Source organism: Poecile atricapillus, chromosome 2 (assembly GCF_030490865.1).
Source record: "Poecile atricapillus isolate bPoeAtr1 chromosome 2, bPoeAtr1.hap1, whole genome shotgun sequence".
In the NCBI taxonomy this organism is placed as follows: Eukaryota; Metazoa; Chordata; class Aves; order Passeriformes; family Paridae; genus Poecile; species Poecile atricapillus.
Window position 1 is genome coordinate 18,519,404 of NC_081250.1, and position 121,896 is coordinate 18,641,299.

At 36.8% G+C, this 121,896-nt stretch overlaps 1 protein-coding gene across 1 annotated transcript; it reads left to right on the forward strand.

Annotated features, from left to right (window-relative positions):
* Window positions 1–9,669: 9,669 nt before the first annotated feature.
* On the forward strand, window positions 9,670–118,143 carry DNAJC1 (DnaJ heat shock protein family (Hsp40) member C1). Its single transcript, XM_058833092.1, has 12 exons — window positions 9,670–9,993; window positions 47,381–47,482; window positions 48,214–48,260; window positions 54,433–54,598; window positions 55,471–55,568; window positions 56,659–56,752; window positions 66,191–66,281; window positions 75,931–76,097; window positions 103,136–103,255; window positions 115,829–115,877; window positions 116,313–116,791; window positions 117,926–118,143. The coding sequence occupies exons 1-12, from the start codon at window positions 9,829–9,831 to the stop codon at window positions 117,992–117,994; spliced, it is 1,647 nt and encodes a 548-aa protein (XP_058689075.1). The 5' UTR covers window positions 9,670–9,828; the 3' UTR covers window positions 117,995–118,143.
* The last annotated feature ends 3,753 nt before the right edge of the window (window positions 118,144–121,896 follow it).

Here is a 121,896-nt window from a genome sequence, read left to right on the forward strand (position 1 = left end):
CTCTGGGTGTCGTTCTGCAGGTGAATGTGCCAACGGAGGACAGATATGCTCAGGTCCTTCCTCCACAGCCAAGGCTGAGGCTGGCGTGGATGCTGGAGCAGAGACTGGAGCAGCAGCAGGGGAGTGCAGAGAGGCTGGGGTGGATGGGAGTGGGAGAGAGAAGGCTGTACAAAGCAGGAGGAAGGGGCTGCATGGCTGCAGGGAGCTGCTGGTGATTCCTAAGGCTAAAGGACAGGCAGAATGGCAGTTCCTGTGCTCTCAGGAGCTCCCTGCAGACAAACCTCACACCACACAGCACAGGGAAGGGCAGGTGCCGTGTCTTTCCTTAGCCAGGACTGACAGACATCCCTTGGAACACAAGCATCCAGCATAAAAGCTCTGTATCTAGTGTGATGGTCGTGTGCAATCAGCTCCAGCACAGCAGCTCAGTTTATGGCTTCACCTGCCACGTGTTTGATTTGCTGTGCCTGCACAGAGTGTGCACATGCACTGCTGTCAGCTGGACCCTCCTGGCTTTACATTGACCATCTCCAGCCCTGGGCTCCGTAGGGCTGCAGTCACCGGTGCCTGGTGCCATAAGCGATCTGTCTCTGACATGAGATGCAAGCTCTAGGAGGGCAGCCTGTGATCAGCAGGAGGAACTGCGGGGAGAACTTCTGCTCTTTCCTCTAAGGTGCTGCAAGAATAAATCACCGACTCAGCTTAAATGGTGCTTAAGTGACATAATGGAGCCCTTGGCTGGCCTGTAGACAGAGGTAACAGCACTTGGGTCTAGCACTGATTAAAATTCTGCTAGGCTGGTGTTTGTTTATGGTTTAAAAAATATTTTGTAACAAAAGTAAAGATGAAAAATATAATTTGACTATAAAAGCAAATCAGGAACAAGTGGACTGTTCATTGACATTAATATTTATATTCAAGGATATCGTAAAGACATGCAAGGGACACCAAATTCCTTTTTATTTGCATGATAGAAGAGAGTTTTGAAGCTTGCTTTATGGGTCAAGAAAGGAGAGTATTTGTTTGGACTCTGCAACACAAAGAAAACAAATTAGTGGATCTGTAATTTAACTAACCACTTCCATTAGCACAGCTATTAAGGGTGGTTGCTTTTCCCAGTTTTCATAGATAGTTTTGATGGGAGGATTGCCATATGATTGACAAGCTGCTAAACAGGGGTTTTTTGTCTTGTAACTTTTTGGTATTTTGTGTTGAAGGTATGTCTCATAACTACTACTAACATAAAAGTGGATCCAGATAATATCATTGTGTACATTCCCACCCTGTGCTCTGCAAGCCACCTCAGCCTACCAGTGACCAAGAATATGTACCAAGAGCATCCACTAAGTGATTTCTCCCTGTACATGCCACGTGGAGAAGTCAATATTTATACCTCTCACTTGATAGAATTCATTAAATATATTTTGCTAAATAACACTCTATATTACATATTCCTTGTCTAATATTTGCCCACAGAAGAAGTATTTGTTATGTGAGTTGAATGCCTAGTTAAGACCTAAATCAGTACAACATATTTAATATTTATTTGCTATCACAATACAATAGATACAGGGGAGATGAGAGAGAATGCAAATAGAGGAGGAAGAAAAAGTGATTAAAAGGCACAGACAGAACATGAAATATTTCTACATGACTGCAGTGATTCTGAAAAAAAGTAAGCAGCAAGAGAAGTTAGGTTTTAGAATTTAAAAGTCAAAAATTTAAAGAAAAAAATGTTTAAGGAGATTGTAAATGACTATTAACAGTAGTCATGCTTTGCCTAAAAATGTGTTGCTTCAAGAGAACTCCAGAAATGAGCCATTTCTCATCAGATCTAGACAAATTGGGTTCTCCATATTTAGGACACCTTTTATCTTCAATGACAGGTTCTTATTACGAGAAATCTTTATTTTTACGTTTATATTGTTTTAGTCAGTGATGTAGTGAGTAAAATTCATACCACAATAAAATCTAGTCACAACAACAACAACAAAATCCCCATGTGGTTGAGAGCTGTTAAAGCTCTATTAAGAGCTAGTAAGACTACTTACTAGAGAGATTGTATTGGGTAATGGGATTTTGTGAGAAATTACATTGCAGAATTTTGGCAAAGAAAGTGCTTTGGACAGTAATTTGTTTTTCTGAAAATTATGTTTTGCAATAAGAGTAGCATGCCCTGCTCTATTTTCTGAAATATATTCCTTGAGAGCAAATGGAAATCACAACTGTGCAGGCAGAGGAAGGATTTTGGCCATTTATGTGATTTGAAGAAATCACGAATATAATCCACCACCGGCAAGATGCTATGACATGTTTAACACTGAGCTTTTAATTTCATAAAAGCAAGTGAATCATGAAGTAAATATATCTTTACTTGACATGATACAAATGTAAGAAAAGCTATATCAGACATTATAACACTTATTTTAGCAGATAAGTGTTTGCATTTTTAGCTGTGGGCAGGATTTCAAAGGTGCTCTTTGGTAAATATAACCATGGAATAATCAAACCTCATTTTTTTTATATTGGTTTCTACCAATGTAGATGTGTAGTTGTGATTATTCAATCCAGACTGGTCATCCTAGGAATTTCTTTTCTGTATCTGTATATACTGGAATTTTATGGATGAGAATTCAATGGATTTTTGTTTTTCCAGTCACAATCAAGTGCACTGTTAAATTTAAAGGGGAATTTGAAGAATTTTAATGAACTTTTTCTTAGAAAGACGCTTGTACACATGCATCATATTAATGGTCTTCCTATATTTAGTTAGTTCTGCTGGTTTTGCACTGTGTAATCAGAGTATGACTACTTTGTTAATGCAATCCTGAAGTGGAAAAACTATTTTAATTTGAAATTAAACTTTATTTTATGGAGAACATATTTTGAACATCCTGAGCAGATTTCAAAGTATTATGCTCAATTTTGAACAGGACAGCAATTTACCACCTCAAAATCCCCTATGATAGAGAAACAGCAGTTTTGAGTAAATAGTGTATTCTATGTTCATCCATCACAGCTTTCAGTTTCCTCTCCAAATGGACTCAATCATTTTATTGAAAAGATATCCCACAAACCAAATGCTGTCCATGAATAATCCCTACATGTGTTTGCTGTAACAGGCTCTTCTGTTACACTGTTGGCATGTTGTGCTGCTGGTTGCACAGTCTCTCTATGCATGGTCATACTAGTTTTTATGGTGATGTGCTTTTGGTTTTGGATTTACCTGATTCTTTTTCTTTTACCCACTATTTTATGGTGCTAGTTCCTTTCTTGGGAGGGTGCCTTAGCAAATGTCACTAACATACATACCTACCACATTAATAAATGGGAAATGAGTGTTATGTACTGACAAATGGAATTGCACGATCTTCGAAGAGAATTTCCAATTGATATTTGAAATGTTTTTTTCATTCGCAAAATCAACTTCTATTTTTAATTATTCCTAACATCATCTCATCTCTGGCAAAGCAACAGGAGGGACCAAGCAAAAACAAAACAGCACTGACAGCTTTGAGCAAGGAATTAAAATCAGCTGAAATAGAAGGATTCTGTGATTCTTTGATGTGTTATGATACTGTCTACAACACTGTCGTTACTTTGTTGCCTGGTTTAATGCCTAGATGTTTGTCATTTCTTTCTGCACAAGACACAGCACAGTGTGTTCCTGACAGAGGCACAGAGGACCAAAGCAGTGCTCATGTCACAGCCATCTTGTACCACCTCTTCTGGTCCTCCAGCTTGCTCTCTCTCCCAACAATTGTCTTAACCTTAGAGCAGTCTAAGTTGGCAAAAATGGTAAAGATGTGCCTCTGATGTATTTTTAGGTCTGCACACTTTCTGTTTTTAATCACATCTGCAATTATTGTGAAGTAAAAAAGGACCTTGGAAGGGTCACACATCTATGAAACCAATATAAAAATGTTCCCTCCGGAGAAATAGTTCTTTGCCCCCTGGTGGTGAATTAATTTTGAAAAATATTACAAAACACTTTTCAAGTAAATTACAAAAATTTACTTGAAATGAAAAATAAATGCTAATTGCTTCATTGAATACAAGTAATAATAAACTTCTAAGCAACACTTAATGTGTCAAACATAATTAGGAAAGACCCTATTATGAGCAAGCCACATCAATCTTTGATAGTCAATGCAGAATAGATTAAAAATAGTTTGAAAACTGCATGAAACATTCAATACTTCAAAATAATGTCTCTTACGTTTGCTTTTTTGGGAGGGTTAACACAAATGTCTTGAGAATGTAATGTAGTCTTGAGAATCCCTGATTTCCAGCATTCTTACTGGAAATGAACTATGGAAATTTTATTCATCTGAACAGCATCTTTACATCTGCCCCTCTCTGTGTGTTTTCCATACATTGACAGCTCCCATTCTGGGCCACTAGAATAACATTCCCTGGGTGAAACTTCTAAAATAGCTGTACATATTTCTAAAAGTTGTCCAGAGATTTTCAGATGGCATATGCTGAGCATCTTCATATGATGAAGGTTGTCATTCTTGGAATAGTAATAACAAAATTAACACTGGTAGTCACCCACTTGCAATTTTAGCCACAGATAATTTTGAAAGGTGGAAAGAATACATTGTTTAAAAATATGACATTAACCTTCTAATCACTGGTTTTGTTCTATCTTTTAATTATTGTGCCTCCAAAACTTCTGCCTGAGAGTGCTTCCGCATGTTGATATTCTTCTTCAGAAAAACATATATTAAAATTTAATGACAGACTATTGCCATGACATGCAGCAAAACATTCTACGTTTATGCTGGGAAAAGGCCATTTATAACAATCAGGGCTTTCATATGTTGGCTTTACACTGTTAGGATACAGCTGATATTCTGAAGATGATCTTGCTTTTCCTGTTGCACACTGAGTATATTATCTTGTATGATGGTAACGTGGCTTCAGGTAGTTTTTGAGTTTGGAAAACAGCATCAAAGGTACGGCATGTTCAGCAGGCACTACTGGGTTTTGGCACTAATGATGTAACATGAAGAAAAAAAAAAGAGTAATGTAGCTAAGAGAGACGACTGAGCAGCCCAGACCAGGCACAAATGAGCTATTTCCTAAATAATATTCTTTCATGTCTGATGGACTGCATTAGCTTTCTGTTTTTAGCTCTGTTGCTTTTGCTTCTCTTCGCATTCCCGCATTTCTTTCTCATTATTTTGACTTATATCTGGCCTAAGGTAACAGCTGCTGTACACAAGCGGCACATTCCTTACAAGTCTTCCAGTGGGCAGGGCTGCTATAAAGTGGTCCTGTCCCCACTGTCCTTTTCCCACTGCCACACTGGATGTCATCTTCTCTCGGTCTCCATTCCACTCGCCTGTTCGCGCGGCTAAACGCTAAACTGCATCTGCAAAACGATCTGACTTTAGAAAAAAAAAATCCCCTAAAAAGGCAACAAGCAGGCCAGTGGCCTGTCGGGATGGAGCACTGCGGCAGCGCTCAGAGCAGCGCTGCTGCTGCCTCGCCGCTCCGCCAGAGCCTTCTCTTCCGGGGCGAGTCCTGCGGCGTTCCTGCCGCTGCGGGCTGTCCGTGCCCCGCTCTGCCCGGCTCCCTGCGGCACCCCGCCTCGAGCTGGCCAGAGGGGATTTTCCCACTGGAAAAGCCACTTTAAGTCGAGCTGTTCCCTGCCTGCTCTGCCCTCTTGTTCTTGCTCCCTCATCGGGGCTCGCTGTCCCCGTGACTGTGCGAGTGCAGCTGTTCGTGGGTTGAGTCGTAAATTGGATCAGTGAAATATCTGAGTTTTTCTCAGTTGTTTTTTTTTGTTTTTTTTTTTTTTTTTTTTTTTTTCCTCAGCGCGTGTACGTATGTGTGCGCCAGTAGTTTTGTTGTGGGGTTTTTTGTTCTGTTTTGGTTTTTTTTGGTGGTGATGGGTTTTGTGTTTGTTTTGTTTTTTGTTTTTTCTTTTAAACCTGGATCATCTCAGTCATTTGATTTATATTGTGGCCCACAAAGATTCTTTGATGTGTTATGATACTGTCTACAACATATGTGTGTTGAGAGTTGAATGAGCACAGCTGAGGAGGCAGCGAACAGCGGCGCAGAGGTGGGAACAGCGCCTGGGCTGGGGGGAGGGCGCAGGAAACTCCTCAGCCAGCTTTGTCAGCAGAGAGAAGAACACCGTGACTCTACAAAACCAAACACCTACGCTAAGCAGCCAGAAGAGAACCGGAATAGACCGCAGAGCAGTCAGGCTCTTCAATTGCTGGAGATAAGGCTTTATCTTTGGGAAGAAAAGGGGTGGTGTCTTAATACGCTATTCATTTGAGACACCGAAATCTCAGGCTGTTTAGCTATTCAGAATATGATCGTGTGAACCCTGCTGGGCTTATGAAGCATGTTGGTCTTTCAGTGCTGTTAAAAACGCTAATAATAACTGGTTCATGCCTCGGGCCTTGGGTGCTACTGTCAATTAGTGTCAGAACAGAGATTTATTTTAACAAATTATTTCTGTATATGCTTCTTTCCCTTGCGCTTTGTAAAGCAGAGCTTCATGACCAAGTGGACCTGTTTCAGTGACACCTGTCTGCATGTGCGGGCAAACTTGGGGCACAGAAAGGAAATGCTATCCTTGCCTTCATAGCTCTCTACATTCTTAAGTTAGGGGAGCTGCCCAGCTGCAGAGATCACATACAGGATTAAAAACCATCCTCTGATCCTCTAGCAATTTAAATGTCATGTCTGAGTCACAGGAAAAAAACCCCAATACTTCCCAGTAGGAGTAATTTTAGAAAATTATGAAAAAGCCATGTGTAATCTTCTACCTTCCCCTCTACCTTTGTGTCAGAGTTTGCAACAAGTGAGATTTAAATCGTCATCACCAGCCTCCCAACTCACCAGCCTGTGACATCTCACATGTAGTTGCAGGCTCATACAGAGGCCAAGCATTGCTGAATGTGATTGTTTGTTTTATATTTTAAGTCTTTCTCTGAAGGCAAGAGACAGAATTGATTTGTAATTTAACTGGTTTTGGGTTGATTTTTTTTTTGTATTGGCGAGGCTAATGTGACTTGGATTAATTGAAGTGCTGGAGAAGGGGGAAGTACTCTTCCTGTCTCACTCTCATGACTTTAAAGAAAACTGAAGAATGAGGAGATGACATTATTGTGGAGGCACTTATAGCATTTTGATAGTATTTTCAGCATTTTCTTCTCAAAATTTCAGTATTTATGCTTGGAGTACAGAACAATTTTAATGTAAACATTTAAACTAATCTCACAGTGTAGAATTTTTTAAAATACCTTTTGGAAATGTTCCACACAGTATTAGGCCTTCTCTTCCAATGCTTTAAGGAGCAGAATTAAAATGAGTTTTAAATTTCTCACATTGTTAAAACCAATTGGGATAATTTAACTATGCTGACTTAATTTAAGAGAGCTCTTAAATATGTATTTTAGATTATCATAATCCCATTAATATTAGCACAATTTTTTCTCCTATTATTCTTTCTAAATTCACACTCCTCTTGACTAAAAGAAGGCAAAATTCATCTGAAGAATTCTGAGGTATTTTTTTCAAAATAGCTATTGTCTGCTGTGTTCTCAGAAGCATTGGTGCCACAAGCCACCTGCAATTTGTGATCAGTGTTAGGTCAGGTTTCCCTGGTCTCAGTAGAATGGAGTAAGTGATCTGGTTTTATCAGGTTTTTTGAAGGCTTTTTAAACAATTTCAGCAGGAGCAACCAGAGGTGGGTTTTGAAAGGAGTAATTTTTCATAACAAATTCCAAATGCCAAAAATTAAGATCAAAATACAAATGCTTCTCTTCAAGGTTGATCATCACACTAGATCAACTTAACTAAGGAGGCTTAGAAGCTAATGAGGCAAGAGGAAGTAGATATGAAAAATACAGAGCAAATCAGAAGGAAAGGAGAATCTGGAAGTATTTATTAAGGGGAATGAAACATCACTAATCTCACGTTTTAAAAAATGTCCCACTTGGCTTAAAAATAATGCTACCTTATTGAACTCTTTATTTACCCCTGATTTCTGAGGAGACTTCACATCTTTAAACTTTGTTTTACAACCTTATGAGTATGTAATTTTTTGAATCCAAAACTGGTATTTTTGTGCAGTAAAACTTGAGACTTGAAGGATAATGTAAATATACAGGGCAACAAATTCATACTGTTGGTACCGGCATGCAAAACAGAATAGATTAACAAAGTAAGGACATGGGAAGAAACTGATCTATACCAGGTTCAGTTGTTCCAGCCAAATAAAGCAGCTGATCATTAACTAGCTCATGACTTTCTCTTTACTTTGTCATTCTGTAGAAAAGGATTTTTTTTTTTTTTTGGCTCTGTGATCAAGTGGGAGGAACCCTTTTTGAGATGATAAGAATGAAGAGTTAAGTGTGCCTTTTTGTGAAGGGTAAGTTAAAAGGGTCCATAGAAGACGCTGTTGGCTAGATTATAATTTCCTGGCAAATGGGTTTAGGACTCTTTACAGAAAGCAGAGCCGGAGGCAGAATTGTGATCCTAAAAGCCCAGTGGGCATGCATATGGGATATGGAAACATGAGTTTAAATATCAATCTAATTAATATTTAAATAGTTTATACAAAAGGGAACAGTTTCAATAGTAGAGAATACCTAAGACTACTCTATACTTTATGAGTTGGAAAATTGATAATGGTTATGTTAGTTCAAGTCCCTACTCAGAACTGAGCAGAGTGTATTTTAAAGCCACATCTTGATATTCCCATGGAGTATGGAAGGAAGTGCTCTACTGTACAGTAATCTGTAAATGGTAGCTAGCTCTTATTAGGTGAATTCAGGTGCAGAGAAGATTGGCATTTGGGATTTTCTTTTTCTGAAATTGCAAACCCTATTTTTGAAAATTTAGTTAATGGATATTTTTCAGATGGGTGAATCTCTCTTTTCTTAAAAAGATTCCCATAGTGAGTTATTAACCAGGCCTAGTTTCAAGAGAGATGAAACAGATGGGGTGTGCCGAGGGGTCTGTCCGTGCCAGAGAAAAATGATTTAATGCTGATAATTTGTATTGCTCGGCTATTAAGTTTCCATCTAATTTCTCATCTAGCGTCCCAGGTGAAACATTTCACATTAATTTAAGCAAGGGAAGAACAAAAGGTCCGGGGACAACACCTTAAAAATCGGGCTGATACTAACAAGAAGGTGGAGCGATTTTAGGGTAAAATAGGTTACAGGAATCAAACGCGCCCTTAAGGAGTAAACGAAGACGGAAAATCGAAAGGCGATTTAGCGCGCGGGGGCCCCGCGGGCACCGCTGGTCCCGCAGACGCCGGGGCTGCACGGCAGCCGCGAGGGACCGGAGCCCTCCCCGCAGTTCCGTGTCCCCGCAGTCCCCGGAGCCCCGTGTCCCCGGAGCCCCGCAGTTCCGTGTCCCCGCAGTCCCCGGAGCCCCGTGTCCCCAGAGCCCCGCAGTTCCGTGTCCCCGCAGTCCCCGGAGCGCGGTGGCGGCGCTGCCGCTGCCGGGGCCGGACGGGGGAAGGGCGGGGTGGAGCTCCCTCGCGCACACAGCTCGCGCCAGCAGCCACTCGCGCCCTTCCCCCTCCGCCCTCTCCACTGCGCGAGCGCCTGCGGTTGCCGGGGCGCGTGACGTCACGAGCCGCGGAGGCGCGGATTGGCCGGACGGGGAGCGCTCCCCCCCCCCCCCCCTCCCCCGCCGTGGGACCGCCGCTGCCGGGGCCGGGCCGGGCCTCGCGCGTCCCCTCAGTGCGGAGCGGCCGCCGCGGTGAGCGCGGTCTCCGCGGAGCTTCCCGGGCACATCTCCGCTCCGCCGCCGCTCCGGTGCCGCCAGCGCAGACGGGGGGTCATGGCCCGCCTGCGGCGCGCGCCGCGCCCTCGGCTGCTGCCGCTCCTGGCACTGCTGGCGCTGCTTGCGCCCCGCGCCCGCGCCTGGGACAGCGGCGACCTGGAGCTCTTCGACCTGGTGGAGGAGGTGCCGCGGAACTTCTACGACTTCCTGGGGGTGCAGCAGGTGAGCGAGGGACCGAGCCCGCCCGCCGCCGTCCCCTGCCCTAGCCCGTTCCCGCGGGCCCCGCCGGTCACCGCCGCCCCTGACCCCCAGCACAGCTGCTCGGCTCCCCCCGCCGGCCCCTCGCCCGCTCGCCTGGCGCTGTCACCCTCCTTCTGACCTGGGCCCTCGGGCCCCGGCTCCTGCGGATCGGGGCAACGTGTCCGTCCCTTTCCAGCCTCTCCCCTCCCACCGCGGGGGCTCTGCTCTGCTTCAGGTACTGCTCTGTTGCTTCTCCTTCCTGCCCCACCGTAAATCAGCCCTCCCTCATCCACTGTACCTTTGTGTGTTCCTACTGCCTGTTGCTTTTCTGAACATATTTCATTTTTTCCAAATGCATCTGCGGACAGACAAAAGTAGCTTCTGGGGTTTTCACACTTGCCATTCATACCGTCGGTATGGCAGTTTCTCACCTTTCCTTCATTCTGCATTGCTGTTAGTTCCTTATCTTAAGATTGTGCATCACCATGTGTTGTGGCTCATATTTTCTCTCACTCGTGCCATGTGGTAGACTGTGACCCTTTGCTGTGTTAATGGCTTGTAGATTGTTATATTTGTTTACTTTCCATGTATCTTGGTTATTGTGTGTGGTTTGCATCTCTCTTTGATAAGTAACATGTAAGATTATCTTAAATAATTGATTGTACACCTTCAGTTAATTTTTCATGCCAGTGTGGTCAAGGCAGGAACTCCTATTAGGGAACACTTTTATCCCATGATTCTTGTGTACATCTTAGACGTGGCTGCTGGTTTCAGTGCCACTTGTCATCTTCAACTTGTATCACTTGTCTGGGCTCCCATGTGATGCCCTTTCTTATCTCAAATGCTCTGCTCTGTGTGTGACCTTACTCAGTGTCTCTACATGCATCGTAACTATTTTTTTTTACTTTCTTTCAGTCAGTGTTCTTCTCCTCAATAATGAAATACATAACTCTTTATATGCTTTTACTTCACCCAGAGTCCCCAAAAGACATTTTGCTATATCTCCTAGTACACTGTGTAGCCCTAGTACCTTCTCTCTCCAGTGCTGTATTTATGTGAGTGATCCTGTTTATCCTGTTTATGGCTTCCCTGCCAACCTTGAAGTTTATTCTGATGTAGTTCTTGTAGATTTTGAGAGTAATGAGTGTATTTTCAGGTGCATTCCATTAAGGCCATGAAAAAGAGAGGGAAGGTGTCTGAAATGTATAAGGGTCCACTTTTGGAAACTACTGGCTGTGATTGTTCTGACTCTGTTTCATCTCTTTCTTTCAGTCCTTCTTAAGCATCCAGTGTTAAATACTATGGAATACCATCATCTGTACAGAACAGCAAGCACTGCTATTCACGTTTCATTTTCAAGACCCTAAAAATCTAGGTGTTAATTCTCAAAGACAATTTTAGTGGTAGATAAAGAAGGAATGCAAAACTTTATTTCTGTTAGTGATGTTCAGGTCTGGTATGCAACTCTTTGTTAGCATTTTCCACAGTCCTTTTTTTCAGTGCCGAATCTGTACCTTGCCCTGTATGTTTAGAAAAACGTTAATTTTAACAAGCAAATATTCTTCTAGTTCATATTTCTACTCCTAGTCATAATGGGAAACTTGTATCACTTGCAGTGTGGGAGCAAGGAAAAAGTTGGTGGAAGTGCAACACAAATGAAACCAAGTTTTTTTTTTTGTGTGAAGTGTACTTTTGTTTAAAGTGGTCACTCATCGTGTCATATAGCCAAGACTGGAAGTGTATATAGTGCTGATGCTTTACACATGCAGCAGAATAGACCTGTGAGTGGAATAATGGAGTATGCAGTGTTGGAAGTTGAGCTTCAGTAGGTATTTGTAAGATTGGAAAATGCTATGTGGATTTACAAGTTCTTTCACATAGTATCCTTTGTTCCTGCTGCCTGCTTCTCTGGCTCCGACCCGTATCTGAAACTTCCAACAAGATCCTTGTGTCATCCTGAAGGGATATTGTCTTGCAGTGACTTGCTAGGCAGCTGCCACTGTTTCATTTGCCTTATGAGAAGGAGAATTGGTCTTGTGACAGGATCAAGGGACATGCACAAATCTCAGGTGTGCTGTTACCTACCTTGGATGTCTCAACTCAAAGCTGTCTTTTACCATAATGTCTCAATGTGATGTTTGCATGTTTCCTCAGGTCTTCTGCTATTTTTTAATACTATGGTTTAATGGACTGTATTTGTTTTGTATGTTATTGTTCTTCTAGTTGGGATGCTTTTTACTACAGTGCTGTAATTTCATTTTTTGTAGTTCTGATACTAGAGGTTTCCTTCCCTGAGTTCAGGTGATTTTCTTGTCAACAAGAGTTGACTGTGTGTGTGACAATAGCCTTTATAGCCATATCTTTGAACTGTTTAATTATTTGCCATTCATCAAAGCTTGCTTTTTCTCCCACCCATTCCTATGTCATTGCCTTGTATCATGTCCTGATAATCTCTTCTTCCTTCACGTCCTTCTGGGAGAGGGAGTACTTCTCCATTATGCATGATGTAACTTCTACATCTGAGATAGGGATGCTCAACTGTTTGTTAACTGTAGTGTATCAGGGCTACCAGATTTCTTCTAAACATGTCATCTCGTGTTTTGAAAACATACAGGGAATTACTCCAATGCTTCCTTAAGACATTAAAGCAGCTTAGGTTTTGATTGGGAGAATTGTGCCACTGATTGTTGAACTCGTGCACGGTGTCAGAAGCTGATGTTGACCTCCACTGACAAGATGCAGAAGGCATTGTGGGAAGTGCTGTAGCTCTCAAACATGCTTTGGTGAAGCCTCTGATGTGTGGATTTTTTCACTCAAATTGAAGAGAAATGATTGGGGTTTTGTTTTGTTGCTGCTCTGTGCTTGCAGGAGTATGGATTTTGTGTTTTCTCTTTTTGAGGGCCTGTGGAAGCCTCCTGGCATTGTCAGGTAACTCACCCATCTCTGGTAAGGTGTTAGGTTTGAGCTGCTGTAGTGTTTTCTGATATCAGTGGCGGAGATAGAGGATGATCTAAGTGAAGTGATTTTTGTTGTGGTTTTGAATGTGGAATGACAGAGGAAGAGTAAGATTGTGATTGTCTTGGCTGTTAAGTAACTGAACTTTGTTCCTGACTTCAAAGAGGGATTGGCTGAGCAATCTACAAATGCTCATGGAACGGCTGAGGTTGGAAGGTCTCTTCTTGTCCAACCCCCAAGGATTAGGATTGAGCACATAGATTAAGAAGTATCTGATTTTTAAACAAGGACACAATCTATCTATTTGGGTTTTTATCAGATCTAATAGTAACATTGCATGAGGAAATCTTGCATTGTTATGTTGTTACTATTGCTGTTCTGACCAGTGTGGGAATTGCTCTTCCTTCCTTTTCCTTGGCGGTTCTTAAATTGATGATGTGATTAATTTATGTGATTTATTTTAAACATTGCTGTTTTCAAGAAGTTTGACCTAGCAGAATGGGGATGTAACCTCTGGCTTGAGAAAAGGTTGCATTTCCCTGTCCCCTAAGTGGTTACTGAAGAAAATAGAATCCTAACCTCTTGACAGATCTGATGTAATAATAATTTCAGTACTCACTTCAATATAGCCAGTTTCAAACCAACAAAGGAATCAGGGCCAAATAGTATTCATGAAAAATTCAGATGAAGCAGCAGAATTAAACCAGAAGCTATGCAGACTCAGTAATACGATGATCTGTTATGAATGAGAACATAGAAATGCAATGTTAACTTTTTGGAAAAAAATCCAGGAATATCTGAGGAGCTACAAGCTTAAATAGTGGACAAATGAATGGGTCAAGTTAATATTATCATCTCTTGCAGCTTTTAATAGTTGATACCTTCATGAATATGATATGCTTTGGATATATCAATTTTGCATCAGTTGAACCTGTGCCTCTCCTACCCAAAATATGCTTTTGATTATAACTTGTTAATACAGCTTCAAGGGAAGTATTTGTTCCTCCACTTTTTTTGGCTTGCAGCCAGGAAGGCACCACAAGCCTATGAATGTCTTTTGAAACTTTGTGATACAGTTCTTGGATACAAAGGATCTGATGAAGAAATTTTTAGGTAAGATTGTAAAAATGTGCTAGAATGCATGAGCTGTATTGCTGGAATTGAGCTGTGTGTTGTTTGTCTGGACCAAGGAAGGTCTGCATAAGACTTTGGTTTCTACTGGTAATCACATAAGGGAAGGGGTTGGTGTTGAAAGCTCTGCTAGGCCTGTGTAGAGTAGGGAAATAAACACAGGAAGGTTCTCTGAGCACTTTTTGAGGTAGTGGAAGAAGCCCTGGGAGATCAGGTTCTTGAGGGAGAGTTAACAAGTAGGACTTGCTGGCCAGCATGGTGGTTAAATATATAACCTGAAAAATGTTGAGAGGGATATTTTCTTCAGTATTGCCTTATGCCTTTCTTATGGCATGTGAGCTTTATCTTGAACCAGGCTCTAATGTGTTTGTGTGGCTTTACTGTAGACAACTAAGAGCATTATATCCACTGCAAGATGATGGATTTGCTAGATGATGCTGCAGCACAAAGTCAGAACTGCACGTACAGAACCTGATTTTGGTGTGACAGCCTGTGAGACATTGGTACGTTAGCACCTCCAAGAAAGTGCATGACATGAAAACCGTGGAGTTGTATTTCTATGGCTGTGGGAAACCACAGCCTCTCCAGATGAGCTGGATGTGTTGGGCTAATAAGATTCTTTCAGGAACTCTGGAACAGATGAGCTGTTGTGTACTGTGTCAAGTGGCAGGATATGACAGGGTTATGTCTGTAGAATGGAATGTTTGGTGCTGTGGAATTGCTGTCCATACTGTTTGCATTTCAGGGATTTATTTTTTTTCTTGTTGTTGAACTAATTCCATGCCGTCTGCATGGACTCAATGCCTGTTTGTGTTGAAACATGCTGTTTGCACTCTTTGTTTCACATCTTATGGTTCACTTTTCTCCGAAAGGAATCCTGTTTATCCACTCCAGGACTATTTCATGATATGCAGTCAGTAGGAGCAATAAAGAGGTTTGCTTTACACATGCACTCCTGGGCTGCACTAAAAATATGAGGTAGCTGCACCTTTAAGACTATAGTTTCTAGTAAATGGCTGACACTGAATTTTACCTCTTGGCATTGCTCTGTAAGAAGAGGAATCCACCTCAACAAATTGTGTGGCTTTTATGGTATTATCAAATGTTACTGGAGGTGGAAGAAAATTTTTAGTAAGATATTTCTATGTGGTCTGTTTTATGCAAGTGCATTGACTGATGACATGCAGTGCTTATATCACCACAGTCCAAAAGTTGTGAATTTTTGTAAGTTCTTGTATGTAGATTTAGTAACCTATTTTTCAGAAACAATGGCAATCTCTAAAGTTGTCAGTGTTGTTTTGTCTGGCCTGCCATAGTCTGGCTTTGAATAGGTTATTGTCCAGAAAGAAATCTACATTAAACTATTTTTCCTATAGAATTTCTGGGGAACTTTGAATACATAGATTGGTCTCTTCAAGTGGGAAGAAACAGCTCTCCCTCTTGAGTATCTGTCCAAGGAATACTCTTAAGTCCTCATCAAGAACAGCCTACCTGTACCCATGCAGTTTATCTTTGCTGGCAGGCACGGTGCACATAACTAGAGCAAGGAAGGAGGGAAATAAGGAGGGGTAGCCCAGAAACTCAGCAGTTTTTTCTTCCAAATGACAAGCTGGATCACTTCTCCATAGACATATTTTGGTTGCTCTTCTAACACTTCAGACTGTTCTTCTCCCTGCTGCTTTTTAAGGTTCATGTATGTGGGTGAAGTATTGCTAAAATCCTGGAGTGTGCATTATCTGCAAACGTTTTAGCAAAAATCTAGGTTGGTGGTAGTGGTTCAGTCTTCCAAGCTTTGGAAGTATTTGATTAAATGAGACAAAACTTCACCTGCATGTGATTATAACATCACTTTTTCAAAAGATAGTGTGAAAACTATGAATTGTAAACTATTCTTGATTTGTTTTGGAAGATTCTTTTGTCTTGCATGACAAATAAGGTATTCACTATGACCTTCAAGTGTTGTGCTGTGAAATGGCACGAAGCCATGTAGCATCTTGCTGTCTCACTCATTTCTGACAACACAAAGTTGTTTTGCTAGTGATTAAACATCATGTCTAATGGTCACAGACTGTTTCAGGATTGCTTTCTACTTCTTGTTCAAAGTATATGTTAAGGAGATCTAAATTGGAAGGCATTAGATTTTAATGCACTGTCAATTACAACATCAGAGTTCTCAGTTAGAAAGATGGAATGTTTCCATTTTCTTGCTCCAAGCTTTCAAAAATAATTAACTTCCATAATACACAGCCAGGTGATAGTAGTAGCAGACCTTTATTTGGATTCTGGGGGATTTTAGTAATTCGTGAAACTTATTTCTTTTAAGCCCATGAATATGCTGTCAGCATTGAGATAGTAATAGTCCACTGCACCAGTTCAAACAAAAATAGTATCAGAAAATCCAGTTTTGTTTCTGGTGGCTTTTGCTGTAATGTCAGTTTATTCCATAAAAGTAACTTTGTGTTTTTTCTCAGTAGGTTACTGGGTCATAATCCTGCATCCCTTTATGATTTAAAACTTCCTTCCTTTCTGAATGTGTTACTTGTAAGTTGTGCGTGGAACTGAGATTTTCAGCAGTTCTGGAAACTCTGCTTGTCCCAAAAGATGTAAATTATTAAGGTTGTGTGAAGTCATTGAGATTATTCACTTGGATCCTATAGAACAAAGTTGTTTCAATTTTGAGTAGTTTAGTGGCTTGTAAATGTCACCATAGAGAAGTGCTAATAACTGCAGCATTTGTAACTGGGGATGGTGCAGGGTAGAGGCTTCTGTGGGACTTTTTGAACCTACAGGTAAACTGCTGATAGATAATGCATTCTGTTCTGTATGTGCCCTGCCTTACCCTTTTGTTCACTGTTGCATATAAAAATGACTGAGATATCTAGACATGTAAAGCTTGTATTTTCCATAAAAATGGGTTTTCTGCATTGGTGCCTATTACATTTCTGCTTAGATGTTGTACAAGAATTTTTTTTTCTTTCACTGTTGTCTCCTTTTTTTCAAGACACGAAGGTGCTTTGAAATGTACCAATTTAAGTCATTTTAAAGACACTCTTAACTTTCCATGACAATTAATTCATGTTGTACTTGATTTCTTTCAGGTTATCTTTTTCTTCTTTCTTGCTGTTTAGAAGGACATACAGCAATAGGAAATTACTATGTTTGGGAACCCAAGGGAACTGACAGTATCCAAAGTGCAGTAAAAAAAGATAAAACAAGCAGTTTTGAATTGGTTTGGTTTTGGGGTTTTTTTTCTGTCTGCAACAGCAATAATGTTTCATCTCTTTCTCTCTATTCTTTTTGCTTCACAAATACTTTAAGGATGTATCCATAATTCAAATTGCAGAAATAAAAACTGGGTTGGTTGGTTGTTTTTTTTTTCCCAAGTAATTCTGCATTTGATCTGTAATTAATTGAAAGGATTGACCAGTTTCTTAGTGTAGAAGGTAGGTAACCTGTACTGGTGGTCTTTGATGCTTACAAAAGTCTCTAGGTTTTATGCTTGTTTGGAATTCATCTCCTTTGCTGCAGTTCTAAGTATGTGCCCATGTTGGTATCTGAAGCAGCTACGTAATTGATCTTACATGGAATTTTGTAAACAGCTTCCCAGTGGGCCTTTTACTACTTGACTGCTGTGGATTGTAGTCATCATATTTGTCTGTAAAGCTGTGTAAAAAAATAAAAATCTTAGAGACAGCCTTAATTTCATTCTGTTGAATGATAAAGCTTTTATGTTCTGTCTAGAGTCATTTTACAATTAAGATTAACATGGTTTTCTAATCAGATCTAGAGAAAACTGTAGCTTTAAGGGAGATATTTGAGGTATCTATGGTGCTATTTTTACTTTAAGTATGTGGTAAAATATAAAAAATAAAATGAGAATTCAGCTTATAAGATGTTCTTTAATTGGTTTGGTGCTTCTTGTGCTCTCAGCAGAGCCGGTTACAAAGAGACTGTGTTGCTGTTGCACAGCTGAGCCAGTAAGAATGAGTGTGACAAAGGGTTGGTTTTTTTTGTCTCTAAGAACGGGTCTGATAAACATTAATTTCCTCCTTTTATTAATTTTAATATCTGAAATGTTTTGGTTTTCTACAGAATCCTAGTGGTCTACCAAAATTCATGCAGCATATGAAAATCTGCAGTTTTGCTTTTGATTTGCTTCTTAGTCTTTTTGCTTAGCTAGATGCTGTGCAGGTTAGAAGTTTGCTTCTCTTTTGTTTTTTTTTTTCCCTTGCAGTGTACAATTGTTTGGTTTCCCTAAATTCTGAGGAGATTTGGGATTTCTGGGTTTCTTTTGCTTATTGTTTGTATGTCAGTCTTGCCTGGATGTTACTAACTCCGTATAAAAGTGATTTGTAAACAATCTCACTTTTGTGGTAATGTGTTGTACACGTGGTGTATGTTACAGTTATGCAAACATTAGCAGTTTAAAGCAGGATTGTGTATTCCTGGGCTCTCATCTGAGGGTTTGCTTAAGTGTAGATCTCTTAAATGACCTGGTTACAGGCCTTGCAAATTGTTCTTACTGATGTCAAATGAGCAGTGGGATGAGAAGTGAAGAAAGTTCATTTGCAGTCTCTGATAGATCTGAAATTCATCCTTATCAGTGTTAATCTGGAAAATTTGTGAAGGAAACCAGATGATGCATAGGAACTGTTGAAATTAAGTCACTTGGCAGTCCCTTTAGGACTGAAGAGAGAAGGAAGAACTAGAGGGGTCTTGCCACATGGGCTGCAATTATGAAATGCTGCTATCTCAAATACTGTAAAGTACTTTCACATGTTGAAGGAAGCATTCAGTGCTGATGAGGACATGAGAAAGCTGTGAAATAGCCTTATTGCACTGATTTTAGTTGGATAGCTTCTCATTTAAGGGACAATGATTGCTTTTACCTACTCCTAAAACTATTGCAAATGATTTTTAGTGTGATTGAGCAATGCTTTATTGAAATTTATTTATTTATTTATTTAGCCTAAATTGGTTTTATCAAACTGATTAGGTTTAGTTCAGTTTTATCAAGCTGCTTTAGGCTGGCTTTTATATTAAATAATCACCATTTCAAACTCAGTGATTTCTCTAGTGTTTTTCCATGGGATATAAATTCTGTGATGGGAGAGTAAAAGAGTTTGTATGCCATTTAACTTTGTGACAGTCATATTATGAATTGCTTTACTGGATGTTGTATCTAACAGCAGCTGCTAAAATGTTACAGTACAAAAAAGTCTATAAAATTGAATCCTATATGGAAGCCTCTTCCCATTTCCTATTAAGATTTATTAAAAATCTTATTCAATTCATGCATTTCTTTTGATTGATTAAAAATTTGAAATAAATGTGTTTTTCAGTCTGAGTTTACCTATCTATTGAATAAAAAGTGTTTCTTCTGTCATATTGTAACTTGTGTGGCTTGTAATTTCTGTTCTATTCAGAATTTTCTATTTCTACTTTAGTAGCCTTTCCACACTCCAAGCCAAGCCAGCAACATTCAAAACAAAGCAATGAATTTGAATGTTGCCTTGTGTCTGTTGAGAACAGAGTTTCCTTAGTTGAAATACAGATTGAGGAGATCAGCCAATCAGTTGTTTTTTGCAGCTTATGATGGTGAAAGAACAAATATCTTCTGTAAATAAGTTCCATACTGTATTTGAAAATTACTTGTAGCTGACTTACATTTATTCTCACTTATATAGTACAGAGTTCCCATGCTGGAGTGCACCATTAGTCCATTTAGTAAATATCTTTGGTTTTTGTGTTTTCTGGTTGAGTAATACTAGGTGCTTAAATTAGAAAGCAGTTGTGTGAGTTTTTAGTTTTGTTTTAAAGGAAATAAAAAGGAAGCTAGTTGAATGCTGGAGAGATAGAGACTTAAGTCAATAACTCATTGATAGGTTAAGAATTTCATCAATCATGATGAGTTTGGCCTTACATATACTTTTCTTACCTACAAACAGATGATAATTTTCTGGAGGAGATGCATACCTCTGTTTAGTGAATTCAGGTTAAAGGATAATAGCTGTTGTATTGGTTACAAAATAATATGATTTTTAATGCACTTGCGAGTACTAAACACGCTTGCCCTGTCTGGGTTGCAGATGTGTAATAATAGGCTGGAATTGTCTTGAGCAACGCATCCTGATGTCTGTGAGGGCCTGTTTCCATTCCATAGTCTTCTTGGTCTCCAGTTAGGGCACCCCTCCATGTCATCCATAAGCTCTTTGGATACCTTCGAGGAATGCTGAATGCTGTCAATGTGCTGTCTGGTTTCTACTCTTGTTTCTTATTATTTATGCACTTCTGTATTGTCCTTGCACTTCTTTCTTTAATAAAAGCAATAAAGCCAGTGGCAATAGATGGTGTCACTGGGGAGCACATGTGAACCTGACCACATTTTGCAGCCCATTTGCCCCCTGTACCTTTCAGCTGCCACAGTTTTTGATTAACAATATTCAAAGGTGCATTCCTGATGGTACCTTTCAGTCTGCTGCTGTACATTGGATTTGTTGAACTGTCGGCAATGTGTCTTGGATCACTTAGTGATTTATAATTGCCAGCTGCAAGCTCTGCTCTGTGTAGGAAAGGTGTAGTTTAAGGCAACAGTCTTACTTACACTAAATCTTACCTCTCACTTTTTTGCTAGATCACTTGGTTTGGTATTCCCTTGCTTGTGTCTGGTACCTACCCAAAACATTTAGTGTCGCTGCATGCTTGGCTCTTCAGGTTGTCTTTGAAAATGCTGAATTAAGCCAGTCCTAGCACCAATCCCCCAGCAGGAGACCTTTCAGCTGCCTCTTCTCTGCCCTGAAGACTGGCCATTAGACCTTGTTTTTTGTATCCTGTTCATTAATTTTCTATTTGTAAGACTTTTTCGTCCCATCTTCTGTTAAGTTAGTCACTTTAATAGCCTTTGGTGTGAAACCTTGTCAAAAACTTCTCCAAAATTGTCAAAAAATCATTTTCTTTGCAGCACTGGCTTATCTTCCTCACCTGCAGGTGTGCAGTTTTTAATATAAATTTCTTTCAGCAGTCTCAGTCCTGACTTACTAGCATCTAGTTTGTCTGTTTGGGGTATTATGTCTAATATATATTTCAAGTGGAATTAGCTTCTCTTGACCTGCAATGAATGCATTGGCGTGGGAATCTCTTGAACATCTCCAACAGGGAAGATTCATTAAGTGAATTATTAAATTACTTGTCTGTAGCTTTGTTCCTGAATGAAGCTTTTCATAGTTTTGTCATCAAGCAGTCTCTAACATCCTGGTTTTGATTACATCTGAAGAAATAAAAGGGTTTTGAAAGTCAAACAAATTGCCACTCTAGTTTGCTTGGACAAATACAAAAGTCCTCAATAACATGCTGGAAAGAAGTAGGCAACACAGTTTTTTAGCTAAGCATTCCATACATTCTAACGGAACTGGCACAAAAATCCACCATGTTGCTGTTGTGGTTATTCATCATTAGAAGGAAGAAGAGCTGCTGTTACACTGTTTTTCCGTTTTGATTAACTGCTACACATGAATGATTGAACACATTTTCATAGGAACCCAGGCTTTTAACTGATCTATCCATAGGGAGTTCAGGAATGTATCATCTGCTTCTGGTCACTTTGGTTACTGGCCTCAACTCTGTAACATCTCCGTCATGGACAGCAGTTCTCTTTTCAGGCAGTAAGAGGGCTTAGGCTTGTATTACTACTCAAGTTAAGACTTAAGCAGAGTTGGTTTGTGTCCTGTCATCCCTCCCCTCCCCCCTTCTTTTTGACTTATGGTTCCTTTATACCACAGTAAATCTGTGGATTTATTAATTCTGCAGCAAAGTTCTTACTGTGATGTACTTAAGTATATTATTTGGGAAACAGTAAGATTATTTTAATCCAGTTATTGTAATTTTGATGGTACCACTTACTTTCTATGTCTTTGCTTATTCCTACTGGTTTAGGCAAGATTTTGGTATTGCATTGTTGTATAAATCACAGTGAAAACTTCAGTTTGTATTTTCTATCTCATGTTGGCATTGTGGGGATAAACATGAGAGGGTTTTATGAAATACTCTCACTTCTAGAAGTTTTTAAAAGGTAGAAACTTGCTGAAATAACTTTTGCAGCAAGGAACTTGTTTGAAATAGAGGAGCTTTAATTGGACGTAGTAAAGCTAAAAGTTGTATCAGATAAAAGGTATTGAATTTCAAGGTTTTAGTACAGTTCTTTATTGTATAATCAATTTTCTTTTTCCTCTAAATAGAGTTGATCTGTTTATTGTTCAGGGACATAATAAAGTTGTAGTTCTAGGTCCCATTTAAAGGAATTAAACCCTGTCTCTAATCCTATGCGTTGCTTCCATGCTGTGCATGCACCTTGACTATCATCAAGAGATGAGAATTAAAGGTGGACTGTGCTGTTTGCTAGCATCTGCATGTCTGATGTGGTACATTCAGAAGTCAAGTTTGAGAGCACAAAAAAACAGTATCTAGAAAAAAGTGTGGGGCAATGAAAGATGAAATCAGACTGTTTTCTGGGAACAGTAGTTTTGCAGGTACAATGTACTGGATGCAGAATTCAGATGGAGAGTTCTGTAGCAGAGGTGTTGATGGTACATACTTCCTGTTTTGAGTTCCATTTGGGATTGTCTCCTTAAAGCTGCAGTTCGACTTAGTATAACTGCAAATTGCAATATATAGTTAGCTTTGGCTTGATTTTTAGGTAAGACTGTAATATTTAGTTCTCTCAGTCTCTGAAAGTGTACTTGAGTGGGTTGTATTTACATCCAAAATGTTTAGGTTATACTACATTCTCCAGTAAAAAAGGGATAAAGTTGGAGAGAAATGCATTTGAATTAAAAATCATGCCCTAACAATAAAGATTTTTAATCTTGATATTATACTTCCTATTTTAGATTATGCTGTTTTAAAGTTTTCAGTACAAAACATTTGTTGGCATTTGTTTCATAAAACCTGAGGTCTAAAAAGTAAATTGGGACACCTTCTGTTTAAAAAGTGCTCTTGCATAGGTTGCCGTTTTGCATTGCAGAATGTTGACTTCTCTTGTAAATGTATTTGTAAAAATAAACACTGCTTAACATTGAAAATGATATCCACATTTTCTTTCTAAGAAACATTCTTTCATTTGTCTTCTGTGTGTGTGACTTCCTCAAAGTTCAGATTTTTAACAAAAAAATTTTTTTTTTGTAAAAGAAAATATGACTGGTATTTAGGCAACTGTTAACAGGGGCATATCTTTTTAAATTTCTGACCAAAAGGAAGAAGAAGGCTGTAATATGTGAGTGTCTTCACTTCTGGAATATGTAAGATGCATTCCTGCAGCTTCTGGGGTCTTTTCTAACAGATTAACTCGAAGACACTGTCACTGAATTAATGGTATCCCATTATTATCAGGGTATTGGTTATCCTGTCTGCTGTCATGAGATATGAGAGCCTTACATGACAGCTGGTTAGACGTGATTGGATTGATACTATGGCCAGGAAAGACAGTACTGGACTAGGTTGCTTTCTGAAATTGATTTCTCAGTCAAGATAGAATTGTATTTTGATCAAGTATTCAATATTTTGCAATTCAGCTAAGACAAATATACAAACTATTTCCCATTCCAGCTGCAAGTGTGGAACTTGCTGTTGTCATACAAGCAAACACCTGCTCCGCCTCCAGCTTACACCAGGGTTGCTTGCATGGTCAGAGTATTTGGCTGCACGCCTGAAAGGAGCACATATATTGTAGTCATTGCCATGCTTCACCTGAGTATGAGATTCACAGGATAATTTAGTAAAATTATTATTTTGAGTGTTCTTAAGGGGTAGCTTGCTCAGCTAGAGGTTTCTCTTGGACTCTCCACTTGCAAGGGGTGGATGGATAAAAAGATTCACACACAACTATCATTGCTCCCTCCACCCCCCCCTCCCAATCTGTTAAGGGATTTAAGCATGAAGGTAGAATGCCTTAAAAAGATGGAATTTTGTATGAGTTGGCAAAGCTGAAAAATGACAAACTGTCATGATAAAAATCTAGTGTTTGTCCAGTTATATAGTGAGACCAGTATTCTCAGTTAAAGATGAGATGGTGTGAATCCTGAAGTGGTGGTAAAAAGAAAAACTAAGACTCCATGAAGGACATTGATCTACTACTTTAAAAACAATGAAAAATCCAGTGAAATGTGGGAATTAACAGATCTTCTCCCTCCCTACTTAACTGTTTGGGTTTTTTTGGTGTGACTGAATTAATACAAAAGGTATTAACTTCTGTGCTAGCCTGTGGTAAGTGTATTTGAGAAAATGCTGTTCTGACTCTCAACCCAAGGCTTATGCTCTGGGATTTTGGTAGTAACAGATTCGTATACATGCAGTAGGCACCTTGAAAACAGGATTTGTTTTCACAAGGATTGCATCTTGCAGTGACTTGGTTAAGGAAAAACATCATTGCAAGAAGTGAAATAATACTCTAGATGAGCTATACTAGTATAAAATCTATCAGTTCAGCTGATGCACAGTGCAGGATAGCACTTCACTGAGGCCCAACACTGGCAGCAGGAAGGAGAGCAGAACAGAATGAGCCAGCATGTGCTTGGAATAGCAAGTTACTCTAGGGAAGGTTCTTATGGTCAGTCTTGCTGATTGCCTAACAGGCTTGAGGTCTTCTGTATTAAACTTTTATGACAAATATCTAATTGGTGATTTTAGAAAGAATTATTTCATGTGCTCTGGTATAACTGTTCTAAAACTGTGTTTCTTTTCAAGCATCAGGAAAAGTACTGCAGTTTCCAATATAGCCTAAGGAAAGGAGCTAATCTTCAAGAGATTCATTGCTGATCTTTTGATGACATTTTGAAGTTGCATCTTGCTTATTATGCTGTCCTTTGGCTTCTGTTTAAGTTGGACCTTGGTGGTTTTATTTGGATAAGTTATGAACGCCTACCTCATTTTCTGACAAAACTTGGTTCAGATGATACTTTGAATGAGTTGATCTTCAATTTCTAGGCTACAGCTTTTCTTCTAGAGTCCTAGAGATAGTCCTGTCTTGACAGAGAAAAGCAAAGGCAGATTTTCATCTGGTTACCACTAGGATAACACCTGCAGTCCCAAAAAGAGAGATGATTCTTCCTTGTAGACTTCCTGCATGTTTTGTTTCATTGGAGCTTTGTTATATTCTTTACCCAGATGCAAACAAAACCTCAAAATTACCTACACTGATAATTTTTCATTTCTTCAGTCTCTTCATTTCTGTCTAGACTTCATAATAGATCTGCCTACAAGGATTTCATTTTCTAGATTAATATTTGGGAACAGATTTACAGTTTTTGCTACCATTAGCTTGCTGGACTTCCTGGTGGTTTTGTTGATGTTGTTGTTGTTTTGGCTTTTTCCCTTTTTTTTTTTTTCATCTTTTTTCCCCCAAATGAAATCCCATTCTTCAAACTGCTAATCCTAGAATAATGATGAACTATGAGACACTTAAGCAAATGGTTCTTTGGTATGCCTAAAGCTCTGTTTTTCACCCAGCCAGAACTGTTTCTTTAATGAGGGTGGTGTCCGAGGTCCCTTGTGGCCACAGCTGAGAACTGCTGTGCTGGTTGTGATGCTCGAGTAGTGTTACAGTTGTACGTACATCCTAGGAACCTTCTGCAGTGCAGTTCTGGAGCTAATAATTATTCTCTATTCTTTGATGGCATTTTCCATGGCTTCTGTGCGAGTTGTATTTTGGTTTTCTTTCTGCTCTGATCTTTAGAGGCTGCAAGAATGAACAGTCTGACAGTCCTCTCTGTTCTGCTTGAGTTACACTGTACTTTGCCTTCTAAGTTCCGTTCCCTTTTAATTTGTCTTCTCATTAAAACATTATCTTTTTATCTCTATTATAGAGTTATCAATCGGGATACTTTACAAGGATAATCTGGAACTTTTAAAGCACCCTTTCTCTGATTACTTTTTCTCGTCAATGTATTTGATTCTTCTGAGATACCTGCAATCATTTCAAACTACATGTAATTATGTTTGGGAGGAAAAAGTAAGGGTTTTAAAATTTCTTTTTAATTTCCAATGTCTTCTGTTTGTCACTGCTAATCTTTGAGGTCATCTTTTCTCTTTATTGTGTGGTTGGTTGGTTTGTTTTTAAATGTATTCCTGCTGCCATCAGATTTTACTGTGGCTTTCACTGCTCATCATAAATTCAGTCTGCCCTTTCAGCTTGGGAGCTAAAGTGGTTGCATGCACCCTGGTTGACTTACATTTCAATTACTTCAGGAACACCCTTTTTGTCTAATCACTGTACTTTCTGTAACTGAAATGACTGTCTAAAATAGGTTTTGGCTTTTCAGTTGGATGTGGAGATGAATTGCCAAGCAACAGGCACTTAGGGTTGCCTTGATATTAAAGCTACATGTTTGGGCTTTAGGCTGCAGTTGCCTTGCATATTCCCATTTTTTTAATCCTGCCTTTATTTTAATTTTTTTTTTAAACCTCATATAATTTGACATTGTTGGTGGTGCTTTTTTATTTATTTGGTTTTTGTCTTTGCCAGTTCACTGATTTCTGTTCAGTTTTTAGTCTCTTCTTATTCCTGTAATCCCTGACGATCCCTTTTTCCTTCTGCCTGCCAGTATCAGTTCTATCCCTCCTTTCCCAACATGGTAGAAGAAAATACTGATTTACTAAAATAACTTTCCTAATATATACTTTTATTATTTGTGTCTTCTAAAAGTCATTCTCAAATAAATACTTGATGTGTTCTAAATTTCAGTAAGTAGGTGTTATATCAGTTATTATTTTGAAGGAGGAGTTTTTACAACTGTGTTTGAAAATTGCTGGTCTAGAAACTAAGTGTCTTTGGATAAGCAGGCTGGGTTCCAGGGACAAGGAAACAGAGAAGTCAGATCTTTCAGACTGACCTCTTCCAGCTGGAAATTTTGACTGACTGGAGGTTGCTTTTTAAATGGCAAAGTTTTAGCAGAATGCTTTGTGTGAGCCTTCTTTTCAGCGCAGCCTGTTCTGCTCAGTTAGAAGTAGGTAAGTGGCCACCCAGTATTTACACAGATCAGGTTGAATTTGTGGACTGTTGGACGGAGGATTTGGTAGAAGTAAATCAACAGTTCTTTCTTTACCAATGAAGTAATGATAAGGCATAGAATATCTCTGCTATGGAAACGTTTTTGGTTTTTTTTTTTTCCCCTCTTCATTTTGATTTGATAACTGTTCCTTTTTCTGTTTGTAAACTTCTGTTACAGAAGTTGAATTCCTAAGCTCCATTGTACATGCTGGTCACTATTCTGTTTTAACAGGACAACATCAAGAAGTCTTTGTGCTTTTTCTTCTGCCCTGGGCAAACACCCAATTGGAATAATTGCTGGAAAGAAAATGTAGTGAAATAAGATTGTGTGCATGCAGGAGAACATTGAAGCTCTTAGTGCAGTGATACTGGATGTGTCCTAGGAGCTTTATTTCAGTGATATTCCTGGTCATGGTGGAGAGCTTGTGGGCTTTCTGTAACTCAAAGCATGCTATGTGGGCGCAATGGACAACCATGGGAGTAGTTGTACCATAAGTCTCCAAGGGTTTGAAATTGAAATAATCTAGGTTTTGCAGTCTGGCTCCATTCTGCTGTTACTTTGTTAGTTCTTTTTCCTATTTATTTGATCTAGACAAACCCTCCCAGTTTTGGTGTGTTTTATGCTTGTTTCCCAGTAGGTCACTTGTGACTGTAGTGCATTAAGGCTTCTCCTGACGTAACAAATGTCCACAGTTGATTACAGCTGTGGAGCACTAAGAGACTGACATAGCTGCACACTTGCTGCATTAGACACTGCTGGAGAAATGAGCTGCTGTTTCACTCTTTCTTTTGAGATACTGCCAATAGGCAACACAAAGTCTGAAGAGATGTTTGTGCTGTTCCTTCTAATTATGTTAAGAAATTCTTCCTAATTGACAAATTAAATATTTTTAAAGTGTTAAGCATAATGTATATTACTCATTTAAAAAAATAAATTCTTTTATTGTGATGCCTTTCTTTTTCTAAATCTAGTGTTGGGGAGTATGGATGTAGATTTTTATTCTGTGCCATTTGAAGTAAAAATAAAGCTTACAAAAAGAGATTTGAAACCATTGTTGAATTTATTGTGTGAGGCACTGTAGTGCTCTGGAGTAGATATACCAGAACTTCAATGAAAGGAACCATAAAGATTTTCAGTATTCAGTAGTTATAGTTATCTCTCTACCATACTGATCATTTGATCTGATGATTGAGATTTTACATTTTTAAGTTCAGTTTGGGTTTCTTACCACTTGATGGCAGTGAAGGAGCTAGTGTTGCCGGGCAAAGGTTCAGGGCAAGAACCCATTATGAATAACAAAAGAGAAGGTACAAAGGAAGCCTCTGACATTTAATATTGTTCACATTTCTAGGTGATATTACATATACCACAAATGACAGTAGATGGAGAAAAGCCTCTAGATGGAGCTTCAGTACTTTCAATGGGGGAGAGATTTTTATACTCAAGTGGTTTCCTCCTATTTATAATAATTGTTTCTAACAACAACTTTCCCATTTAGACCTGGAATGATACCAGACATTATCAATAAGTAATATCAGCGCTTCTGCTATTATGAGCATACTACTTGAAGAACATGCAATTCTAGTATTTTTTCTCACACCTTCTGTTCAAATCCTACAACCTCTCAAGATTCTTAGGAATTCTCAGGTATTAGAAATGTGTGTTGTAGATTAAGGATCAATTAATTAAGGATCAATATAATTATTCAAGATTTTGTGAAAAGAAGATAGTTGGATTTCATTGGTGACCTAAAGCAGAAACTTGAAAAATGCCCCGCAATATTTACTGTTGTGCATGGTCTAGTCCCATTGAAGAAGTGTTTGTTGTAACGTTAAATATTACAATGCACGGATGTGTGTTTGAGGCGCTTTATTAGTGAAGGTTCTTTTGCACTTCCTACACCCATGTACACCTCTTGCCAAGCTGGTATGGGGAAATGAACCATATAATGGCCCTGCTGTAGTAATTGGCTCCACATGGGTGGACTCTAGTGCACAGACAAAACCTTATTTGAAGTAATTGGTGCTTTGTGTAGGTACAAGGGTCTGTACATGCAGATTTATTTTGGATCCTGGGTCAAACCTTGGCATTAGTAAAGGTTTCAATTTCATGCAGTGTCTTTGACGTGTAAGTGATTTTGAATGAGTATCAAAAACATCCATGCAGATGCAACTTGATCAAACTTCTTTTTTAAAATACACATAGCTAATATTTTGCAGTTATATTTTTGATTGGCTGCTGAGTAAATAACTTGGTTTGTTAAGTTTTCCATGTGTGCAGCCTGTTACTAATTTAAGAGAATGTCAGAAAGCAAACTCTAAATTTGCATATAATTATTGAATGTTTTAATCATTTTCAGCATTATTTTAGTTCTATAATAGTACTGTATAAACTCACTGTTGAAAAGAAGTTAAAATTGCTAGAGCTAACAAATATTTATTTTTGTTTCAGATACCATTCTTATTTTTAAAAAGCATTACAGCACATTATTCCTAGTAATTAGTATTATTCTTCATATTAGTGTTAGCAATTTGAATTGATGGATTGCTGTGCTGGTTTAATGTAATGGCAGCCAGAGCATACTTACTGGGAAAAATTCAAGTTTATCTTATCAAACACAAATTCTGTCTAGTGGTAGAAAGAAAAGGTTAGAAGATGGAGTCAAAGATAGGGCAGTATTTAGAATGATGGTTTTAGTCAGGGGAGACTCATTTGCTGGAAATGCCCTTGTGAAACTGTAGCATTTCCTCTATGGCATTAGTTTGTTTTTTGGTGGCATGAAACAGTATTGGAATGGGTTTCTTGTCAATGCTGTTTTCAGTAAGATTTGTTAGAAAACAATGTAATTTTACTTCATTACATGGTATGGCTGCCTTTATTTAATGTCATTGGAAAGTCTTAGCTACTGTGGTACAATTTTATGATAAGATGGTGCAAGCTTTTCTAGCTGCTAGTGTTCAATTTAGGGGAATCTGAAATTTGAAAGATACAAGAAAATTATGGCAGCACTTGGAAGATGAAATCTGTTTTAAGAAGTTAATGTTAATCTTACTGTGTTTTGCTTGCCAGGATGAACAGCATAAATGCCAAAAATCAGATATGGCAAGAATACATCTATTTGTGCAAAATAAATTTTATGTTCCTAGGTGATTGTTAAGAATTTTAGCAAATGTAACTTAAAAAAAAAACCCAACTGGTTTGTTTGGGTTTTTTGTCCTAGAGATAAACTTATCTAGCTGATGGGCAACTTATTCAGGGGTGCATGTTATATGACTGCACACAATTGTAAAATATTGTGTGGAAGAAATCACATTTTATAAAAGGAGTAAAAAGGCTGTGAGTATAATGCAACTCTCATGCTTTCTAGAGGATAACTAGTTTGTGCTAAATAGTTTCTATATTAATCAGTACAGTAGTAGCAATTCCCCAGAAGCAATGTGTTACTTTTATTTCTCCTTATCTGGTAAAGAGTTGCAGATAATAGTAAAGGTCTCAATTTCTAGGTTTTATCTCTGTGGAAGTCAGCAAATTCATATTGATCTTTTAAAAATCCTCTGGCCTTTTTCTTTTAGTGTGCTAACACTTGGGATAATTTTTGCCCTGAAACTGTCTCTTAGTTATATCTTTATATTAACTTTATCATTAAAACTTTGAGGTTTGTTGATGGCATTTTTATTTATCCTTGGCTGCTGAGCAAATCCCAAACGGTCATTTCCTGTGTGGGCAGAGGAGCAAGTCAGTTATTGGAAAAGGCATAAAATTGAACAAATTACCAACCAATATATGGAGTTAATATCTTTGAATATTCCTATGTTTACTCTGATGTGTATTTTGAACAAAGAATTAATTCCCTATATGTAGGCAATACTTTACTTCATCATTTATAAATAAAAACATGTGGAGTTCGTTTTCACATTTACTTATCACTTTTTAATAGTGATAGAGGAGATTCTCTATTCAAAGCTACTGAATTACTGAAAATAATCAGAAGTTTCTCTTCAACTAAGAGACCTTCTAAACAATTCTGTTTTACTTTGTTATAATTATAGAATAATAGAAAAAAAAAACTGATAAAACTGATTATAGAAAACCGTGTAATGATTAGCATTTCTTGTTGAAGTGTTTAGTGAGAACAGAATAAATATGAAAAATTTAAAATTGCTCATAGAATTAACTCCTCATGTTTTGCTTTATTTTGCCATAAGAGAGCCTTTCAGAATTTGAACTTCTACTGCAATTTATTTATGCAGTGAAACAGCAGGTTTTTTGTTTGTGTCGTTTTTCAATACTCATATTTCAGACCCAGCTAAATATTTCTGTAGACTTGTTTTGTAAAGAAAGCAAAAATTTTCAGTTTATAGATGTGTGTCTGACTGGAGATCTGTAAATATTATCGAACTAAAATTTAGTATGCCATCAGTATTTAGGCAGCAGTTGCTTATGATTCCCATGCAAGTACATACACGAGTCCTAGGATTCCTGAAAACCTGCGTAGTTGGAATATCAGTATTTTAAAAAATGTTGGTTTAATTGTGTGCAAATTTTGATTGCACCATGTGGGAATAGTATTGTTCTATATTTTAAGTTATTCTTTTATATAGTGCAGGAAAACTACATCAAATATAAAATACATTAAATATTGTTTCAAAAATATTACTACAATGCTTAGAGTCTTGGGGTTTTTTTTAAGGAAAGGCTTGGATTAGTTATGTTTATTCAGCTTAATGGAATTTGTCTTCTAGGATATATAAAGCTTTTCAACTCTTACTCAAATGTTTTACATTTAATGTGATAAATTGAGATAGAAGTGATATAAAGTATTGCAAGTATGTCTTGTATTGATAAATGCTAACAATGCCATTCACATAAGAGAAACGTTTTGGAATTATTTATAACTTCTGAAAAGGTTATCATGTTATCAATTATTTATCATTCTGAAAATGTTTTGCCTCACAAATTATATTTTAGTAAGATTCCAAATAATTTGGTTTAAAAAATGTTGCAGTTATTTGTGATCTAAAGTAGACATCTCCATTTGTTTTTCTGGAGTACCTTCTGGTGTAGGGAACTTCTGTTGAAGTATTAAGGAAGAACTTTGTTGTACCATAAGAAAATTAGTAATTAAAACACCTTACCACTTTCTTATGTGGCTGCCATTATATTTAGAATCTCATTACTTTCATTATACTTGAGAGATTTTGCAAGGTGCTGGGTCTTGGGCTGCTTTGTCATAGGTGATAAAAATACATAAGCCTTGCAGAAAGTGCTCGGTAAATATTTCTGGGTCTTTTGAGACAAAAAGTACATTTTCCTGTATGAGAATGATCAGTTACATGGACACTGGGTTTCAGACCCATCTGTCCACACCAAAGCTCATCTGCTTGTCTCCTTTCCTTTCTTAATTGACACACTTCCTTTACTGATTTCTCCAAGCTCTTCTACAGTGATATTCTGGTTTTTAGTTCTGTGCAGGCACCAGTACTATTGCACATCTCACAGAAACGTTATGCTTTTAAGGAAAAATCCATTTTATGTTCTATTTGTGTTAAGATCTGTAATTTGAAATAGGCAAGTTGTTAACTAGCCAGATTGTTCTGCAATTTAGTGGAGCCTGTTAGAATCAAAATGATGCTTCAGAGAGCTGGGATTTATTTAAAGGGAGGGGGGACAACACTGCTTGTGAGTTAGTATTATAAAGCAGGTCTGCATTGCTTATGCAAATTTTTTTTTTCTTTCCAAATCTGCTTGTTTCTCTGTCTTTTTGTACAGCAGCCATATACCTTAATATCACTTTTAAAAGATGAGGAACAAATTTCTGGGGCTGCATACTCTAAAATTAGGGAATGACAGTTTTCAGAATGTCTCAAATCTTAATTTGGTTTCTTTGTGCTTGTTCATTGTGATGATTTTTAATTCACTACATTATATTCTACAGGGTCTTTACTTATTCAGGCTCAGGGAGAGATCTGGCCCCAGTGCAGCTTCAGGCTTATGTATTGAAAGAGACTGTTGTCTGTAAAAACTGTTTAACCTGTGGATGTTGAGGGTATGTAGAGAGTGGGGGAGAAGATTGCAGGGGGCGGGGGGAAATGGTTTCATGGGTAAGCTAGTCAGACGAAAAGTGCCCTTGAGGATTGAATTCTGTTCCTCTCTCTGCCACAGAATTCCTATGTGATGCTCGGCAAGTCGTTTAAACGAAACTTTTCCCAAGTGGTGACTAATTGATTTGAGTGCTCTGCAATTCTGGTTGCATAATTTGAGGTACTAGGGCCTTATATGCAGAAATGCTGAGGGTTTGCAGCTGCAGCTGAAGTCGATTAAAGTCTGTGCCCTGAATGTATGAAATGTTGTTTGATACCGAGCACTTGGAAAAATCATATCTGAGATAAAATTAGCACCTGAGATTACTGAGGATTTTACCTTAACCTGTGCCTCATTTTATGATCTATTAAAAAAGGCAAGTAACGTCTGCTTGTCTGTTAAGATACTACAATAATGAATAATATTGATGAACTCTGATGCCATCGAGATTGGCTTCAAAACAAATAACCACAGCTTCCAAACGTGTTTGAACAGCATGCAGCTACGAGCAGATGAGGCCACACATGAATAAATGCGTGGAGAAAAATTCTGAATAGCTGCTCGCTGGGTAAGCAGTGATCTTCTGTGTGTCACATAAAGACAGAGTGGCAGGAGTAACGACGACAGATTGTAGTTCCTTTTCAGGGAATCACTGAGTTCTTCCCAAATCCCCTTTACTTGGTCAGGATAGTCATTATTGTTTGTAGCATGTATTATCTTTATCATATTTCTGTTATCTCATAGTTTTTAAACTGTGAATTTACATTTTAGATGGAATTAAATTCAAAATAACCTCTTATCTTTTGGCAATCTCGTTATTTTTTAACCATACCTTCTCTAGCTACTTAAAAATTTTCACCCTTTCTCTTGATTCAAAGAACAAAAATAGGCCTTGACCAAATATTTTTATCCTTTAGGTCTGTTTGCTCTTTGTTGACATTGCCACAGGGTATTCAGCTTCCACTGCTGGCATCTGCTTAAAGTTGGCTCAGGGTTTGTGTGGTACTAATTGAAAGAGGGGAGCTAGACTAGGAAACAGATTAATTTTAGTCCTTTCTTCCTGCTTCCTGGTTTCTTCTCTCTGAAGTAAACATTTCTGTTGTGTGTCCAGTCGTACTTACTGGATCAAATTTTTTCAGAACTAGTTGTTCAGAATTTCTGCCACCACTGTTTTGTGTTTGGGTTTTCTTCCTTCCACAAAAGACAAGTTATGAGAAGAAGAAATTGCATCTGATGGGAAAAAAACTCTCCATGGATTAGATTCCATGGCTGGGATTATGACACAGAGGGAAATGCAGTTTTGGTGTATTATTGTTACTTGCAGGATTGTCAGTAACAGAATGCTTATTTCCATGTAGTAGCTGTGTACTTGCAGTCCTTTTTTACCTAATTATATTTTTGCTTGTATATTGATTTTTCTTTTAGTCTTGACTTCATAACTTGAAAACTTGGATGAGAACCTATGTTAGGATTTATCCTTGCTTCATTTAAATCTTATCTTACGCATTTGAAATATTCTACATTTGCCAGTGTTTCTACTTGAGGCAGCAGGACCACAGTTTTATCTCCCAGCTTTCACTCTTATCTTTGATGCTGATAATCTTGTAATCCCATGTTGAGAGGCAAGTAATGAATTGGTAGTAGCCACTATCTTCTGCAGTTAGTTGGCTGAAAAAGATTTCTGGTAGCAGAGTTAATGGGATGTAACCTGTGCCAAGTTTTTATTGCTGCTCACTCAACTGCTGATTCTTCTTTTCCACAGGCATAGAAAAAGGCATACTTTTCCTCTTTATTTTGGGGTTTTTTTGGGTTTTTTTTGCCTTTTGCAGTGTTTGTCTTGTTACCAACTCTGCTCACCCAGCTTTGTAGGTCCTGCAGTTGGATATTGCTCTTTCTGCTCTGTAATCCTTCCAGACTGAGTTGAAATACAGGCGTCAGAAGAAAATTCCTCTTGTCTGTTACTTCTGCTTATGATGGTAGGGAAATGAAAATGGAAATGGAGGAAACAAGAGATTTCTTTAGCAGTTCGGTTTGAATTCTGCTTTTATGACTTGAGGACAGGTCTCTATGGGTGGATGACACATGATGGGAGGCAAATACACTCCATACAACTAACTGCTACCTGTGAGTATCAGTGGCTGAAAAACTGACCTTATATTAGCTCCTCTGCTTGTTTTTCTCTCAGGAGCAGGGAGCATTTCTCAGTCTGTTTCAGTCATGACTTTAGGGCGAGTATTGAGTATTGAGGCTATTACTGTGCCTTTCTCAGTGCTCTGAGGGTGGTGATGAACTATCTAGCTTACCAGCACAAAAGGCTTGTTTTTGCTGAATTATTTTTATGTATAAGGAGAGAAGCAGGCATATACATGTGGTTGATACCCACTGCCTTTTGTAGTGGTGAAGCTGTTGGGTGTTGCACTCAGCTGACTGAAGAACGCTTGAAGTAGATCAGAAGTGTTTCCTTCACGCTCATCTCTGCTTCTCTTCCTTGTGCAGACCTGTGCTCTGTCTCTTGTCTGTGTTTCAGTGTCTGGTTCAGCTCTTGCAGGCTGGGAGAGGAGGTAGTTTATGGTTCACCCCTGTCCCTCCCTGATGCAAAAGATGCCTCCAAAGTACTGGAAGAGAAGAGCAACAACCGCTTGCAGGGAGTGGCTTTACGAAAAGCAGGGAAGGGATCTTTCTGCCCCTTGCTTGGAGCTATGTGGTTCAGTTAAAACATTTTGATTTGAAAAACACAGAGGGCAGTTCAGGCAACAGTGTGCCACTGTGTGTAACAGTATCTGCCCACAGCTGCCATAAATCTTGAGAGGTAATTATCTTCCTTAAGGATTATTTGGCTCAGTCTCACTAGAAATAATGTCAGATAAGCATTTTTAGAGACTGTAATACCAGTTTTCCATACAAAATTGCTACTGAATGGGAAAAGCTGTCTTCAAGTCAGTCCCCATCACAAGTCATTGCATATATGTGGCTTTTAAAATATGTCTGCAATTTTTAAATTTTAACATTATTTAGCCTTCAGTTGCTTATAAATTAATTTTCTGTGAGAATTTTAATTGATGGTTTCTGATGCTAAACTTGATTTCTTTATCCGTGTACCTTTGGGCATCAGCTGCCTAATTTATGACTCACACAGATTCTGGCAGATTTTGCCAATAGCCTTTTGCAATGATAGTGTCTCCTGCCTCCTACCCTAGCCCTTGATCAGATTTGCAATATTTTATGCCATCAAACTGCAAGCTTAAGCGATCAGACAGTGCTCATGATTTCAGCTCATTTTGTTAGTGTGCAAACATTTAGCAGTGTGGTGGGCTATAGTTATAGTATTCTGTTAAGCTTATTGGAATTTAACTGAGATGCTTTTTAAGTTTTAGGCTGGGATGTGTCTTACATGCAGAAATTTTGCTGATGCATCTGAACTAAAGAGAGTGATGGAGGGCATTCCTATATTCTTTCAAGGAGGCTATGTACTAACTCAGCAGTGAATTACTATATAGGTAGTGGCATGTTACAACCTCCCTGAGGTCTTCTGAGTCCCGAGGTAGTAATAGCTCATTAAAATGGTAGTTAATGAGTATAAAGGGATCATTATACGACTCTCCTACACGACGGGTAGGGCTAAATCCTAACTAGTTCAGTACAAAGTATTCTGAATAAAGAAGGAAAGAATTTGACAAATGCTGCTGGTAGTTCTTTATAAACCTAGCTACTTAAAGCAATGTTTTTGAGAAAAATACTCATAGAAATAAATTTTGAATAAATGAATACCATTTAAAAAATGTATTTTAGGGCTTTCAGAAGTATAAGTATGCTGTATAATCTCCAAGTTTCCTAAAAATAGTGTAATGAAGCATCTTTGATTAAAAATATGTAGCATTTTGATACTTCTGATCAGTTGGGTTTGAAGTTAAAAAAAAAGACAGAAAAATTATTTTACCTTGTAACTAAATAACATTTGATGGTTTTTTAAGATCACAGAATATTCTGAGTTGGAAGGGACCCTTGAGGATCAAGTCCAATGCTTAAATGAATGGCCCAAGCTTGGGAATTGTAGACATTTTCTTTTTTATATGCTAAAAATAAATAGTGGAGCAATTTTGCCTTGTGATAGGAGAGTGGCATTCCCCCTAGTATGGTTTTGTTCATGGAAAATATAACCACCTCACACATGAGGGGGTATTTTCTATTTTTTTTTTTCATTTAACTATGGTTATTTTCTGGAAAAAGGTGCTAAGAATTTATCCAAACTGAACAATGTAGATTTTGTAGCAGAGTTGAAAAAATTGTTGATCTCAGTAAATGCTTCATGTCTTCTTTTAGGCTCTAGGAGGATAAACAAACAGATGAAAGTCTGTGGACTCGGGTATCTGACAGCTCAAGTGCAGTGGACAGAGCTATTTCTAAGTGTCCTTAACCTAAGAAAAATAACATTGCTTCTACAAAATGAACCCTTCAGTAATATTATAGGAAAAGGAGAGTGGAAGCAAATATGAAATATGTTAAATGAAAAATATAAAAATATGTTGTAAACATATATAATATGTATAAGATTTGGAGAGAGGTGATCCTGCTTTCTGTCTTAAATGAGGAAATTATGCCTACTGTGCATGGATCTGGTTTACTACAGCAGCTCTACTCTATTCTAATTTATGTGTTTTTGTTGCAGCATTTAAGGTTGTATTTACAATAAACCAAATACAGATAATTTTTAAAAGAACAGTATAATTTTTTTAAAAAAAGTTTTACTTGTGGAAATTTCGGCTTGTTTTTTTTGTTCAGCTTAGTCCTTGTTTTGATCAGACATTTTCAAGGAACCTTGCTTATCATATCTGTTCTGTATTACCATCTTTCAAGGTTAAAGCTCGTAATGGATGGAAAAGTACTCTAAACTCAGATTATATGGATGCCTTACTCATGATCATCTACTGCGGGATGTTTGGAGCAGCTGTTGTGTAACAGGAAAAATAAGCCTAATGCCTGGTGGTGCAAGTCATGGAGTGGGGTCCCATGGGTTTTCATACCAAAGAAGTGTTTCCTGCCACCCCTTTTTATTTGTCACTCCTTTCGAAGCCCTTTTAGGTTTTGTGAAAATCTCATGGACTCTTCCGGCACAAACATCTGTCATCTTCAGTGTGACAAGAATACTGTCTTTCAGCTAGAACCTTTTAAACTACATAAACAGAAGCAGTAAATCCAGTTGGAATATTTTCAGACTAATTATTAAATTGATCATCAAAAGGGTATTTAAATTCTAAAATATAAGACTGTTAGTGACCTACTGTACCCTGCTGTGACAGAGCTGGTTAAATCTAAGTCCTGCCTGATAAATGTATGCAAGGCTTGCTTGTAAAGGGAGACTTCAGCAGTCTGTTCCAGTGATATGCTAGTGTTGATTATGGGATGTTTTCCTGGTACTTAACTTGAATCTTCCTGTACTGCCAGCTGACTGATAGTGCTTAGCCCTGGGTAGATCAGACAAAGCAATAATTAAAGTTTTCCTTTAAAGCCACCTTTTGCATATTTAAAGATGTTATTTCCTTGTGTCAGCTGCCTTTTCTGTAAGCTTAAGTCACCCTTGTCCTTTTGGTTTCTCTGAACAAGTCACTCTTCTATTCTTCCAGACCTCTTATTAGTAAGATTTTTTTTGTTTATCATCTGAACATGTTCCTGGCTGTCTTTAATTGTATTGTTTGAACTGGATGCAGCAATCTGCTGAGGTCTTACAATTACTGCGTGACATGGCACGGCTGCTTGTTGCCATACTGCTCGTGTCACAGTGCTGTGAGGCACAGAAAGGCAGCATCATGCCTCTGACTCACGCTCAGCTTGTGATTTACTGATCATTTCTGCCTAACTGCTTTTTTCTATCCTATGTTTTTGTAGTTGATGAATTCTGTCCAGATGTAGACCATTAGTCTTTCACTTAGGAAATAATGTCATTTTTTTACAGCAATTCTCCATTTTGTCCAGATCTTTTAAAATTCTAGTTCTTTTTGACTGCATCATGTAGGTTTTTCAGGTTAGTCTTAACTACCCGATTAATCATGATTCTGTAATTCACCTGCCAGTTAAAATACTGAGCATGGACTTGGGACAGGCTTCATAAAATCCTGTTAGATACTCCTTTTCATTTTTTATTGTTACAGCCTTTAACTATTCAAGGTATGATTTATTTTCTTTCAATTTTGTTTTGCAAGAGAAGTTGTACGATACCCATTTTTTTGTAATTTGTTTAAAAAAATTTAAACATTAAAAGCATTACTAAAGTCAGCATACAAACATGGTCACACTATTCTTTCTAAGCTTATTTAATTGTGTTCTTAAAATGTTTCATGAAGTTTAGCAACAAGTATAAATTAGAGCATTGTATAAACATTAAGGACTGCTGGGGATGTAAGGTTGTTTACACCTGTTTTTAAACTAGTGTGTGCATATATGTGAAGATATATATGATGCATGTGTCTGAGTATATGGTCATGTAAATTGGTGTCTTTCACTACTGATAGGCTGAAGAAGTTGCTAATAAATAGTTAATGTTTATTCTAGAAATTAATGTCTGTCGGGATTATTCACCTTGTAAATGTTGTTGATGTAGAAGATAATGGGTACTTTTTTGAAAACTTCTATGTTGAAGGTAATTGTGCTCTGTTAGCTTCTTGTATGGCTTTATAATGTTTTCAGTCATACATCCTATATCCTGTCCCTCAAATGCTCTTTCTTCATTTTTTGGCCATCAGAAGGCAGGTAATAAACACCTCATGAAAATATGAAAAGTTTAGCAATTGAAGTTGTAGTCACAGAAGTGACAGACACTAGCTGTTTAGGTGACGCAGGAATTCAGTAGTTAGAAGCTCAAGCGATTTTAGGGGGGGCTATTAATTAATTAATTAATTTTTAGCATATGTAATTAGTTTTCGTTAAGACTGAAGTCTGTAGTTCTTAGAAATCTCCCTCCAAAAAATTACCATTGAACTGAGATCAGGGAAGTATTTTCTGAAATGACATCTAGGTGTGTCAGACTGTATGGGTCAGTTCTGGTGAAAGGGTGTAATGAGAACAGGAGTAGCAAAAGGAGGAAGAGGTAAAGGTGTGATATGGATGTAGCCTTGACGATTTTCTAATTTTCTTTAATTCCTTACCGTAAGAAAAGAAGTTGGAAACATTCTGAATGAGAAATGTAGCAAGAAAACCATATAAACAATCAAGTAGCAGCATATTTTTGGCATTACATCATGGGAAGGGTTGGAACTTGTCAGATGCAACACCCCAAAATCTTTGCTCATGCTCCGTAGTGGTGAATGTGGACTGCATGCAGCTGTCCTTGGGTATAGTGTCACCTCTTGTCAATCATGGGGCTGTGCTATCTGAGAGCAAAGGCACTGAGCGTGAAATGCACTGCAGGAGACACCACATTTTGCTTTCCCTGCCAACCTGGGCTTCAAAAGCAGTAGTTTAGCAGAACTTAGTTCCTCTGAAAATGTTGCAGGATCAGGAATTTTGTAGGTAATGTTTTTATGTGAGAGCCGTAGGCTGGAAATCTCAGATGTTATAGGCAGATTTTTAAGAGAACTCTCTAGAAATAACGTTCTCTAGCCTATAAGGTATATGCACACATGTATGTATAAATATATAGAACTATCTATATTATAAAATTGTGTAACACGTGTAACTGTGTAAACAAGAAATGTAATATATCAAATAGAATAAAAATAAATATGTAATGGTGTTCCTGGAAAAGCATGTGAAATAAATAAAGAATATCTACTAATTCCTTCCTTTTGAACTATCAGAATAGAAAACTAAATAGAAATAAAATACAGCAATAGGAAGAATTTTTAATTTGTCGATATTTTTAATTAGTCAATTATTAGTTAATATTAGTCAATATTAATTAGTCAATATTAGTCAAAGTTGTCCTCAGTTGTTGTTTGGTAGCCTCGATCCGTAGTGAATTTGAAGAGTAATTCTAAAACTATTGAGAGCTGATGAGTGTTCTCTGCATCTCAGAGACAAAGTTTACATTAAAATATAAACATATGGTTGTACACAACCCTGTTCACGCGGACAATCTAATTTTTCCTAAATAACTAGTTTCTGAAAAAATGCAGAAGGTAAAATAGTTGAAAGGAAAAAAAAAATATATACATACTGTTGTAAAAGTTGGTCAAAAAAACCTAAATCCATATAATTGTGCACATATGCTGAGGAGAACACTTTTTTTGGTTTCTCAAACATGAGGCAGCAGAATTTTCATTCATTTGGCATGCTAGGCTGAAAACAGAGTCTTCTTTCATTTGACACACTCCCCTGGAAACAAACATGCCAGTGAAGGGATTGTGCCAGTTATCAGAAGCTTACCGGAATACATTGTGCTGGTTTGTATTCATTTTCATTTCATGAATTGCTTTAAAACTTAGCAGCATAAAAAAGCATTAAAACACCTTTTTAGCATTATTTTTAGTTCCTGTGTATTTCCCTGCTGTGCTGTCATTCAGTTTAAATCAACGGAATGTTGTGAGATACATGGCTGGGTCTGCAGCAGAGCAGATCTCTCCTCCTGCCTGCGTATGCTCCGAGTATTCATCTGTAGAGAAGCAGCAAATTTCAGTTTGACTCATTTTACATCTTTGGAAAAGATGAGTGTCTTAGAAAGAAGTTCAGTAAAAATAAAGGGTAATTGAGCAAAGGTTATGCAGCGAGAAATTTAAGCCAAAACTCAGCTGGTATCTATTAACTATGAAAGTTCACAGATAATGCTTGGTCTTCTGGGAGACACTTGTTTTCCTTTCCTAGAGTTATATTCCTCAGGATTGCCAGCAGATCCTTCCCACCTCTGGAATTTTCTACAAGATTCTATTTCCCTCATAAATGTTTTTCCACATGCAGACTTGGCAAATTCAGGTGTACTTCTTGGAACTAATCTGGTCACGGGAGCTTAAATTCGGACCAGGTTGCAGAGAGTATATGTGAAGTAAATCTGGGAGTGGTATTGAGGGTCTGTGTCAGCCTGTGCTAAACCAAAGAGGGGGTAAAGAATAAAGAAGGGTCACTACACAGCTATATGGTTTCCACCCTAAGAGTTACCTAGAGAGGGGTTGTGGAGTCACAGCCGTCACTGTTCTGTCCCCATATGATAGGGTGATGGCTTCCTTAGTGTCTCATTGAGTTCCTTGATGCTGCTTAAGGAATGAGGACACTGGATATTTAATCACTGACCTACAGTCACGTTTGTTTGTTCTCTGACACTTAGGGATATTAGTTTTCTGTGGACTTCACATGAAGACAAACAAATAGATAGAATCAGTGTTGACACAACGTTTAATAGACGGTGGTAGCTTCTGTCTACTTATCTGCACGTGCTTGTTTGTGAGTTTTGTGGGACAGGCTGTGCATCCTGCAGTTTGCAATCACAGTAGAAAAACAGGTGATTGTGAATTTATAAACCTTCCTTTGTTTCCTTTTCTGTACCATTTTGCTTCAGCTTGTATGGCTGATGCTCACCAGAAGGAAAGTAGTGACTTATACTCTCTCTTCTGCACAGAAGTACTGAATGAAATATTTTTATTGAAGAAACCAAATACATTTGAATTGCTCTAGAATTAAAAAAAAAAAAGAAAATTAGAAAATCCAAATGCAAAAGTTTCATAGGCTTGATTTATAGTTTGGGAAGGCTAAAAAAGGCCTCATGAAAGCTTGCGTGCACTGATGTTACTTACAAGTTCAGACTTGAAATGCAGTCAGCCGGTGCTCTATACAATTGCCACTTTTTGCAATATAGCTTCAGTAACTTGGCTGTGGAAAATTCTACACAGTCATTCAGCAGCACTGCAATGAAACAGATATACTGATGTCATTTTCCTATCACCCATTAACTAGTGATTGGACAAACTACAAGTGCATAGAAATGTGATTTCTATCTGCATAGTTGTTTCCTGGATCATGTGCCTTCCCATTGCTAATAAAGATACTGCCACCTATTTGAAGACATTGGCAGGCATATTTAAAACCCAAGATGAATTGAGCACATTTACTGTGTTAGAAGCAGTTGCTAAATTGTGAGTAACTAAGTCTTGTTGTATAACTGCATTGCACTCAAGGGAACAATTTAGGTTTTGAATTGTGTATGTTGGTAAGTGAAAACTATGTAGACATTGATTATTTTTTTTCCCTTGACCTAATCGCTGTTTGCCTATGGCAATATCTGATATGTTATGTGTTCACCAAGAATTGTCTTGGGAACACAATGAGGCTTTTCTTTTTAGATTCATTAGTAATCATAGTTACATTAGGAATAGAAGGCAATGGGGTAATACGCTTGTACTGTGTACTACACCAGTTGTTTGATTTATTGTAAAGGTGGACATGAACGTGGGACTCTGAATTTGTGTAGGCAGAGGAGGAGGCCAGATTTAAAACTTCGTGCATCTTGAGCAGGAATTTAATTTTAAAAGAATGGAAGGCAAATGTGCATTTGTATATTTTATTTCTTTTTTGTTGCGAAAAATTCCTTTCTGTGTTCCTACTTATATATTTGTAGTATGAGAGAACTTTCTTTGGTAATACTAGAGACTATGGAAATCATGCTGAGTAAAATAAAATTTAGTAATGTGTTTTTCATTGTCAGAATTCAACAAGCTGCCAAAAGTACATCATAAATAGGGAGAAGAATGTTTCCTCTTCTATCCCACTCTTTGAATCTGACATGTATTGCCCTTTAGACAAAAATGTGAAAGTCCAAAAGAGAATCTTAAGAAGTGTATTTAACTTTTGACATTCTGTTGATTCCTTCAAATGTTAATTTTGTTTCTATGCTAAAATACTTGTTTGAAATATAAGGGATTATAAAAAAAAAAAAGTACAAGATTGAACTTCTAACTTCTGCCTAGAGGTCATGAAACTAGACACGTGGACACTGTTTGATGAAGTGTTGGGCATTAAAAAATGAATACTTGCATTTTTCCATGCATAGGAAGCCAGGCTGTGGCCTGCCTAGGTGTAGACTTGAGGTTTAGTATTTCTGAGAACTAATTCTAGAGCAAAACAAAGAGATGTTCAACCTTGAAAGTATGATGAGATGATATTGCTTTGGAAGAATAGTTATCAGGAAATAAGGTGATACTCATGATGTTTATATCCACGTGAGGGTGACAGTGTGACAGGCTTATTTGTTATAATTGGTAGCAAAACCTGCCAGCCTGAAGCAGTGTTGGAGAAATCAGTGAATGCACTTGCTGTCTGTAACGCTATCAGCTGCTTCTACTATTAACTGAGATACCTCTACAGGTTTTACTTTTCCCTCCTTAGATGTAATTGAGATTGAGATTTCTCTTGTAACCAAAGCAATCTAACATGTTGTTTCTTTAAAACAAGCAAAGCTTTAGTGTGGTCATGGCTTTCTTTAGTCTCCAGATTTCTGCTGTAATACGTAAAATAATGTCTTAGTCTGCAGAAAACACTGACTCTCAAAAAAAAAAAAAAAGTTTAAAAGCCTTAGCTTTTATGGAAATGTTACTGAAGGTGGCCAGCAGAGTCAAGTCTCTTAAAATAGCTGAAATCAATGTGGGAGTTGTTTCATTATTGGTTGGAAAATAATCATTCTTTATGTCTTATTTAGAGTTATACACTGGTAGGAAGTTCTGTAGAGATAAGAGTATTTTCTCAAAATCCAACAACTTTTGTTGAGGGCAGGTCCTAGAGGATCTGGAACACTACCTGAAGATGCCTAACATTACCCATAAGTAGCATTAATTGGCAAAATGTTTAGAATATACAATGGTTGCCTGGCTGGGGGTATTGTGGAGAATGGGTTAGCAGGCAGACTTACTGCTTTAGAAATTAATATGTGCCAGTCATAATGAAATAATTGACAGTAATATCCCATTATTTAATTATTTGTTGGTATTATGCTCTTCAACATTTTAGAGGCTTAATTACAGTAAGCTGATATGTTGATAAAGATCACTTTCATGGTTTAGATAAAACCATGGCCAGTAAACTATTTCCTGGTTTTTATTTGCTGTAGTAGTATTTAAATGATTATATTTTTTTTGAAGACAGCCCATATTGTTTATGAAATGGCTGACTGGGTTGGTAGATGAGGGGAAACAAAACAATCTCTACATTATTTCTGGTAACTAAGATGAACAATCTGGTTCGGTAAATTTATACATTTTTATCTCAACTTCCCAAGGTGAAACAACATAAACATTTAAACAACATTATTATTTCGGATATGTCTTGGGATCTTTTGCTTTGCTTAAGTATTGAACAGATAAACTACCTTTTGTCTTGATCTCTTACACAAATAATCCTGCTGCTCCCAAGTAAAACTAAAGTTTCAATTCTTCAGATACAACTGAAATCACTGTAACTTCTTTTTCGCTTGTTTGTTGTTTGAAGTTATTGGAAAAATATTGCAGAACAGCTTTTAATGTGCTTTTTCCAGGTTTTCAGCTGTTTATCTTAAGTGCTTCAAAAATAGTACCCAGCACATCTAAATGTGTGGTAGAGAAGGAATAAGGTATAATTTATCCAAAGCACAAATCTAGAAGTACTCATTTGTCGAGGTTATTGTGGTCTCAATCCCTAATTTTTAAAAGATATTTTTACATCTCATTTTCACATATATTTCATATAATTCATAATAATTTCATATAAGTCTACATCTCAAGGATTTAATGTTTCTTTGAGCTTAGAATAGATATTCAGTCACTGTCTCTTCCTTCCCTTAGCTGAGAGTTAAAAATAAACCTATAAAACAATGGTAATATGAAGCAACTCATTGGCAGTAATCAAGCTGGAAGCAAGCTGCTGTCTGAGCAGAGGAATTCTGCTTTGGTGTGCACATGCCTTAGAAGTAGCTGTTGAAAATGGAAAAATTTAAAAATGGAAATGTGTTCTTTTCAGGAGAAATCTTTCAGTAATAGAAACATTTTCCTTTGACAGAGACTGTGGAAACTGGTCTTTTATAAGGGGAAAATACAAATTTCCTTAAAATGTAGTTCCCATGCTGAATTTTCATAAATTCTTCATTTTCCCCTGCTTTTCTTATTCCCCTTGTTCAGTCTTTTTCTATCATTCACTCTGGGCCCAAACTTGTACACAGCATTTTAATAGCCTTATGTTATAAAACAAAAAAATTTAAAATTAAAGTAATGATCTGTAATAAAAAGCCTAGCAGACTAATTGCAGTATTGCATTAATTATTATCTTATTTCACTCTGCTTCACAGCTGATTCAGATCTGGGTTTTTAATCCCTGTTTACACAAAATTAGAGAAAGAGAATATACTTACAAACAATATATATAAAATCAAGAAATGAAAATTGTCAGATAAGCGGTTGATTTGTGAAGTATTGCCTTGGACATGTTAGCAGTAAAATGCAAGTAATTCTGTTTAAATGTTATGTTTTGTGTATCTTCTGGTGAGGATAACACCTATATGATACAGAATACAACTTTTGGTATCTTCATTTCTGGATATCTTTACAGCATATACTAAATAGCAGTCATTAATTCAGAAATCTGCATTTGTGCAGATTTGAGCTTAGTTGGTATATCATTTTGCATTTTGAGTTTTATTTTTTCTCCCAAAATGTGTGCAATTCTTATAATGGTTAAGGTATAGATTGATGTCAGTACTGCAGTATAGCTCCAAGACTGCAATTTGAAGCTACTTTAGAAAAATACAATTCTTTAGACATGGTGAAGCTGAAGTTGAATGGAAGTCCTATTAGGGGTGAATTGCATGTAAATATTAATAAGGGAAGAGTTCCTAGCAAGTCCCGAGTTTGGGAAATTGAGCATGATAATTTGCTGAAATTATGTCTGTCTTGAAGATATGCAGATGCAATAATTTTCAGTTTTCAGTTGAACTTTTAAATGGTGCAGAAGGTGCCCGGGCTAGGTTTTAAGCAAGAAAGTGTTTGGAAGTATTGGCAAATGTCATTGTAATGGATGTATGGTAATGAAAGGAGTTAAGATGAAAGATGAATTGGACTGAATGGCTGTTAAGTCATTTAGGCTGGGCTGGTTGCAGGTTTGGTTGTTAGATGTCTCAAATTACATTGCCTTAGTTCCTACACTTGGTTGGCTGTCTTCAGATCTTCAAAAAGTTCAGAGAATCAGTTTCTTACAATTTGCTTTGTTTTCCTTTTTTTCAGGATGCTTCATCTGCAGACATTCGGAAAGCATATAGAAAGCTTTCTCTAATTTTACACCCAGACAAGAATAAAGATGAAAATGCAGAAATACAGTTTAGGCAAGTAAGTGCAATGTGTGGCAATAAAACTTTTAGGGGGGAAATAGAATTTTTATGTTGATGTTATTTTAGTAAGAACAGTGGTACACCTTTGAAATTAGTAAGTTAAACACTGAATTACATTTTTGCTAATGTAGCTAGACTAAAACCATGTACATTTTTTGGAATTAACTTGTTCAATAACTTGTATTTTGTATTTACCTGTATATTAAAAATAATTAGAACATAATACTTTTAGGAGGAAAATATGTTTTGCACTTCTAAAAGCAGTGGGAAAAATTTCTGATCAGTTCTCAACACAAGTCCTAGATAGGTATAATTTAATGCAAAGGATTAATTTTAGTTATTTTTTATATTTATAGAGTGAAATGACATGAATTTATAATTAGCTCTACTTTTAAAAATGTACCTCAGGCTAAATTCAGCTTACTTAATTTTAGTGAGATCTTCAGGATGAAACAAGGGATATGTACCTGAAACAAGACTCAGTTTGACAGATGTGAGGACAGAAAGAAAATTTTGTATAAGAGTTGCTTATTTGATGACACTTTGTATATGAACACGTGACTTTCTTTTGCACACTGGGTTTGCTACTTAGTGTGTAGGGAAAAATGAAAACTAACAAAGGTCATTTGTTGGCACATGTAAATACTATACTACTGTTCAAAATTTATGTTCAAAATCATAAAGTAAAATCTTTCTGTGTTTTCTTTTTTGGTTTTTTGTTTGTTTTAGTTGGTGGCCATCTATGAGGTTTTAAAGGATGAAGAAAGGAGGCAGAGGTGAGTTAAATTTCACAGGTTTTTAAATAAAGCATTCATACCAGTGCTATATTGAATCCTTATTTGATTTAGTTGTAACACTTCAGATTTGTTTTTGCATAACTTAAGTTAGTAAATTATATGTATGTAATAGTTTAATTAAAGATTGTATATGGCTCAAAGGGCAAAGTGGTATTTTTGCATGACATACTGGTTTTTCTCCTTTAAAACTAGTACTTGAAAGAACTTTGAAAGTTAGTTGTTATTTCAGTCAATTTAAAAAAAAATATGTAACTATATCAGTTTTCTTGCTCAGTTGTCAATTTTTATAAACTGTGATTAAAAATTATTGGCCGCTTATTCAAATGTCAGTAATACTTCCTTGTGTCAGTAAAAGGCTTGTTGCACGATATTTAGGGACTATTTCCATTGTATGTTGTCTTCAGCATTGTTTTTTGTTGCTTAGTTCATTAGGGTTTTTTTTTCTTTCAGACATATTATTTCTAATAGTTCAAACTTTTTAATATTTTTTAAATAAATGCTGGTTATCCTTGCTGCTTCAGGAGCAGTTCCAGCAGTACCTGAAGGGATAGAATAAAGAACTGGAAACCTGGGGCTAATTTGCTTTCTGGAAGATTATTTTGAACTTTTTTTCCTGTTTTTAAACAAATAGGAATTTCAACCAATGATTATCAGAAAAACTGAGACACTGAAAGACACTTGCTTTTAGGTTGGTGTTTTAGTAGGTCATCTTTCAGCTTACAAGTCTTTAAATGGGGTTTTATGAGACATTTCTTGAAGGGATTTTGGCTTTGTAGATGTCTTGGCAGGAGTCCAGGGTCTATAGTACCGATTATCTACTTTTTTGATAATCCCCTTTTCAAATGTCATGAAAATGTACTTCATAGAAGCACTTTTGGAAATTTTTGGGGTTTTTTATTTCATCCATCTAAGGAGAATTTAATTGTGAAATTACACTTATAACAAAAGTTTTAAAAAAATGTTAGCTAAATTATTTTAGGCCAATTAAAGTGAGTTATCCCACAGATCTTCCCAGCTTTTTGTTTATAGCACTGTTTGCATACACTTCACAGTGTTGCTTCTCTGGAACTTTGTTCCATCATGGAACTTGTAGGGATTTCCTTACAGCTGTAATAGAAGATTTTTGCATGAAACTGTGATGCAGTAGCTTGCAAAAATTATGGTTTAAGCCTTGTATACATTACAAATGTGACTAACTTGAATACTGTTAGTTAGTGCATCAGTGATTACAAATGAGAAGTTAAAGCAGCAGTGTATTGTTCTATCTTAGATTGATTTAATTGTAGCTAGCTTATTTTGTACATAGACAATGTCATATTTTTCTTGCACAATGTGGATGTATGGTTAATACTGATTTTATAGTTGAATAAATTTTTATAGTTGAAAAACTATAAAAAATAGAAATGTGGTGGATTAAATAGTGTTTACTTTCAGAGAATTTTCTGGAAATAATATGCAGAATTTAGAAATAACCTGTAGAGCAGAGCTGTATGATCTCATCGCTTTGAGAAGCCCTGTATTGATCAGGTTTATTGCACAGTGTAATGATAATCTCTCGGCTGAGCTCGTAAACGGAGGGTGGCCTGTAAGGTGTTGTTGTGGCACGTCTCTAATACAAGTCTTCAGTAAGTGTGATGGGAGCTGCTCTCCCTGTTATATTGGTTCTATTGTAAGGTAACCCGAGGCTTACTTACAGTTGTATAGCAAAGGAAAGGGTGGGAGTTACTCCTCTTTGGAATCTTTCCACTTTCAATGTTGGTATTTGGCTTTGAATTGTGTGAGGTGATGGACATAGCGGAATAGGCTCAAAGCTTACTCGGGGTCCCTGCACTGGGCAGAAACTGCACTGCAGCCCTACGTTGGCAATTGAGCTGGGAATCCCTTCACAGCTGGACACCTAAATGATCTGGGACAAGGGTTTATGCCCCTGAGAGAAGAGCGAGCTGCAGGCTTCTACTTCTGTGTGGCGAAGTCGGCTGTACCTGGCTCTTACTGTTCCTCTCAAAAGTCATGTAATCATTCCTGGTGTGTGTACAGAGAGTGTAACTGGCAAAGGCAGGAATAAGGTCCTGCACTGTACGAGAGAGTGATGAACTCATTTTGAAGCAATAAAACCTCTTCTCCGTGAACGTCATTCTTGGTGAATGTCAGAGGTGGTGTTTATTTGTATGAGTACAGAAACAGTCTTTTAAAAAGGCAGATCTGTTGGCCAGCTACATGTAATTATTCTTCTAAAGCCTTTGCGTTTTCTTATTTATCAGAATAAGAATTTTTACTTTATCTGAGGGCGGAAGCCTTTCTAAAATATTACAATTCCTCTACTGACAGTGATATGACTGGGCTTTAAAACATGGTTTTCTTTTTTGAGAAAGTTATATCATTGCTTGTGAAGTATACCGGTATCATTACTACATAATAGAGTAATACTGCCATGTTAGTACTTCTCTCCTACACGCTTTTGAGTGAAACATGATCAAAACATTCAAATATTCTGACAATAAACATACATGCAACATCAGTTAATATAGCACTGTTTAACATTAAATTAAACATACATGCAGTAGAACACAATATTTTATGGTTTGTATACACACTCCAATGTGAAATTCTACAGAAAAATTTATCTTTAGCATATGTAGAGATAGGTGCTTTTCCTGAAATACACTTCACCTTTAGGGCATTTATTGGTAAATCAATTTGACGGTGATAAATTTTATTAGCCTTTGATTATCTTAGTTTATTAAAAAATGGGTAGTTTTATGCATTTTTGTTAATTGTAATTTGACAAAAAAGAAATCTTACATCTTAATTTCATTGTTTATTACCTTTTTAAGGACCTTTTTTTCCTACCAGGCCTATACTCTGTAACAATGTTGGCTTGATTACAGGAAACATTTGCAAAGAGATCAAAATACACTTGGATAGAGTAAGAAAGGTGTCTTAGTTCTTATTAATAATTAGATGTCTGTATTCACAGGTATAAGTTGTTCTGGCTGCTGTTGTGCTGGATGTCTTTGACAGCTTGAGGAAAATTGGCCCCCCAAAATAAAAACCACCAGTGCAATCTTTCCATAGTTCAGAATTGTCCTCATTAATTCAAGGTTATAGTATATAAACTATATCAGATGTCTGAAATTATTAAAAATATCAAATGCAGTGACTCTCCTAAAGGGAAAAGTAGATTATATTAAGATTGATGATATTGTAATTAGTTACTACAGTTAATGGATTTTTTACTTGCAACGTAATTGATTCACAAAGAAATCTAAAAACTATTTTATGACATTTTACAGAAAAAAAGAAATGTTTATAATCTTGCAATTTGTTACTTTTAGTACAGGGCTACCAAGTCTTTTATAGACTGCTGAGTTTTAAAATAAATGAACTCAACATAGTTTTAAATGGGGAATGTTTTTGGCTTTCTGTGTCTGTACTGGTGCTTTGGGGTTTTTGTAGTTTGTTGACTGCTACATTTCAGAGCCAATTGATAGCCGTGCTCATATGTGAAAAATTTTGCTGTATTCTGTGTGCATATGTTTGTGGAAAAAACCCTCCAGATGTATCTTTTCTTTTCAGCTTGATTTTTTTCTACATAGAGTTACAATTAATACAGGTGGCTAAAAAAATGCTTTGTAATTAAATTCCAAATGTAGTTCCTGATGCACACGGATTAACTGTCTTTCATAGTTAATATAAATGTCTATACAGGAATTATTTAATGAGAAACTTGCTTTAAATTAAATCACATTCTAAATTTGAAAATTAAGATTTGAAAATTATGGAAGCTTCTGAGTTTTAGTATGATCATTTTCCAGTTAAAAACCTAAAAATCATTGATATCTTTATTTTTCAAATACAGAGCTTAATTACTATTGAAAGCAGTGATTTATCTTTTAACAGTATATATTCTAAAAAGTGGGTTATAATAGAAGCTATCTTCCCTTAAAATGGCCAGTCGTGTGAGCCATAATGCTCATTGATAGTAAAATCAATAGAGCATTGATTCTGAGACTTAATCCGTGGAGACTGTTGTTCAGAACAGCGGACATAGCCTAGTAAATACCGAGTGTTGTTTAAAGCACTTAATGCAAGAGGCTCTGCTGTCTTCATTTCTTTTTTTCTTAACTGATAATTCATAATAGAACATGGCTGCTAAATGTTAGTTTGAAATCTTGGTTTATATATTACTATATTGTTACCATCAGCATATACGGACTTTATTCAATCACTAGTCACTTTTTCAGTACATCAATTAACAATCCTTAGTATATAAGAAAGCAGTTGCTTAATAAATGTCTATTAGTATCAAATTAGATTGTACATGTATTTCTCTGAAGATTTCAAAGGAAGAACATCTTATGTAAAATCATATCAACCTAATTTGTTTTAAAGATGGTTCTGTTTCTAAAATATTTTCTTCTGTTATCACTAAAATCTTGTAAATGTCTTAATATTTTTTAAAGGCTAAAACTTGTACTTATTTCTTAAACAAAAGTTAAGTAGAAAGTTTATTTTTAAAATAAGAAGCTATTTTTTGAACAGGGTTTGTATTAAGGTATCAGTAGTTAATTTGTTCTGAATTACTGGGAGAAGAAAAGAGTTACTAGTTCAAATTTTACAATAATAGATGTTAACCTTCGTATTTTCATAGTTGTAATGGAAGATAGAATTTTGTAATATGAATTTTACTTCTGGTATCATTCAGAACATAGCAGAATCCTGAGGTGTTAAATATTTTATATTTTATATATTTTATACAGACATAATGGTGCCAACTTGAACAAATGTTTTATCAGAAGTTAGCTTTTCAGATATGCACTATATTAAGGTATATTTTTTAATTGAAAACCACTGCTTCTTTTTCAGCTTAAAATGAATTTGCTTGTGGAAATTTTTTTTTTTTAGTATATCTCCAAGGTATCAATTTAATAACTATCAAAGTAGCTAGTGCAGTTGTTGCATTTAAATTGATTTACATGTCAAGACTGGCAGTTTAGCAGCTGCGCTATTATTCCTGGATTGGTCAATTTACTTGAGAAAAACCTACTACTGAGTTCTACTGACCTGCATGACAATATAGGCCCTATTTCTATTCCTGTAATTAGGCCTGCGACTAACTCAGAATATTTTTAATTAAAATATTTTGGTCAATGTGTTGCACCAAATTAGGCCTTTCAGTGCAGATTTAATTCTGGAAATGGTGTGATTAGAATATGTAATGAGTTGTGTTCAATTTAAGATTAACAGGTTGTGCATCTTGAACATACAGGTTTTTGAGTTTACTGTAGAGATTTTTTGTTTGAAACTACTCTGAAAAGTTAATTTTAAAAAATCTGGTTTACATGTCTGTAGTTTGTTTATTTTTAAATTAATCAAATACTGTAAATAAAAGACCACAGAAAAACTAAGATATTTCAGAATATTTGTATGAAGGAAAAGGGATTGTTATAAAATAGTTTCTGTACAGTTGGTAGGGTTAGAAATTAAACAGTTTTAAAATAGATTGATTTTGAAGACAGTGTTTCAAATAGAAAATCAGAAACTGGTGAACTTTGTTTTCAAACATCAATATCAAGCCTCTAATTGAAACTCTTATCTTACAAAGAAGGTATGGTAAGTCTGGCATGTTTTTACCTAAGGGATTTTGTGGTACTAAAGGACAAAAACCAAAAACAGAGATACCTCTCCCCTCCCCCCAGCACTTGTGCATTTAATTTGTAAATGAAAAAAGGGTTTGTAGTGTTTGAGACATTTGTTCTTGGCTACCTATTTAGTTGTTCGTGGGTTTTACTTACTTTGATCATGGAGACCTGCCCACTGGTTACTGAGCACATAGAACGGTAGAACGCATCAACGTTTCTGGAAGTCTCTTCAGAAGTGAATGAACTTGGAGGGGGAGGGGGGTAAGTGTTGCAGGAACATTTGAATTTTTTTTTCCCTGCCCCAGTGTTTGGAGCCTGTTTGTTTCCACATGCAAGCCTATCTGCTGACAAAACAAGGCATTGCTCTCTAAAAAAAAAATAAATTACTAAATGATCTTTTGTGTGTATTATTCAAGCACTCTGTGGATTATCTTTTGTTTTATAATTGGATGGTTTGGCTTATTTCATTTTTAGCTCTCCATGAAAGCCTGTTATGTTTGCTACTGTAGGTATGATGATATTCTAATCAATGGACTACCAGATTGGCGACAGCCTGTGTTCTACTACAGGCGGGTGAGAAAAATGAGCAATGCTGAGCTGGCATTACTCTTGTTCATTATACTCACAGTGGGTCATTATGCTGTGGTTTGGTCAATCTACCTGGAAAAACAGCTGGTAAGTATTGGTAATAAATCAAACTTGCTTCAATTATTAGTACTGAATTTCCTGTAGAAGTTTGCGTATTATAGAGATCTCTACCACTTCCCCTGGTTTGAATTTGGATTTTTCATATTTTAAAATGATTATATTTTAAATTATGATAATTATAGAATGAGATATTCAGCATCTCAGAAATAGTAATCTAAAAACCACCTAATTTTTCTAGAATTGGTAATAAACTGCAAGAGCTGGTCCTGGGTTTTTAGCTGGAAGGAAGAAGAGAAAAAGTCTGTCATTTGTTGATGAAGAATCATATGCTACTGTAGTCATATATAGGGTTTAAAAATAATCAGGTTTTATTTGTTTAAAAGTCATACTTGCTTTGCCTTTGTTCTAATCTAAATGCTTTTTAGGTTTGGGTTTTTCTTAACAGGGTGGGAATTGGTAAGCAGTATAAATCACATTATTTTTTGATAATTTTTTTTGTCATATAAAAGTCTGTTGCACTTAGTAGACTAGGAAAAAAACTAAGCATAACTTGAAAAATATTCATACATTAGCATCTATTTACTTTTTTTTTATTTTCCACTGCATTATTGAAGTTGATGAATGAGAAAGGAGGCAAGTTGAATGCTTTCTCCTCTTAGAAAACTTTGATTGCTATGGAGATACACATGAGTGACAGAACTGGACTTCATGTGTGTTTAAAGACTGGATACCATGGCAACAGTTATTGTTAAGATAGATCATTTTACTTAATCATGTAGGACCCCAGAAACATTTGCATAAATGCTACTCTACTGTTTACCCTTCACAGAAGAGTCCCAGTAACATTTGTGGTTTACATGCTAATGATAACCTGTAACCGTAGTTCTTTCTACATCAAGGATGAACTGCTTAGCAGAAAAAAGAGGGAGAAGAAGAAAAAAACAGGCGGTAGGAGTACAGATGAAGCCAAACTTGCTGCTCTCGACAAAAATGAAAGGTGGGAAAGAGCTCTCTTGTTTTCTGCATTTTAAAACATTCTTTCAGCTGCTGATATACTTCTCTCATTCATTTTCTTTTTGCATCTTTGAAATACTCTGTGAGAAAAATAACTGTATTTGTAGTAACAGCCATTGCGGATATAAAGTGCTAGTGTAGATGTGTTTTCAGGTTTGGATTTGTAAATAAACACGCGGTGTTTATTCACCAGATCAATAATCACTGAAAGATTAAGGCTGAATTAAAGGCATCTGTCTCATAAAAGGGTATTATTTCTACCTAAGTTGAAATTTCTAATTTCTAATCTGATTTTAGAAGATTTTAGAACTTTTTCCCTCTTTAAGGGTTTTTGCCTTTGATTACAGTTAACAAATTTCAGTTTATTTGAGATTTAATTTATTGCTCTTCAAGCAAAGAGTTTTTATGGGGTTTTAATGTTTGTCTGATTAAATGCTTTTTATCTGACTAACTTAAAAATCAGCATGTTGGTAAAGGCTTCTAACACATTGTTTGTCAAGGAACACATAGGGAAATAGTGACTTTCAGTACACTCCAGAAGATACCACTATTTCTTCTATTGATTCATAGAAAGAAATAAAAGGTTTAAATAGTTCACACAGCAGGGGCATGAACTGGATCAATGAGGGATGGAGATCAGAGACCATTCTGCCTGTCGTCTTTCCTGATGACATCAGTGAGCAATGCTCCAGTGAACTGCAAATGACATTAATTTTTATGTATTGTTTTGTTTATGCTACAGTCTTCATATCTGGTTGTCAGCACTTGTGAACACTTGGTTGAGGGTTGAGTGGTTTTTTGGTTTGTTTTTTTCTTTAAACTGAAGTGATTATGTGGCTTATGAATTTATTTTCTGTAAGAAAAGTCCTTTTAGGAGATCAAAATACAGCAATTATTAGAAGTTTGCTGTTACATATTTTGAATTAAATGTTTTAAATGGATGTTTATTAATATGTAGTTAGACATTTTTATGGGAGTTGACAAGTGCTTATCGTCTTAAAGGATAATGGGAAAGTTCTGGCTTTGAGATTGTGTGGCAATAATGAAAAACCTACAATTTTATTTGACTGCAGGGTACTGGACAAACCACAATGGCATGATTTACTTCCGTGCAAGCTGGGAATATGGTTCTGTCTCACAGTCAAAGCTTTACCTCAGTTATTTCAGGTAACAGTAATGATGTTAAATTGTGTTACTTAATTTTTCTTGATGGTGTTATTATGCATAATCAGATGTGTAGCAGTTGTTCTTAATCAATTTTTTGGCTCAAACACATAGCATAAATATATATATATGTATATATAAAGAAATTACTCTTTGGAGGCAAATTTGATGTCATAAGTTCATGGAAATATGAATGTATTTTAAATGCATAATCTTAGTAAGCTAGGAAAGCAGTTAGGCAAAACTACAAGGATAAATGATGGGAGAGGGGTGATATATATCCATCTAATTAGGAATAGCAATATTTTTTAAGTGATGTTAACAAAAGTACTTTAATCTCAAATCGGCAAATAATGTGCTTTCATAGCAAATTTTAATATGCCATTTAAATTTGGGGTAACATTAAAATTACTTTTTATGATGGAATTTCTTTAATTCACTGGATAACAATACAAATTGATACGTAAAATTGCTGAGGTAAAATAACAAAGATATGGTTGTAATTTATAAACATCAATGTGGCAGGCTTGCTCACAGTTATTGTGTTTTAATATAATATTATAAACTGTAAAATCCACCTGCTATTCAACCAATGAAGTACTGTCAGATCAGTTATCAGAAAAACTTTTTTAAATTCACCTGCTCTTTCTTTGCATCTTCCTTAAATAGTCTGTTTGTTTAATACCTTTGTCACTGGTAATACGGATCAGGCAATGTGAGGTGGATTTTTCTTTGGTTTACAGAAATATTGAGTGTTAATTTAAAAGTATAAGTAGTAGAAATGGCATCAGTGTTTGAATTTTGTCTTTGTTCAAACTTGAAAAAGACCATAGGTATAATTCCTACTCTTTTACTTAAATCCTTGTAAGAGTTTTAAATGCAATAATGCTTGGGCTTCCAGCATCCATTTTTATAGCTTTTAACTTTTCCTACAAACAGAGGCAAAAATTAATCTCTTGCTCTCTTAAAATTTTCATTAGAATTCTGGGGCTATTTTATTAAAAAAACATTTCTTTTTGCACGTTTGTAAAGCAAGTTGGTTATGCTTAATCAACTGTTGTGTCCAAATTAATGATGTTCATTTCTCATCAAGGTGAGTCAGATAGAAAATAATTAATGTCAGCAAACTCTGTTGCTGCATTTTTGAAACTTTATTCATAATTATAGTACTTTTCCTTTTGTTTTAATTGCAAAATTTTTAAAAATCACACAATACAGTAAGATTAGTTAATAATTTAAATTTAGGACTTCTTATGGGCTTTTTATAATTTTTATGATATTAAGATAGTGTTATTTCGATATAACGGGTTTCAGGTTTGCTGTTCAAAAAGCAGCTCCTATGCCTGTCAGAATTGGTAGGGAAAAAATACAACAAAAATGATGTTTCTTGTTATGTAGAACTTAGCCTTTGTTTGGATTCCTAATCCATTAAATTAATAGTACTAGAAAAAGAGCTGTCCAGTAACTCTTAGAAAATTGGAGATCAAACAGGGTTTGGTGTCAGGGGAAGCATATTGTAGAGGAATTCAGAGCAGGAAGTCTTTGAAGCAAAGAGGAATGAAAGAGATAGAGGTTCTAGAGTAAATTGTCCCATACATAAATGACACTACTGCTTCACTGCAGGGTGTTTTATTGTTGTTTAACATGACCCACTAGTTACATGAGTTAAAATGCAATAAACCATAAATAATCTTCAATGTTAAAACTATCCAGGACTTCCGGTGACTGAAATAAATTATTGTAGCTTATTATTTATTAGTTAACAATACTTAGTATCACCTCTTCTGAAGAGCAAAAGAACAGCAGTTGACCTCATGCTGGAGCTATGTTCTGAAATGACAGCTGAAAAGATTCCTGGTATGTTGTAACTACCTTGACAGAGAGGCCCCTGGGTTCTTTTTGATTTTGATGTATATTTAACATTTTGTCGAGATCTGCCTTAATGACCAACATGGAGCAAAAAGTTATCTGTACTTGTAAGATCACACCCTGGTACAGAGGTCCTGTTTTAAATCTCAGTGCTTTTTTCTTCAGTAATACACAGACTTGAGATTTCAGAGTACTTCATGCTTTTGATGTAAATAAAACCACTAAGGCAGAAGATGAAGGATCCTATAGATAGTGAGTAGTGTTACATGTCGTATTGCAAGTCATCAGGATGGATGCTACAGATTTTAGTTGTTTATTGTTTTAATCTAAATTATTTCTCCAGTCATTTAAGAGCCAACAAATTGTTTTCAAAATCTGTCGTTCAGCTACAACTAATCCAATTGTAGATGAACTTCTAAAAATGCATCCATATTTAAATGAACCATATTTGGGATAGGAAGGGGGAAGTGTTAGCAATGCTTTTAACTGAATGTTGCTCTGCCATTGAGCTTTTCAAAGCCCTGCCAGTAAAACAGCTGAACGGTTTCCTCAAACTAATGAAACAGAAGCACCTGCCTGTAATAGATGCAAGTTCTTCCTCAGAGGAGACTGCAATAAAAACCCCCGAAAGAAATCAAACATAACAGCATAACAACAATAGCAACAAATAAAACTTTTTAGCCCTTCTTGTACTGAATTTTTTTTACCTAGCATCCATCTTTCCTGTTAGTTAATGTGAATATTCTTCTTGCAACAGCTGTGTCTGAGGATTCAGGTTGCCAAGCTTCTGCTCATGCCTGGCTCTCATTTATCCAATTGAATGTCTTTCTCCTATTTCCCTTCCTCCTTCAAAATGTCAGATTTCAGAAGGAGGCACTTAAAATAATTAAGGTGGGCCTTCACTGAAGAAAAATGCTTTGTTTGTATGCCCTTGTGATGGCCTATGCCATTTTATTGTAGCCTGCATTTTATGTCAAGAAACTGGAAGAAAAATGTGTAAGAGCAGGATGAGAGAAACTAAGAAAATGAGTAGGTTTTTTAAACTGTTGACAATTGTATTTTGAGAGAAACTGCACAGGCTTTTTTATCCACACATTGAGTTTAGTTAAATTTAGGTGTGAAAACAGCATTTTTAAGTTTGTTTGAAGCAGTAAAGGGAGAAATAATACATAAAATGTATCATAAATCAAATATGTGTGCTGTGAAGGAAACATTAAGTGGAGTGTAAATTACATTGCCTATTACCAAGTTCAATTCTTGTAATGTAGGATAAGAAAAAAATAGCAAAAAAATGAAGATTGTTTCTAAGGCCATTTTAGTTAATGCTTTCATGAAAATGACCTGGAAAAAGGCAATGTATTTAAAAAAAAAAAAGGGGGGGGGGGAAGAATCCCCAAAAACTCAGTTAAAATTCTTATTGAAACTAAAATATCTTCTTAGAATGAAATAAACTAGCTACGTGTAGTGTGCAAGAATTTCAGTTCAAATTGTGTATGCAACACAGAATAGACAGTTGTGTTAAGTGTACTTATGTTTTGGGGGAGAGCTGCTGTAAGTAAATTTCGGTTTTTTCCAAAACCACCTGACTAGAGGGTGGGCTTTTTTGGGTGTACGGACATGTAACTTAAGTGGTCTTTTTGAAAAATGTTTTTAATTATTCTTCACATCTTTTTTCCTTCAGAAAACAGAAGATAGGTATGTTTCTTAGTGGTCCTGTCAACTTTTCCTCCACACTGATGTGGTGAAGTTTAGGACTGAATGTCTTTATTTTTACACCAACTGAATTATGAGCCTGCTGTTGTCCTGTGGGTAATGGAGCAGAAAGCATTTTTGTTTGTTTTGGACAGAAATGGTTTCTTGTTAAGAAAATAAAGTTTCCTTCTATCTGTAATCCTGTAGGTGTAGAGCAGACACCCTTGCAGTGAGCTGTTGGGAGAGCTGGTGGCTCACCAGTAATGAGAATGCAGTTAGAGCTCAGTACATAGTTGCACTGGGTATAACCTAGTGAGATTATCAACAAAGCTTTCAATTACAATTGAAACTTGTGTTTATAAAGACCTTTTTGTAGCACAAAGTGAATTAAAACAAAAAAGCCAGTAATTTATTTTTATGTAGACTACCAGATGGTAATTACTGTAGCTGATTTAGTAGTCTGGAATAGATTCAAACTAGTGACCCAGAGGTGTTTAATTTCTTGGCATTTTTTCCTCAGGTTTTCTTTTAATCCATGATCACAATTCAACACCTGTTTAGAGATGGTTCAGCTTTTGGCCTTAAACGGATTGGCAATGTGTCATTAAACTCAAGAGGCTTTGCCAGCAGGGCATCTCCTTTGGCAGGTTAGCTTCCAAGCAAGATTTGATTAGGTCAGCAAATGTATTTGTGTGTTGTTTCTGTCTTCAAATGTGACTTTATATAAAATTGTATGAGATTAAAACAAAATTTACTGCATTTAATAACATATGCATTAAAAATATTAAGAAAAAAAAAGGATTTATTCAAGTCAGTAAGGTTAAATATCACTCAATTTCCCAGCTTTACAGGGTTTTGAGGGTTTTGACATGTTCCAATTTACTGTATAGCACCAATGTTGGTATAATTTGTGAGGAGGGAGCAATTGCAGGATGTGTGGCACAAGTGATTGTCCATTTGCTCTGTTTCTTGCTATTCCACAGCTGTTGGGAGAACCAAAGTAGGGATGAAGCTCTTGACCCTGAGGTCAATTAGAAGCTTAGAAGCAGGTCAGAGGAGAGGGGATGGTAAAACAAATATTCTGGGTGTATGCAAGTGAGCAAAAATAATTTGTGTCTAACTGGGTACTCCTTGAGGCTGTGGAGGAAAAATGTGCTGCAAAAATAGTAAAAGTTTTAAATAAATGTAAGACAGTAAAGAAATTTGCTTTTGATTGTCTGCTATGCTGTGGCAGCTTCTTTATATCACTTACTGTAAGTCGACATGTCCTACCACATGAGTGTAACTCGTGTGTATGAGGCAATGCTGGCTCTCAGTTATTGCCACTGGTCTGCTCGGTGTGAGGCTTCATGGGGTGTGAAGTGGGTCCCAGAAAGGCCTTGCAGCACCTCTGTTTCCCCTTCTGGCTGCCTTTGTCTCACCGCTGGGCACATGGAATTCCCGGCAGAGAGTGCAGTGGCACAGCCAGCTGCTGGTCACATGGTGCACCGAGGCTTGGGAACCACGCCACAGCTGCCCACGGGCTGTACACAGCTGAAGAGCCTCCCCACACCTGGGATTGTTCTACAGGCAAAGCACAATTTTTTTATTATCAAGGAGGAAGTAATGTAGTTCCTATTTCTTTACTAGGTTGCCTTTGGGCAAAGAGGTAAAAATGCCAAAGAGAAGTATAAATCGTAATGTTCAACTCTTTTTAAAACGTTATTTCATACCATAACACATTGATATCGCTAGTTCAGAATCCTATCCAAAGAGTATTTTTGCTGTGGTGTAATGGCTGGAAATTTTATTGCATAGAAATAGCAAATTGAAGGTCAGCTGGTAGAGTAGATTTAATTTAACTCCTTTTTTTCTCTCTTTTTAATATAAATTGCATACAATAATACTGTGCTCAAAAAGACAAAAAAATTGGTTCAATAGCTCCGTAAAAGTATTTATTTTTGATGTAATTAAAGTTATTCCAAAGAAAAGTATTTCAGTATACTGATTTTAAGTATGCTTGTGAAAAAGTTTTCAATTAACAGTGAATTTTGTTTGTGTCAATCCCTTACCCAAAGAACTAAAATGTGAGCTGTTTCCATTGCAAAATCTGAAATGAAGATTCTCATACAGCAAGTTGTTTCAAGCTGTTTGCTTTCTTTCTCCTTATCTCCAGTTTCTTTTGAGGTAGACCAGAAAGCCAGGGAGATTTGATATTTACTGGAGGGAAAAATACCCAAATAACAAAAACCTAAAAACCACAAAGCAAACAAACCAACAAAGTCTCATCACCCTCCCCAAAAATCCAGGAGAAGCCAAAATGACTGAGAACGGAAGTTTTTACGTCTGCAATTAGTACAGTTTGAATAAATGCTGTATCTCTTGATTTAAAAGCAACAAACAAAAAAAACCACCTAAAACTCCAAGCAAGACCTCAAACCCTAAAACAAATGAAAGAAACTCTTGAAAGTTTAGTATCAGGAATTTCTGTATTTCTGCATATCTCAGGCTCAGCTTTGTCTGGGCAATCTCAATTTAACAACATGAGATGATGCTGATATAAAGAAAGGAACTATATTTTCGAGAATCTTTCAGTATTCTTCATTCTTATTTGTGATTAAATATGTGGGTAATCACAGGATTTTCCTTTACATGTCAGTTTAAATATAATTTAGATATACTAATAGCAGAATTTTGCATTTCCAATACATTCTTTTTTTCATTCTGCTCCTTTTTAGAAAGTAAATATTTGAATTTATAGTATAAAAATCAGCATATATCAGCCCTCTACTTTATTCTTTATGCTTAACTAATTGTATGCTATACTGCTTTAATGGTGAGAAGAAATATTGTATTAGTTTTGATGTTTTTTTGAAAACTTCCTAAACTCCTGCAAATGAGAACATATTTCTGATTAGGTGAGGTGGAATTTTAGTTAGAATTGTTCCAAGCTTTGTATTTGTGTCTTTTTTCTCTGTATCTTTCCACCCCAGAAGTACAAAAATACTGCTATTCTTATGTCTTTTACCTCTTGAAGGTGAAGTGTACATTAAGCATAAAATGTTGATGTTTTGAGCTGTAAAATCGTTACTGAATCATGGGGAAGGAGCATTAGATTGGAAGAGACTGTATCTGTATTGTCAGTTTCTTTAGTGCCCTAAAATTCTTGTATTGAGACAAAATGACTGCTTAAATTTATCACTTTGGAAAAGTAAAAAATCTGAGCATAAAACTATTTTGAGATACTTGCACTACCAAAACTGAATATTCTTGAAAATAAATATTCCTGTTGAGACTGATTGAAAGCTAATGAAGGATAAATTGATAGGGGCTTGTTTATATTAAGGCAGAAGTTTTCTTCAAAGGACTTCCTATGTTCAATGGTTTTCCAGTGTTTTTTCATTTTGACCTATAAAGTCTAATACACATAAAATTTGTGTCTGTGGATTAAAGTCTACTCAGGTATGCCTTTTAATTTTTCTTTACAACCTGTAGAGCCATTCTTATTTTTTGTGGGAAGGATTTGATTTTCAAATCTTAAAAATCCATTCTGAGTAAAGCTTTTTGTTGTTTTGGTTTTTTTTCTTTGCTTTTCTTTATATGTATACATTTGTGTATGCTTCAAATTGTGCCATTTCCCCTTTTTTGTTATTATGGTACTAGCCATAATAATCTTACTGATAAGATAAAAGACTGATGCTGCCTTTGTTACCTGCATATTACTCCATTTGTAGTGATAATCCATTCTATATCTATAAAGCAACAATACTACCAAATTTCATTTACGTGCTTCTGACTAGTATTCTTTGTTGTTCAGCTATTGTGTCTCATTTTCATCTGAGCCACATTTCCAATTGTTCTGTGATTGACGTGCTGGAGAGATTGACAGTTACCCCCTAGTGCCTGCTGTCTGGAGATCCCACAAGCAATAATGGATTTTACACCAGAATTTAGCATCAAATATTGGCTTTCAGTGTCAAATGGGTTAAATTTAAATGCCAGTTAATTGTAGCCATTTTGAAATCATAGCCTTAAACAAAAGCGTTTTTTGGATATCTCTAAGTCTGAGTCTTGTGTATGCCACACAACCCAAATGTTTCAAACTCAGCAGAAATGAACTATTGCTTTTATGGCTGTTTCTGTGTCTTACTTTTGCAAGTAGGCCAAACCTTGAGAGCAGAAGGAAAGTTTCCAGTGTGGTAGGGAATTCTTATTTCAGGTAAACCAAAAAGAGAACCAGTGCTGATCCTAATTTTGTAATTCAAGTATGTCTCCTCAAAACCTACATATCTGCTGTTAATACTAGTCTTCCTGTAACTACACCTTTTTTTTAGCCACAGCTCTACTTAAAGAAACCCCTCTTCCCCAATCCTAAAATTATTAGCATGTGAGATGCTCTCTTCTTTTATGTTTCAGAAGCAAAAAGTTATGTAAACCCTTTAAAATTACTTTTGTGTGCAGAGATTTCCTACATAAGACTGGCAAAAAAACCCCAACTTTCTATTTCCTGTACCCAATTAAAAAAATAATAAAAAAAAAGACAGTAAGAAGAGGTGTTTTGGAAGGAGGTGGAACTTTACTGATCTTCTGTGGGAATTTATCAGAGTTGTTCTTCAGGCATGCTGATCTGTATCTATGAGATGTCTCCAAACCACTACAAAGTTCTACTCAGAGTTTGGTCACTATTCCTGCCATATGCTTCCAACCTCCTTCAATTAGATTTGAAAAGGTAGATGCAGGTGTAACATGAAGAACAACTGTTGTATATTTGCAGGGAAAATGGGATGATTTTTACCCTTCCATTAGAGTCAGCAATAATGACTGCTCAGATTTTTCTTTTCAAGATTTCTTAAGGTGTCTTATTTCACGTTGATGATACTAGGTTTTGTTCAAATATAGTTGAAGCTATAAAAAATATTTACTACCATTTTACAATACATTTTGCATTCAAATTTAAGTTACCCTTTATCTGTAAAAAGCAGTACTGTTAGTGTAATAACACCAAAAAGTATTTTTGGGTAAAAAGATCTCATGTTAAGTCTATCTAATACTGTAATTAATTTTTATGTAATAGAATAAACATTCTGCATGCTTGATAATGATAAATAACAATTTCTCTATTTCAGCATTTCTATTATGGATTTCTTATTTTTGAATGAGTACAGTAATCTCTTAAAGTGATGAGAGTAAGAAAACTCTCCATATTTCTTACTTCAGCAATCTGGTAGTTCATATCGGAAAGATGTCAACAGTAGTCTATAATTACTCATTCATCAGATTTTGGAAAGGTATACTTTATTGTGGTGCATGTGTGGCAGGACTTCTGGTTTTATGTGTACATTTGCTTTATAGATTGCCGATTAGAATCTAATCCTTGGAGAAAAAAAAAGTAAACTTCCAACACTTTAATAGCAATGTAGAAGTTGGTTAGAAAAAAAAATGGAGAGGGGGAACAAGCTGGCACATGCATTTAATGTTACCTTAATGAGTTCACATTAAGGTGATTGCTGCCTAGCAGTTAGTTGCCTTTGTTTGCCCCTTCGCACACTACTCTAATGAAAAACATCTCTTCTTCTCTTGAACTTCCAGATTGCTGATTTGAGCAAAGTGCATGCATGGTCTCTGCAAAGCTGTAGGTAGTTTCTCTAATCATTTTGCTTTTCAGGTTGTCAATGAGCATCGTAGTCTATATTATCAACGCTATTACATTTGAGCCTTTATTACACAAATTCTCTGTTTTAGACTGAAAATTGCTGTAATTCAAGGGAGCAAATATATCTTAATTTTTTTCCTTTTTTTTCCTTTTTTTTGTGTGTGAGGTTAAGTGAGAACTTAAAACAGAGCCTTTGCAATTACTTGTTTGTATAAGGATTCTAATGCCATTGCAACATTTTCTTGAAGGATGCCAGACAATTATATATAGAATATAAAGAAACAAAAATGAAGGCGAAAGAAGATGCCCTGGCTAAGGCTGAACTTGAAACACTTCAGAGTGAGTTTTTACCACTGTCTTAATAAACAAAGATGTAATACAATATACCTTCTACATAGGATGTGTATGAACAAACGTTTTTCTAATCTTCTAAAATTTGTGCTTTATATATTTCTCTGCTGCTATTAAATTTAAATAAGCCGTTAATTTCATGGCTAATTTCGCAGTAGAATGCTGGTTTGTTCCTATCGAAGCATACAACTCAGGTGGTCAGTTGGATTGTAGCAAGAAGAACATACCTTGCTAGAGATATTGCTTTACGGGAGGGGAAGATCTCAAATGTACTCTGCATTTTCAGAAATGACCTCTTGGTTTTCTGAGCATTTGTATTCTCGTTGTTTGTAAATATTTTGTTTTAAAGAATATGTTTAATAATTCTTTTGTGCATATTAAATTGTTTTTTGTGATAGAAAGTGACAATAATTTGAATTTCCAAAAGCATGGATGCAGACTTCCGAGGTGGATTCATGCTATTGTTGAAAGAAATGCTTTAAAGTTTTTATACTTTTATAAAAGACCAGAGAAGGCAATTAACATTTCCTTTAGTAAAGTATTCAGAATAATTATAGGTGACTTTTCCTTTTTTCTTTCAGTTATTTGCTTTTGACAGTGATTAAACCTAACCTCTTCTGAAGACAATTTTAAGAGTTTTCTGTCTGTGTTTGTATGTGCATGCTCGCTTTATTTACTGTACTTAAGTGCATGCTTTTAAGTTCCTTTATTCTGACAAGTGCATTGAGTGCTTTGTGATAATTTACTAGCTTGGAGTAAGCATAAGCCTTTAGGTACTTAAAATACAGCTGCATTATTTATATTTACAAAATAGCTTAATTTTGTAAAATCAACAAAGAGATCCAGTTCCAGCAATAATTCTCAACTTATCTGTAGCTGAATCTATTTTGGGAGAATGGATAACATTCAGCATCTCAGTGAGCAGCATGGACTCCGGCCAAATCTAGCAAAATAGTGCATTTAATGCTTGTTAGGAAGGCCTGCCATTATGTTTGAGATACCTACCACAAAATGGGCCCTTGAAAAAGGTCTTGACTCAAGTTATTAAAAACTTGTTAAATTGTCAGATAGTGTTACCATTGTTCAAAATTGCTGGCATGCATTCCTCATTGAAATCTGTGAACTATTGTTTTAAAAGGACTAGTTTTTGCAAACAGAAGTGCAAATGAAATTATAGTTACTAAAATCATAGTGTGCACATTTGTGTGTGTCACTGAAAGGCCATGTGTGAGCTTCTAAGTATTTCACCACTGCCAGGTGTGTTGTGAGAGTAACTTTTTTTGTTGTTATCTCCAGCAGCAGTGCACACCCCTGAGAGGTACAAGTTTGGCGAGTTTGGCCTTCCAGGTCACCCCTGACCTCTCACAGAAGCACCACCCTGTCCCCTGTCACTCACTGCTGGGTGCACCTTGGCATGACTCCCATGTCTGCCATGTCTCCCATGTCAATTGTGTGAGCAGGGGCCAGTCCTCACAAGTCTCTGGCATCCTGCCCTCCCCTTGTAGGCTTGCTGGCTGGGAGCAAGGAGGATTGAGAATCATCACCTGTAATTAGCAGAGTTTGAGATTTGGCATGGAATTGTTTGGTCAGCCGTAGCAGTGCTATAGATGGGCAGCAGAATGAGCTGTCAGTTACCTTTTTTTCTAATAAGTAAGGCTCCCAAGAGAGGAACAAGAGATGCATCCATGTTACTGTAGGCAAAAAAAAAATTATATCATTTTTTCCTGAAGATTGCATGCAAAGCATCTGCTAAATTTGCTTATTTCATTATGTTGCTCTGCACTGTCATGTCACAATTAGCATAGAAAGGTTGTAAATTTTGTTTGCCCCCATTCTTCTTAATTTTAGACACTATCCCTGGGATGCAAGGTCATAATAAAGGTTCCGTCTATTTAATTGAGTAAATATATCTCATGCTGATTAGCAATAGCTGTTTTATAGTGATTGTTTTTTTATGCCCTAATTGCTAGTTTGCCCCCTTGTCTGTTTTCCCGCTGAAACTGTGCAGTATTCTGTAGGCAGCTTGAGCTAAAAGCAGGTACTAGTTTACCCTACTGAGTACGGTACTGGAGGAGGAAAATATAGTTTGCTAAACAGGAAAGAGAGGACAGTATTGAGATGTCATTAAAGTTCTGTTTTTGGGAAGGAGTGTGAAAAAATAATTTCTTGGTAAGTCAGTATTATGCAGTTGTGATTTCTTTTTCTGGCACTTTTGCAGCACTTCTCAATCCATCCAAAACTGTCATTACTACCTTAATAAAATACAGCAACTTTTTACGGCACAAAGAGCAACTTACAATACAGTCTTAGGTTTCTAGGAAATACGGTTTTATAAGAATTACAGAGAGCTGTGTATTTTAGGTAGAAAGGTAGAAATGGTTTATGTTACATTTTCTGATGCATTTTTCACATTTAGATGTAAGAACACCAAGTTTTATTTTTAAATGGAAGTGCTTTAATTAATAAACTTTTTTCCAACTTCTCCCTCTCCTGCTGTATCACGTGTGTGATCCCTGCATCAGAAAATGGTTCTTTCACAATGGATAGCTCTGTTCTTCGTAGTCATAGGATATAAAGTACAGTAGGTATTAGCTGCACTGAATAGGCATTATTAAACTAAGATGACATAGGCATACAATCAGGACAGATCACTCAGTTTTTAAATTTAAATTGCAAGGTTTGAGTAGTTATCAGAACAAATTCTAGCAACTCTCAAGCTGTTTTTACATGGAGTGCTTCTTTCAATGATATCCATTTTTGGGGGAATCTGTTTTTCTTTCTTTATACTTAGCCTTGGCAGTTCTCTTACTTTCCATTCTTCTTAGTTTGTTTTCCCTGACATTCAGTATGAAAACTTATATTTATTTTTAAAATATGCCTTTTTAAAAAAATGGTGCCTGCTGAGTATTGCAGGTGAACTCTTCACTGGCATTCCAATTACAAAATATATTTGCATTGTAAACCCAGAATTTTTGCCATGAGGTACAAAGCATCTGAAACAATCTATGGCAAGAAACTCTTTTGTTTCTAGTTATAAACCTGGTTGAATAGTATGTGGGTTTTTGTGCTTTTTCCGTACCCCATCATTCAAGCTTTAACTGAAGTATGAAATTACGAGCCCTATGGTTGCTTGATGAGCTGCCTTTCTGTGTCGGGCTTTTATGATGTGGTATTTATGTCTCTCCATAGGATCTTACAGCACTCTTATCCAAGTGCCTGCCTCTGAACATCCAGAGCTGTAGGGAAACCTTTAATACATTTGATCAGGTTTGGTTGGGCTTGGTTGATTGCCCTTTCCTGACATCTTGGAATACAGCATGCTGCTTGGGTAGCTTTTTATATTGCTTCATGTAACCTAGGGATAGGAGACATCATCAGGTCCTTTAGTATAACAGGTTTATTTCAGACTCTTACAGGTGAAAATCAGTGAAAAATACTGATTCTTCTGACTTGTCTTGTTTGACTTGTACCAGTGGTGCACTTCAGCTTTACACTTCCTTGTTACTCAAGGTACAACACTGATCAGTAAACCTTGAGATGTCTTCTGTTCTTCATGGTTTGTTCAGATAATTAATTTTGCTATTATATAGTTATATCCTAATTTCAGTATGAATTTCTCCAGGTTTAGCTTTCAGTTGTTCATTATTAGCATGTTTGTGACTAAAAAAAAATTTATTTATATTCAGGTTTTCTTAATATAAAGCCTTTCTTGAGCCCTTAATTTCTGTGGCTCTTCTGTACTTGACTTAGTTTTACAATGTATCTAGAAGTATTGGGCCCTGGGTTTGTATATAATGTTCTAAAGTTTGTCATCTTCTGATTATAAAATCACATTTCTTCTGTGGTTATTACAGAATCACAGATTACATTAGTTCCCATTGCTCTGGTAGCTCACTTCAGATTGCTTGTCCACCATAACTGCAAACGCTGATATCAAAGGTTCCTTGCTCAAAGTCCCTTCTAAGTGCAGATGTGGCATAAGACCCTTAACTGTGCAATTTTCAAAAATGCTTTTGATTTGATTGATCCCGGACTACCATGTTCCTACTTCTCCTTGTGCTTTCCTCTTCACTGTAAACCATTTGGACCAAATTTATGGAATCCAGCAGTATAATGAAGGTTACTTTTCTTTTATTTCCAAATAATTGATAAATATATTGGGTAATTGTGTTTAGTATTAATCTCTGCTGAAATGCAGTGTTGACATGGCTGCTCAGTAATGATTTCCTGACAGGCAGGTTCAGAGAAAATTAATTTATGCTATGCACGCTTTTTTGGTTGGTGTGGGTGTGAATGTTCTGATCACTTAATTGTTGCCTCTGAAGCTTAATTATGGCAAACTATGTATCATCCATTTCACTGATTGTTTTGGCAGGCCTGCTGAAAGAATTTTGAACTTTCAAGCTTGTGTATTTTTTCCAGTAGTTTCAACTAGGCTTGTATGATACCTCTTCCCATAAAACTTGCTTTAGACTTTGTAGAAAATAATCTGCAAAAATATAGTGCATGAGGCTTGTTTGAGAGGCATGCATGCTTCATTATATGTTTATTGGAAGGCAAATTAGCACTCAAATATTGGAGGCTTGTTTCTAACCCTTTTGTATTTTGGGGGAATTGGAAAGTTTGGGAAGGGTAGATCTTGAGAAAAAAAGATTAAAGTCATCAAAAGCTGTAGCTTGTAAGAAGTTTTTTGTAGCTGAGGATGCATTCATCCCTGAGCATGTCTTTAGTCAGTTTACTCAAAAATTAACTAGCTTGTACATCCCAGTACAGAAGATGAATATACCTGTCTCTAATTCTTGATATATTCATATAATCCCATTGACTTTGAGTAAGAGCTGTGTGTGTTTTTTAAGCATATGTGTGTTTGCCCTGTATTTGCATTGATATTGAATGTCATTTACTCCATTTTTTAATAGACTTTCAAAACCTTAGTACAAGTTTTTTCCAGACTTCTGGGTTCTTTGTGGTCTGTCTGACTGTGTTAATGTACTTGTAAGTGAATTTTTATCTTGTGTTTTCAACAAATTTTCATGCTACAAATGCTTTGGTTGTCTTTCATAGTTACATAGGTAAGTGAACTGTGTTGAAAAAAGAGATCTCAGTGTGGTATCATACTGATTTGGCAAAAAGATGTTTGTTGTTGATGTTTTTGTGTGGTCATATTTCTTGCATACTGATGCATGAACTATCAGGCAGTTTGTCTCTTTGATTTTTCAAGGTATCGCTGTCTTTTTTGGACTATATTTTCTGTGAATTCTTGTTCTTAAAGCTTAGAAGCCCTGCAGAGAGAGGGAACTACAACTTGATGGATCAAAATTTCTTTGCAGAAGTTCACTGCTTAGTTTAGATTTTATTTCTTCCTCTATGAAGCAATTGTTGGTTTCTTTTGTGGAAAAATTCTCTGAGTTCTTTATGTTTAGTTCAGCTATCATGTCAAATCAATATAAATTTTTCTGAAAACTTTAAAATGCAGGACCTTTGATACTTGTTATGGAAAAAGCATCACTGTTTTATTACATGGCACTTGATCCATAAAGTCCAGCTGATTCTTTATCTGACACCTGATGTATCTTAAAGCAAATAACCATTAGCTAGCTCCTATTAATTCTGCTAATGATAAAACTAAAGTAGGAACAACCTGGAGGAACTAACGAGGAAGTTCAATGTGTCTGATTATGTGCAAGTAATTCATCAGACTTCAAAACTCAGATCATGGCACCATAAACAGTAAAATGTGTAGCCAGAAGAAGAGTAGTATTGGAGACCTTTAGAAACCTAAAATTTTGTACTTTAGGAGAGTTAGCTAATTGTTATTTGTAAAGTCTGGGCATCCCAGTGATAAGTGTGTTTACATGCTGTTCAAACAGGGGACATAGCTGCATTTCTCTCTTTTAACTCTTAAGTTGTTAAATACACAGTCAATTTTTTTCTTCTGGTGAAGAACTTGATAGTTCTAAAGGTGGAAAATATTTATAGAAAATCTGTATTTTTGCAGTATGAATTCAGAAAATGATAAAATTCCTTCTGCTGAAAAGGACTAGAACTCTCTAAAAAACTCTAACATTATGAGTGATGTAAAATACTGATCAGTTGACATTGGACTGGTACATATATCAAACAATTTCCACTGTGCTTATGATCTTGGATTCCATATACACAAAAAACCAAATTCCATTTGTTTTTTTAAATTCTATTTAATAGACTAAAATGTTACTACACTATAGTCTGGCAATTACAGTACATAATCTTCACAGAAAATAGTAATGAGAGTAAGCTTTTAGTTTACCTTGTTGAAGTTAGGCTCTGTATTATCAAGTTTGTTTTCTCTCCTCTGTGTTTAGTTGTATGAGTGCCAGTAACTCTGGTTATAGTGGAGGTTTGCTGGATATTGGTGCCCACTGTGGTCTGACTGTGTCTCCAGCAGACACTGAGATCGCTGTCACTGAACTGAGAGGAACCTAGGAAATCTTTTCTCTATGTTTTTCCTGCATTTTAGTTAGGTTTGTATGTAACAATATTAGAACAATATCTGAGCCTGGAGGAGAAAAATGTCTTTTTAAAGCCTGTTCTGTTATATTGGATGGCCTAAAAACCAGCACCATTAGAAAATTTCACTAAATATTAAGGGAACATTTGTGTTTCAAAACTGAATGACAGATGCAGTTGTCACTACTGTCAGCATGATCAAACACATCCTTACTTTAGGTCATGGTGGAGGGTAGCTGCACCAACTTCCTGGCTGTGTGTCAAGCCTTAGCAGATACACGATTCAGCTGTCTAGGGCATCATCTAGTATTTGGAAAACCTGATCCATATTCTCTTCAGGGGAAAGTGCCTGGTCAGGTCGGAAGTGTCTTTTAGGCTGCCAATTGAATTGCTGATAGTGAAAAGATAATGTGAAAGAGATAGGTTTTCTTCCTGAGTATCTCCTGTGGAGTTCTGTTGTTTGGGTGAAATAGTTCCAGTGGTCCGTTTTGCTTTCTCCATATTCACCTGAAAGAGCACCAGTGCATGGCTGCCTTAAGCTGAGGCTTCATACCACTAAACATAACTTCTGAACTTCCTCTGTCTAAAATCCTTTAAGATGTTACCATTAAACTGCTTTTATGTGCTTTCATGTTCTAAAAAGTGGTTTTGAAAATTCTGGGGTGAAACTGTTCTTGATGGGTTATTGGAAGCCCTATGTCAAAGGTGCTGTGACTTCAATTCTATTTATTTTTTTAAAATTCAATATGACAGCCATTGTGGTATCAAGAGATATGCTGAACTCCTTCATCTTTTTGTATATGCATGGGAGACAGTAGAGATAAGATTTTTTTAATTCTGGTTGAGTGCTTGTTTGAGGTTGTACAGCCATCTTCTCTAGGTGGGGTTTCTCATTCCTTTGATAGTCAACAAACAACAGGGTGTCTTATCTCTGTTAGGTCTTCCTCTGTCACTTAACTGCCTGAAGAAAGCCTAGATACTGTCTTTGATACCTCATTTTAAAGTGGAGCACAGTGTCCTCTGGAAATAGTTATAGAATTACTTCCAAAACTACAGCAAGAGCCTAGAGGCCTATTTTAGTCTATGCTCTTCATTTTTAAATGTTGGTTAGAAGCATTCAGGCTTTAACTATTTGCGTATTTTGAGAGGGAAAATTAATAAGCAGTAGCTGATGGGGTGCAAGATACAGGAAAAGCCAGTTGTCATGGGGAGTCATGTTAAGTAATTCCAAGAGAGCACACACAGTCTGCTTGATTATTTTGAGGGATTAAAATAAGGTGGTGAAAATTGTCATTGAAGTTAACTTCCTAGAATATTTTTGCCAGCAACAGTGTTTGCAATAAAGAGCTGGTAAAGCTATTGTTACTTACCCATACAAATCTTAAGGGATTCTAGAAGCTGTTACACATGGCAATTTTGGAGTAAACTGAGGTAATATTTAATATATGTGATTTGATTATAAAATTTACCTTTTGAAATAGACCCAAAAAATTTGTGCTTGTGTTGTCTCTACTAATATTTGCATAGTGAGACAAATGCTGGTATTACACTTCTGGATTTTCACTTAATTTTGAGGAATATCTATCATTTCATTATATTTTCTACACACCCCTACAGAAGGATGCTAAAAAAAATCCAAACACAAATTTTAACTTAATATTTCATTTATTGAAATTTGACCAGTAAAGTTAAAGATTCTTTACAAAAACAAGTCTCTGAACAACATACAGTGAAACTCTGAACAATGAAAAGTTTAAAAGCTCATTAGTCATCCTGTTAACTTGCAAGATCTATATGACTTTTCTGTTCATTTTGGACTTGAGTCAGTTCTCTATCCCTTTATTGTTTTCTTAAATACTCAGTTCCTAGGGTTTGTCAAATCTGCAGTCTTTTCACAGTGCTGTTTCTGCACATACACTTTTAGGAAAAGAAGTTATTCTTAAGAGTCTGTAGGGAACAATCCTCTGTCCTCTTTAGGAATTTCTTAAAGGTTTCCATGAAAAACAGATTCTTCTTTCCTGAAGTATTAGGGTGTGGTTGCAAAGGCTGACAAACTGATCAAACGAGTGTGGTTCTTCTTCTCCTTGCCCACCACCTTTAAATGACTTGTATTTTTTTCTGTTTGAGTATTAAGAGTAGTTTTCTACTTGCTTACTAAATTGAAGTAGTAATTTGCTGTGTGATTGGATGATAGTAGAAACACAGTAGTAAAAGCAGCACAAAGACATGCAGTGGAGAGTGAAAAGGTGGAGTCAAGTGTAGAACTTCCCTCTTGGTTGCAGTGGAATATTAGATCAGCTCTTTGAGTTTAGGAGCATTTAGCCATTGTGATTACAGCATATTTGGAAATGAAAAAAAGAAGAGTCCCACTGGGCACACCTGAGGTTTCTGGATGCTTTCTGAGTGTTCAAGATTCTTTCTGCTCCTCACCTTCTTGTCTTGCCTGAAGTTCTATCAATTGTCTGTTTTAAATCTTACTTTTGAGATCATCTTATATAGTGGATGCATTTTTAAACTCTGGGGCTTAGGTTATTGAGGTCCTTCCTTCCCTTCTCATGAGTTTGCTGTTCCCATTCAATACCATTTGAAGGATGGAGAGAGCAGAAAACAGTAGTCAGTGTTAGAAATGAGGTCCAACATTTAAATCTTCCTAAATGTGTAAGTGCTAGAAGAGAGCTATTTGTGGTTGGAGAAATCTGAAAATAGAGAAGCCATCTGTTGACTCAGAAGTTTCTACTTGGCATTGCTGACCATAAAGTAATACAGAATTGTCTAGAATTCACCTTTCTACCTTTGCCAATTTCTCTGAAGCTAGCTGGACTTCAGAATCCTTTAACAGCTCCTGTGCTTTTGCCTATACTAATCTTCTTTGCCAAGTGGTATAGCAGTAACAAGAGCTAACTCATCTGGCCCTTTCAGGCATAGTTCAGATAGAAGCGGGGCTAAGTGAGTGCATTGCTATTTACTTCTAATAAAATTAAAATTATTATGCAAAACACTGATTCTCTTTTTAACAAAAAAATAGAAGCCACTTTCAATGGAAATTTTAAGATAGAATTAAGAATTGAAGAGCTAAACCTGCTTCTGAATTTATACATGCCTACAGTACTAGTAGCATTACTTTTTCTTCTTTTTTACTTTTCTATAGAAGAGAAGAAGCCTAAGGTCAAGAAACCAAAATTAGAATTCCCTGTATACACAGCTCTGGAATCAAGTGTGTATATACCATCTTATGATCATGGAGCTTCAATTGAGGAGATTGAGGAACAGATGGATGATTGGCTGGGAGGCAGGAACAGAACCCAGAAAAAGAAGGTAGGTTCAAAATATTTCATGTTGTTGTATATTTTAAATGTTGATTCATTTGCTTGCCTCTCAGGAAAACAGAATATTGTGTGTATACCACCACAATATTCATATACCATTGAAGTGTAGAGAAGTATTGTCTGGCAGAGATAAAAAAGAAACAGAAAAAATATATTAATGCTCAATGTAATTTGTGTAATTATGCTGGAAATGTTGTTATAATAGGATGTCATTGATTAAGCCATATGAAAGCTCTCTATGGTTTCTAATATAAATACTATTCATGTTCACTAGAAATTAGTAGAACATAATGCTGTCAAGTTGTATGAGGCTTGGTTCTTCCTCTTAATTGCAGTTAATAACATTTTGCCTGCAAGAATAGATTCTTTTCTATTAAAAGCAAAGGAAAAAGAAGAAACCTTCTCTTGTAATATGCAGAGGTTTTATCTTTTGATTATAGAACTGATTACGTACTTTGCATTTTACCTGGTGCATGTAACGGTTCTAACAATTCAATTTAGGCTTATTGTTAAAGTTCTTTCTACTCAGAGATAAGGGTTCTTAGTAGCAGTTAGTATAATTTTGTTCTGGTAAATTTAATTAAATCATACTAGTTTGAAAATGTATCATTTTCATGTTGGAACTGAGAATAAGCATTGTAAATTAGTCTGCTGTCTTGAAAATCTACCTTCCTTGGAAGGGTGTGTTTGAAGTGAAGTTGGGTTGGTTGCATGCTTGATCATCTAGATCCCCAAACACATCTTTGCCTCTGACAGAAATTGAGTCTGTCTTTGAATTTCCATGACAATGCAGAAATGGAATAAGACTGGGCCTATTGCATCTGTAAATTCACACCTCCTCACAAAATATATAGAAGTTGTGTCCCCAGAGACACTGCTAGGAGAACTAGTTGTAGGTCCATCCTTCCAAATGTCCTCAAGAAAACTAACTTGGTTTTCTACGCTTCCATCTGGATGTTCAGTATTGCGTCTCATTGCTTTGATAAATTAGTGTATTTTTAAAATCATATTTTGTTACAAAAGGGATTAACCTTTTAGGGACAACCAGGCAGTTTGTAGGTATGCTGTCTGGGTAAAGTGTTTGACCTGAACAGACTGTGATGAGTTGTGCCTCCTTTGCTTAACAGTTAATATGTTATCACAGTGCAACATCAACATTTAATACAGTTGTGGAGGGAAACAGATTCATAAACTGCACAAAGAAATAGAGAATATATGTCACTGGCTCTAAGAGCCTATAGGAGCCATTTGTATCTAACAGGAGAAGGGCTGTGTCATACGATTTGTAATAAGCTCACTGGGAAAATGGTTGTACCACAAGTGAATTGTTCCTAACTGTCATTTGACACATTTTCCATTTTAGAAATACGTATTTTTCATCACATCATGGATGTGAACTGCGTCAGCATCCCTCTTCTGCCTCTTGCACAGATGGGAATCCAAGTGGTGTATAACATCCACCTCTCAGTTCTATTTGCTTTAGGAAAAAGATACTCTGTCATAAATCATTTTGCCATCAGACCTTTTCTTGGGATTGTCATTCTTCACTCATAAGGAAGCCTGTTAGCTTTTTTCCCTTGTCTTCTGTGGTAGATCAGGGAAGTGGACTGTGTACCAGCCAACATCAAAGTAGCTTGACAAAGTAGTAAATTACCTTGTCATCCTTGCAGGAGAAAGAAGTGGAGTTCCTTTCCCTGCTATTGGCATCCCAAGTGTAGATGATTACAGTTATTTAATATTGTTCATGAACTGCTCTGCCCTGTTCATATTTGTACTTTAGAGGTGCCTACAATTTGGAAATGCTGTACTGTGCGAAGTGCCTGATTTGATAGAAAAATTAGATTATGTTCAGTTCTTAGGTTGATTTATTCTTTTTTAATATTTGAGTTCTTTTTTTCCTTGGGATTGATTCTTTTTGATTACTACTTCCATAGGATCTAAGTATTGACTGGATAAAGAACAGGCTGTAGAAAACTGCTTCCTTCTTAGGCATTGTAAAATGATCTACCAAGGGAAGGAGAAAGAGGAATGCTTTCCCCTTTTTTTTTCCGTAAGGTTACGTAGCTGGATGGAAATATGCTTATAGCATTGTAAAGTTATTCTTCTGCCCAAGTTTGAGAATTTGCTGAGCTTATGGCCATAAGGAGCTAGTCTTGCCATGTTGTTACTCCTTAGTTAGAACTGAAAATAAAATTAAATAATGAAAGAAAGCAAGCTATTGGGAGATAGATAATACCAGTATTGTAGAACAGTGAGATAATTTTTCTGTATTTATGTGTAGCAGTGATTCATCCACCTTTAGTACCTTTTTAGTATAGTTTTAATTGTTGTAATTGAAAGAAAAAAATAGAAGAAGAATACTTAACAGAAATACTAGGTCAACAGTAAAAATGAATTTAGAAAATCATATTTATGAGGGAAGGTTAAATAGTTGGTATTTTAGGTCACAAAAAAAGGAGGCTGTGTGGAAATAACAGGATACAATGCTTTTCCAGTCCTTTCCAGTTTTGTTTTAGGTGAAATTATAATAATTTATAATGGCTTACTACCTTCAAATTCAGTGAGAAAGAAATACTCAATTTGCTTTGCAGCCAGAATGCTTAAATTCTGATTTGGGAACACATGTAGGTGGAGGCACATCCCAAGAGCATGTTACCTGTATCATTTATGAAACCTTTCCATCTGTTCTGTTCTTGAACTCGATCTGTTGGAAATCGTGTGAGCTGACTCAGTTGTATTTGAGAGCATGGAAATGAAGTAATGGGACTCTAGAGAAGGGTTTTTTTTGCTATCTAGGATATAGCAAAGAGGATTTTGCTATATACACTTACGCAGGACTAAATTGCGTATTTGTATAGTGCCGGCTATACTATTCATGCAAACTGCATATGACTAAGAACCTGGAAGGAATTGCTAAAAGCTTCTTCTCATGCTGATCAACAAAACTCTTCAAAGCAAAACAAGCAAAGAAAAAGTCTATTTTGATGATTATTTTTGTCACTGAATGTTTGTGCTCCCTTTCTAAAAAGGAGAAGATCTGCAAGATCTTACAGGTTGAGATCTTAATTTACTTGGCTCAAGTTTCTCTCTTTTTTTTTCTGTATCTCACTAAAAGGTGCCTGGAAAACTTGTTCTATGTATGCTTATTAGTAATTAATAGAAATTTAGAGGGAATGGACTTCCTTTGAGATGTAGTATTTTGTAGCCTGAATATGTTGTTAAGCCACTATTGCATTAGTTAGTAGCCATTTAACTCTTTTTAACTTCCCTGTTGATAAACCTATTATGTGTAGCTGGAAGAAAGAAAAGGAACTTATTAGAGGAAATACTTTGTTACATCTGATGTTATTCAGTCATTTCTGCAAATATTCATGTAAGAATATCTGTATTCACTGTTTCTGGAATCATGCTATTGATGAATCATTTCTCTCAGTGGGATTTCCCTCATACTCTTTGTTCTGATTTGATTTTATGTGATTTGTAACACATGTTGTTTTCATGAGAGTTCATTGCTTATGTGAAGAATATTGTTGTTGCATGAAAATCTTGGCCCTTAAGAAATCATTGGGAGATTTATCATTGTCTTCAGTGGGACCAAGATTATAATTCCTTTTGGTTTACAGATTCCTCATCGTCTCCACTGGAATCTCCATTTTATATCATTATTTGGCTCATTCATCTATGAAGAAAGAGTTCCAAGTTCTGTCTCAATGACTGGTGAATACTTTTGACCTTTTGATATTTGCTTGCTCTGTAAAGAGGAGATAAAGGTGGAGAAAGACAGTGCCTGATCCCTTCCAGCTGGACCAGATGTATGGATAGAACATGATGTTTCTCATTATTTTTGTTTTTCATGTTATCCTGAGGCAATTCTTAGCATTTGGGTGTTTTTGATATTGCAGGAGCACCTGGCTTGATTTTACTAAAGCAGGAGTAGTAAAAACTATTTTTGTGCACAGAGCATAGAAAACTTAGCATCATTTGCATTTGATATATTGTTAACCTTTTTAAATAGGATTATTAAAAATACTGTGAAATAAAAGTATACATAAGTATACGTAAGCATTGTTTTTACACAGTTTATTGCAGATGCTGGAAACATTGTAGTTACCATTTTTTCTTACTTATTGAACTGTAGACTCCAATCATTCTGGTGCTGAACTCTCTTCTGGTTAAAATGCCTTTTGTGCTTTCGTTTTTCTCAGCCTGGGCCATCAAAGCACTGTGTTTCAGATATAAGATATTGATAACTGAGTGAGCTTTTTAAATCATTAAGGTTTTATTTGAAAGCTGGCTGTGGAACAGCGAAATAACTTTAAATGTATAGAAGAGCTCTCTCTACTTTCTAACATTAAAAGGCAAAATTCTATACAAATGTTAAATTACTATTTCGTTAGCTTAAAATGTATAGATTTGACAATTAAGTCTTAGTGATTTTATAACCTTGTACGTTTTGTAACTGCCAGCTAGCCTGCCACCTGCTCTTTTCTGCCTTGGATCTTCCCACATCTGTGCTGCTTTGAAATTTGAGTATGCTTTTTCTTTAGTAGCAAATAATGTGGTGCTTGTTCTAATCGGATGTCGTATGACGGATTACCTGAATACAGTTTCTAGGCTTTTAAAAAATGTTAATTTCTTAAGCAAGCAGTTTGTATCTTAGCAGGATTAAGGTGCTGTGTAAACCAGATGTTTTAATAAATTGATCTTTGCGGGGAATAGTTATCCTGTTCTGGTGTGCAGCCTGAGGTCATCTAGTTTTGAAATAATTTATTTTCTCTTTCTAAGCAATGAAGCAAATATGCTATTTGAGAAGTGTGTCCAGATTCTAATGCTCTTTTATTCTTGGGACAAGTACAAATATGCAGCTAGAAGTCTGAGATTCCTCACAGTGTGAGCTACTGGGCCTTAATCCTGACTCAGAAAGATTGCTGTAGGTCCAGAAAGTAAATTTCTCTGTGTTCCCTGTGAATTTAAGGCTCTGTATTGAGACTGCCAGCAACCATTCATGTTAGTGTCAGTTATGAAGCTATTCATTTGAGCTAGTCTAAGTTCATAATACATTTTAACCTGAGCTTCAAATTCTCATCAAATGGTGATGACTTTGAGTCGCTATTGATCTGGGCCATATTAAGTTTAGTAACCCTGAGGTGAAAATCTCAGTATTCTATTACCAAACTTTTTTAAATGTAGTGTTACTGAAAAAATGCTTAATTTTAAAAAAATAAAGTAAAAACTGCATTAGAGTGTTACTGAAAGTGTTAAGAGTTCAGAATTTGCTGTGGTTTGTTTATGCTTAGTGTCACTGCAAAGATTGCAGACTCAGCCTGAGCAAAATATTGGGGTTTGCATGTTAAAAAAACTCTACAGTTTGTTGTATAGGCTACTCCTGCAGTTGGCATATTTACATTAGAATTATTACTATTAATGAAAAATTATATGCATGCTTTTAAAAATAATTGTTCAAATCTACCTGTATTCTTTGGCTCTTGTCCGAGGTCGGTGGACAGGTACGGAAAAATATATATATGTTTTTCTTCTCTGCAATGGAATTCTAGAGATGAAATATTGATAAGTTAGAATGATAAAATCATTTAGGTTTGAAAAGACCTCTCAAGATCATTGAGTCCAGCTCAGCGCCACCATGTTCACCACTAAGCCACATCTAAGTGAATCTTTCAAAAACTTTCAAGAACAGCGATTTCACTGCTTCCCTGAGTACCTGTTCAATACTTGACCACTCTTTTAGTGAAGAAATTTTTCCTAGTATCCAATCTAAAACTCCTCTGGTACAATTTGAGGACATTTTCTCTTGTCCTAGCGCTTGTTATCTGATGTACCCTAAGCCTCCTTTTTCTCCAGGCTAAACAACCCCAGCTCCTCATCAGATTTGTGCTCCAGACCCTTCACCACCTCCATTGCCCTTCTCTGGACTCTCTCCAGTACCTTCAATGAACCAAACCTTCCTGAACTGAGGGGCCCAGAACTGAACACAGAACTCGAGGTGTGACCTCACCAGAGCCGAGTACAGGGGGATGGTCACTACCCTGGTCCTGCTGGCCGCACTGTTGCTGATCCAGGCCAGGATGCCATTGGCCTCTTGGCCACCTGGGCACTGCTGGCTGATGTTCAGCTGCTGTTGAGCAGCACCCCCAAGTCCTTTCCCAACTTGCATCTTTGCAGCCACTCTGCCCCAGCCTGTAGCACTGCAGGGGTTGTTGTGAGCCAAGGGCAGGACCAGGCACGGGGACTTGGCCTTGTTGAACCTCAGACCTCTGGCCTCTGCCCATCAATGCAGCCTGTCCAGATCCCCTGCAGAGCCTTCCTGCCCTCCAGCAGGTCAGCACTCCCACCCAACTCAGTGTGTCTGACTGAGGGGGCCCTGGATCCCCTCATGTGGATCATTGCTGAAGATACTGAACAGAAGTGGTGCCAGCCCTGAGCCCTGGGGAGCACCAGTGGATGTGATTCCAATCACCAGCACCCTCTGGGCCCAGCCATCCCAACAGTTCTCTACCTGTCCTACAGAGCACCTGGCCAAGCCATGAGCAGCCAGTTTGTGCAGGAGATGCTGTGGGAAATGGTGTCAGAGGCTTTCCTGAAGTCCAGGTAGGCACAGGCAGAGCCTTTCACTCATCCACTAAGTGGGTCAACTTTTCATAGAAGAGGAGATGAGGTCAGTGAAACAGGACCTGTCTTTCACAAACCTGTGCTGGCTGGGCCCGATTCCCTGGTTGCCCTGCACATGTGATGGCACTCAAGAGGATCTGCTCCATGACCTTCCCTGGCACCCAGGGAGAGTGTGAAAGAAAGCATCCTTTTGTTACACATTATGTTGGTGATGTAGAGAACAGCATATACCAATAAAATAGCTTGGCACCTTGGTTATTCTAATGTTTATGTAATTTCATATTAGGGATTCTATTCCTCTTTCTTTTCCTCTTTGCTAGCCACCAACTCAACCTAATGAACAGAAGAGAACCAGAAGTATTTTGTCAATTTTTCAAGCATTAAAACTGACAGCCAAGTTTTTTGTTGTTTTTCTGGCTAATTTGTTTGTTTCTTTATGTGACTGTTGAACCAGAGCAGTCTATTTCTAGGAAATTAGTGTATTTAGTGTATTTCTCTCCAGTTGTTGTAGTTTTTATTTTGTTTAGAAACAACAAATTTATTTACTTTTATGTGCTCTTTGAGTTATCTTTCCTTAAATGCAGACAATAACCTTCTTTTCAGGCTTCTATCTTGAGTATTTAAGCCTCTAAATACTTTACTTTGGACTTGAATAGCTTTAAGGAGAGAAAAAATGTGAATTTTAAAAAAATATTATTTTTAATTATTGAGTTTTCCTTGGAGAGGATGACCCACATATTTAAATCTAGCATAAGGCTTGTCTGCTTTTGAGCTGTGAATATCAAATCATTAGGGTCAGGAATCTAATTTAATCTGCAGTATTAAACATGCAAGGCTTTTTAGTCCTTGGATTTTCTTAAGGAAGAATAAAGTGATAGGATGATGATATATTCTTTAACTAGAATCTCAAGTTGGTGATTTCAATGTTATGGCAAATACATATCAAAGAACAAATTGTATTTGTAAACATATAATGAAGTAATTAATCTCTCCTAGCACTGGATTCAGAGAAAATAGTTTTTATGACTGAGACAAATGCCACAAGTAGTAAGCACTAAACCAGGAGTTAGAGAGTTTTGCCTGAAATAGGTCATGAATATGTAAAGACTGTGAATAAACACAAACTGAATAACCGCTATGTAAGTATATGTAATTTACGTATTTTCTTTTTTGCCTTTCTCTGTTTGACCTTTAATTAGGTTAGGTTAACAAAGCATAGGAAACTTTATTTCTTTATTTATTCTTGTATTTATAGAAAGGAATGGTGTGTTTTTAGAATATAGAAAATTCAATAATATCCCGCTTTCAAATATACCATGCTCAGGCCAGCTAGAACTGCAGGCAAGAAAGTCTTGTTATGAACATATTAAGATAATATTAATATTTATCTAAATTATATAGTAAAATTATTTTATATGACAGGCAGAAAAAGAAGGGGGTCTTGAAATTGTCTGTTTCACAGCACAACCCAAATTCAGTCTATATTGCAAAGGAGGCAAAGAGCCAAAATATATATTTCCCTAAGGTCATTTCATAAAGATAGTAACAATATGTTATATAAACACTTATACACTAGTTAAAAACATAAATCAGCCGTGCATATATGTTGAATTAAGGCAATACAGTTGACATTTGCCTGGTATTTCCTAGTTTTGATTGAGTTTTTAGCTTTCTTTCTAATTAAATATAGCAGCATGGGTTTTTGTCTTGTACAGACAAGAAGAGTAATACACTGATTTCAACACCATGCTATAGATGTTGTGGTGTCAAATTTTAGCTTTCTGTAGTTTTCCAACTGAATCTGTGTTCCAGAAGAAGTGTTTGATGTGACTTGCTGTCATAATTCAACCTGACTAGTTTCACACATGTACTTTCTGTATATAGTCCTCAGTTTTTTGAATCTGTCAGTTGAAAGTTACTGAAGAGCCCCAGTTAATTGTGCAAAGTATTAACCTGTGGGATCAAACACACCGTGTTTTTAAAATGCAACTCTGTTTCTGCACTGGGCAGCACTATAATCTCAGTTCAGGCACCTGCCTGGGTCCAGATTAGGGCTGCATAGCTTTTTACATTAACTTTTATAGCTCTGGTTGGACTTGTTAATCTACTTCAGGTCTCTGGTCCTGTTGCATTTCTGAGATTGACATGATAGTTATCTGTCACAGAAAAACATGGTAGTTGACAGAAGAGAAACCTCATTCCTGTGAGGAGAAACTGGAAATTGATCTTTCCCAGTCAGTCCTTGAAGATCTGACTTTTGCTAGTGTCAGTGTCTCTTCTGTTCTGAAGGTCATATTCATTTTACATAAATTTGCAAGAAATTGTACAGTACTTTTGTAATTAACAGTTTTTGTTGCACTGGTTTTGTTTTCCTCCCAGCCTGGGAGAGATGTAGAAAAACATCTGATAGGATTGTTCTGATTTAGCCCAGTTGGAGTCAAGGGGTGGTGGAAATCCTAGTTTTCCTGGGTAGAGTTCCTTAAATCACTTCCCAAGCAAGACAAAGTCACTCCTATCTCAAATACAAAAGGAAGAGTAAAGAAGCAGAAGGGAGTAGTTGCACATGTCAGGAGTAGGAGCTGGAGTAATATGTGAAAGCTGGTTAATCGCTGTGACCTTGCCCCACTTGCCTGCCCATCCAAGAGAAGGGAGAGAGCAATTCAACAATCCCTGCATCCTCACAATTTTGGCAACAAATGAGAGGCAAGGATGTTAAATATCCCTGAAATGGGATTTTCACAGGCTCCACAACTTAGAGATCAGAAAGAATTTGCAGTTTATAGCACTGACTTCTGTAGTTCAATTCACTGCTGCTCTTTTTGGCTTTTTAACGTGAATTTGAGAAGTGTGAACTCTTGCAAAACAGTTACTTTTCTTTGTATGATTTTAGCTATCTTTAAGTTGGAGAAGAAAGTTAGCTTCAAATAAATCCAGTTTTAATTTATAAGTGTAAATCCATAGTGATGTTTCAATATCATATTTTCCAGACAAACCAATTAAAATCTGGTTTGATTCAGTGTTTTACCTTTTTTCACAGTGCTTAGTGCTGCTACTTTCCTTTCCTTTTCTTCCTGGGGCCATGACTATAGTGAGGTTTGGTTAAATTTATTTATAGAAATTACCCAGAAACTATAATCTACAGTAAACTCCAATTACTAAAAATAAACTGAACAGCATGAGAGATGTTTGGCTTTTGTTGTCATAGTAAAGATGCTAAGGAACAATTTAATATTTCTGACATAAGCATTTTGTCACTTCAAAATTTTCAGAGAATCTCAATCCAGTTAATTAGCCATTTTCTCTGTGGGTTTTGTCAGGCAGGATGTAGTCTTGAAAATACCACCTTTAGTCTTCAAACTCTCAGTTCAGCACACTTGAGCATGCAATTGCATTCCATTTAAAGGAATAGGAGTGTGTCTATAACCATTATTATAAAATGCTACTGTATAATATATTACTTGCCCAAACCTGAAAAAGCGGAGAGCACTCTTAAAGTTGGCACAGTATGAGAAATGGTACATTGTAGTGAGGTTAGTTTTTCATATTAGTGATGGCACTTTCTATAATTTCCAAAACGCAGAATTTTTTTAATACAGTGACTTGAGATGCAAATTGTGAAGGACTGAATGTTCTTGCTTCTTTTGCAATTGAGTACTATGGAAAACTTGTGGTTTGTTGCAGCCCGCAGACTTTCACAAAGCAAGCATGCATTTACAGTATGCATTTACCTGATGTCTTGTATAGCATCAGATTTTTTTACACAGACCTCTTTAGGGAACATCAGCATTCTGACCATCCACAGTTCTCCTAGTGGTGTTCTTTTTAGTCATAAACTGTCTGCCTGCTTTTGTTTTTCTTTTAAGAAACATACAAACATGAACATGGAAAACATAATACTTCAATTTTTACTATTTACTCAGTGATATTTGTAATTCGCATTGGAAATCTGGATTGGAATAGGTCTAGAAAGAAAATATATCAATAGAGGGTCTAGGTTTGTAACTTCTAGTGTATGAGTGTGTTTCAGGTTTTTTTAATGATACTGATCTTAATGACTGGAGATATACTAGTAACTGCAATATATCACTGCCTTGGGCATTTTTTTTATTGTTCTTGGTCAGAAAACTTGCCTGGTAATGAGAAAGTGAGTGCAGGAAGGATGAGACTGATGTTAATGGTACATTTTCAAATGGCTACAAATTATGGGAAAGAAAATCTGTGCATATGAAAAAAAGGCTACCTTTGATTTTTTTAATTAGCCCAAACTTTGTGGTTATATTTGAGAATTTGACAGACATGTTCACTGTTTATGTGATTTAACTAGTTTTACTAGTGTTTCACTTATTTTCAATTAAATGTATACTATTTCATGACAGTTAACAGTTTTGAAATTTTGGAGGTTTTTGGTAGTGCTCTGCTTGAGGTTGTCATCACAGATCTGTGTTTTATGAATACATGAAAACTTCTCAGATTCCCCCCACACATGCACCCTTCATTATTACTTGACAACTTGGACTGTTGGAAAACAGAACTGAAGTTGAGTTTAGTTTGGGCCATGTTCATGACATATTCCAGGTAGCCCATTTAGGGTCCTAAATGCATATAACATTTCTGATTCTTTCAGGCATATTCTGCTGGGACAGTGTAATTTTTTCCTTTCCTTTTCTTTTTTTTCTGCTTCATAGCCAAAATTCACACTTGCCTTGAGCCATATATCTAGTAGGTTGTCAGCTAGATACCATTCTCTTTTTGTTCTCTACCAAAGTGAACTTGTATGTTGAAAGCAAATCTCTGTGTTTTGGTGCTCTTCATAGCAGAATGTTTTCATCTTTAGGCATCTTGTCCCTTTTTAGAAGAGTGCTGAATTTTTCCTTTGTCTTTTAGTATACTGATGGACCTGAGTCACATTTACATGGCACTGGATTCCACAGTATGTCTACACACTTTGGGAATGCAAAGTATCTCCTTCATTTGAGTTAAAAATTAAAAGATGAGAATATTCCGGCTGGTTTAGGACATTAGAGCAAGATAGCATTGCTAGTAAAAGAATTTGTTGATTTTGATGTGAAAGGAAGAACATTATTTGACATCATCTGTGGTGAAATACTTCAGGGAGAGACAGTTAAAACTATATTTGAAGGAAGTCAAGGAACACAAAAAGCCCCCTAATTTTGGATAAGCTATTTAAGATGAATGAAGGTAAGAGAAATATGTTGCCAGCAACAGACCAATGTGGAAAAAACCAGAAAACCAAACAAATCCAAATGTTATTGAGGTAAGATCTTTATCTTATGATAAATTGTGCCAGGAAGCCTGACAGAGAAGCTGGACAGAGGATAGAAGAGGAAGAAGAGGACAGCACTGCAGATGAGTCAGCAGGATTAGCTGTGTAATAGTACCTTGTTCTTTATGACACCATCAGGGCATGGTTTCGTGTATTGAATGGTATTTAAATACCATGTGTTAATGTTTTCAGAATCCCCATAACGTGCCATGTTGTACTCAAGTTGGCAAAATAAGAAGATACAGCCTGATGCTGTAAAATATTTGACACTTTCATGAGTCAAATAATAACCTTGAAAGGAAAAACACTCCTTATTAGTAAGGACTAATCATATGCTTTAATGTATCTGCATGCCCTTGGGCTTGTCTTCTCCAGTGAATTTAGCATGGCTAAAGATTTTTAATGTGTCAAGTAATTATGAAGTAGGCTGCCACATGCAATCTGTTGAAACTGCCCTATGTACTTACTGAAGTTTATGAAATTTACAAAATTCTCCTGAAGAATTCATTGACCTATGTATTATAGAAGAGTTTCAATTTTGTGTTTTCTATCAAATGGAAATACTTTTCAAACTGCATTTAAGAATCCAAATAGAGTGGTGTTTGAGAGAGAATGAAATTAAATGAAAAACATTCATTCCCTTTCTTTTGGAATTTGTCTCCACATTAATGTATCACAGGCCAAACCTAATTACCTATTCAACCTATATTTTATTTGATCTACATGCCTGAGTGTCCTACAATCAAATTTACTGAAGAGCTTCTCACTTTTTTCTGCATTAAAACAATTGCCTCGAAGCAGCTAACAATTAAAAAATAAATGAGTTAACACTTTCTGCTAAGTGCTACCATTTAAGTTGTAATATGCAATTAAAAACTACATTTTAATTTCTGTTCAATTACATTGACTTAAATAGTAATTTTAGTGTTATACTTATGAGCCATTTAATTGTGACATTTTTCCTCTGGCATGGGTGATGCAAAAGTAGATTTGATCTTGAGAATGTGGCAAGGAGTAACCTTTTCCCCCTCATGGTTTGCTGTAATGACAAAAAGAAAAAGAAAGAATTACTTGGGGATTGTGTAAATATGATGAAACAATTCCAATTCAAAAGCCATAAAAATGTGTTGGAATTCAAATTATTTTTCATGTTTTTAAAAACTATCTGTTTCATAGGAGGAATATTCAGATTGCATTATGGTAATATACCATTCATGCATATACTTGGTCATGTTAACAGCTATAGGTTAAAGAAAGCTTTGTGTTAAACCCAAAGCCTGGTAGAACCTGAAGTGTGAAAACACATCATAGAGCAGTGGCCTTTTAAAAGTATGTCTTGCTAGAGACAGATGCTTTACTACTTCAGTGGCTTTAGCTCCTTCTTTTAAAAAGAAAACAGTTTTTGCTAGAGATAGCTTGCTATGGAACAAGGTCCTTATCCAAATGGATTGAGATTTATTTTCTTTTCCCCTCTGAACCCTCCAGGTCCTTTTAGCATGCTGAAAATCATATTGAAACATTTTCTAATGTCCAGAATAAACTTCTGGTAAATAATAAGCCAAGTGTTCATGTTGCTCTTCTGTGATGTGTTACTCTGTTCTGTTCAGGTTACTGGCTATAGGAGTGTGAACATAATCAGAAGACTCTGATTAAGCAAAACAAAACCTGGCCTAAAAAGATGTTTTGTTTTCTCAAGTGAGATTCTGTGTCTCTGGAAGGACCTTATTTCATCCATTTGGCAGTATCTTTTGTGGTTTTGATCTCTGAATAACAGTGGAAGTTTATAGTGACCCTTCTACCAGTAAACCTGGTCCTATATCACTTGCAGTTGATGAGTTTCCAACTTCTGTACAAATTGAAAGTATCATGCACTTTATTTAATGCCTTCCCAATTATATTACCAGATTCTTAAAATTCTTAAGATATGCTGGTCTTTCCAAAGAACCAGACCTTTGGAGTATATTTTTTTCTGGTGTTCAGTCCTGTTTCATGAAAAATTACATCTGAGGGCTGAAATGAACCTTAAGACATCTAGTTGTATTTCTTTCTATTACGTAAGTTCAGGTATTGCCATGGACTGTGCCTCAATTAGGTGCTGTGGTGAGGAAACAGCAGCTTCACTACCCAGAAGGGCTCTTACTATCATTTAAAGAGACTGTTGCTGGAGAGGACATCACAGAACAGTGTTATGGGTTTGGAATGCTTTTTCCCAATTAAGGGTTCTCAGTGAAACACTCCAAACCATGCTGCTGCTTGATCACTCACTCTCTCCCTGTGATGGGCTGCAGAGGAGAACTGGAGGCAGGAAAGATAAAGATTATGGGTTGAGATAGGAGCAATTTACTGGAAACAGCAATGAGATAAGAAGACAGCAACAATAGTAATGACAGAGTTTACAGGAAAAGGTGAACGATTGCACATGTGATTGCTCAACTCCCACAAAAACCCCCTGACAATACTTGACCTCTGGCCCTGCCTCCATAAGGGAGCCCTTCCCTGTCCCCAGAAGATGACATGAGGTGGTATAGAATAACCTCTGTGTCCTAATCGAACTGCCTTCTGGCTACTGCAAAAATTAACCCTGTTCTGGCCAGAACCAGAACAGTCTTTCAGTTCCAGTCCCAACCTCATAACTTAGTGTCTTCAAACAGCAGTGTCATCATGACTGGTGGATCTGCTTAAGAAAGTAGAAAGAGTACAATGTAAGAAAACTGTGTAGAATTTTAAGAAGTATAACTTTGAAAAACATTTCATTTTTCTTAACAATTTCCTAGTTGATAAATGACCTGCACCTTGACCCAAATTCAGCTGTTCTAACAGGGCTTTGTGGCTCAGGATACAGGAATGGTTGCAAATGTGAATGTCTCTCTGAACATCAGGAATGCTCTTCTTTTGAGAGTGGCAGACCACTGGCGCAGGTAGCCCAGAGAGGTTGTGGAATCCACCTCCTTGGAGACCAATATTCAAAAACTGGTCATGATCCTTTGCAGCTGGCTCTAGTGGACCTGCTTGAGCCAAGTGTTGGACCAGATGATGTCCAGAGGTGCCTTCCAGCCTCAACTGCTCTTCAGTTCTGTACTGTAGTAAGTGGTGTGTATTTACTTGTGGACTTTAATCCTAGTCTTAAAACAATTCCAGGGTGATGTCAGTTTTAGTTGACTGTAAGAAAGTATTTGGAGAGAAACATCTTATTCATCAGATATAAGTGATGTCTTGTATCTTCCTGATCAAGTAAAACCGAAATAGAAGTGATTCTTCGAAACACCTCCAGTTTAAAAAAAACAGGGGTAGAAAATTCATTAGTTCATTTAGGTTTCTGATACTGTTTGAGGACTATGTAGAGAGTAATTATTCTCTAACTTTAAATGAGAACATTCATGGTCTAACAGCCTCTTTTTTTGGTTGTGTGTCCTTTTCATATGTGCTCATTTTATCTGTGTTTTGTAGAATTGTATTTTTTATCTGTAATCTCTTTGGGCCTTTGTGATCATGAAGGGCTTTAGCATTTAAGTGAAGTCAACCAGTATGTTCTGCCACTTAAAAGGGGTGACAATAACATTTTTAGGATGTAGACATCCATGGAAGATTTTCCTTTTTTATAAGGTAGTAAAAAAAAGAAAAAAATGTGAATAATTTTTTTCAGAAACACATAAATCACTGAGGAAGTACATTTTTATTAAAATTATCATTACTTGGTGTAGGAAATTTAACCAGTTTGATAGGTTATACCAATAAGCAAGAAATTTTTTGTATTTCTTATGGAGGTAGATCTGCAGACTGTTTTATTGCTAGGAGAGCTTTACTTAAAATCTGGTATTTGTGCTGTTGCAACCACCAGCAGCATTTGTAGATGCTGGTAATCTCCTGTAGTTTTAAGGAGATACCACCAAAAACTTCTTCCCCAGAACTTCTAGATACAAACCATTTCTTTTGGTACTTCATAATTCTTCAGTGGCTGTACTGAGGCTGGATGCCAGGTCCTTACCCAGTCACTCTTTCAATCCTTATTCTCAACACAACTGGCTCAGAAAGACAAATTGGTGGCACAGACAAAATAGACTTGACTGTGAAAAATTTTAATTTATTGCCAGGTGAAATAGAGTTGGATTGTGAGAAATCAAGACAAAACCTAGAACACCTTTTTTCCACTCACCTTGAAGTTGAAGGTTCAATTTAACTCTTTTCCCAATTCTTCTCCGTCTTCCCTGGTCCCAGTGGCCCGGAGTGTTGGGGTAGGAAGCATTTGGTCAGTCTGTAACAGTTCCTCACTGCCACTCCTTCCTTCTCACACTTTTTCCTGCTGCAGTGTGGGTCTGTTCCACAGGCTGCCAAGGAGTCTCTGCTCTGCTTTCACCTTGGTGCCTGCAGGGCTGTTCCTCACACTTCCCCTCTCACTGCTGGGCAGCACTTTGCCCTTTCCTAAATATAATGCCACCAGAGGTTTCCAGAGGTGCCACCAGCTTGGCTCACGGGCTCAGCTGTGTCCTGCAGTGAGTCTGCAGTGCCCAACACAGGGTAGCCCCTTACCTCCTTTCAGAGAGGCTGCCTTGGCTACCAAAATTCCGCCCACAGTCTGCTGAATTCTCACTTTTTCTGTCATATTTCTAAAGATTTTTGCAACAAAATACTAGGTGTTTACATTCTTTCACCCTGTTTATCCAAGGTGATGTAGCTTGAACCAGATGACTTCATATCAATGACTAGGCATTAAAAAGTCATAGTTTTTGAGCACTTTTAGCTCTACTGACAAGAAAATATTTTTATTAAAATAATATAAAGTTGTTTTTGAGATATTCTTATTCTGCAAAACCTAAGATTTACTACTTAGCTGTGTCTTCCTCTACACATTATTGATGAAATGGAGCATTTTTAAAATCAGTATTAAAAACTCCTCTTGGCTCTGAATTCTTGAAGTAGGAATAAATAATGAGTAGGAAAAGGGAAGGAAAATCAACTCTGAATGTTTTTTTTGTCATTTAGAGACTTACATAAAAAGTGTAAAATAGTTATAAAGAAAATCTAGAAATTACTGAAGGGATGGAAATGGTGTCTACTGATACTTGGAGAGGGACCTTTAGGGGGCAAAATACTTGTTATTAAATGTTGGCTTGGTCTGGGAGGAAGACAGAGAAAGGCCAATGGCCAGAAGTGAAAGGCAGAGATGTTTGAATGAATGTAGGATAACAGCACTCATCTTGTGAGTATACAGCACATCTTGTGCTTCATTTTCAAGTCTCTGTCTGCCACCTTTTCTGTAGGATGTCTGATTAATACTTCAGTATTGTTTCAGCTTTCCAAGTATTTGCAACTTTCTGAATATAGTCATAAAATTTAAAAAAAAGTCTTACTGCTCCATGTAGGTGGTTCTTAACTTGACTTATATTTAATTATCCTTCTCCTCCCCTGATTTTTGTCTGTCTTTTTGAACATAGATTCTTCAGTCTTAAGGTATGGCTTCTTCCAAATCTAGAAATACCCTAGCAGCACCAAATAATGCTGTTGAAGGTGGTGGTGGAAGAATCTCTTATTCATTACGGCTTCCTGCTGAGGTTAAGATACATGTGATAGAGAGAGAGAGAGAGAGAGAGGCACATCTTGGGAATGAGAGAGCTGAAAAGTAATTACTTTTTGACCTGCATTAGCTGTGAAGTATACTTGTAAATAAATATTTTAGTTGTTGTTTCTGAATAGATAGCAACTGGTTTTGTTTTCCCAAAAATGTATGGAAACTGTGATATTGGAATTTTATGTTTATGGATGTGTTTGCATTTTGGTTTGTAATATGCTTAAACTCTCAGAGTTGAATTTTGGTGGGATTTTTTCGATGGGAGGATTGATTTTTTGGTTTTGTTTGTTTGTTTCAATGCTTACAGATCAGCATATAGTTTGAAGGTAAAAGAAAATTGTCAAAATTGTGAACAACTAATATGGTAGTCAGAGGAGGAATATAACCATTTTACTGGAATTAAATTATTCTTGTCTCAGACTAAAAAGTGAAGATAGCTGCTTTGAGGGGCCAGTGTGGTGAAGAGCTTCAGAAAGGGAAAGGCTTATGCAAATCCAGAATAAGGCAAGCCCAAGAACAAAAAACTACAGCTTTTTATTTTCCAAAGAAATAGAGAAAGGAACGCTATCAAGGATTTTGATGGAATACTGAATGATCAACATATAAAGCAGTTTCTAGAAGATGCTAGGGCCAAAAGTCCTTTTCACCTATGTTTACTACAAGGAGGTTTAGAGGCCTTTGACATCATGTGTGGAAGACAAGTGAGAGGGGAATGTCTTAGACTGAAGTGTTCATCTGAGGATGATAAATAACAAATTGCTTGGAACAATGGTCTTCACCATTCGTTGACCTGAAAAGAACTCTAATATCAAATCCATTTAATACTGCTGTTAATATTTTAGCAATTACTTAAATGAGCCTTGAAATGAAAGATAGAAATAGAATACCAATTTTTGAGTTTACTTGATCATTCTGGGAAGTACAGACTAGTTAGCATGAATTCCATGTAATTTTTTGAAGTTATGAAATGAATGGTACTGTTAGGAGTGCCAATTTAAAAATAATAGTAAGAAGTCAGTGTGAATTTAAAGAAAAGTTATGCTTTACTATTAGAGCTTTACAATGCACTTGGATTTTATAAAGGTTTTGACAGGTTCTGTCAGCAACACTTCTTACAGACACAAAGTAATGTTAAGATGGAAAGGAAAATCTTTAGAGTAATGCTTGTCAAGAACAGGAAACAGATACATTTTTGTTACTGCAAAATGTTACTAGAGAAGTTTATATAAATCTGCAAGGATCTGTTCAGTACTGGAAATGGACTATAGTGCAGTGAGTTGCAAGGGGTAACAGAGTTATTCAGGGTACCACTAATTGATATGTCTCTGAAATCCTCATTCTTAAAAAGGCAAGGTGTAAAAAAATCTCTCTAAGGAGGTACTATCTTTGTCTATGGACTCTCTTCAGCTGTGGGTTTAGAAGGTAAAGAAATCACATGGCTTCCTGGTAGTGAGGTTTTTGGTAGGTTTTATTTTTTAATGTGTTTTTTTTCCCCTTCTTCCTCCTATATTATATCTGAAGCTGTAGAGCACGACAGAAATATATGGGACAGAGAAATGAAAAGGCAGCAGGGTATGGTAAGAAGTGAGAAACTGAATGTGTACAAAGCCAGCTTATGATGTTGATTTAGAGCAAAAACAGGATGAGAAGAGTGGGCAACTTCATCATTGGCTTTGTAACCAACTGGATTAGACTTTGTGCTTAGGAAATCACTAATCCGTGTTGGGGACAGTAGTGAGGAAGGAAATAATCTCTATCTTAAAACATTTGCTGCTGCATGTGGTAGAGGGCCTGATACTGAGGCAGATGAAACTTCGTGCTTCTGTTCTTAGGTTCTCACTCTTCTCTAAGAGGTGTTGTCTACTTAAGTATATTGTTTAATATTTTAATGCTTTTAATGCCAAAGGCATTCCTGTCCAAGAATAGTATAAACAAAAAATGGTTAGGTTATTATTTTGACAACTTTGTAAGAGAAGACAGTTACTTATATCTTCATGTTTACATGTAGTTGCTTTGAAAAATTCTAAAATTAATGTTATTTTAAACCTCTGTAATATATTGCTTAAGATTAAATTATTTAAGTTACTGGGACCAGAGGATGTGCAACACAGAGTTCAAAGAAAATTTAAGGATTAAATAATTCAAGTAACTGTTTATATTCATGGGTGCCTGGGGACTGAAATGGCAAATGTGTCATTCTGCATATTTATTAAGTTGTCTGTGGAATTCAAGGACCTTTACTGGCCTGTACTTTCAACAACTGTTTAGAGAAAACTAACAAAGAACTGATACAAGGAGAAGAATTTGTGAGCATCAGGTAAATATGACCTGCAGGGAGTGCTGAATATTGCTTCTATAATGGGAAGTCCTGCCTTAAACCCTTCGTGCTTCATAGGAAAATTAACAAATATGCAGGGAGAAAGCGATTTGATTGATAATGTCTGCTTGATTTTCCAGAAGGGTTTAACAAGGCTTGTAGGCTTCTAAGGAAGGAAAAAAGTTGTGGATTAAGAGAAAAGCTATTTCCCGGACAAATAATTAATTAAAAGATGGGAAATGGAGGGTAGAAACAAATATCTCTTTCAATAGGGCAAGGTTAGCAGTGCAGTTTGGCTGAATTTCTGCTAGGAATTTTGCTGTTCAATGTATTCATATAGTGAAGATGCTAATATGGTAAAAAGATGATTCTTGAGGTGAGAGAGTTTATCAATATTAGTATTGTGTGGAACAGTGAACAGGAGAACAAATACTGAAGAAGTGCAGAGTGATCTTAGGAGTTTGACTGCTTGAGCAATAAAATAGCAGAAGAATTTCCCAGTATATAAATTCAAAGTGATGCAAAGGTTGATATAGTGGATGACTGTCCAAATTTCATGCACAAGAAAATGAGCTCTGAGCTGACCTTGATCCTTGAGGAGTTATCAGTGCTTTTCTTCACTGAAAACATCTGCTCAGAGTCATTCCAAAAGCCTGGAATTTCTAGGAAAAAAAAAGGAGAAACCATTTCTAGCAATGCAAATTGTTAGAAATTATTAAGAAAATAATAAAGTGCAAAACAGAAGAATAATTTTTCCCCTGTATAGCTTACAGTTGATCCTGCTCTGTGCAGTTTGGTACCTCATTTCAAAGAGGTTGGTTACAATGGAATTGGTTTAGAAAAAGGCATTGTGGGAAGTGTTATGTGTAACATGGCTTTACAGCTGAGTATATCAGAATTTTTTAGCCAGAAAGAGACAACTTACAGAGGAATACTCTTGAGTATTGATACTCTTGAGGGGTATTTTGAACAAATTTGTAAGTGACATGGAAGTCAGTAGATGCAGACTATTTGGAGGTGACTCTGAAAGCCAAGAGCCAGATGTCATCAAAGCTAGTGGGAGCTAGGTTCAAACACAAAATAAGCTGAATTCTTGTATAGTAGTAGCAGATATGTGCAGCTCCTCATGAACATGATGTTGCAAATCCAGAAAGTTTACATAGTTTCATGGGAAACTGGAAAAAACCTGAAAAACAGATTGAGATAAATAAATTTAAATAGATAAAATATATCAGGCTAGAGAAATTACTTGAGATGAAAATAATTAGTTGGGAGAATATTAGGGGAAGCATAGGTAACCTATATGCTTGCCTTCATCTAACTCCTGTATGTGCATATGATCCCTGTTTTTTCAGAGAAGGGTGGGACTGAAAAGAGTGAATGATAAACATGATTTTTCTTGTTATCACAAAGTTTGCTGCTGCTGCACTCCCTGAACACAAATGATGAGCTTACTGACCTGCTCTGACTATTGCTCTGAAACAGCATAGCTGTCTTTGTTTTTGTTGGCTCACCTAATAAAAACAGTTCTAGTGAAAGTTGAATGTGAATAAGAGCTTTGAAGGACCAAAGGGTTATTTATATAGGAACATGTGGCTTTGAATATGAGTTCAGATCATTAATACCCTTTAGTTGATCTTGAGAGCTTCACAACAGATCTTTAGAACTGGGGCAAGACTCTTTGTATTCAGCAACAGCTAGATCACAATGCCAAATGTGTATCAGACTAGGTAAAACAAGACTGACTTCAAACTTCTTGCAAGTAAAGCAAGAAATTGTAACAATATAGAAGAATATTGTAATAAAAATAAGATGAGCAAAAAATTAAATCAGGAAAACTTTTACATTCTGTTCCTAGTTACTAGACCAAAACATCACCATCTTGTAGGTTAAATGTTTCCTGATTTGCAAAATTGTCCACAGTTTTATTAAGACACTTGGTCTAAAAATACTTGTACAGGTATTTTTAAATAGATGCTGCCTCATATTTTATTTGCAAGATCATGGACCAGACGTGCTCAAAATCAGTGAATCACCAAAATTAAATGAAGTATAGCGCGAAGTTCTAAATAGATTGAAACATTAGCCAAACTTCCATACCACTGTTACTTTAATTGAATATACAGTATATTGATGACAGGAAGAAATTATCTAAAGCTAAAATTTAATCTAGAAAAATGAAATTATCTCAATGTCAAGGTACTGTAAATGACTCGGAAAGTTTCCTTAAAAACTCTCAAATATCAGCCACTTTTCCATTTTATCAATAAAAGCATATATAGTTCTATACTTATTAACAGGATTAAATGAGTCAGACTTATCTCGACAAGAAGTGCTTTGTTGTCTAAAAACTTGCTTTTAATGTAATTGAAAATAGTGTTGCTCATATTTTAAAAAATCCTAATAGTGTAAAACTGTCACGCTGAAAGAAGTGGGATGGAATTGCCAAGTGCAGATGCACGTGTAAGAGTGATGCTGAACAATAAACCACATTCATATTTCTTTTCTATAGAAGGTGCATAGTGGTTTGGGTGAACTAATCCCTCAATACTGCCAGCTATGTGTGATAAATCATACTAAAGGATTATTATTTATGAGAATGCTATGATTTTTTTTGTATCTACACTTGTAACTTATTTTCATTTTAAAGACTTTAGACCATAACTCTGTACTTTTAATTTTATATTCAGTATGGGGAGTTAATCCCAGAATGGGGCTTTTTGGATGCAAAATCTGAATGCTTGTGTAGTAACAACAGCTGTCCCCTCACCATGTGGTGTCTTCCATTGCTTTACTGTAGAGATGAATTTTGGCCCAGTGTTTCAGTAATATTGGACACACATGGTTTTAGGTGACAAAGCAGTATGTTTATGCATTCATTTGACTCTCGCAGTTACAGTTGGCTACAGATTAGAACAGGGAGAATACATTCACACCATGACCACCCTCGTAGCTGCTTGTAGTACTTGGATCACAGTAGGCGCTGTTGCATCTAAAGACACAATTAACTGTTGCTGAGGAATTGCAAATTCACAAAAGCTCCTTTACAGCTTTTGCTGTTGAGAGTGGATTTTCTAAAAAAAAAAAAAAAAAAGCTTTTTCAGAGATTTTCCAAATTTATAAATGTTTTAGATCTTTGTATTCTAAAATTGTCTTGAAATAAGATTAAGAAATTGATATTTTAATGCAGCTAATGAATTTGTGTGTACTGAATTAGCTGTGTAAATAAATACAGATCTACAGAATTGTTTTAGTTCTATCCATTATTTAGAAAGATAACCTCACGAATTCTGTAATATTTGCAAGTGGTTAGTAAAACTGTGGGCACAAATCAAAGCTTACAAAAAAGTCTGAAAATAAAACTTAGCAGAAAGCTTTTGATATCTGTATATCACTGAAAAGATCATCTTGATTTCCATGTGTAATTGCTTAGATATGCTTTGGATATGGTAAGAGAGTATAGCTGTGAATGTAGCTGTGACTCTATTTTGAAAAACCCCACAAACAAACAAAACCACCAAGTTTTAGTACAAATTAAATAGAAAATTACAGTAAACCGCATATTAACCCTAATTTTGAAGTATGAAATTTGGCTGATTTTTAAACAAAAGGCTTTTGACCAGAACTTTTTAGAAGAATTCATAATTTAAATTACAATGATACAATTTTTTATAAGTGGAACATTAAACACTGGAAATAATTTTTTACAAAAATCCCTGAGACATATTTTCATATAAAATATCTATGTGGAGTATAATGCAATAAAATATATAGTATATTAATTTGTTTAAACCAGTAAAAGTAATAAGGCTATTTTGCAACATGGAGAATTTTGTGTTTCTCTTTTTTCTTCTTTTATGTAATTTTTTCTGTAGGCCAGGGTGTAATTGTGTAATGCAAGCAATGTATGTGTGAGATCTCTCACATACATACACATTACTTAAGTGTCTTGTGTTTGAATCATCAGAGATAATTAATTTTGTTCTTGTATTAAAAACTATGAATGTTTGAGGCTTTCAGCATTGAATAAAGGACTACATGGATCCAAACCAGGACGATTGATAAAATCCTTGCTACTATTGGCTATTATTTACTGTCTTTTAAGTGGCAGGTTGTATTTATGCCAATTTATCTGCTTCAGGGAACACTCTTGATAGCAGAACAAAGTGAATAAAAGTAGTTTGCTTTGCAAATGAATGCAAATGGTGAAGCCTTTCGGGAAGCCCTTTAACGGGAGCAATGCACTTTGATTATGAGTGAAGCTGCCATTTGGACGTGGTGAAAAGAGCACGCTTGAACCATTGATTGGGGGAGACAGTAAAAAGTCAGGAAGGGCCCCGTTAAGCTTGCAGTGCGGCGGGCGGATGTCAGTGTGGTTAGAGCACAGTGGGAGAATGACAGGCAGGATTAGTGTCAGGGAGAAGCTTTGCTGTAGTTGTGGAGATGGTCCCTGGGGTCACTCACCTCTGACTGTTGTTCTGTGCTGATGGCTCTGTAATGCAAACCACTTGATATGTGCCTGTTCATTATCGGAAATGGTGATTAGAAGAGGTATGTCATAAAGAATTCCTTAAAAATAAATAAAATGGCAAACTACTGATCATAACAAAGATTTGGCTCTGCAGTCATTGCCAAAGATGCTGCAAATGTCAAAGACGGTTACTGCATTTTGCCTTCTGAGGCAACCGCGATTTCATGCCTTAAACTGCTCTAATTGTTCCTTGCTTTGTTCACTTTTATTTGGCCGTTATGAAGACAGTCATTGTTAACAGCTTGGCATGTAGAGTAAAACATTTTTATATCTTTTGGTTATTGGGTAGTAGAAGCATCCGGTCTGGTTTTGTGGCATAACTGCATTTTAGGAAGGGGGGAGGGATGTTGTTTAATCATCATGATGGAATATTAGAGTCAATGGATTTCATTCCTGGTTCATGCTAGAGTGCTAAAACAACACAGGATGGTAACAGTGACAAAAAGCTAAGTGTTCTATTTAATTTAGAGGCTTTTTTAATATGTCAAAATGGAGATATTTTCTGTGTCTTCGCTGAAAAAATATTAGACAGGCAATTAAGTAAATGTTTAAAATTTTGTGTCTTAAACTGGGACTTAATAATGGAATATTTAGGTTGGAAAAGGCTGTTTTTAGATCATTGACTCTAAACATTAATCCAGCACTATGAAGACCACCAAGTGTAACATCCACATGGTCTTTTAAATACCTCCAGGGATGGTGATTCCACCACGTCCCTGGGCAACCTGTTAAAATGCTCTAAAACCATTTTGGTGAAGAAACTTTTCCTAATATGCAATATAAAGCTCCTGTGGCACAGCTTGATGCCATTTCCTCTTCCCTTAGATCTTATTACCGTAATAAGAGTCCTCATCTTGCCACAGCTTCCCATCTCAGGTAATTTAGAGAGCAATAAGGTCTCCTCTGAGCTCCTTTTCTCCAGGCTAAACATCCCCAGCTCCCTCAGCTGCTCCTCATCAGATTTGTGCTCCAGACCCTTCACCACCTCCATTGCCCTTCTCTGGACTCTCTCCAGTACCTCAATGTCCTTCCTGAACTGAGGGGCCCGGAACTGAACACAGAACTCGAGGTGTGACCTCACCAGTGCCGAGTACAGGGGGATGGTCACTGCCCTGGTCCTGCTGCCCACACTGTTGCTGATCCAGGCCAGGATGCCATTGGCCTCTTGGCCACCTGGGCACTGCTGGCTGATGTTCAGCTGCTGTTGAGCAGCACCCCCAAGTCCTTTCCCAACTTGCATCTTTGCAGCCACTCTGCCCCAGCCTGTAGCACTGCAGGGGTTGTTGTGAGCCAAGGGCAGGACCAGGCACGGGGACATGGCCTTGTTGAACCTCAGACCTCTGGCCTCTGCCCATCAATGCAGCCTGTCCAGATCCCCTGCAGAGCCTTCCTGCCCTCCAGCAGGTCAGCACTCCCACCCAACTCAGTGTGTCTGCAGACTGACTGAGGGGGCCCTGGATCCCCTCACGTGGATCATTGCTGAAGATATTGAACAGAGCTGGTGCCAGCCCTGAGCCCTGGGGAGCACCAGTGGATGTGATTCCAATCACCAGCATCCTCTGGGCCCAGCCATCCCAACAGTTCTCTACCTGTCCTACAGAGCACCTGGCCAAGCCATGAGCAGCCAGTTTGTGCAGGAGATGCTGTGGGAAATGGTGTCAGAGGCTTTCCTGAAGTCCAGGTAGGCACAGGCAGAGCCTTTCACTCATCCACTAAGTGGGTCAACTTTTCATAGAAGAGGAGATGAGGTCAGTGAGGCAGGACCTGCCTTTCACAAATCTGTGCTGGCTGGGCCCGATCCCCTGGTTGTTGTGCATGTGCCATGTGATGGCACTCAAGAGGATCTGCTCTGTGACCTTCCCTGGCACCTAGGTCAGACTGATAGCTCTATAGTTCCCTGGATCTTCCTTCTAACCCTTCTTCTAGTTGGGTATTACATTAGGAAACCTCTTGAACTGGGACCTCCCCAGTCAGCTGGGTGTGCTGGTAAATGTTTGAAAGGGACTCAGTGAGCAGCATTTCCTTCAGTTCCCTTGGGTGGATCCCATTCAGCCCCATGGACTTGTGTCTGTCAGGTCACTGACAATTTTTGCTTGGATTATGGTGGCTTCATTGTGCTGTCTTCCAGGTTAGGGACTGGGTATATGGAGACCAATGATCTTTCCATTAAAGACTGAGGCAAAGGGGAGGTATGAAGTACCTCAGCCTTTTCCTTATTCTGTGTCATTGTTTCTGTCTGTGTCTAGTAAAGGATGGAGATTCTCCTTAGCTCTCCTTTTGTTTCTTATGGATTTGCAGAAACATTTTTCGTTGTCTTTAGTCAGATTAAGTTCTTCTCAGGCTTGGGCCCATCTTATTTTTGCATAACCCCATAATCTAATAAAAGTATTGTTGAATATTATCTTTACCGCCTTTTATAGTGTTGTGTTATGTATGTTGCATTAAAGTTAATAGAAATTAAATGTGTTAGTCTACATAATAGACAACGTGCAATTTTTGAGTGTTCAGTATTTTTAGTATCTTACTGTTGGTCTGTTGTTTTTATCCATTTTCATCAACAAGACAGAGAGAATATACCCAGATTTTTATTTCTTTTTTACATTATTAGATTAATTTGTTTAAACATTTTTTTGTCCGTATATTACCTTGCAAATAAATGTCCAATATTCCAGAGTAATGAATGTTTTACAAATGTTTTACAGGCACCTGAATGGACAGAGGAGGACCTGAGCCAGCTGACAAGAAGTATGGTTAAGTTCCCAGGGGGGACCCCCGGTCGATGGGAAAAGATTGCTCACGAATTGGGTCGATCAGTGGCAGATGTGAGTTCACTCAGATTTGCATTGTGTAGAGGATGACAAACCAGAACAAGACAGGCAGTGTAGAAGGCAGACATATATGGGGGCCGACATTGTCTTTTGAGAGAAGCTACAATCCTTTTAGGACCTGGAAGTGAACCATTAACTAACTATGCAAGCAGCAGCTGGCAGCCAGTCTCTCCCTCCACAATTAACAGCTGTAACTGATCAGCTGGATGGGGGATTCTGGTGCTTACAAACTTCAGCTACTGTAACCTAAAACAGAAAAACAATGCGCTGCAGGTTTTGTAGCAACCTCCTTTCACTGCAAGTGAATGTTTGTGTGACTTGGTTAAAGATTACATCTCTGTTTCAAGCCAGTCCTTAAAAAAATGCATATGAGCTAATGGTGTTTGGACAGGTGGTTTCCATTAATTAAGCAGAAATATCTTTACAGATTTTAAAATGAGTAATGTGTATGATACTATTTCAGTGCCTTTTTCAGTATCATAGCATGCTTAAAAATTGTATTATGTAAAATAATTGTACTTGTTAATTCATATATTATAGTATGTACCAGATACCAATGTTTTTTAAGTGTTATGATCTTAAAACCCTTTGGGGCTAGGCTGTAAAAGACTTTTCCTTTTCAAGCAATAGATCACTAGAACATGATGTAGTGTCTGCTGAGGACCATTTGAAAGCCCTTTCAGCTGACCCTATTTTATAGGCTCTGTAGGGGTTAATGAGAATAATGTTTAAATCTTTTCATGTACATTTTGAGATTAGATGTTCTTTATTTATCATGTTTCAGGAATTACCTTAAATAATGGGAAACAAAGCCACTGACTACACTGAAATATTATAGCCTTCTGGGAAACATGTGTACTTCTTAAATTTTTTTTCATTGTTGATATAATCACAAAAAGATCTTTTTAGAACTTATTTTAAAGTTTTAATGCACCTATACTGTTCTGATACATATACTAAAAAAATAAGTCTTTTGCATTATTCTAATTTTACAACAATACATTATGTGCAAAATAGTGAATGTAAGCAAGAAGTTACTAACCTGCTAATCAAATTAAATTAGGTTTTTTAAGGTTTATTGTGTTCAGTATTATTATATTTCTTGAAGTATTCATACTACTGGACTGGAGTGATTTTATTAAAAAGATACTACTTTTACTGATACTAACAGCAAAAATATTTCACATATTGTTAGTATGTTGGTGGTACACAGTGTTCATGGCGAAGAGCTTTTGAGATTGGTTTGGAAAATTTGATTATCTTGATACACATAGTATGGACATGTGGAATGGTTCTATATCCATCCATCAGAAAATTAACACTATCTTCAGACTACCTTTTGCACCCACTGTCTGCATTATTCCTTGACTTGTGTGTATTAAGAATCCTTTGCATAATATATTTGGCCATCATACTTGCATACATCCAGTACTGGAAAATGAAATACGAAGCTCACTTGTTTCTTCCATTAGATGAGAGGTCCTCAGAAACCTGCTGTTTTATTTCAGTGAGTAGGAAATCAAAAGGAAAGAAATGTGATTGTTCCAAGAGTTGCCATTTTCTTGTATGAAAAAAGGAATTTCTGGGATTTTTATGTGTGGAGAAAGGTCCGAGTGTAACCCTTTTCACTTCTAGTAACTTCCAACTATATGATTAATGCAATTGTTCTCCACACAAGTTTTTACTTTTCTAAAAATTTTCAACTGCTAGGTTTCCTGACACAAAGTAATTATTAGAGTTTCTGCTACTTTTATCATTGCATTATACAGAATTGCAGTAATTAGGTATTTTGAGGAAAAAACCCGAATGTTTTACAAAATGAATGTTTTAAACAGAAGCTTAATGGAAACTTCTTTGGGTCTCAGATTGTTACTGCATCAGTAATAGAAATGGTGAAGCTGGAAACTACTTCAGATATTTCCATTCAGTAAGATTTCAGTATTCAATAAGATGTACAATTTATCCTGTCTATTTCTTGAAGATAACATAGAATCTAAATTTATAGCAAGGGTTCTTATTTTGTTTTGGCATCACCATAATTAGATAAATGTTATGGTAAAGCTGCAGGAGAAACTTCTGAGTTGTTAAACTTTGTGTGTGGTAAAAAAGGTGTTTGCATGTGCAGGCAGCGTTTGCTGCCCAAACAGCTGTTCCTGGCTTCTGCTGGGAGCAGAGCAATGAGAGAAGTTCTGGAGTGCAAGGTGCTGCTTTGGAACAGCTTCTGTAGCAGAGGTTGGGAATGCCTTGCTTACAGCTGGTTTAACAGGAATCGTGCCAGAGAGGGTTTGAATTATGCATTATCTAGCAAATGTACTAGGTCTTAAAAAAGAAAAGCATTCAAGAACGATTTTGAATTTGGTTTTCTAACATTTTCTAGTGTAGGAAATACTTTTGAGATTGGTGTCTGCTTCTTTCTTCTCCTCCAATCCAGAGCAGTGAGGCTTGGTTTTCGTTTCACAGACCATTATGATATAAAGAATTGATAAGGTACAATGTACTTGTTTCTGAGTGATTTTATGCATTCAAACCTTATTTAACAGTAGATTAATAGTTATTAATAAAAATAGGTCAGAGTAATCCAGCCCAAAATGCTGTCTCCATTGTTGCTTGTCTCAAAGCTTAATTTCTCAGAAAAATTAAAAAAAAAAAAATTAAAAAAAACTCAAAACTTTTTAAAGAATAAACTGAAACCATTAATTTATGTCAGAAGAGCATCAGTGAAATTCACTCCCTCTAACCACCCAAAAGAAAAATTCTATGTTGTCTTAAATTTATTATTTTTTTAAAGAAATAAATTCCTACTACATCCAACTGTGTTTCCACTTGCAATTTTTAAGCAGTGTGAAGCAGCAACTTGAGGAGAGTGTTCTTGACTTTTTTAACTTTTCAGCTTCATGGTGTTGTTTGAACTTACTATATCCTTAGCTTGTGTGTAGTTTTCAGTATTGCACTTATACATGTGGTTTGATAGGAGTCCAGGTGAGAATAATAGGTTCCTTTTAAAATGTTGTCTACAAGGGAAGATTGTGAAGGAATTCATGTTGTTGAACTAAAAAAAAAAAAAAAAAAAAAAAGAACTGAGAATGTAAGTATTCAACTACATAAAAAGAAAACCATTATGAGGAAGGGTCTTGTCCACTGTATTAGTTTTACAGGGCAAGAAGTTACTGCATCCAATTTAATCAGAGGCTGCAGAGTTAGACTCTGAAGGACAAAGAACTACAATGGAGATGATAAAGCAGTGGAATAAGCTGCTGTGGAGTCTCCGTATTTGTGGATCTTTAAAAACAGGTTACACAAACATCTGCAAGAAACATCAATATAGTGCCTCTGCCTGAGGTTAGGTCCTTCTCTTCATATGGTCTGTGATTACACTAGCAAGTGCAAGCTATCTGGGAGGAAACAAAGCCTTCCCTACAATTGGAAGCATGTGTGAATTCACTTTTAAAATGTAGAATTAAAGCCAGATAGTCACCATAGTTGGTCAGTAATCATTGCATATACCTTAGCTTGACTTCTTAAATTCAGTAATTTCTAATAGTGTTCCTTCAGCTTTCTTGTCAGCTGCTATTCCTTGTCCACATAAGTACATCCACCCAGTGTGATGCAGGCTGCTGGGAAAGTGGCAGCCAAAATTCAGCAATAAACAGCTACATCTATGCTGTAGTGCCTCTGAGCTCATTCAGCTCTACTGTTTCTATTTATGCTGCCTCATGTGATGTCAGCATAAATATCTTTGCAGCATATTCCTGTGCTTTTCACTTCATAGCTAGGGTAGGCTTGCAGCCGTGGTACAGGCGTACTGTAAGAAAGGTTACTACTTTAACTTCTGTCATGGTAAATGTAGGACATGTTTATCTTGTCTCTCTTCGGGAAGACATCTTTTAACAGCCAATGAATAATCGACCCGAAATCGATGAGGTTAAGTTGTGCTCACTTTATCAGTATGTTTATTTATTTAAATTATTTAAATTGCTAATTGTCACTTCAATATGTGCATATAGGGAATTTAGCAATCTTTTCCTATAAAGATGGTTTTCAGCTGGCGTGGTATAATGAAATCTTATTGCTTTCACAACTGAAAGCTTTTGCAGCATTTTAAGTAATTTTTATTGCAATTGGCTGTTATTGTAAATTAGGTTTTCAAGTATTTTGATTATGAAAGGGAAATGGAGTTCAGTTAACTCTAATCAGGATTCCTGCCTGCTGACCTGGTTACCTGTACCACTGCTCTCTGTCATCCTCCAAACATCTGTTCTTTGACCCATTTTCCTTGCTGAATTTGTTGCTCCAGGGTTAGTTCTCATTCCTGTCTGCCAATACTTAAGGAAATAATTGACCTTTTAAAACAAAATAAAAAAGTTATGTTTGAATTTCTTAAGCACTGTGAACACTCTACAACACGGTATAAATAATGAATGGAGTGGAGTTGCAATACTAGTATTTCTGCAAAAATTACATTGTTTGATTTGACAAATGCTAAGCCTTATGAAGATTTATAATAATGATTGTCAGCTTTTGTTGAATTCAAAAATCGAGAAAAAAGCACTTAGATGTGAAATTATAGAAGTATATTGTACTTGACAATACCAACCTTTATAGATAAAAAGTTTAAAAAAAATATTTGCTGAAAGGCATAAATTAATTTCAGTAACTACAAAGGACGTTCAAATTGTAAAAATAATAGAGGAAGTAAAAGCTGTCTGGCATGCCAAACAGACTTTAATGTGATTATTAGGTACAGGTTTTTTAAATTAAAGGCAAAGAGATCTCAGATTTCATACTTGTGAAGTAATATCATTCACTTGTCTTATAGGATTTAAACTGATTCTGTTTGCTCCTGCAGTCACTAATCTCATGCATTTGTGTTGCAAAAACAGACTGATTGGGATTTGCTGCCTGTATAGAAGAACAGTGAGGTAGACAGCAAAACAATAGCCAGGTGGCAGACATTCTGAATTACCATGAAACCTAAAAGCATAAGGTTTGGGGGAGGGAGGGTGCTTATTTTGTGATATCTCTTGTATGCCCAAGCAACACTTTCAGCCTGTAAGTCTCTGTGTGAGTTCATACTCATTACACTTTATATGCCATTGTAAAATAGATTTCTTATTTTTGACAAATGCAAGCTCATTACTTTGCCAACAAGAAAACATCTATATGAGAAGTGGTCCATATGTAAAAGCTCATGAATTTATTATGTCTTTTGCTTCTGGAGATTAACTGTTTTCCTAAGACTGCTTTACATTTCATTTTGTGTACTGTGTCCATGTTAACTCAGTTACAGTGCAATCCAGTTGTGGATATTCTGAGACACTCACCCTTAGCAGTTTGCATATATTTATGTAATCAATAGTTCTCCCAGTTGCTTATTGAAATATAAAGACCTAGATCGAGGTCCAAGAGAGGTTATGAATATCTAAGATGGGGTTTAGATAATATATAGGTCATGTGGATCCCTCAATCTGAGAGTGAAGTCTTCAAAACACCTGTCCAATCCCACAGACACATCAGAGTGACTCTGTTGATACCTGGAGGGAGGAAAAGGTGGTTGCTGTTGACAGCACTCTCACTATACAGTTTTGTTCTGTGCACTCCTACACTTGCCCCTGCCATTTCTACTGGATTGGGCAGTACAATGCCCCTTTTAAACAAAATGACTTTTTGTCTCATAAAATGTTCTTTCTTCTCCCTTAAATTTTTTTTCACAGAAGGCAGTGGGACAGAAATTTTTGGTCCAAATAGGTGGCTTGTGAAGGGGTTAAGCCAGTGATGCTGCAACTTTTTATAGAGTGGTGTAAATTAATGTAATATCTCAGCTCACAGTGAGTTGGGTTTGAATTTCATTGCAGAATTCAAATTTCTGACTGTCAAAAAAAGTTAATGCATTTTGTATCATCAGTAACAAATTAAGATGTCCAAGTAGTTCTTGCAGTGGGCATTTGAGTCAAACTCCTCTCCTGCATGAGTGCCTATAGGCTCTCTCATGATTCTCTCATGGATTTTAACTGACAAAAACCAAGCACAGTATGAAGTCTCCAGCATTATCTCAATTCTAATTGCAAAACTCTTCGTATCTTGAAAAAAAAAGGATCAATTCTTTTGCTGCTTTAAATTAACTGTTTGGGGACTTAAACTGGAGAAAGTTCTACATCTGGTGATTTAGGTCAAATTTGCCTTTTTTGCAGGCCACATCTTAAACTACCACATAATTAAACTTATAGTTGTTCTGGGGATTTCTGTTTCAGTGACAAAGTTCAGAATCACATATGACTTCAAAGCCCATAAGCATAAGAAAACTGTATTGTTGCTGGCTGCGACTGGTGGTTCTAAGCAAATTCAGTTAAATTTTTAACATGTTTTGTAGTTCTTTCAAGAATGTTGTCCTTAAAATACTCATTTACTGTGTTAGTATCAATTTTAACCTACACAGTGGCTAGAGATTAGTTACATTACCAACTTTTGGGAAAGCTTGTAACACTCTACTAAACTGTTACAAGCAGTGCCAAAACAAAGGTAGATCTAATTTGAAATACTTATTTCAAATGGTCTTCTAAGTTGCAAATGAGAATACTTGGAAATGTGGAGAATGATTTGGCTCAATGCCTCAGGATTTGAAGTTTCCCCAATCTGGTGAAACTGAAAGACCATTTTAGCAGCTCTTTTAGTGTCTAAAAGGAAAGGCAGTGTACAAAGCAACAAATTTTGAGTTGCATGGAAATAAAAGAATGGGTCATTTTTGTTTTCTGACTTGTGTCAAACAGAGCTTGATACAGTTGTGGCTGATATGAAAAAAAAAAGCTGTTTAGATCTAGACTGGAAGAAAATTCAGTGCAGCAGGTAGTATTTTGGTTTTAAGTGGAGAACTTTAAATTTGGCAAGTTATTCTGTGTAGTTCTGGATGGTTAGATCTGTAAAAACCTCCTACTTTGACAAAGCCAGGAAGGCGTTAAAATCCTTCTGTATCTGGCTTTCCCTAGTAAGAAAAAATGTGATTACAACTCAGCCTCAAAGATACAAGAAATTCCTTATTGCTTCATAATAATGTGAACTATTCACAGGATTTCTTCACATTAATTTTTTTTTCCATAATTCCACACATCTTGGCATTTTTTCATGACATAACTAGATGGGGAGCATGCAGGAAGATAACTGGGTGCAGAAGACTGCTACTGGGAGAGCAAATTTCTAATAGTTAATGCTGAGAAACCGTGACCTCTTTAGTAAATACTCAGAGAACTTCTGCTCAGGAAGATGCTGAGAGTAATAAAAAATGTTTCCAGACCCTTCGGTGTTCAGTACCACCATAACGTCATCCTTCTTTGCAAGTTTATATACATTTGGAATGCCAAGTGATGTAGATTTTCTTCCTCTACAAATCCCACATTATTTTCTTAAAATATCATTAGAATCCGAGAGTTTTGTACTTCTGTGGTTATCTGCTGCAATCCCAATCACAATACTGTCCTAGAGAAGGAAGGTAGATTGTTGCCCCACAGAAGATTCCCAGGAGGCAGCGAATGGTGAAGGCTTCAATGGCAAATTGGAGTGTGCCCTGTGGAGCTGGGCTGGGAGTGGTGCTGGAGGGCTCAGCTGAGCTGCTGGGCCCGTGGCTGCTGCTATGAGAATGGGGAATTGCTCTTCATCTTCTGCAAAAGCGTTCTGTCTCTCTGTTAAGCACCAGCAGCTTCACTGTACCTGACTTTATAGGGTTTTCCCTCTAGGTCTGTCACAGTTTTGTGCTTTTTTTGTCTGCCTTCCCTGAAGGGTGAAAAGTAGCCTCTCATTCATGTGATAGCAAAATTTGCTTTTGCCTGTGCATCTGAGAGTTTTTTAAGCTGATTCTGAATTTTTTTTTCCTATGTATCTCTGAAGTATGAATTGTCCCATCTGAATGAGGTGGCAGGTGTCCAGGGTAATAAGAGATTTAACATCTGGATGGTCATGATGAGAAATGTTTTTACTGCTAGGTGACTTGTTAAGTAGCAACTAGTCTTTGTGATCTGGACTAATTGTTAGCAGTACAGGAGGAAACCAGCTCTGTCTGGCTTTCATCACATAAAATCATCCCACTAATCCCACTTGCTTTCGATAGAATCTTTTTATAGCTGAAGAGCTATTGAAGCTGAGTCCAGAAGGGAGTTCTCAGAAGCAAATTGTTCCTGTGGTTTCTTTCTGTAGGTCCCATAGTAAGATGGTTTGATTTCTACTCCAGCGATCTGATTGCTTGCATAGAGTTTTTTTTGTCATCTTTATCTGTCTAAGGAAATCTGTTTCACTGTGCATGATATTACCTGACTTTATTTGTGACTTCTGTTATCCCTGGTGGACTGCAACATTTAAAGTTGATTCCTGTAAAATAATGCAGTATGTCTGTTCAGTACAAATACTTGCAGGAATATGAGATCTTTTGTCTTCTGTTTTAAATCAATTTCACAGTCTTGATCCTTATTATTTAAGGTGTACCCAGACCCAGGATTTCTTAAGGGGGTTGGCTAATACTCTGGTGAAAGCTATTGTCAATAACAGCAGGCTTTTAACACACCTTCTCACAGTCAGGATAAAACTCATAATTTAATATACATGAAAACTGTTATTTTAAAGCATTATACAGGAACAAATAGCAATAATAACTACAGGAGAGTATTCTACAACTGCTTCATACTTTAAATAAGTTTTTCCAAGTATATGTTAACTAGTGAAAAGGTAATGATATCATATGAGCAAGCTATGCTACAGAATTGCGTAGAGAGAGCAATGGAGCAACTGATGTTGCATAACTTAGTGAATTTTTTATGAATCAGTTAGGAACTAGCTAGTAAATAACACTGTTCACCCCTGGAGCGGAAATTTAAATTGATATTAAGGATGTCAAAAAGCTTGGAGGAACGGGCAACAGAAGAGTCTGCAGATTTGAGTGGCAAGAACAATGATTAAACTCCAACAGATCAAATTGAAATACAATTTCATATGTTCCATAGGCTGGATTCCTAATAATCCTCAGCAGTTTAATACTGACATGTTAACGATTTTTGCCCTGTGTCAGCATCCGGAATGACAATGACAGTTGAGGCTGATGGACACATAAATCTGAAGCCTAAATAAGTGATACCTGAACTCTTAGTGAAAAGAGCTGGAGTAAACGTGAACTGTACATAGCACCTGGAAAAGGACTTGCAAACATCCATATGAAGAAGAAAGCTGACAAAAATAATAATAGACAAATAATCTTCCCCTGTAACCTGTGAATGATGATAGTAAAGCTGTGGGAAATTTGATGAGTTGTCAAACTTATGTCAACTGTAGGTGCTTGTTCAGTGTTTGAAATAGTAGATTTTCAGTATCTAAACCATACACACAGTTGTTATTTCCAGCTTACCTGGTGATTGTTCAAATTGAAAGTCCATCAAAATATGAACAGATATCATAAAGCCTTCAAAACACAGTCTTGGAAATATTAGATGTGATGAATGGAGTAACTTACTGCAAGTGTTATATCTGGGTTCACCAAGCTATAATGACTGAGGTTGGCCAGCATAAGATAGCCTATGGAAATACTTACTCCTGATTTTTTTGCATGTAAGGGGGAAATATGAAAGGCAGTCAGGATCTGGGAATAAACCAAAATCTTTCACTGTTCAAATGGAGAGGGATGGTTTAGATTCTAGTCCAATTAGATGTAATATGCAGCAGAATTTATATCTATTATGCGATACATACACTAACAGAATTTGGGGACACCTGTCTTGTAGAGGAAACTGAAATTCAGCTGATTTTCATCTCTTCCAAAGCAAAGTTTGTGTTGCACATGTAGTCTCAGCTTGAAAGATAAAGTGATGATTGCTGACCTCTGAAAACATCAGAGGTTCAACAGAGAGAAAAGTGAACTCAGTCGGCACTGAAGAAGTAGCTCGTGGTACATGTCTTTGCTGGCAATTCATTCTGCTCTATTTTATTCAGGGAATCTTTCTGCTCTCTTTTTCTTACCTTCGTATCCTTATAAGCAGGCTGTAAATCTCTGCAAGACCTACTTTAAAGATAGCAATATGGTTTAGGGAGTTTTCTGGAATACACGAAGATAGATAGGGCCTTGTCATATTTACAATGAATCCACTGCGTCATTGCAGGAAGCTCTAAAAGCTACTTGTTTGCATGGCAAATTCTCCCTCTTTTGAAAATAATCTATTATAATCCAGTTTATATAACACGATTTCTATTTAGAAGATGCATAGCTGGACACCACTAAGGATCCATTCTGTTCAGCAGTCAAGAATGGTTTCTATTCCTCTCAGCCTTTTAAATCATTAGTGCTGTAGAGACACTGCTAAAGATGGAACACAAACATTTTAATATTACTTATTTTAGAATATAATTTTAAGGAAGGCAATTTCTATTAATGGGTCATGTTTTTCAAGGAAGATCCCTCTGTTGTTTCAAAATTGGGATCATGGAGATCCCAGAACTGTTAGTGCCACTTAAAATTATCTGTTCATATTACAGTATTCTGACATTTTTCTTTGAACAATTAAAACTTTATTGTGCTGCAACAGTAGAAACTGGAGTTTTCTGTGCCAGATGTCTACCTCTGGATAAAGGTTTTGGTTAATTAGAGTTGGGATTTCATTGTTCACAGAGTTTTCATTTGAACTTAATCATCCCAGAAAATGAGGCTTAATTTGTAGGGAAAATAGACCACTTTGCCTTGTTAAGTCTTGCTGTCATTTCCTTAAGGAGATCCAGCACCAGCCTATTTTTATAGCAAACTGCTGCAATTTTGTGGGCAGAAAGGTGGGTGGGAGGAACCAAACAGACCAGACTAGGAGCAGATGGTACCAAGGTATTTTAACTATTGAGGTGCTCACTTATGAATCTTGTCATAGAACAAAAATCTTGAATTTTAATATTTAATTCTTCTAACAGAATTTAATTCTTCACACAACCCTCTGGCAGGTTTGCTCTCTAGTGCTGCTGTGAGTAGGGAATAATTGTTATTGTTAACATAGGGAGCTAAAACAGCCAAAGTTTGTGCTGTGGCTCAGGAGGCCTAAATGACTCCTATTGTGGGTAAATCCTGTACAGAGGAATTCATGACTTTGTAAGTGATGTATTTTTTATGTTTGCTCTGGGCAGCATACTACCACACACCTTACAGTAAATGGATGTTAACATCTGAGGTCCCGGGTTCAGAGAGCAGGAAACACAGGGAACCCATCCTACATAGTATCAAGTTTGATTCAGTGTATTGCCTGCTCACATTTTAAGTTTGATTTGAGTGATTCTGACTACTTGATTTAATCTTCTGGCTTTTTAATTAAGTCCTTATGTTCAAAAATAAAAAAAAATAAATTTATATCTAGTATTTATAAAACATTTCAGTAATTAAGAAGATTGTATAATTCTTTGAGTACTACATTTTAAGATTTTTTTTGTGGTACCTGAATTTGGGACTGTAGGCTGGTATCTAAAAGGAGCTACAAGAGAGCTGGAGAGGGACTTTTTACGAGTATCTGTTGTGATAGGACAAGGGGCAGTGGCTTTAAACTGACAGGAAGTAGGTTTAAATTAGATATTAAGAAGAAATTTTTTTTACCGTGAGCATGGCAAAGTACTGGAAAAGGTTGCCCAGAGAAACCATGGATGCCTGGAAGTGTTCAAGACCTGGTTGGTGAAGTGGAAGGTGTCTTCATGGCACGAGGGTTGGAACCAGATGATCCTTAAGGTCCCTTTCAACCCAAGCCATTCTAGAATTCTATGGTCGTTTTATATAGCAAAGAGGCTAAGTAATTAAACAATCTTAAAGTTAAGTGAAGCCTGGCTTGTTATCTGTAATGAAGTCTAGGAATTTGGGGAAGCTCCTTGTTCTGGGTGGGGAGGAAGCCTATTTGTTTACAAACAACAAATTTTGAAACAATCACTTTTTACTCTAAAAAATCCAAAAATGTTAAAACTAATGTTACTTTTCTCCCAGGACTGAGATTTCGGTGTACATGGAGATGTTGAATCGAGCAGCTCTCTATCCTCTGGACTATCAGTAATAATTTTTACTGCAGAACCAGGACTTAGGAGGTGTCTTTGCTGATCTTTGGCAGTCAAACTGTTACCTTTCATTTGGGGACTGAATGCCTGTCCACTTCTGTGCTTCATCATCTGGACCTAAGCGGGTTATTTTGTTCTTTTGTTCAGTATTGAGAAACTAATACATAGTAGATAACTTACTTGTTCTTTTTTCCCCATCCTTGTGGTATTTTTAGGCCAGAAAATGAGGGTTTAACAAGGAAAGAAAATAAAATTTGAGTATCAACTGTGGTGTATTATGGTGATAGAAATGGGTAGCATCATTTGTATTATTTTAATAAGCCAGGAATGGTTTAGAAAGAACAAAATCTTGAAGGTTACTTTGAGCCGGTTTGAACTCCACATATGAGCAAAGGCAACCAAAGAACAACAGCCTCACCATAATCACTGTGTCTTCAGTGTAGGTGTTTTGTGGTAAGCTAATAATGAATCTTCAATAGCTGCAGTGATACAATTTTTTAATAGTCCTTCATTTTTGTTGTTTTCATGCAGGTAACCCTGAAAGCCAAACAGGTGAAGGATTCTGTTACATATACACCAGGTGTGTGCTTATGAAAATGACTGGGTTTGGGTGATAGCTGTGCCTTTCAGAGTCTGCTCTGCAGAGAGATTTTTGCAACCTTGCCTTTGAGAAAAGAGAAGAACTTCTGGCCCTTTAGCTGCATCCTCCCAGGTTTTCTTACTCTGTTTATTGTGGGGTTTGGTCATTTGTTCAGGTTGCTCTTTTTCTTTATATCAGTGTGGGAATTTAGTAGCACTTCCCATAGATGAGATAATCTCCTAATTGGCAAAGTTCATCGCCTTGATGATCAACTGAATGTCTTGATTTCTCAATTTTGTTTTTCTTAAGCCATCAGTCCAGAGAAGCTTTTGGCCACTCTGCACTATTCTGAGAACCTTTAATTTGTGGGCTGTTCCCTGTTTGTTTGTGGGGTGTTTTGCTTTTTCAGAAGTCTAACAGCAGTGCTTCTAACAGGTGTCATTAGGCTCTCAGAGCTTAAAACACTGGCACACAATTCCAAAAATTTCAAAGTCAACGTGAATCTGCCGGATCACATAATCACCCAGCGAGAAAAGGAAGAGGAAGTGGAGGAGGAGGGGAACTACAATCTTATATCAGAGCAGATGGATATCCAGACAGATCCAAAGGAGACCATAGCAAGTGAAACTAGACACCGCAGACGAAAAATTGTCAAAGCACCTGAAACGGCTCTGCTGGCAACAAAAGAGGTACCAGAAGAGAAGGGCAGAGGGAGACGTCAGAAAGATTTTGATAACACTGAGCAAGAGGAAGAGAGTGATGATGAAAGCAGAAGAAGGGAGAAAAGCCGTGCACCAGAAGAACTGTGGACTCAAAATCAACAGAAACTTCTTGAAATGGCCTTGCAGCAGTATCCAAAGGGAACATCGGATCGCTGGGATAAAATAGCAAAATGTGTTCCTGGAAAAAGCAAGGTATGACTTGCTTTGACTGACCTATAGTATAAATTGAAGGGAAACGTATTTGTAATAAATCATTAATTTATGATTACCTTAAGAATGAGAGTCCATATAGAAAGGTGAAACCTTTACTTGGCTTCCCATTCCAGACTCAGGTGACCTAAAGAGAGTTATTGGTACATTTTGTTGCTTTATTTAAAACATTTTTTCATTTACTTCAGCTTGTTTGATCTAATACAGAAAATGTTGAAGTAACTCCTCTTTCATTTAAAATACCTACTTCTCTACCTTTCAGATCTTCAATTGCAGGACAAAATTAGATTTTAAAACAAATTTTGATTCAAAGTAAGCAAACGTTGATGAGCTGCTTTGCTTATACTTTCACAATACCTTTCTCAACCCATCTCAATGAACAAACAAAATAAGTAATCCATCTGCAAGTGTCAAATGCCCAATAATCTATAATGTTCTTTTTGTAGGTATAATTTTTTAAAATAGCATTGTCATTGATATAGATGGTCTGTAGTAGATTTCTTAATAGTTGTGATGGCTTGGTTTGCTTGCTTCAGCCATTGTAGCTGGCAGAAAAGCCCTGTAATATTTGTGCCAAGCACAGTGAGGGAGCAGGAAGTGCAGTGAGGAAGGATTTGGGTCTCTCTGGCTCTGGAGCTGTTCTGCAGTGTCTGGTGTCATTAGTGACCTTGAAGACTCGGCTTAACCTGCCTGCAGTGTGGCTCACACCAGATAACTGTTTTAAATAGATACTGCAATACAGCTGTTCCATAATTGCTCCTGCAGTCATTGTCAAGAAGTACTGAGCAACTCTTTCTTGGGTTTGTGTGCTCTTCAAACAGATAAATGATCCACTAAGAAATGTAAATTGCAAGTTCATTTTTCTAATTCCCTCTTCACTAGATGTAGATTCCCCTTCTCACATTCAGTGTGCAACTTTAAAACAAGAAAACAACCAACCAACCAACCAAAAACAAACCCAGCAAAAACACCACAACAAAAAAAACCCACAAAAACCCCCAGACCCAAACAAATAAAAAACCTCTACAGAACCCCCAGAACACAGCTCTTCTTCTAGAATAAGGTAGCAGTACTAAAATATCAACCTTTGAATAACACTTTTGTGTTTCCTTTCAGGAGGAGTGTATAGCAAGATACAAGTTGCTTGTTGAACTGGTACAAAAGAAAAAAATGGCTAAAAGCTGAATGTTTTGAGCAAGAAGAGACATAGCTCATCTTTGTCAAAAATGGGGTTTTAAATCTCATATGCAGGAAACTGCATTTTTGTACCTCAGTATTTCTATACGTCATGTGCCTTAGTAAAAGAAAATATTAATAAATCCTATACCATCTTACCTGGTTTGTGTGTTGAAGAATGAAGGTGTGTTTGTATTGAAGAGCTGCTTGTGCAGATGTGTGATAAGAGTGTCTAAAAGTGAGCAGAGCTTCAGGAAAACCCCTTCTGATAATCACATACTGAATCTGGTAGGTTTCAGCCAATGGATATACAAATAACTTAGATTTGTTTTGAAAGAGAGAAACTGTTAAGCAAGCATGAGAGTAATGAAACTCTGCACACAAAATATATTTTTCTTTCTTGTGTCTCTAAATCCAAGACCATATGCTTATACATACCTTATAAATATCTAGTAATATTTTGAAGTAAGTAGTATTTCTATTATTAACTTACGCATATATTTATATGCACCTGCAGTATAGTATTTTCTTTTGCCAACCCTGCAGTGGTATTTGATAGCATTGTTAATTCAGTAAGGTTGAAATGGGTAAAAACACTAAAGGTCTTCATGTTTTAATTAGAAATTAAAAGATAAGGTACTTCAGGACCACTTTTTAAGTACAGAATGGCTAACATTCTTGGGCTAAGTGTTCTCATTTTGGGGAGGATTGTATACCCTGGATTCAATTTAAGGAATAGGTAATAAGGGTTATATTAATCCATACTTGTTTTGTGTAACTTTTCCAAAATTGTGAAAAGCTTAAAATGCTGGAACAAAAGGTACTTAATGGGCTGTAAATGACAGCAATAAATCAGAGCAATGATCACAGTCTATTGCAAGAAACATTAAGGACTTGAATTTTTTAAAGCATTTTTTACTGTTAAATTGTGATTTAATACCAGGATTCTAAAAATTTTTGAGCTTGAATTCAAAATCAGAATGAAAACTCAGAAAATAATATATCTGAACTCAAAATTGGAACTTGGTGGCTGAAAGGCTCTGTCAACTTCCTGCCATTTCCACTGTGGATTTCCCCAGTAATTGTGCATTGTGCTCTGTCTGTTAGATTAGCACTTCACAACATTTCATCCCATTTCCATAAAACTTTAAGGGCTAGGTATTTAGGGAATATAACAGTGTTCTATACGTGTTCCTCTACCCATTGGAGTTTTTGGGGGTTTTTTTTTGGGGGGGTGGGGATTTGTTATTTTGTTGGAGTTTGTCTCATATTAAAAAAAACCCTTAATAGGTAGAAATAATGATACTAAGGAAGCATAGCCAGCTACAAAATAATGTATCAAAATTTTTTTTTCACAGAAAACTTCACAGCTTAACTACACTGGAAGTTAAACATACTTAGAAGCTGTGATCTGGGTGATAATCAATGGAACAGGAATTCTGTGCTACTTTAAAGGAAGACTCTTAGTGAGATCAAGTGAGGTATTTTCAAGAGGTATCAGGAAAAGTTAACTTTCAAAAGCTTTTAGTCATCCAGAACCCTCAATGAGAGATGACTAGATGTGAAGCAAGGTGATTGAAACGGCTGCAAAGAAAAGGTGCTAAAATGGTGAAGGGAATTGGTGAGAATTAATGGGTGGAGCTGGGATAGAACATGAGCAAATGGGAGATGTACTGTTCTTGAAAAAAATAGACTGGTAATGGGAATATTTCTGCAGTTTCTAAAAGAGAAGGCGAGTAATGGAAGAGTTTAGCCTGTGAGGAGAGAGTCATCTTTCTTTTCCACTCTGGATTTACAAGACTTCACCAGGGATGGTGTGCCTGGTTCAGTGTATCACACTTTGAGATGAAGAGCATCCAGAAGAGAGCAGAGAGAATGATCCAGTGTTTGCATTGCCTGATTTGCTAGGAAGGTATTGCTGCTATTTGCTCTAGACTAGAGGGAGAGAAAAACCTTCCAGGTATGTAAAAGAGAGTTTTGCAGTTGTGTGATCTGTTTGCCTGATGTGATCCATATATAACAAATACGTTACAAATCTGCTGTGGCTGTGAAGAATAAAACTGGACTCAGTTTGGAGTTAGAGATAGCTTAGTTAGGTGTCAGGGCAAAAAAATCCAGTGGCAAATGTACCAAGGACTTGAGAGGACTCTTGACACCTTTCATGCTGGAGATCTAAACTTACTGTGAGCACCTGCTCAAGACTGCCCACGTCCCCAGCATGTGTGTGGCAATAGTCACACGCTGCCTCCCAACACCTTCCGCTTCCCTCCACCACAGCCTTTCTCACGGGGGTCAAAGGAAGAAGGACAAGCACTGCTGACTGGTAAGAATGTTTGTTTGTTTGTTTGTTTGTTTGTTTGTTTGTTTGACCATTCATACTGAGAAACTTAAAATAAATCCAACTTACCTGAAAGAAGATGATCAAGGATGGGCAAAGGTTGAACATGCCATGCTGTCACACTTGTTGGGTTGAATACCTGAAGTGCTGGGTGTCTGTCTAATCACAGGTGCTGCTTATGCCTGGAGGGAAGGGAATTGATGGATTGCATCCCTGCTGCTGGAAGACTGAACCTTCCTGAAAGCAGAGGCAAGCTGGCTGTGTAAGAGAAATGCATTGGCCTCTTGCACAGTGGCACTGCACCAGGAATTGGTGACAAACCCAACTGTCTCAGCATCAAGAACTGGAAAGGTTTGTGTAGCACTGGTCGGTCCTTTCAAACTGAAGATTTTGGATGGAGAATGTGTGGCAGTGCCTTGCAGCAGTGGACCTGAGCTCTGCAACCAGAGCTCAGATCCCCATCTGAGTGCCATCCCTCATGGAGAGGGGTGGTGAAGGCATCCAGTCCTACTTCATGTCCAGTTCATCAAAGGCAAAAGGAATTGGCCCACCTTTAGCTTTAGCTTTAGTGTTTGGCAGTGGGGAGGAAGAAGGCCTGGGTAAGAGTCCAAGACCTTCAGAGCCTCTCAGGGCCCTTTCTGGGTTGCCAGGTTGTTTTGTGGATGATGAGACAGCCCGTTTAGCAGTGCCTTTAGTCTGTGGTGACTGAGGTCAGACATGATGCTCACCAGGGAAAGGAAGACTGTAGCCAGGCTTTGTTTTCTCATGGGTCTGTTATCAACCACCAGAGCTTGTTTTTCTGAAACTTCCTTTTCTGCCCATGAAAACCAAGGTCACTCAACATTTGGGATTTAAGCAACTTCTTCCAACTTTTGTTCTAGCACAGAATCTAGCAGATTTCCTTTAAGTAATGTTTATATTTGCCAGCTAGCAAAATACACTTTCTTTCCTGGGCAGTTTTGAGCTGTAGCTCAACAGTGTTTTTGCACTGTAATTTTGTGTTCAGTCCTAGAGCCAGTAGGTGTGTGTGTAGGTTCTGCACTCTGACTTGCACCAAAATGTGTCTGATCTGAGCCTGCTTTGAGTGTCTTTGCTCATCTCTGCTGATGGCATGAGCAGAACACTATGGAAAGGAGTTGTTTGGAGCAGATGAGACAGGGAGGGCAACATTCCCTTACCATGCTGAGGATAAAGTCCAGTGCCAAGCTAGAGGATCCTGACAGCCATACTCAAGTGAGTAGAATATGACTGAGATGCTGTGAAGTGCTCTCATTTAGGCTGTTTAGTTCTAGAGGAAAGACCAGCAGATGCTGTTCTGCTGTGTCTTTTGTAAATGTACATGTTTGGACTATTACTCTCAACTTTACAGTTCTCAGTGTTAGAACTAATTTTTTTTTAAAAATGGAAGATGTTTCAGGGAAGATTTTGCAATGTGACCTCTTTGTGGTCCTCCTTTGATGGGGCCTGAAAACAACACGAACGCTGAAGAGTTCTCCTTTAGGCAAACTCAACAGTAAGATTTTAGTGCAGCTCATGAAAAACAGGCATCAGAAAACTGGTCAGTTGAAATGTC

Coding starts and splice junctions, on each gene's coding strand:
- DNAJC1 (XM_058833092.1), top strand. CDS start 9,829: ATGGCCCGCCTGCGGCGCGCGCCGCGCCCTCGGCTGCTGCCGCTCCTG. Junction 9,994..47,380: donor ACTTCCTGGGGGTGCAGCAG/GTGAGCGAGGGA, acceptor CCTTTTTTTCAG/GATGCTTCATCTGCAGACAT. Junction 48,261..54,432: donor GATGAAGAAAGGAGGCAGAG/GTGAGTTAAATT, acceptor TTGCTACTGTAG/GTATGATGATATTCTAATCA.